The sequence below is a fragment of the Oncorhynchus tshawytscha genome, linkage group LG28 (genome assembly GCF_018296145.1).
Source record: "Oncorhynchus tshawytscha isolate Ot180627B linkage group LG28, Otsh_v2.0, whole genome shotgun sequence".
Classification (NCBI taxonomy): Eukaryota; Metazoa; Chordata; class Actinopteri; order Salmoniformes; family Salmonidae; genus Oncorhynchus; species Oncorhynchus tshawytscha.
In genome coordinates, this window is record NC_056456.1 from 17,289,109 (window position 1) to 17,404,915 (window position 115,807).

At 43.2% G+C, this 115,807-nt stretch overlaps 3 protein-coding genes across 4 annotated transcripts; 2 read left to right on the forward strand and 1 right to left on the reverse strand.

Moving 5' to 3' along the window:
* Nucleotides 1-10,262: 10,262 nt before the first annotated feature.
* On the forward strand, nucleotides 10,263-69,573 carry LOC112226841 (adenylate cyclase type 1-like). Of its 2 annotated transcripts, XM_042308089.1 has the most exons (19): nucleotides 10,263-11,226; nucleotides 18,293-18,442; nucleotides 18,797-18,915; nucleotides 26,584-26,695; nucleotides 39,163-39,290; nucleotides 43,542-43,700; nucleotides 43,861-44,002; nucleotides 53,779-53,934; nucleotides 55,726-55,920; nucleotides 56,093-56,190; nucleotides 56,470-56,554; nucleotides 57,075-57,164; nucleotides 57,337-57,602; nucleotides 61,632-61,761; nucleotides 62,766-62,882; nucleotides 65,562-65,708; nucleotides 65,799-65,897; nucleotides 66,042-66,281; nucleotides 67,685-69,573. In XM_042308089.1, exons 1-19 carry the CDS (start codon nucleotides 10,618-10,620, stop codon nucleotides 68,090-68,092), a joined length of 3,450 nt encoding a protein of 1,149 aa, XP_042164023.1. In that variant the 5' UTR covers nucleotides 10,263-10,617; the 3' UTR covers nucleotides 68,093-69,573. The 2 variants fall into 2 exon arrangements, with proteins under 2 accessions (XP_042164023.1, XP_042164025.1); XM_042308091.1 differs by lacking the exons at nucleotides 56,093-56,190; nucleotides 56,470-56,554.
* Nucleotides 69,574-74,965: 5,392 nt separating this feature from the next.
* LOC112226840 (insulin-like growth factor-binding protein 1) lies at nucleotides 74,966-77,918 on the forward strand. The gene is made up of 4 exons (XM_024391439.2): nucleotides 74,966-75,460; nucleotides 75,802-75,941; nucleotides 76,459-76,587; nucleotides 76,809-77,918. Exons 1-4 carry the CDS (start codon nucleotides 75,112-75,114, stop codon nucleotides 76,932-76,934), a joined length of 744 nt encoding a protein of 247 aa, XP_024247207.1. The 5' UTR covers nucleotides 74,966-75,111; the 3' UTR covers nucleotides 76,935-77,918.
* Nucleotides 77,919-82,930: 5,012 nt separating this feature from the next.
* Nucleotides 82,931-99,755, reverse strand: LOC112226459 (insulin-like growth factor-binding protein 3). Its single transcript, XM_024390832.2, has 4 exons — nucleotides 99,345-99,755; nucleotides 97,636-97,892; nucleotides 93,668-93,787; nucleotides 82,931-83,997 (listed from the first exon to the last, which is right to left on the reverse strand). Exons 1-4 carry the CDS (start codon nucleotides 99,706-99,708, stop codon nucleotides 83,872-83,874), a joined length of 867 nt encoding a protein of 288 aa, XP_024246600.1. The 5' UTR covers nucleotides 99,709-99,755; the 3' UTR covers nucleotides 82,931-83,871.
* Nucleotides 99,756-115,807: the final 16,052 nt, after the last annotated feature.

Below are 115,807 nucleotides of genomic sequence, written 5' to 3' on the forward strand. Positions count from 1 at the left end.
CGGTGGAGAGACAAGTCCAACAGTTGGACAGGTGGTGTGGGGATGGTGTTGTCGACCGGCAGGACTGACGAGCTGAGACTCTGCCCGGTGGACATGTGGCTTCGCCCGCTCCTCATCTGGGACAGGAAGAGACTGTCTGTGTGTGTGGCTGTCATTTTGCCTCTGACAGATGACTAATCTTCTCTTGGTAATGACTGAGGAGAAGCTACCTTCTAAATGCCAAGCGGCTGAATAGGAAGAGGAGATGGAGAGAGAAGGAAAGAGACGAGAGAGTGAGAGCGGAAGTGAGAGTGAGAGAGAGAGAGACAGGCAGGCAAGGTGGCTGCAATGCTACCAGGCATTGCAAAGACGAGACACGTGTTTCTGATTCCTCTAACTGTGTCTGATTCAGACTGATGTTATCTAGATCTCCTGTTTAAAACATGAGCTTTCATGTTTAATTGCTTTTGACCATGTAATACAATACACACATACAAGGGTGCAATAGCAGAGGGGGCTGCTATAAGGAAATGATTCTCTTCAATCAGCTAGCTTTGTGCAGTAACCGGATATGGTGTTTATATCATACTGTATCTACACACTCGCTTAGAGATACATAATATGTACAGTGGGGAGAACAAGTATTTGATACACTGTCGATTTTGCAGGTTTTCCTTCTTACAAAGCATGTAGAGGTCTGTAATTTTTTTCATAGGTACACTTCAACTGTGAGGGACGGAATCTAAAACAAAAATCCAGAAAATCACATTGTATGATTTTTAAGTAATTCATTTGCATTTTATTGCATGACATAAGTATTTGATACATCAGAAAAGCAGAACTTAATATTTGGTACAGAAACCTTTGTTCGCAATTACAGAGATCATACATTTCCTGTAGTTCTTGACCAGGTTTGCACAAACTGCAGCAGGGATTTTGGCCCACTCCTCCAAACAGACCTTCTCCAGATCCTTCAGGTTTCGGGGCTATCGCTGGGCAATACTTACTTTCAGCTCCCTCCAAATATTTTCTATTGGGTTCAGGTCTGGAGACTGGCTAGGCCACTCCAGGACCTTAAGATGCTTCTTACGGAGCCACTCCTTCGTTGCCCTGACTGTGTGTTTCGGGTCGTTGTCATGCTGGAAGACCCAGCCACGACCCATCTTCAATGCTCTTACTGAGGGAAGGAGGTTGTTGGCCAAGATCTTGCGATACATGGCCCTATCCATCCTCCCCTCAATATGGTGCAGTTGTTATGTCCCCTTTGCAGAAAAGCATCCCTAAAGAATGATGTTTCCACCTTCATGCTTCACGGTTGGGATGGTGTTCTTGGGGTTGTACTCATCATTCTTCTTCCTCCAAACACGGCGAGTGGAGTTTAGACCAAAAAGCTCTATTTTTGTCTCATCAGGCCACATGACCTTCTCCCATTCCTCCTCTGGATCATCCAGAGGGTCATTGGCAAAGTTCAGACGGGCCTGGACATGCGCTGGCTTGAGCAGGGGGACCTTGCATGCGCTGCAGGATTTTAATCCATGACGGCATAGTGTGTTACTCATGGTTTTCTTTGAGACTGTGGTCCCAGCTCTCTTCAGGTCATTGACCAGGTCCTGCCGTGTATTTCTTGGCTGATCCCTCACCTTCCTCATGATAATTGATGCCTCACGAGGTGAGATCTTGCATGGAGCCCCAGGCCGAGGGTGATTGACCGTCATCTTGAACTTCTTCCATTTTCTAATAATTGCACCAACAGTTGGTGCCTTCTCACCAAGCTGCTTGCCTATTGTCCTGTAGCCCATCCCAGCCTTGTGTAGGTCTACAATTTTATCCCTGATGTCCTTACACAGCTCTCTGGTCTTGGCCATTGTGGAGAGGTTGGAGTCTGTTTGATTGAGTGTGTGGACAGGTGTCTTTTATACAGGTAACAAGTTCAAACAGGTGCAGTTAATACAGGTAATGAGTGGAGAACAGGAGGGGTTCTTAAAGAAAAACTAACAGGTCTGTGAGAGCCGAAATTCTTACTGGTTGGTAGGTGATCAAATACTTATGTCATGCAATAAAATGCCAATTAATTACTTAAAAACCATACAATGTGATTTTCTGGATTTTTGTTTTAGATTCCGTCTCTCACAGTTGAAGTGTACCTATGATAAAAATTACAGACCTCTACATACTTTGTAAGTAGGAAAACCTGCAAAATCGGCAGTGTATCAAATACTTGTTCTCCCCACTGTATGTTCACAACCGTGTCCAATATGGGAGTTTTTCATTTAGATTCACATTCTACAGTATCTTATGGTTTCTCTGTGTGTTCAATGTGTATGATCTGAAGATAACAAAACATTGTAGTGTACTAGAGAGGGAAGAGGGGGAACTGTGAGCTCTGCAATATTGACTATTTTTTGTTCAAGAGAGGAGAGAGACAGAGAGGGAGAATGACAAAGCGATATTTTGGATCCACCATCCTCTCATGCCTCTGAACGCTTGGCTGTTTGCTATTTGCTCCACTTGTGGCCTGGAAACAGGTCAGGATGTTCAGTCTGACATCACAACTTTACTTTAAACTTTAAAGATGACATAGCCTTGAAAGAAAATGCTCTCTCTCTCTCTCTCCCTCCCTCCCTCTTTCTTTCAAACAAACACACAGGCCTTCAGATACGCACGTACACACACACACAATAGTTCACACAATGATTCACACATCCGATATTATTCCTGGCATCTTCCAAACAACTCTCTTCACCTGGCAGAGGTGATTTGACTGTCTATTTAAAAAGACACCGGTGGTCTCCTCATTGCTATTTTGTACAGCTGATCACAGATGTGTGAACATGTCACTGTTCCTCTAATTGGGCAATGCACACAGTCTATAAATGGATACCATGTTATACTGCAATACAACCATTATACAGCAATTATTGTATTCATAGGCCTGTAGCTGATACATGTTATACACAGACTTTAATTGTGTTCTGTGCATGGGCCTCCAAAGGCCATACTCGTTGTAATTTGTATACATAAATCTCAGTAAGCTGCTTAGGTTTAAGCAAATTCAACTACAGTGTGGACTGTAGTGCGACCTCTCTATGGGGGACCAAATCTGCCGTAATTAGAAATATATGAATAAATGCACACACAAATGGATAAACGCACATGTAAAAAGCTAAATAAATCGATGGACGAATGTACATTTAAAAAGATAAATCATTATTAAAATAATAAATCCCACTTGCTTTCTTTAATTTGATTCATTTATATTATTTCTTCATTTATTTATTTCTGTATTTCTTCTTTCAATAAGATAATGCAGCAAACTTATGTGGGTGGTAAATCTAACACGCCATTGGTTTATCAATGTCACGGCACAATGCTCAATTGCATTTGACTGGGCTGCGTTCAACAAAGGCCATGTTTCACATTAGCACCCCCCAAACAATAATGTGTAGAGCATATAGCAACACTACATTTCCAAATGTATGTGGACACTTGCTTGTCCAACATCTCATTCCAAAATCATGGGCACTAATATGGAGTTGGTGGGTCCCCCTTTTTTTTAAACCATTATTTAACTAGGCAAGTCAGTTAAGAACAAATTCTTATTTTCAATGACGGCCTAGGAACAGTGGGTTAACTGCCTGTTCAGGAGCAGAACAACAGATTTGTACCTTGTCAGCTCAGGGATTTGAACTTGCAACCTTTCGGTTACTAGTCCAACGCTCTAACCACTAGGCTACCCTGCCGACCCGTTATTGTTTTTGAAATTAAAATAACAAATAGAGCCAAATATATTGATAAATCACCTTGTCCGAGAGAGATTTACATGATTATCAAATCGTCATGCCAGGGTAAGCCTACACAAAACACAGGCCTTATTTTAAGTGTTTCTAAAATCCCCTATGGGAAAAATGAATGGTGGAAAAATGATTTGAACCATTTCCCTGTTTGACGGCTAGGTATTATGACACCTCCACCGTGGGGCTCTATACAGTAAATAGCCTAAAGCTTATCTAACATTCAACCTTAAAATAGATAATAAACTAAACTGCAATAATCATAAACCATTATTAGATAGCTAGCTACGATAGAAAAATATCTGTCGGATGGAAAGGAAGCAGGACCATGGCATGTGTCAGAAGCAATGCATGTTGGCTAGCTCCTGTTAGCTGAAGTAGATCACCTTTAAGCAAACAGAGTGGATACTTAAATAATAGGGTTGTCATTTAGCTAGCTTGGCTAATTCTCAACATCATCGATCTTTGAAGCAGCGTGGTTGCAACAATCACAAGCATCTAAGCTAATAGCTAGCTAACTACAGTCGAATAAGGAGGAGAATGATGTCATTATGGAATAAGTCACCTATGTGAAGCTAGTCACAATATGGATTAGCCACAATAGTGGAATTTGCATTTTCGCCTTAGCAATTGTTAGTGAGATGTGACGTGGTGCCATAATACAGCATAATAGCTTAGCTGACTATAAATTCACGTATGCCATGTCATTTGTCATAGTCCTTATCAACAAATGGCATGCATACTTTTAATCAGCTCTGTTGTTGTCCTTTGCGGACTTGAGTGTGAAGTAGGCCAACTGATACATGAACGCTAAATACAGCAGTGGTGGTCGGTGCCATTTAATTAAGATGAGGGAAGCCGAAAATAAATGATGAGCATGGCCTTAGTTCTATTACAGCATATTGGATGACTGCCATTCATATTCCATTCTCCCAGCTCAATGTAACATCAATAGGTTTAGGCTACTACAAGAAACACATTTCGCTATACCCATCATGAGGTTGCTTCAACCTAGCCTTTGAATGAAAGTTTACAATGTAGGCGCACAGGTCGAGAGAAATGACTGACATTGACACATTCAATACCGCCTTGCACACTCTTGCCTGCATCTAGCTGATCTAGGGCGTAATCATTAGTCCAACAGTTGCAAACGAGAGTTTCTATTGGACAAATTAATTTATGTTTATCCCCATTTTATTCTATTTGCTTCCGTTTAAGAAACATTTTTCAATAGAATCAGCGGAATGAATACACCTCTGATCACACTCACACTTTCATAGCAGCCACATATCAACAGCATGATCCCTTTGATCATTGTTTAATTTGTTCTCGCATCTACACTTTCCTTCTCTCACCTTTTACCTTTGCTTGTGGACTTTAGTGACAACAAATCATCTGTATGTGAACTAGCAAAAAACCTTTCCAAGGCAAACCTTCCTATCATAACAGCTAACCGCTACACACAGCCTACATCGTTGTCACCGTATTAACGTCAACATTGTTAGTAAACCCACTACAATCATGCAGTACAGTTAACAGCAATTACACTGGTGGGCCCCGGTGGCAATAAATTAATAAAACCAAAAGCTCACCTTGACTTGGAAGAGTTTCAGTGTTGGATAGGCATAGCCAGCTAGCTGACATAGCATCACTCTCTGTAGGCTAAACTAACTAGCTGCATTCACTAGCTAAGTGGGGAAAAAATACAACAAAATATAGCTAGCTCTCTCTCCATTCCTTCTTCTTCATTTTTGATGACATTAATTTGTCTTAAGCTATTGTCTTTCTCTCTCTTTGAGTCAACTACTCACCAACTATTCTGATAAATTGAAGGACGTCCTCCCGAAGTTGTCATAATTACTGTGTAAGTCTATGGAAGGGGGTGAGAACCATGAGCCTCCTAGGTTTTGTATTGAAATCAATGTACCCCGAGGAGGACTGAAACTAGCTGTCCTCCAGCTACACCATGGTGCTACCCTACAGAGTGCCGTTGACGCTTCTGTAGACCTTCTTTGCAAAACAGTGTGTTTTAATCAATTATTTGATGACGTTAATATATTTAGTATAGTTTTATCTAAAAAGGATAACTTTACATTTTTCACTTTTTATTTTTATGAAATTCACTGAGGACGATGGACCTCCCCTTCCTCCTCTGAGGAGCCTCTACTGAAATACATGTACCATTTTCTTTTGTTAATCTCTGCACGTTTATCATCTGATCTCTTAGAGCCTGGTAGAGATAGATATGCAACCATACTACAAGTCAGGACATTTCTCTGCATCCAGGCTGAGGCTTGCTACCAGCAGGAACATGGAACACTCCATGTCACTAAGTCATGAAATGTTTGTTTTTCTTTATATTGCATGATACTAGGCCCTGGGCCAGTAGGAAGTCTCTCTTTCTAGCACACTCACTAACTCTCTCCGTCTATCTCCAGGTGCTACAGAGACCAAATGGTATTCCAGAGCCATCTGACCGACTACCTGCGATCACTCCAGAGCACAGAGATGTAAGCTACACTCAAAATAGTATACTTGATGGTCTATGTAAGCCTCCTTCTCTATGGCAGTCTGACTGTGTGACAACATTGTATATTAACAAGGGTCACTGGTTGGATTGGATTTATTGTATTCGCTCCAAAACTGATGCTCTCTCCTCCCTGTAAAAGTCTCCCAGACTTTTATCAAAACGAACATGTCCATCACTCTATCCCCAGGTGAGTCTGCTAGGCTACAGAACTTTAGAGCAGCACATCAAAACATCTGCCACCCTGTCGTCAGCTGTCTGCAGACAGTTCCCTGAAGTAGGATGCAACTATCAAGGCTTTCAAAGGCTACATTTGGGGAATTACCAAATGCAATACAATGTTGTATAAACAACTTTTTTTTAATTATTAGATTACAAAACAATAACTTTTTCATGGCATGTATGTCACATTGTTCTTCACAATAACTTTTACTAACTTCTGTGGTAACTTAAACACAAAGACATCCCTTAGAGCTCATGATGAAAAAGGACTAAAAATGTGTATTATGTCCAGGGTGAATATTTTTATATTTATGTAAACCAGACACATCACAGAGGTGTCAACTAAAACATATACAGTTGAAGTCGGAAGTTTACATACACTTAGGTTGGAGTCATTAAAACTCGTTTTTCAACCACTTCACAATTTCTTGTTTACAAACTATAGTTTTGCCTAGTCGGTTAGGACATCTACTTTGTGCATGACACAGTAATTTTTCCAACAATCGTTTTACATTCAGATTATGTCACTAATAATTCACTGTATCACAATTCCAGTGGGTCAGACATTTACATACACTAAGTTGACTGTGCCTTTAAACAGCTGGGAAAATTCCAGGCTTTAGAAGCTTCTGATTGGCTAATTGACATAATTTGAGTCATTTGGAGGTGTACCTGTGGATGTATTTCAAGGCCTACCTTCAAACTCAGTGCCTCTTTGCTTGAATCATGGGAAAATCAAAAGAAATCAGACAAGACCTCAGACAAAAAAAATTGTAGACCTCCACAAGTCTGGTTCACCCTTGGGAGCAATTTCCTAATGCCTGAAGGTACCACCTTCATCTCTACAAACAATAGTACGCAAGTGCAAACACCATGGGATCACGCAGCCGTCATATGACTCAGGAAGGAGACGCGTTCTGTCTCCTAGAGATGAACGTACTTTTGTGCAAAAGTGCAAATCAATCCCAGAACAACAACAAAGGACCATGTGAAGATGTTGGAGAAAACAGGTACAAAAGTATCTATATCCACAGTAAAACGAGTTCTATATAAACATAACCTGAAAGGCCGCTCAGCAAAGAAGAAGCCACTGCTCCAAAACCGCCATAAAAAAGCCAGACTACGGTTTGCAACTGTACATGGGGACAAAGATCGTACTTTTTGGAGAAAAATCCTCTGGTCTGATGAAACAAAAATAGAACTGTTTGGCAATAATGACCATCGTTATATTTGAAGGAAAAATTGTGAGGCTTGCAAGCCGAAGAAGCCAGCATCATGTTGTGGGGGTGGCATCATCATGTTGTTGGGTTGCTTTGCTGCAGGAGGGACTGGTGCACTTCACAAAATAGATGGCACCATGAGGGAGGACAATTATGTGGATATATTGAAGCAACTTCTCAAGACATAAGTCAGGAAATTAAAGCTTGGTCGCAAATGGATCTTCCAAATGGACAATGACCCCAAGCATACTTCCAAAGTTGTGACAAAATGGCTTAAGGACGAAAAAGTCAAGGTATTGGAGTGGCCATCACCAAGCCCTGACCTCAATCCTATAGAAAATTTGTGGGCAGAACTGAAAAAGCGTGTGCGAGCAAGGAGGCCTACAAACCTGACTCAGTTACACCAGCTCTGTCAGGAGGAATGGGCCAAAATTCACCCAGCTTATTGTGGGAAGCGTGTGAAGGCTACCTGAAATGTTTGACACAAGTTAAACAATTTAAAGGCAATGCTACTAAATACTAATTGAGTGTATGTAAACTTCTGACCCACTGTTAATGTGATGAAATGAATAAATGCTGAAATAAATCACTCTCTCAACTATTATTCTGACTTTTCACATTCTTAAAATAAAGTGGTGATCCTAACTAACCTAAGACAGGGAATATTTACTAGGATTCAATGTCAGGTTTTGTGAAAAACTGAGTTTAAATGTATTTGGCTAAGGTGTATGTAAACTTCTGACTTCAACTGTATATCCCAGATAAGATTGAAAGTAGACAAAATGAATATAAGTCGGTGATTGCGTCCTTATCAGTTTGTGTGGTTACATACAATACATGTTGACAGAACAGCTGTGAGACAGAGAGTGTTCCTGTACTCCCAGTACACTGGAGTCCTCTTCCACTGGTGGATGTTAGAGACCTTGCACTCCCCCACCTTCCGTTTGAGGATGCCCCACAGATGCTCAATAGGGTTTAGGTCTGGAGACATGCTTGGCCAGTCCATCACCTTTACCCACAACTTCTTTAGCAAGGCAGTGGTCATCTTGGAGGTGTGTTTGGCATCTTTATCATGTTGGAATACTGCCCTGCGGCCCAGTCTCCGAAGGGAGGGGATCATGCTCTGCTTCAGTATGTCACAGTACATGTGGGCATTCATGGTTCCCTCAATGAACTGTAGCTCCCCAGTGCAGGCAGCACTCATGCAGCCCCAGACCATGACACTCCCACCACCATGCTTGACTGTAGGCAAGACACACTTGTCTTTGTACTCCTCACCTGGTTGCCTCCACACACGCTTGACACCATCTGAACCAAATAAGTTTATCTTGGTCTCATCAGACCACAGGACATGGTTCCAGTAATCCATGTCCTTAGTCTGCTTGTCTTCAGCAAACTGTTTGCGGGCTGTCTTGTGCATCATCTTTAGAAGAGGCTTCCTTCTGGGACGACAGCCATGCAGACCAATTTGATGCAGTGTACGGCGTATGGTCTGAGCACTGACAGGCTGACCCCCCACCCCTTCAACCTCTGCAGCAATGTAGGCAGCACTCATATGTCTATTTCCCAAAGACAACATCTGGATATGACGCTGAGCACGTGCACTCAACTTCTTTGGTCGACCATGACGAGGCCTGTTCTGAGTGGAACCTGTCCAGTTAAACCGCTGTATGGTCTTGGCCACACAGCTCAGTTTCAGGGTCTTGGCAATCTTCTTATAGCCCAGGCCATCTTTATGTAGAGCAACAATTATTTTTTCAGATCCTCAGAGAGTTCTTTGCCATGAGGTGCCATGTTGAACTTCCAGTGACCAGTCAGTATGAGGGAGTGTGAGAGCGATGACACCAAATTTAACACACCTGCTCCCCATTCACACCTGAGACCTTGTAACACTAACAAGTCACATGAGACACCAGGGAAGGAAAGTGGCTAATTGGGCCCAATTTGGACATTTTCACTTAGGGGTGTACTCACTTTTGTTGCCAGCGGTTTAGACATTAATGGCTGTGTGTTGAGTTATTTTGAGGGGACAGCAAATGTACACTGTTATACAAGCTGTACACTCACTACTTTACATTGTAGCAAAGTGTCATTTCTTCAAAAGATATACTCAAATATTTACAAAAATGTGAGGGGTGTACTCACTTTTGTGATATACTGTATATATATGTGTGTGTGTGTGTGTGTGTGTGTGTGTGTGTGTGTGTGTGTGTGTGTGTGTGTGTGTGTGTGTATATATATATATATATATATATATATATATATATATATGAATTAAAGTTAGAATGTTTAGATAATACATAGATAAATAATTAAATACATGTAGATATGCAGAGAATTAATACATTTTAGTCAGTATTTTTCTGTTAACTTGCTAATTTATTTAATTATGTGTGGATTTATTCATTTATTTATCCATTTATATGTGCATTTATGTATTTCTAATTTTGGCAGGTTTGGTCCTCCATACTTCTCAAGTCTGTTTTGTCTGTTGAGTTACTGAGACGTGTCTTATCTCCACCTCATAATGCGCATGCGTGATCCAATCTGAGCCTTGCGAAAAGCTGTTAGATTCAGAACTCGACCGTCGTGTGCGGGACTCTGTTTCCATGATGTTGTCCTTGCCCAAGTGAAACGAAAAATACTTTTTGGAGTCTTGCTCAAGGGGCGAACATGCTTGCACGTTTCCTTGGTGACTGATCTCGACGAACAACGGATTTCAACCTGTGGATAGTGCATGTCGCGCGTCAGGAGATTACAGTGGCAGGCCAGTCCTCCAGCCTTAGTGATCCGGGACGCTCTCCTCTCTAGACTGCTGCGTGCTTGATTGTTTCCCGGCGTCGGTCTGTGGCGCGCTGTGTGGTCCAGTGTCTAGTTTATGAATGGCCCTGACATGGAGGAAATTCCGTTTCAGAAAGTCAAAACCCGGCGGAAGAAAAGCTATTGTCCACCCGGCGTCCCTCTGACTACCATCGCATGCGAGGATGAGTTCGACTGCAAGGAGCTGGAGTCTCTGTTCCAGAACTACAATCTAAAGCTGGAGCAGACGTCCACTCTCAAAGCCCTGGCGGTGCTCATCGTCATGGCATCGACGCTGGCGGTGGTGGAGTTGCTGTCCGGCCCCAATCTGACCATCTCCAAGGGGTCCCATCCGGTACACTGTATCGTCTTCGTGTCCCTCTTCATTGTCACCAACGTCAAGTACCTTCAGGTGACCCAGCTCCAGCAGATCGTCAACCTGACCTTGCTCTTCGGCTTCACCTTCTCGTTCCTCTGCTGTCCCTTCTCCCTCGGCGCGGTGGGACTGGAGCCCCCGACCAACCCGGAGCAAGGCATGTGGCAGCTCATGCTGGTTACATTCGTTGCCTACTCGCTCCTGCCGGTGCGGACTCTGTTAGCAGTGATGTTTGGAATAATGATTGCCATCTCTCATATAATTGTGACAGCCACCTCCGTGACAGTTGAGACGCAGAAATTATGGAGAACGGTAAGTAGGCTATACATAGTTAACCACCAGGCTAGGCTATTCGAAGCATGGATAATGGGGCTTTAATCTAGAACAGATAAGGGAAAAGCGAGAGGAAGAATTAGCCTGTCAATATGAAGTTCAGCACCATCAAGTGGACAGCGACCGGCGGGGGTCACCGACTTGCGCGCGATTCATACAATGTCTGAGCACTGCTTGTCCGCCTGCTTTGATTTTGAAATGAAATATGTTTCGGTTTTATATCTGTAATGCCCTAGATTTATGTAGAATAGAAACATCAGTGAACTCAAGGCAGGCTGTTTTTTTACAAGGAGCGCGTGCTGGATGTATGCTATAGTAGAAAGTGCAAAGCCGTGTGCGATAACGTGCGGAGAGGTGCTCAGTAGTTCAATCCAAAAACGGACTTCAATGACGTGTGGCTGATTGTGATCACAACTGCAGACAGGAGAGCAGGGCCTGGAATTTAGGTTTACGAGTGTTTTAACGATTCAGCTTTCCTACAATGGCCGAACATGTAACATGCTTTTCCCAAAACACCACGCGGAGAGAATGGTCGCTAAGTGCGTTGTTGGAGCCAATATCCTGCTGATAAAATCAAAAGAAAGGGAGAGCTGCTCTCATATTAGCTTTCTCCAATCAAATCGTACCTCATCATTAACATTATTTCACAATACCGACGACGGATCAGCTCGTATTACCATCTATGGCTGCAGATATTGATGCGGCTTATTTCCACTCGCACACAATGGTTGAATAAATTTTATTTTAACGTCATTTCAATGAAGTTACGTTGAACCGACGTGGAATAGACGTTGAATTGACATCTGTGCCCAGCAATAAATCACCGATATTAGGCTAGACATCATATAATATATTGAGACAAATTACAGACAGTAACCTACAAGTATCAACATATAACTTAATGGATTGAATTTGAAATGTATTTCAATATGATTGAAATAGACCTATAGCCTACAGTTTATGCTATGTTTTAATGCAGTCATCTCGGTTTTCATTTGAAGTGTATTTTTATACTTTTATTGTTTGTATCAATTACAAAGACATTGGCAACTTTATTTGTAGTCAACTTTGTTCTGAAGTTATCCGCGGTCACAGAGAGACGGACGAACAATGTGATTCTATGTTTAGCAGCGACCTTTCTGTGTATAAAGTGACGCAGGAGGGCAAAAAACGACGCGCTTGGCTGTTCTACGAGTGGTCTGAGGCAGGCGTTTGATTACGAGTGTTTTCAAGAGCAACGTTAATAACATTGGCTTTGGGGAACTGCTCGGAGATTTAACGATTCTCCTACGAAGAAAGGTTCTATTGATGGATTTAGCCTTAATATGCTTTTGGGAAACCGGGCCCATGTCTGGTCAGTCAAAGTATAAGCAGGCTTTCCGTGTTGACATTGCTTCAGTTCTAGGCTAATAGTCTCATGTTACTGAGGTAGGAGGGAGGGGGGGGGACATGCAAATAGGCAATAGAGCTGTATCTGTCTCACACCATTGACTTCAAAATAGCCTGCGTGACTGATTTGACTTGGGTCCGTGATGTGTGTGCCTAAATGATTGATACCCTTAAAAAAGATGAGCAGTAATGACTGTAGGCCTATAAAATAAATAATTAAAATACTAAGCTACAGTATATTGTATGCAACAAAAACAAAAAATGGAAAATTATATTATTTATAATTCTGTAAGGTATTTTTTTTTCTTCTGAAAACCTGTTTTCGCTTTGTCATTATGGGGTGTTGTGTGTAGATTGATGAGGGGAAACAATTATTTCATCCATTTTAGAAAAAGGCTGTAACTTAACAAAATGTGGAAAAGGGGTAGGGGTCTGAATACTTTCTGAATGCACTGTATGTCTAATAATATGACCCAACCTCATATCACCCTATACTGCCAACAGAGTGGAATAAAACAAACAGGACCACACAGAGAGACCAGACGGACAGTGCTCAGACAGGATTCACGTACAGTGTGCCTCTGTTTCATAGGGAATATCTGGTCCATTTAGGCTGAAAGTACTTGATGTAGAACCAAAGTAGGCCGTGGTTGATGACCCCAACCAGATACTAGACAACCAGACAGTTAACAAAAGGTCAAGCAAACCCAAAGAACTTAATACCAAAAATGTCTTGACAGTCTCAACAAGTTCTCTCTCTCTCTCTCTTGGTCTTGCTCTCGCTCGCTCGCTCTCTCTCTCTGTCATGGAGAAGTTTAGCCCTCAGTCATATCAGCTCTGATTTGCTTTCTTCCTTTAGCATGTGGCATGTAATATCTTGCTCGTGTAGCCTATACGTGTGTCAGGAGGACGGTGTGTGAAGGACAGCGCTAGCGGTAGCAGAGTACAGCCTAGGAAGGGAAAGCTAATCCATTAAGCCTGGAGATTAGCTCAGTGGTATGACCGTAAAGGACCTGTGTTTCAACCAACCAACAACCACCAAACAAGCCTATAGGCCCCCTTCCCTTCAGGGTCACAGTGAGGCTATGTGTGGTGTAAACAAACCAGTAATAACCAAATCTCAGTCAGAGTGAGAAGGACATAAAATGATTATGTTCCCTCTCCTGATTATCCACTACAGCATTGCTAAATTCTGTTATAAGAGTTCATCAGTACACCAATCATGTGTGATCATGATATTTGAGTCTCGTTGTCTGCATTGCAGACATGAGACCATGGATTTCTTGTGCCTTGGGGATCGGGTCAGATCCCAGCTTATGCCATTTGCTTTCCATGTTGACAATATAAGCTTGTCCTCATCAAATACAATCACACACCCTACAGTACAGTATAACTAATTAACTTATTGGATGCTGTTGCCTGTATTGTGTTGTCTAAATGAGCTGCTTGTTCTTACTAGTCTATCATTGACCTATAGTGAACAAAAATATAAACGCAACATGCAACAATTTCAAGGAAAGCAGTCAATTGAAAATGTAATTCATTAGGCCCTAATCTATGTATTTCACATGACTGGGCAGGGACACAGCCATGGGTGGGCCTGGGAGGGCATAAACCCACCCACTTGGGAGCCAGGTCCACTCACTGGGGAGCCAGGCCCAGCCAATCAGAATTAGTTTTTCCCCCACAAAAGGGCATTATTACAGACAGAAATACTCCTCAGGACTCCGCTCCCCATCCTCAGATGATCCTGCAAGTACAGAAGCCAGAAGTGGAGGTATTGGGCTGGCATGGTTACAAGTGATTTGCGGTTGTGAATGTGGCGGTCACGAAATTTCTTCAGCTGGTGATTTTTCAAGCAAATAACTTTCGGTCTCACGGTAATTGACCGTTAATTAAAATAAACCCATTTAGCATCTCCTGGCTTCCACAGATAGCCTACACACCACTGATACTGACCTTTGGAACATCTACATTTTAAGAAGTCTAATAAATCCATGTAATATAACCTACACCATCACAATAAATCCATAATTTATTTTAGACAGGTCTAAAGAAGCATGATATGAAGAAAATTGAGTCTATTTCAGAAGAACAGAACAGAATAGCACACTCTGGCTATGCCAAATGAATGTGGGCTACACTAGTTCATTTAGCAGACAAGATTTTCTTCGAATTCCGTGGCATTATTGTATAGTATGAAGAATACAATTGAACAAAGCTGAATAAAATAGAAAGGATATTTTCTCCAAACGATTTGACGGAGTGCACACATGCGGCTATTCTGGGTTGAGAGGTTAACAAAGAAATAGATACTCTTATATGGTTCATTTAGAGTTATTAATATAACTTTAGTTGTGATACAAACATTGGCCTATATGTTATTTTTAAAACATTCTAAGGCTGCACGATGAGACTCTAATGATGATTTGAAAAATGTAGCTTGAAAAGGCATGAGCTCTGCTTTGTTTGTTTTTTTTGCGCAGGCTGTACACACTACATCAGTCTCTCATTCACAATTTGACAAGCACTTGATAATGCCTAGAATTTCACGGTGGCATCCCCTTTGTGTGGCCGTAATGCACCCTAAAGGCATAGTCAACTTAGTGTATGTAAACGTCTGACCCACTGGAATTGTCATACAGGGAATTATGAGTGAAATAATCTGTCTGTAAACAATTGTTGGAAAAATTACTTGTGTCATGCACAAAATAGATGTCCAAACCGACTTGACAAAACTTTAGTTTGTTCACAAGAAATTTGGGGAGTGGTTGAAAAACGAGTTTTAAATTATTCCAACCTAAGTGTAAGTAAATTTCCGACTTCAACTGTATTACAGCAGACCTTGTAAACACCAGTGGTGAATAACCAATCAGGGTCTATAGAAAAAGTTACTGCTGGTGAGGAAGACAGGCTGACATACAGTGTATGTGTGTGTGTGTGTTTGCTTGTGCATGTGTGTGTGTCTGTGTTTGGGTGCTAAAGGTCACATCTCCAGGCCCAGTCATGCTCAGCCACATGGAAAACACTCAGTTTACACAGGCTCTGTCTATCTGTTGTTCTCTCCTACCTGACCTACACTCAGCTGGAAGCATAGCCCACTTATGTTTACCCCTCTGTGCTTTTACACACACACACACACACACACACACACACACACACACACACTGAGTGATTGCTTCCAAATGTGTATTGACAAGACAAAGCAAATACTTCATTTTTGACTTCAAATTAATGGTTGTGAATGTGCAGTACATCTCTTTTCTCTTCCTCTGTCTATACTATGTATCAGTCCATTAATGTGTAATGTGTTTAGGCCAGGTGGTTTCTACTACCTCAGCTTCACTTGGCATTTTATGCATTAAAGGGTCAATCAGCAGTTCAAAGAATACCAAAGCGGAGCACCCGGCCACTGATTTGGTAAATAGCTGAGGAGTGGGACTGGAAAATGTAACCACTGTAAAATTCATAGACAGAGCTATGGATGCAAGGACTGACCATCCATAAGATACAATTATACTTTTAACCATGCTTTGAGGCTATGCAGTGTTTGTTTTCAATTACATTGTTTACCAACAAAGGTGAAAACAAGCTTATTTGAAAATGGCAGTCATTTGAAAACGTACATGTCCATGATCATTTATTTAATATTTAACCTTTATTTAACTAGGCAAGTCAGCTAAGAACAAATTCTTATTTACAATGACTGCCCACACCGGCTAAACCCTAACCATAACGATGCTGGGCCAATTTTGCGCCGCCCTATGGAACTCCTGATCAAGCTCGGTTGTGATACAGCCCGGGATCAAACCAGCGTCTGTAGTGACGCCTCTTGCACTGCCTTAGACCGCTGCGCCACTTGGGAGCCCATTTCTCCATACTTTCTCGTTGTAGACATTCAAGAGCGGCCTGGAGTGTATTTTTTTAACCCAAAATAATCATTTCCGATTAACATTACATTTTTTTTATTCAAACATCCCCTGGGCCAGATTGAATGGGTCCGGTCTGCCAGTCATTCTGCTAACGGTAGTGAAACTACCTTCAACATCCTTCAAACTTCACACAGAGACATAAATGGTACCCATGTGTTCATCTGACTCTGGGTAAGTACAAAAAGGGCTTGATTGCCAAAAATGTCTCAATGTCCCTTTTGAGATCAGAGTGACAAGTTAGGCTACAACATATTGGTAGCAAACAGAGTGAGCAGTGGTGTGAATTAGAGCCACAAGCGCACAGCCGCCTCTTCCTTTATCATCTCACCACAGCGCAGTGGCGCCGCATCAGTCAGTCTATATTTCAGATGACGTCAACATAATGGCTTTTTAACCCACGGAGCGCGGGATTTTGACTGTTGATATTTCAATATTTCAATTTTGTAAATATTCCATGATAAATAGCTGAAATAATTAATTATTTTTAAAATGTTCAATTAGCTAACGGCCCATCCAGACCGTGCCTAAACTACAGTATATTGAAACAATTTTCACACATATAATAATAGATGTGAGCCCAAAGACAAGATTAAATAGATAATGGTCTGATGGGTGACAAAAGTATTAATTGCCAAATTGAGACTGATGACCAGTGCAGCATGCATTGACAGCATCCACTGACAAAGGGCTGACCAAAAAACACTTTTTCAAATCATCCTGCAGAGGTCCATGCAGGCAAGATGTTTTGATTGCTATACCCTATCGGAGAGAGCAGATTCTAAGCTTTCCAAATTCACCTGGTTTTGCCAAACTACTCTCAAAATGGCACAGAATATGGTAATAATATAACTTTTTCCTAGTATAACCACGGCTCCACTCCTCCTCCTGTGAGTGCTGGTGGCAAACAGTGATGAATTGTATTCTGTTATATCCCTTTATATTCTTACTGTAAAATACAGTATATGTGTTGACTGTGGTTGGGCAGGGAAATGAATACAAGCGTGTTATGTATGCTAAATTGACAAGTTGATTTCATTGGCATGGCGAAGCCATATAGCCTCGGCAAGTACTGTAAGTACCTATACACAAAACTCAAAACATGCTATTCTGTTCTTTTGAAATAAATTGTCTTTGTATCATGTTTAATATGACCTTCCTAAACTAAATATGAATGATTTCTCTGTGATTGTGGATATTATATTGATTTATTTGACTGCCGGCTATTCTACTGTTAAACATGCATACGGTCATTTCGACCGTCATGGTGCTTTGAGGTTGAAATGCCCCAAAAGTTTTAGTCTTTTATGATATTTATCTCAAAGGACTGCTAGAGTGTTAAATACACATCATTTGGAAAAGTCAGAGACGGGTCGGTTCAATGTTTTTATTGAAAGGAAGTTATTAAAATTCCCAAAAATTCAAAACAGTCAGATTGACGTCTTGACGGTTGTGGTAATAAAGAATCACCGAAAGTGACCTTCTCGTTCCACAAAAGAAATGTGCCAGTGTTTCCCCTAGGATTTTGGAAAAAAGCTGCATCATGTATTTGGTATTTAAGACCGTCTTTAACTTGAGAGCATAGTGTCGCTCAGTTGGTGTGAGAGCATGGGACTAGGAATACTAAAGCCACACCTTCAATCTCCGCAGGGATCCTATGTCACTTTGGATGAAAGATTATGAGGTGTATGCTAAGTGGCATAATGTTGTGTTGTTTGTGCTTGCAGCTGGTGGCCAACACAGTGCTGTTTACCAGTGTGAACCTCTCTGGATTGTTTGTGCGCATCCTGACTGAGCGAGCACAGAGGAAGGCTTTCCTACAGGCACGCAACTGCATCGAGGAGAGGCTACGCATGGAGGATGAGAATGAGAAACAGGTATAAACACACACATGCACACACACACACAAATTCCCACGGACACGCAAGCATGCACACACACAAACACACATTAACAGAAGGCATAAGGGTAAAATCAGGCTCCTATATTTCTCTCATATTATTTCTTTAAACACACTTGGTGACTCATTCACACGTTTTTTTCCAATTCCGTTTGTTCCACCACCTTTTATCTCTCACTTTTCTTATCTGCACCACCACTAACACTCTCCTCTCATATTCTCAAGTCTGATTGACTTTTAAGTATACCTCTCTTTCCTTCTCCTCACGCTGTCCTTCTCTCTCTCTCTCTCTCTCTCTCTCTCTCTCTCTCTCTCTCACCCACCCACACAGGAGCGACTTCTGATGAGTTTGTTGCCCAGGAACGTGGCGATGGAGATGAAAGAAGACTTCCTGAAGCCTCCTGAAAGGATCTTCCACAAGATCTACATCCAACGCCACGACAACGTCAGGTAGGACACCCATCCAAACTCCAAAACTCCCAACCCAGCGTCAGGGGTAGAAACTTGGCATTGGTTAGCTCCGATGATCATTTAAACGATACGGCTGCGTTTTAGAAGTCTCTGGAAGTCTCCTGCCGATAAGCTTAAAATATGATTTATTTTCTAGAACTGGGTCTGCTCTACTCATTCGGCTGCCCAGATAACAAGTTACTTTGACGAATGGTGCTTGTTTAATTAGATCAAAGCTGAATGAATGTCTGCAAGATCACATTATGATAGTATTCTACATACATTTGAAGTGGTTGAAAAAGCTGCTTTTCAACCACTCCACAAATTTCTTGTTAACAAACTATAGTCGGTTAGGACATTTACTTTGTGCATGACACAAGTAATTTTTCCAAAAATTGTTTACAGACAGATCATTTCACTGTATCACAATTCCACTGGGTCAGAAGTTTACATACACTAAGTTTACTGTGCCTTTAAACAGCTTGGAAAATTCCAGAAAATTATGTCATGGCTTTAGAAGCTTCTGATAGGCTAATTGACATGATTTGAGTCAATTTGAGTCAATTGGAGGTGTATCTATGGATGCATTTCAAGGACTACTTTCAAACTCAGTGCCTCTTTGCTTGACATCATGAGAAAATCAAAAGTAATCAGCCAAGACCTCAAGTCTGGTTAATACTTGGGAGCAATTTACAAATGCCTGAAGGTACCAGGTTCATCTGTACAAACAATAGTACTCAAGTATAAACACCCTGGGACCACGCAGCCGTCATACCGCTCAGGAAGGAAACGCGCTCTGTCTCCTAGAGATGAACGTACTTTGGCGCGAAAACTGCAAATCAATCCCAGAACAACAGCAAAGGGCCTTGTGAAGATGCTGGAGGAAACAGGTACAAAAGTATCTATATCCACAGTAAAATGAGTCCTACTGTATATCGACATATCCGGAAAGGCCGCTCAGCAAGGAAGAAGCCACTGCTCCAAAACCGCTATAAAAAAGCCAGACTACCGTTTGCAACTGCACATGGGGACTAAGATCGTACTTTTTGGAGAAATGTCCTCTAGTCTGATGAAACAAAAATAGAACTGTTTGGCCATAATGACCATCATTATTTTTGGAGGAAAAAGGGGGAGGCTTGCAAGCCAAAGAACACCATCCAAACCGTGAAGCATGGGGGTGGCAGCATCATGTTGTGGTGTGCTTTGCTGCAGGAGGGACTGGAAGGAAAATTATGTGGATAGATATAATGAAGCAACATCTCAAGACATCATTCAGGAAGTTAAAGCTTGGTTACAAATGACCCCAAGCATACTTCCAAAGTTGTGACAAAATGGCTTAAGGACAACAAAGTCTAGGTATTGGAGTGGCCATCACAAAGCACTGACCTCAATCCTATAGAACATTTGGGGGAAGAGCTGAAAAAGCGTGTGCGAGCAAGGAGGCCTACAAACCTGACTCAGTTACACCAGCTCTGTCAGGTGGAATGGGCCAAAATTTACCCAACGTATTGTCGGAATCTTGTGGAAGGCTACCGGAAACATTTGAACCAAGTTAAACAATTTAAAGGCAATGCTACGAAATACTAATTGAGTGTGGGTAAACTTTTGACCCACTGGGAATGTGGTGAAAGAAATAAAAGCTGAAATAAATCATTCTCTCTGCTATTATTCTGACATTTCACATTCTTAAAATAAAGTGGTGATCCTAATTGACCTAAGACAGGGAAGTTTTACTAGGATAAAATGTCAGGAATTGTGAAAAACTGAGTTTAAATGTATTTAGCTAAGGTGTATGTGAACTTCCGACTTCAACTGTAACTAGCGTTTGGCATATTACTTGAAAATGTGATTAAGGTAACCAGTAACAGTTATTTCAATTGACATAATTTATACTTTTCAATTTAAATTAGCAACGGAATGTCATGTGCCGAGAGAGAGTTCGGGGGCTTGGAAAGAAAATCTTGCTCTGCAGCTGAAATGTACCATATACATTCGGAAAGTTTCCAGACCCCTTGACTTTTTCCACATTTTGTAAAATTACATTCTAAAATGGATTTAAAAAATATATATATTCTCATCAATCTACACACAATACCCCATTATGACAAAGTAAAAACTATTTTTTAGATTGTATGTATGTGTGTATATATATATATATATATATATATATATAAGTATTCAGACCCTTTACCCAGTACTTTGTTGAAGCACCATTCGATGCGATTACAGCCTTGAGTCTTGTTGGGTATAACGTAACAAGCTTGGCACACTTGTATTTGGGGAGTTTCTCACATTCTTCTCTGCAGATCCTCTTAAGCTCTGTCAGGTTGGATGGGGAGAGTCGCTGCACAGCTATTTTTAGGTCTCTCCAGAGATGTTTGATCCGGTTCAAGTCCGGGCTCTGGCTTGGCCACTTAAAGACATTCGCAGACTTGTCCCGAAGCCCCTCCTGCGTTGTCTTGGCTGTGTGCTTTAAGGTCGTTGTCCTGTTGGAAGGTGAACCTTTCGCCCCAGTCTGAGGTCCTGAATTCTCTGGCCCAGGTTTTCAGATCTCTCTCTGTACTTTGCTCCATTCACTTTTCCCTCTATCCTGACTAGTCTCCCAGTGCCAGCTGCTGAAAAACATCCCCACAACATGATGATGGCACCAACATGCTTCACCGTTATGGAACACACCGGAGGGATGGTGCCAGGTTTCCTCCTCGCTTGGGTTTGCTGTTGTAATGGTTAAATTGGCATTGAGCAAAGCTTCTTGTGAGCTGACAGAGGGGCATTGTGTCTCAGTCAGTGGTTGGTGTCAGTGTTTGCCAGATGGCATTAGCTTGCACAGAGTGTTACCGACCAACACACTGGTTTCGCTGGAGGGGGACCAGCAATTTATTCAGTGGGTTGACTGAGTGCTTCTTCGTCAGTAACTCTTCCACTTCCAAAGAGCTTTTTTGGCTCCTTCCCTCACTCCTTTCCTCCCTCTCTCTCTCTCCACTTTCCTCTCTCCATGCCTCCTTCCCTCACTCCTTTCCTCCCTCTCTCTCTCCACTTTCCTCTCTCCATGCCTCCTTCCCTCACTCCTTTCATCCCTCTCTCTCCCCACTTTTCTCTCTCCATGCCTCCTTCCCTCACTCCTTTCATCCCTCTCTCTCCCCACTTTTCTCTCTCCATGCCTCCGTCCCTCCCTCTTTCTTTGCAATTGAATTCAAAAGGCTTTATTGGCATGGTAAACATATATTTACATTGCCAAAACAAGTGAAATAGATCATAAACGAAAGTGAAATACATAATCAAAAATGAACAGTAAACATTACACTCACGAAAGTTTCAAAGGAATAGAAACATTTCAAATGTCCTATTATGGCTATGTACAGTGTTACATCTCTCTCACACGCTCTCTCTCTCTCTCTCTCTCTCTCTCCCTCTCACTCTCTCTCTCTCTCCCTCTCCCACCCTCCTGTTGCTACTCTTCACTTGATTATCAACCCCTCTTGTCTTCCTCTCCCCCACTCCATGCTCTCTGTCTCTTTATTCCTCTATCCTCCCTCTACTCTCCTCCTCTTCCTCATTTTCTTTATTTCTCCCTTTTTCACTTTGTATATTTATTTCCTTCATGTTGTCAGAGGGGTGAGGACGCGTGAGGTGGGAAGTTTGCTTAGCCTCGGGATTAAGCCTCTACAGGAGATTAAATGCAATGGACACTAAACTGTTTAGCGTAAGGCTGTGTGTGTATGTTTGTGTGTGTGTGTGTGTGTGTGCAGATGTGTGTGCGTGTGTGTGTGTGTGTGTGTGTGTGTGTGTGTGTGTGTGTATGTGGTTAAATATGGACACATCTCAGTGGAGTGCTGCTGATTGCTATGTGCCTCTCACTGCACCAAAGGGCTTTAGGCCTTGTTCACATGCAGTTAGTGCCCACTGACGATCTACTGAAAGAGATCCAAGCCTATTGCAAGGGGTGAATAATATGATTAAGGTCGGCTGCAATGGAAAAGTAAACAGTGGTACAGTAATTTAGTCAATACTTTGTTATTAAGTTCCGCGACTGGATTTGAAATTAAATGATTATGGTAGCTTGGATTATTGTGATACGGTGCTGGTGTGGGTAGTTTATAAACACTTAAATATTATGCCATACTAATAAACGTGCCTATAAATAAGAAACATATGAAACATTGCCAAAGTTAAGCTAAGAAAAGCCATAGTATGTTACAGAGCATTACCTCACATGAAATGCCAGCCATAGAGTATAATGCTCCTTGATAAGGGAGTCTTCTTTGCAAACGAGATAAGTTAATAGATGCTTTCGATTGTATTCAACTCTCAATTTACATCACATTAAGCTGTGTCTGTGTTGCACTGAGAAGGAAAGAGGGAAAAGCAGGAAGGCAATGGTGTGTGCAGAATTATACTGGGAAAGGAAGAGAGGGAAACAACATAGATGGGAAGAGAATTAGAAAAGCAATGCATCAGAGCCTTTAGCTCGTTTGTGTACTAAACAATGCAGTAGCAGTGAAACAGAAAACTGTGTGTATCTGATTCTGTCATGCCATACTATTCGCTAGACAGCATCAGATACATGGGTTACATATACAGTCCATGTCCTCTGCCTCAACGACAGTGGCAGTATGATCGGCAGCACCTGTGTTTTTACTCCAGAAATGTGTCGTCTTCCTTTCTATTTCTCTTCCCTGCCCAGCTCTGAAAGTGCCAGAGCAAAGGGCTTGAATACTTACTGACTCAAGACATTTCAGCTTTTCATTTTTCATTCATCAGTAAACATTTCTAACAACATAATTCCACTTTGACAATATGGGGGTATTGTGTGTAGGTTAGTGACCGAAAATATCACAATTTAATACATTTCAAATTCGGGCGGTAACACAACACAATGTGGAAGAAGTCAAGGGGTGTGAATACTTTCTGAAGGCACTGTAAGACCTGAGGCAATTTTGTAAATCCGCCACTTCCTGCAGCCTTCAAACCAACGGGCAACACACACACACACACACACACACACCCCATTGTCCCACATTACTGGCAACATGCCCAATCCTACTGACAGTCTGCTATTGTTGCGTAACCCAGACAGACAGGCAGGCAGGTTGCCTCACAGCCATCTCCTGAATCCCACCTGACACATTCTAGTCTGGCTTGACAGGTCTAGATCTCCTAGAGCACGGCCCTCTGGGGACTTTACACCTGTTGATGATGTGCTGTCTGTGTGTGTGTGTGTGTGTGTGTGTGTGTGTCACAACACTGGCGGCCTCCCTGTCCTCTCACACAGAGAATCAGCAGAATTATCCATCCAGGAAGTAATTGACCCTCTGCTCAGGGTGGCTTTTATCACTGTGACCCACATGCCATCTCATCAAGCAGGCTCTTTACCACTGCCACCAGTCTCTACAAGAGCCTTGACGTCAACAACTGCTCCTCACACACACACACACACACACACCTCTAGCCTTGAACCCCTCCGAGTTGCTTTGCAAGCCTTTTCACACACAACATGATTACATTCCAATCACGAGCACTAGGCTCGCCTGGCTGCTTCAGAAAGGCTAGGCTACATTACGATACAATACAATGTTTATTGGTCCATTATACACTGAATAGAACATAAATGTGTTTTGGCAGGTTTTTTTTGGCCGTCACAGCAGTACTCAGCCCCACCACACATTAGTATAATAGGGAGATGGCAGAGAAGTCCCCTGGAATGTGATGAGATCTGGCTGGATGAGATGATGGAGGATTACATGGCGAGGTCAAATACAGTATGTCCGCCTGGCCTGGCGATGCGATCTTGCGGGCGCAACACAGACTGGGAGACAGCGCTGTCTGAGATGCTCGGTCCAGGGTTTAAATGCCCCATGAGACCTGGGGCTGGGGCGCTGGGGGAGGATATTACTCAGCACTGGGTTAATAACATCTGCTCACAGTAATGGCTCTAATAGGATGATTTGTTTATTGGGGTCAGGGCTGGAGGGAATATGGCTGGTCTGTGATATATTATTGGCACACTTGATAAAAATGAGAAAAACATATGGTAGGCCTAAAAAATAAATATTAAAATATACCCTAGTTTATTGTATAGCGGTTTATATGCACAATTACCTTCTATAATGGCATTTAACCAATCATTGTTTGATTGGTTAAATGTGATACACCACTCCGTTTTTGTAGTTTACTACTTGACTCATCTCTCTCCCGCTGTCTCACTAAGCCCCTTATCACTCAAGGAGCGCAATTGTTGTTGCTCGACCACTAGATCATATGCAGATTGCTCGCTATTGTGAATCCCGAACCACCGCCTCGCCCCTACCAACTCGCTTGGAGGGTTCTCTGTTGTCATGTGTTGCTGACAAAACTCAGAGGGTGACATCCAGGGAACGGCGAGAATCAATCAACTTTGGGGCACTTGTGACTTCAATGACACAATTCATGTTCCACTTTTAAATAATAAAATGAGCATGAAATTCAAATGAGCACATCCCCCCCCCCCCTTAACAGTTCACCATTTAATTTGGGAGGTATTTCATCTTTTACATGTGTCAAATCTCGACATCAGACATACAGTAAACAAATGCACACTTCTCCATTCTTTTGTGTGAAATTGCAAACTCAAAGATAATGTGTTGCCTTATGGCATAAATGATTCCACTTAGGTATGAAGCCGGCAGCGGCGAAATGCCAATGTAATGTTTGGTATAAAATAAGGCCTAGATCTTTTGCACACATTGTGCAGCCCTACGTAGCAGTGTGTAAATTGCAATCAAATTGCAAATTGCAACTCATGTTGTGTTGCCACCCTAGGGTCATGCACAACTCGTAAAGCAAATTTAGAACCTATTAAAAAACCTACAATACCGTCATGTTGTAAAAAATGTGAAATATTTTGTCATACTATATTTTGACCATATAGGTCAGCCCTATACTGAGCTATATTGTATGCTTAAAAAATGTTATAATTATTTTATACTAATACAATTGCTCAGAGAAAGAGATTTTCTAATACAGGTTTTTTTTTTGTGAAAAAATATAATCCAAACATAATCTGAAACACAACCAAAACAAACTGCAAATGCATCCAACAATTTTGTAGCTTGATGCAGTCATTAGAGCTAGGAATATGGGACCAAATACTAAACTTTTGACTACATTTAATACACTACAGGTGAATGACTTCTTCAAATGGGGGGGGACTGGATACATAAAGTGCATTCATAATGGTAAAACAGATACTAACTACTTAGGGAGGTGTATGTTGTCTGTCTAACTCCTAACAGGGCATGGCTCTGCGTTGATCCCTATGAGAATGATCTAGGGGAAGAACAATCCATGTTGCTATTCTGAGTCCTGCTTGATTTCACTGCCTGTCAGGCAATGGAGCAGAACATGGATCATCTCATTGGCTGTCACCGTTCAATCTCAATCTAAACAGATTATCACAAGAGACAATGCTCACTTCAACAATCTGACCTAGCACGCAATGCTCATCTCTATCCCTTGTCGGCGCGATCTAACATCTCAGGTCTGCGACACTGTTATATCAGGAAGCTTATGCTGTACCTGTCATCTTGGAATGTATTATTTCTGTCTCTCCTCAACCCCAACTCTCTCTCTCTCTCTCTCTCTCTCTCATTTTTCTAATCTCTACTCTCTCTCTCTCTCACTCTCTTCCAGCATCCTGTTTGCTGACATTGTGGGGTTTACCAGCCTGGCGTCTCAGTGCACAGCCCAGGAGCTGGTCAAACTTCTCAATGAGCTCTTTGGGAAGTTTGATGAACTGGCCACGGTAAGTCTATTATCTTTCCTGTTCTCACTTTGAGCTTCTACTGGTGACACTTACCGCAGGTCTACTTTTCCTCATGCTCACCCTATTCTAAAGGCTGGCTCCTAGACATGCTAGCATGGGCAATCGGCTGTTTAGTTGTTATACTGTGGCATATTTGACCCTCATCTACATGCTACCCTGGTGCTTGTTGTTGAAGTACGAATACCAAGTCATGTACTTTGGTGATTTTTTTTGTTTTGTTGCTTTGGTACATTCATTTAAGTAATTGCTGGTGTATCATTGAGAAAAATGTTATCTGTTCATTTGTCACAGGCAATTTTGATCCCCTTTTGACCTACAATTGCCCAATGTTTTCAGTTTGTCTTTGACCAGAGGACAGTCCTTTTGCTCCCTGGTTTGTCTAGGCTTTGGGTCTGGTTTTGACCCGTAGCGATATGGATCGTGTGCATCTTCATGTCAGGAGGTGAGGACACGGTTGACTGGCTCTCTCACAGCTGTCATTCCAGCTTTCCAGAATGTCATCGATGGCATCAGGGCCACATATGTTTGGTACGATCACACGCGCTCTCGTCTGCGGCAGGGGTGACGGGACTCTTAATCCATTCCAGATGTCTTGTCTGTGATCGTTTTGAATGATCTGGATGGAGGGGAGGGGTTAAGCGGACTAGTCCGAGTTGTATCCGTCCCAATATTTACATTCGGCGTCAATGGAAACAGATGTGAACGCTCCTTCGGTCAATATATAGTGTTTGATTCTTAGCAACTCTCTTGCTATGTTGGTGCCGCGAAAGTCCATGCAACTTTTGTCTTGCTTTGGACAACAACAAAAAAATATTTTGTACTTTAGTACTATTTTTGGTCGGTTTTTGCTTGTTGCAGTTATCATTGTTATCACAAGAGAAAGTGTAAATAGTTAATATAATGTATATTCACCTCTCAACAGGCATGATTGCTGTAGTAGCCTCACCCTACCCCTCCCCTTCTACAGGGAATCCCAGACCTTGATATTAGGCTGAAACATATGTGTTGTGTTGGAGTTAGAGGTGTCAGACCTGTCACCCCTCACCCCTAGCTCCCCAACCACACACACCCAGCAGATCATCCTCCCACCTCTCTTAACTACATGTAATCTGGCCCCAATTATGTACACTGTGCACATGTGCCTGTGCAATCCCTTAATCCACGGGATTACAACCCTTTTCTGCTTTCATAGAACATTTTCTTGGCCAAATCGGCCCGGCTATTTTCAGTCTCTTTGTTTACATGCAATTAAAAACAAAACCAGACAAGACGACTGCAGTTTGACTAAAGGTGATTAAGGGCGGTCATGGTGGTACAGTGTAATTTTCAGATGGAATTTCTAGAAACTGTTGTGACATTGGTAATTTTGGGATTATTCCCAATTGTATATATTACCATGCCTTCAATGCTCTTGGCCTACATTATTCATATAAGAAGGTCCTGGCCAGCCTGTTGGCACAGATACAGTCCTACAACCTAATGCCTCACAAGTCAGAGTATCTGAGAGAGAGAAAGAACGATTATATACAGTATATAGTAGATGCTGACATGCAAGAACCACATTTCACATTAAGCTTTAAGCTATCTCCCATAAGCTTGATGTGTATTGTGTCACAGTGGCAGTGTCCCCACAGATCACAGTGACAACTGTCCCCAGACTTTAACTCCCTCACCAGAGGTTCACCCTGTGTCCTGACCCATAGACCCAGTCACTGTGATAAGTGGCACCGCAAGTGATTCATTCTGCCAGGCCACAACAGGCTGCACACACTCACACGCACAAGCACACAAGTTGAGACACACACACACACACACAGTCTCTCCCTGTCAAAGACGAGGAGCGGGCGAAGCCACATGTCCACCGGGCAGAGTCTCAGCTCGTCAGTCCTGCCGGTCGACAACACCATCCCCACACCACCTGTCCAACTGTTGGACTTGTTGTCTCTCCACCGGGGAAGTGGGCCAAGAACACACTACTCTCTCCAATTATCCTCCCTCAAACTGACTCCTCCTCTCTTTCTCTCCCACTCATATCTTTCTTTCTCTCCTCTCCTCTCACCCACTGCTCATGCTTCTTTCTTTCCCACCACCCCCCATCTCTCTCTCTCTCTCTCTAAAACATGCACAATGCAAATGAGCAATGACTTGGTATCACATTTGACTTTAGGCATGTAAAAAACGAGCTTGATCCCACTTCCCTTTCAGTCTGTTTCTTTGTAAACTGTGCTGACTGTTTCACGCTGGCTTCTCTCACAGCCTCTCTTATCACTCTCCTCCCTGCGCCTTAGGGTGTATTGATGTTGCTCTGTGATTGTGTCAAAATTAAAGGGACAAAAATAACATTACTGTTGATTTGGTTAACCCCTTCTATCTTAAACTATGGGTTATCCCTTTTATTTAAAGCTGCAATATGTAACTTTTTGGGACGACCCGACCAAAATGTACAGAGTAATGTGAGTTATAGATCTGTCTCTTGCTTTCTCATTGAAAGCAAGTCTAAGAAGTGGTAGATCTGTTCTATGTGCCCTATTTCTATGCTTCCCGTTCTTAAGTTTTGTTTTTGAGTCTTTTACATTCGGTTTTGTACACCAGCTTTAAACAGCTGAAAATAGAATCATTTTTTTTAGATGGTACAATGATTCTCTAACTATATGTGCTTGTTTTGTCACATAAACTGAAATTAGGCAAACTATTTTTACAATTTTAGCAACCAGGAAATGGTGGAGCGTTTTCTGCATAGTGTACCTTTTTAAAGGGCATCTAACCTAAATGAGGACTTCATAACACATCCGTAACCCATAGGGCCTTTTGTTTTTCCTTAATCATGTGACCTGATCAGGACAAACTCCCTATCATAGCCCATAACTAGGGTCTTTTCCTGACCAGGTCACGTGGTTATAGGAAAAACTTCTGGCCCTAAGACAATTGGTACGTGATGAAGAAACACATTCCACTCATCCCTCTCTTCCTCTAGAACTGTTTAAACAATGTTTCTCTCGGTTTCTCTCTGTCTACCAAGCACCGGAATCAATAGTCTCTGTGCAGAGAGAGATACTCTGCTGATTTATACAGCATTATTATGCAATAACTTTTAATGACTCTGGCTCGTGTGTGTGTGTGTGTGTGTGTGTGTGATTTTTCAGTTTCCATGGTAGAGTTTACACAGAGCTTTCTTATCCCCCTCTCTCTTCTTTCTCTCTTCCAATCTCCTCTCAATGCCACTTTGCATCTCAGCTCTTAGACCAGCTCCTTGTTTCTGGTCTGTTTAATTGACACACAACAGCCTGCTTCCCTGAACTGCATTTTTCATGCCCCTGTTATATTTCATGTTCCTTTCCCTTTGTTCCCTCCACTCATTTGAGGGCTTCCATTTGTAATCGGACTCTTTGATATTTCTTCTTATGTCCTGTTTGTGTGTGTGCACACACACACACACACACACACAGAGATCATCATCATTGTGTAAATGAGTGTCAGAGAAGCCAATGGACACAGCTGAGCACAGAACTCCCATGTCCCATAACGTCTTTTGGGAAGGGACTGACATATGTTTTAGTTGATACCATAGTCCCTGTGCCCAAGAATGCTAAGGCAACCTGTCTAAATGAATATCGCCACCTAGCACACACATCTGTAGCCATGAAATGCTTTGAAAGACTGGTCATGGCTCACATCAACACCATCATCCCAGACACCCTGGACCCACTCCTATTCGCATACCGCCCCAACAGATCAACAGAGGACGCAATCTCTATTTTAGCCCACGCTGCCCTTTCCCACCTGGACAAAAGGAACGCCTACGTGAGAATGCTGTTTATCGACTACGGCTCAGCGTTCATCACCATAGTGTCCTTAAAGCTCATCAGTAAACTAAGGACCCTGGGATTTAACACCTCCCTCTGCAACTGGATCCTGCACTTCCTGATAGGCCACCCTATGTGGTGAGGGTCGGCAGCAACATATCCACCATGTTGACCCTCAACATGGGGGGGGCGTGCCCTCAGAGGTGCGTGCTTAGTCCCCTCTTGTATTCCCTGTTCTCCCAAGACTGCGTGGCCGCGCACATCTATTACGACTATCTACCTCAATTACCTCAAACCCCTGCACATCAACACAGTACTGGTACCCCAAGTTATTGTTACGCATTGTGTATTTATTCCTTGTGTTATTATTTTTCAATTCTTCAATTCTTTATCTTTTTTCTTCTCTGAATTTGCTGGAAAGGGCCTGTAAGTAAGCGTTTCACTTTTAGTCTATTGTTTACAAAGCACGTGACAAATAGAATTCGTTTTAATTTGATACAATGACAGACCTTAACATATCACAATATTGATGTGCTAGAGCCATGGTCAGGCCATCTTGTCTGGATGACATTCTCTACTACACCCTCTCACCTTGAAGACGGACAGAACACACAACATTTAGGCAGTGGTGTAAAGTACATAAGTAAAAATGCTTTAAAGCACTACTCAAGTAGTTTTTTGGGGGTATTTGTACTTTACTATTTATATTTTTGACAACTTTTACTTCGCTACATTCCTCAACAAAATAATGTACTTTTTACTCCATACATTTTCCCTGACACCCAAAAGTACTAGTTACATTTTGAATGGTTTGCAGGACAGGAAAATGGTCCAATTCATGCACTTATCAAGGGAACACCTGGTCATCCCTACTCCTTCTGATCTGGCGGACTCACTAAACACACATGCATCATTTGTGAATGATGTCTGAGTGTTGAAGTGTGCCCCTGGCTATCCGTAAATACATTTAAAAAAATAAAAAATGGTGCTGTCTGTTTTGCTTAATATAATCTCTCTCGCCCTTTTTCTCTCTCTCTCTCTCTCTCTCTCTCTCTCTCTCTCTCTCTCTCTCTCTCTCTAATCATGGCCATACAGTTTGCGCATGGGTGGTATGGTCACGTGACAGGGCCCGAGTAATCCTGCACGGCTTGGGTCTGAATCTGCCCCCTAAGCCCTAGCTCACTGGGCAGATCAGATGAACTAACACAGGGACAGGAGAAGAGACGCAGAGCAGCACAGAGAGAGGACTGAGAGGAGAGGAGGCTTTCTCAGCACCAGGGCTTTCCTCTCCTTCACGTATCCACAACTCCAGACTCTATCTACTTATTATAGCCTCACTGTAGCCAGACTCTAGTGTACAACCCGCCATCTGTTATAGGCTCACTGTGTTAACCCACACCATGGATGGTTTCACCCTAGTTTCATCCCTGCTTGCTCACATTTGTTTACATTAAAAATGTAGAGTTTAGGTGTTTATATAGTGGAGTACATTCATAAATACTCACTAGCAGGGAGCCTAGTTGCGCCTCTCCTTTTAACAGAGGATGTTCATTTTGGAGCTATATGTGATGTTTGTCTTTCCAGTAGTTTGAACACTCAGGGATCATATTAATGGATATGTCCTTGTAGATGGCTTGGTGTAGTAGTACAGTACCTCTCCTGTTGTACCGTAAGACGATGTCTCCCCCCAGTTAAACCAGTGCTAGCAGATACAGTAGCACCTTGGAGTGTTACACTTAAAGAACATTTCTTCTTTCTTCTTTTCTTTTCAAAGCTAAGTCCCAAATGGCTGCACATTCTCTATGTTATGCACTATGAAGGGAACGGGGTGCCATTTGGAACGTCGACAGAGGGTAACCTGTTAGTGAACAGCTGGCACGTAGCCTACGTTCTTCACGCAGGTGGCTTAACTCTGTGGCTTGCTCCTTTGGCACAGTGTAATTGCCTAAGCTGTCTATTTGAAATGGCTATGTGTGAGTAGGAGCCTGAAGGGGAGTCTCCCAAGTCCTGATGAAAATGTATAACTTCTGTTTGTGCATTCACACAGCCATAAAGAGCTAGTGAAATAACTAGAGACCTCTAACAGAACCCAATACTCTAGCTCTCCTCTGAAGTTTCAGAACTTTCATTATGTGTTCCACTCTTTTATTATTTGATTGTACAGTGTTCATTCTACCTGACTGTGTCGGAGTAGTTAGCTGGGATGAGCTTTGGGCTTTGGAGGGTTGATGATGTACGTTTGAGTGAGTTTTTATTTGTTTTACGTGTGGTTCGATTGTTCAATCAATACCACTGTCTTATTAGAAAGTAGGCTGCGTGTCACCGATCTCATTTGTTTATGTTTACATAGCTAGGTCATAGATTTTTCTGCCGTTGTATTCATTAATTTAGTTTTTTTTTTTTACGGTGATCTCATCAAATTGTTAAGAAATATAAATGGTTTATAGAAATTATGGTGGATGATTACGTCCTATGGAGAGTATTTTTTTCTGGAATTCCACTTTTTTTAAATGCTTTTTGTTGTTGTTGACAGATAAGAAGCAGGAGGAGACAGAGAGAGTGAAAGTGGGACAAGTGGAAGCGGGACTTTTTTGCTTACGACATGATTCTATATGGGTTATTTCACACAGTTGAAGTCCGAAGTTTACATACACCTTAGCCAAATACATTTAAAATTTAAAATGACCTGTCTTAGGTCAGTTACCACTTTATTTTAAGAATGTGAAATGTCAGAATAATAGTAGAGAGAATAATTTATTTCAGCTTATTTCTTTCATCACATTCCCAGTGGGTCAGAAGTTTACATACACTCAATTAGTATTTGGTAGCATTGCCTTTAAATTGTTTAACTTGAGTCAAACATTTTGGGTAGCCTTCCAAATGCTTCCCACAATATATTGGGTTTGGTCCATTCCTCCTGACAGAGCTGGTGTAACTGAGCCAGGTTTGTAGGCCTCCTTGCTCCCACACGACTTTTCAGTTCTGCTCACACATTTTCTATAGGATTGAGGTCAGGGCTTTGTGATGGCCACTCCAATACCTTGACTTTGTTGTCCTTAAGCCATTTTGCCACAACTTTGGAAGTATGCTGGGGGTCATTGTCCATTTGGAAGACCCATTTGCGACCAAGCTTTAACTTCCCGACTGATGTCTTGAGATGTTGCTTCAATATAACCACATAATTTTCCATTCTCATGATGCCATCTATTTTGTGAAGTGCACCAGTCCCTCCTGCAACAAAGCACCCCCACAAAATGATGCTGCCACCCCATGCTTCACAGTTAGGATGGTGTTCTTTGGCTTGCAAGCCTCCCCCTTTTTCCTCCAAATATAACAATGGTCATTATTGCCAAACAGTTCTATTTTTGTTTCATCAGACCAGAGGACATTTCTCCAAAAAGTACGATCTTAGTCCCCATGTGCAGTTGCAAACCGTAGTTTGTCTTTTTTTATGGCGGTTTTGGAGCAGTGGCATCTTCCTTGTTGAGCGGCCTTTCAGGTTGTGTCGATATAGGACTCGTTTTACTGTGGATATAGATACTTTTGTACCTGTTTCCTCCAGCATCTTTACATGGTCCTTTGCCATTGTTCTGGGATTGAGTCACATTTTTTCGCACCAAAGTACGTTAATCTCCAGGAGACAGAATGCGTCTCCTTCCTGAGCGGTATGATGGCTGCGTGGTCCCATTGTGTTTATACTTGCGTACTATTGTTTGTACAGATGAACGTGGTACCTTCAGGCGTTTGGAAATTGCTCCCAAGGATGAGCCAGACTTGTGGAGGTCTACAAAATTTTTTTGAGGTCTTGGCTGATTTTCTTTTTTCCCCCCATGATGTCAATCAGAGAGGCACTGAGTTTGAAGGTAGGCCTCAAAATACATCCACAGGTACACCTCCAATTGACTCAAATGATGTCAATCAGCCTATCAGAAGCCTCTAAAGCCATGACATAATTTTCTGGAATTTTCCAAGCTGTTTAAAGGCACAGTCAACTTAGTGTATGTAAACTTCTGACCCACTGGAATTGTGATACAGTGAATTATAAGTGAAATAATCTGTCTGTAAACAATTGTTGGAAAAAATACTTGTATCACGCACAAAGTAGATGTCCTAACCGACTTACCAAAGCTATAGTTTGTTGTGGAGAAGAAAGTTGTGGAGTGGTTGAAAAACAAATATTAATGACTCCAACCTAAGTTTATGTAAACTTCCGACTTCAACTGTAGGTTTGATGTCTTCACTATTATTTTATTTTACAATGTAAAAAATAAAGAGAACCCTGTAATGAGTAGGTGTGTCTGGACTTTTGCTGGTGCTGTATATTTACAAAAAATGAATGCAAGTCATTTCAATTATTTTTTAAAAACTTAAGTATCCTGCAGTGCTTGCTATACAACCTCCTAGTTACCGCTGGTAGATGGAGCACTGAGCTCAACAAGGCCTGCCAAACATGGGTTAAACTGGAAAATGATCAAATACAGTGCATTCGGAAAGTATTCAGACGCCTTCACTTTTCCCACATTTTGTTATGTTACAGCCTTATTCTAAAATTGATTCAATTGTTTTTTTTTTCTCATCAATCTACACACAAAACCCCATAATGACAAAGCAAAAGACCCTTTACTCAATACTTTGTTGAATCAACTTTGGCAGCGATTACAGCCTTGCATCATTTTGGGTGAGACGCTACAAGCTTGGTACACCTGTATTTGGGAAGTTTCTCCCATTCTTCTCTGCAGATCCTTTCAAACTCTGTCAGGTTGGATTGGGAGCGTCGCTGCACAGCTATTTTCAGGTCTCTCCAGAGATGTGCTATCAGATTCAAGTCCGGGCTTTGGATGGGCCACTCAAGGAAACTTGTCCCGAAGCCATGCCTGCCTTGTCTTGGCTGTGTGCTTAAGGTCGTTGTCCTGTTGGAAGGTGAAACTTCGCCCCAGTCTGAGTTCCTGAGCACTCTGGAGCAGGTTTTCATCAAGGATCTCTCTGTACTTTGCTCTGTTAATCTTTCCTTCGATCCTGACTCGTCACCCAGTCCATGCCACTGAAAAACATCCCCACAGCATGATGCTGCTACCACCATGCTTCACAGTTGGGATGGTGCCAGGTTTCCTCCAGACGTGACTCTTGGCATTGAGGCCAAATAGTTCAATCTTGGTTTCATCAGACCTGAGAGTCTTGTTTCTCACGGTCTGAGAGTTCTTTAGGTGCTTTTAGGCAGACTCCAAGCCGGCTGTCATGTGCCTTTTACTGTGGAGTGGCAACCATAAAGGCCTGATTGGTGGAGTGCTGCAGAGTTTGTTGGCCTACTGGACAGTTCTCCCATCTCCACAGAGGAACTCTGGAGCTTTTGAGGTGCTCCAAAAATATCTGTCCCCATCAACATCATTAAATAGATGCTTTGTGAAAGACACATCAGAATCAAAGAGAAATGAGTGTCCTCAATCAGGATACGCAGTAAGGGGAGAGTGTGGGGAGCATAAACCTGAGATAGATATACATCTCCCAGAGTTTCTCAGAGTTTCTCCCATTCTCCACAGAGGAACTCTGGAGCTTTGTCATAGTGACCATCGGGTTCTTGGTCACCTCCCTGACCAAGACCCTTGGCCCCCGATTGCTCAGTTTGGCCGGGTGGCCAGCTCTAGGAAGTGTCTTGGAGATTTCAAACTTCTTCAATTTAAGAATGATGGAGGCCATTGTGTTCTTGGGGCATTCAATGCTGCAGAAATATTTTGGTACCCTTCCCCAGATCTGTGCCTCGACACAATCCTGTCTCGGAACTCTACGGACAATTACTTCGACCTCATGGTTTGGTTTGACATGCACTGTCAACTGAGGGACCTTTATGTAGACAGATGTGTGCCTTTCCAAATCATATCCAATCAGTTGAATTTACCACAGGTGGACTCCAATCACATTGTAGAAACATCTCAAGGATTATCAATGGAAACAGGATGCATCTGAGCTCAGTTTTGAGTCTCATAGCAAAGGGCCTGAATAATGTAAATAAGGTATTTTTTTTCTTAAAACCAGTTTTTGTTTTGTCATTATGGGGTTTAGTTCGTAGATATGAAATAATTTAATCAATTTTTCAAAAAGGCTGTAATGTAACAAAATGTGGAAAAAGTGAAGGGGTCTGAATACTTTCCGGATGCACTATACATATCAATGTTAATCAATGTTAAACATGAAAATACACCAGAACAAGTGATCTAATTCTCCACTAGACAGGATTCCCTGGCAAGGTGTTGAACAACACTTCATTTAAACCTCTTAAGGATCCGGCCCTTTTTTTCAATTTTCGCCTAAAATGACATACTCAAATCTAACTGCCTGTAGCAAGGATATGCATATTGTTGATACCATTTGAAAGGAAACACTTTGACATTTGTGGAAATGTTAAATGAATGTTGGAGAATATAACACATTAGATCTGGTAAAAGATAACACTAAGATAACACTACTGTATTGTTTTTGTAGATTTTGGCCACTAGATGGCATCAGTGTATGTGCAAAGTTTTAGACTGATCCAATGAACCATTGCATTTCTGTTCAAAATGTTGTGTCAAGACTGCCCAAATGTGCTTAATTGGTTTATTAATACATTTTCAAGTTCATAACTGTGCACTCTTCTCAAACAAGAGCATGGTCTTTTTTCACTGTAATAGCTACTTTAAATTGGACAGTGCAGTTAGATTGACAAGAATTTAAGCTTTCTGCAATATCAGATATGTCTGTGTCCTGGGAAATTGTGTTGTTACTTACAACCTCATGCTAACCTCATGCTAATCACATTAGCCTACATCCCGCGGGGGACCCACCGATCCTGTAGAAGTTTTAAGTGGTGTTACCACACACCATATAATGTTTCAAAACATCTCAGGATGATGTGTTTTAATACTCCAGGAAAGTTAAGGTTTCGACTCCTTCGCGTTGGTGGACGCTCAGTTGCCACTAGTTTTGGTGTTACAAAGCAGTTCATTTTTATCAGTGTAAGACGAACCAGAGTTGTCCCCTTTAATATTGTTGTCATTCACCATGGCATTTAAGCTCATATCAAAAGACAGAATTTCCTTTCAAATTATTATAATACATATTTTTAATTTAAGACAATATCTTTATCAATATATATCTGACTTGAAAGAAATATGCCCTCAGTACTACTGAGCAATAACAACGCGAGTGTAGCCTGTATGTAACATAATGTGAAGGAAACTCTATTTCATGCTGCTAACCAAGCTCTCTCAACACCAATGGACTTGCACGTTAAAATAGAGCATCTATTACGCACACCGCGTAGCTATGAGTCTTTCAGTTCACATGCTTTGCTCAGCCCAAATTCACATCTCTTCCATGAAGTAACAATGGGAGCCCGGGTGATGTTATCACCCGCTAGGAGCTCAGCCCACCAACCCATAGCTCACTGTGAACTCTGTGGCTCACTGATCCCTAAGGATGGGTTACAAATTCCACAGCTCCTTTCATCCCAGAGCAGAGCTTCACATCAACGCCAGGCAGCGTTGCTCCACGTCGTGGACGTTCACACTTATTTATTGTTGTTGTGTTTTGTATGTTTATTTTGATAGAGAGAGAGAGTGCTGAAAGAGCAGTGGGCTTGGATTTGGACCTCGGCTGGCAGTGGTACACACGCTCCACAGGAAGCGGCTTAGACAGCTATACCACCCCCGGGCCACACATCTACTCTCTTCTACAACACTGACCCGATGATATGATGGAGTGGGGACCGTTATGCTCCTGCACTCAGACTCATTTCCTTTTTTTAAGTTGGATTTGTACTGTGCGGTACCTCTTGCAAAGTTCACATTAGTGTGTACAGCTGTAGCCTGTGGTAGCCTACAGGATGTATGTGTAACTGGTGTGAAATGGCTAGCGAATTAGCGGTGCGTGCTAGTAGCGGTTCAATCGGTGACTTCACTCATTCTGGGAGCTTTAAGGAGTTGTGTCCCTTGCTTTGCAAGGGTCGTGACTTTAGTGGAGCGATAGGCAATGCTGCTTCGTGGGAGGCAGTTGCTGATGTGTTCAAAGGGTCCCTGGTTCAAGCCCAGGTTGGGGCAAGGAGAGGGATGGAAGCAAAACTGTTACATACTGTATGTTATAGAGAATTTGTACATTACTGCATGTATGAATGCACAAGCCCTAATTCAGATGGGTGGAGTTTCTTGATGTTAAAATACACTATGTTCCCTGAATGGTTTAGGCGAATGGATATTTGATAGAGAGGGTTTGAATACGAGGTAGAAAGCAGAAGGGAATCTTGTCAGTAATCCCTCGCTGCAATCTAACATCGTAGGTCTGACATACTGCTCTGAATATTGGAAAGCGTATGTGATATTTATGTGTAAATACACTCCCCTACGTATTTATTTGGACAGTGAAGCTAAAGCTTTTTTATTTGGCTCTATACTTCAGCATTTGGGATTTGAAATTGAATGTTTTTTTATGAGGTCACAGTACAGAATGTCACCTTTTTATTTGAGGGTGTTTTCATACATATTTGTTTAACCACTTAGAAATGAATGCACTTTATGTGTCTAGTCCCCGCACACTGTCTGTTTCAGTCTATCTGTCTCAATATTGCTCTGAATATCAGAAAGCTCTCTCTCCCCCCCCCCCTCTGATTGACAGGAGAACCATTGTAGGCGTATAAAGATCCTGGGAGACTGTTACTACTGTGTGTCAGGTCTGACCCAGCCCAAGACTGACCATGCCCACTGCTGTGTGGAGATGGGCCTGGACATGATTGACACCATCACGTGAGTCTATAGGTTTATGGTGGACACTCACTCTCTCACTAATCTTTGCTAGCTCCTTGGCCATTTGTCTCTCCACGCCGTCCTGTTCTGGGCCAGGTCCCGGACTGATGTGGTGTTATGTTCCAGTTTGTGTCATCCATGATAAACATGTCACTCATATATGGTCCTGGTCACCTGATAAACCACACGAGTCATCGTGATGTTAGGGTCAGTGTCGACACCTGTTGATTTGTGATGGACACCATATCACATTTATCGCTGTATCAAATCCAATTTGATTTGTCAAATGTGCAGAATACAACGGGCGTAGTAGACCTTACCGTGAAATGCTTACTCACAAGCCCTTAACCAACAATACAGTACAGAAACAATACAGAAAATATTTACTAAATAAACTTAAGTATTAAAAAAAAAAAACGCAATAAAAGAACAGCAATGAGGCTACAGTATATACAGGGGGTACCGAATCAATGTGCGGAATGTATAGGTTAGTCAAAGTCATTTTTACATATAGGTAGGGGTAAAGTGACTATGCACAGATAATCAACAGTGAGTTTAGCTAGGCAGCAGGCAGCAGGATTGAGCCTGCTGAATGCTGAATCATTTGGTTTGACCAGGGATAAGAGTGAGACTGAGGACTGGGGATATTAATATTCTCAATTCTTCTAAACCCCTGGTGTACAAGTCCAGGCTGAAGGATTCTATGAATACATGACAACGCCGCAGATAGATGGGGTTGAGAGGGAATGGAAATGCATTTGGATGCTTCCTATTGAAGCTTGAAAGTGTTTGACTCCTTTGCATGTCCTGCACAATCTGGAGAAAGAAGGAGGACCGCAACACTTCAATGAGCCTTACCCCGTTCTGTGATAAAAACATGGCCGTTGGCTTGGTGTTATTTCGCTCCATATGCCATATAGGGGTTGTACATTCAGACACCCATATACGTAGTGTTTTAAGAATGACAGATATAGGGCTACAATGCACAATGAAAACACCTTATGTTAGCAGTGGATTCATATTCATATTGATGACAAGGGTAGCATTTTGCCCTGTTTATTGAGTGTCTAGACTCTAGATAATGATCTTAAACCTCACTTTGCTCCCTCGTTGCGGGTTGAATTTTCCTCTGTCTGTACTCTCACATTCTCTTTAACTTTACTTTCCTAACAGACAGGAGTAGAGAAAAAACTGTTTAGAATCTGAAGTAGCTACCATTTTTTCCTTCTGGCTTATCTCCCCAGAACAGGTGTACTTTTTCTTCCAGACAGAGAGGGAGAGGATGGGAGGCTGGGAGGGAGGTTAGAACGCAGTGCTGCCTGGCCTATCTGTACTATTATGTGAAGAGGGGCAACACCGTTTATCATGGCAGAATAAAATGTGTGGAGGCAAGAAATGATTTGCATACAGTAATGCTAGAGTGGACACACTAAAGTTGCAAATGGAGGGTATATTACTGGTAACTTTCAAAGTTTACCAGTAAACTGCCAGAATTTTGGTAACTTTCAAGGATTTTGTGGAATTTTATCACATGACATCTAGTGGCCTTTTTGGGTACTTCAGATTATCACAGGTGCCTGTAATTATCTCTGATACTAAATATAAACCATCAATTTAGTAAATACCATTAGTGTTTAAAGGGTCAATCTTCAGTTGCTACATACATTTTTGGACTTATAAATTAATGATACAGTGCCTTGCGAAAGTATTCGGCCCCCTTGAACTTTGCGAACTTTTGCCACATTTCCGGCTTCAAACATAAAGATATAAAACTGTATTTTTTTGTGAAGAATCAACAACAAGTGGGACACAATCATGAAGTGGAACGACATTTAATGGATAATTCAAACTTTTTAATAATTTTGCACGCCCAATTTTTCAGTTTTTGATTTGTTAAAAAAGTTTGAAATATCCAATAAATGTCGTTCCACTTCATGATTGTGTCCCACTTGTTGTTGATTCTTCACAAAAAAATACAGTTTTATATCTTTATGTTTGAAGCCTGAAATGTGGCAAAAGGTCGCAAAGTTCAAGGGGGCCGAAATACTTTCGCAAGGCACTGTATGTGGTGCATTCAGAAAGTATTCACACCCCTTGACTTTTTCCACATTTTGTTGTGTTACAGCCTGAATTTAGATTTTGTGTCACTGATCTACACACAATACCACATCATGTCAAAGAGGAATTCTGTTTGTAGAAAATATTGGAAAGATGAAATGTCTTGAATCAATAAGTATTCAACCCCTTTGTTATGGCAAGCCTAAATAAGTTCAGGAGTACAAATGTGCTTAACAAATCCCATCATTCCGTGTTCAATAATAGTGGTTAACATGATTTTTTAATGACTACCCCATCTCTGTACCCCACACATACAATTATCTGTAAGGTCTCTCAATCTAGTAATGATTTTCAAGCACAGATTCAACCACAAAGACCAGGGAGGTTTTTCAATGCCTTGCAAAGAAGGGCATCGATTGGTAGCTGTGTAAACTGAGCAGGACACTGCTCAGGGATTTCACCATTAAGCCAATGGTGATTTTAAAATAGTTGGAGTTTAATGGCTGTGATAGGAGAAAACTGAGGATGGATCAACAACATTGTAGTTACTCCACAATACTCACATAAATGAAGAGAAAGAAGCCTGTACAGAATAAAAAATATTCCAAAACATGCATCCTGTTTGCAAAAAGGCACTTGAATAATACTGCAACAAATGTGGCAAAGAAATACACTTTTTGTCCTGATACAAAGAGGTATATTTGGGGCAAATCTAACACAACACATCACTGAGTACCGCTCTTCATATTTTCAAGCATGGTGCTGGCTGCATCATGTTATGGTTATGCTTGTAATTGGCAAGTACTAGGGAGATTTTTGTTGATAAAAACAAACAGAATACAGTTATAAGCACATTCAAAATCCTAGAGGAAAACCTGCTTCAGTCTTCTTTCCACCAGACACTGGGAGATGAACTCAGCAGAACAATAGCCTAAAACACAAGGCTAAATCGACACCTGCAGTTGCTTACCAAGACGACATTGAATGTTCCTGAGTGGCCTAGTTACCGTTTTGACTTAAATCGGCCTGAAGATCTATGGCAAGAATTGAAAATGACTGGCTAGGAATGATCAATTTTAAAAAGATGAATAGGCAAATATTGTACAATCCAGGTGTGCAAAGCTCTTAGAGACTTACGAAGAAAGACTCACAGCTGTAATCAGCTCAGCGCCAAAGGTGCTTCTACAAAGTGTTGAATCAGGGGTGTCAATACTCATGTAAATGAGATATTTCTGTATTTCTTTTTCAATAAATTAGCAACATTTTCGCTGTAACACGACGAAATGTGGGAGAAGTCAAGGCATTGTAGCCTCAAAACATCGTTAAAATCATCATTTCGATATCTGGATGGCCAGTCCTTGCATCATAGCTTTGTCTATGAATTTGAGAGTGGTTACATCTCAATTATTATCTCCATTATTATCCATTATTGTTTGCTTTTATATGAGGGTTTAAGCATTAAGTATCTTCTTCTTCTTTTTTACACACTTTTATTTATATTACTGTCTTTGTTGTAAGTGTTTTGGCACCAAACTGGTGGCAGTTGTGAAAAAAGCCAATTGTTGGAAGAGAAAATAATGCCATATTTGGTTAGATGCTTTTTTCATTATATGGCCTATTTTCACTTAAACCACAAAACCACTTAAACTACAGTGGGGCAAAAAAGTATTTAGTTAGCCACCAATTGTGCAAGTTCCTCCACTTAAAAAGATGAGAGAGGCCTGTAATTTTCCCACCATAATTTGCAAATAAATTCATTAAAAATCCTACAATGTGATTTTCTGGATTTTTTTTTCTTCTCATTTTGTCTGTCATAGTTGAAGTGTACCTATGATGAAAATGACAGGCCTCTCTCATCTTTTTAAGTGGGAGAACTTGCACAATTGGTATCTGACCAAATACTTTTTTGCCCCACTGTATATGGTCTATCCACTAGAATGTAATGGACAATATGGACCTAGATACAACAAATGAAAGCTGTAGATGAATACATTTTTTGAAAAGTTATTAAAGTATAAACTACCAAAGTTACCATAGATTGCAGTAGGAAAATCAGATAACTTTTGTTGTAAATTAACAGTAGTTTTGCAACCATAGTATGCACACACACACACACACATAAACTCTGCCCCACAACCACACGTGTAGTGTCAATGATATAATATTGTAATGACCCTTCTCATGCTCCTGCAGATCAGTAGCGGAGGCCACGGAGGTGAATCTGAACATGCGTGTGGGTCTCCACACGGGCCGGGTGCTGTGTGGGGTCCTGGGACTGAGGAAGTGGCAGTATGATGTGTGGTCCAACGACGTCACACTGGCCAACGTGATGGAGGCAGGGGGACTGCCTGGGTTAGTACCAGTTATCACCATGCCATTTGCTTTCACAGTACCCATCCTGACACACAACACAGCCTCTGGAACAATTAGTGGTTAAGTACCTTGCTTGAAGGCACAACGGCGGTAGGCAGCACCACATGATGCTGACTCTGTGTTTCTCCTTCTCCACCAGGAAGGTCCACATCACCAAGGCGACCCTGGACTCCCTGAATGGAGACTATGAGGTAGAACCTGGCAACGGCCACGAGAGAAACGCCTTCCTCCTCAAACACCAGATTGAGACCTTCTTCATTGTACCATCTCACCGACGGAAGGTCAGGGCTGCGTGTTTGTGTATGTGTGCGTACTTGTGTGCAAGCATGTGTGTGTGTGTGTGTGTGTGTGTGTGTGTGTGTGTGTGTGTGTGTGTGTGTGTGTGTGTGTGTGTGTGTGTGTGTGTGTGTGTGTGTGTGTGTGTGTGCATGTGTGTGTAAAATATGGCAAATCTTCTGCATTAGAGAGGATGATCGAGAGTTTTAGCATGTGTGTACGGTATATATGTGTACCCTGCTGAAAAAAAACAGCATAGACATGGTGCCCTTCGTTGTGTTTTCGCTGGTGACCAGCCTTCGTTGTGTTTTTGCTGGTGACCAGCCTTCGTTGTATTTTTGCTGGTGACCAGCCTTCATTGTGTTTTTGCTGGTGACCAGCCTTCATTGTTTTCGCTGGTGACCAGCCTTCGTTGTGTTTTCGCTGGTGACCAGCCTTCGTTGTGTTTTCGCTGGTGACCAGCCTTCGTTGTGTTTTTGCTGGTGACCAGCCTTCGTTGTGTTTTTGCTGGTGACCAGCCTTCGTTGTGTTTTTGCTGGTGACCAGCCTTCGTTGTGTTTTTGCTGGTGACCAGCCTTCGTTGTGTTTTGCTGGTGACCAGCCTTCGTTGTGTTTTTGCTGGTGACCAGCCTTCGTTGTGTTTTTGCTGGTGACCAGCCTTCGTTATGTTTTTGCTGGTGACCAGCCTTCGTTGTGTTTTCGCTGGTGACCAGCCTTCGTTGTGTTTTCGCTGGTGACCAGCCTTCGCTTGGTTTTGAAAACTGCTGACCAATGATTTCTAATTCCTATTAGAATCCAGCCTGAGAGGGGATATCCAACAATTGGAAGTTATATTCACCGACAATTCAGAATGACTGCCAGGGTTTGAAAGATGAATGAATTATACTACTTTAAACCATCTAAACTGAAACAATGATTTCAGTAACGGGTGCAATAAGTCCAACTAACATATTGGATTTGTTTAAATGTGTTACTTTTTTCCAGACCTCAAGAAGTGTCTTCTGATGTGATTTAAGCATTGACATGCACTCAGAACATGCATTTGTTGTTTGTCTATTAATAATTGTAATATTTATATTGAATAAAAAATTCTAAACCAAGAAAAATAAAACAGAGAAAATACATTTTCTGGGGCCCCATTAGAGTTGCTTATTAACCGTAATTTTATCAGTTAAATTAACAGAAAACACATCTCTTGTACACCGAGGATCTGGGGAAGAGTTGCAGGGTAGATGATAGGGAAGAATGTGCCTATATAAGTCAAACTAACTTGCAGATTGTTGACACATCAACCAGGATCAAAGGGCAGGGCAATTTGTGACTTGTTTTGGTAATCAGTGGTTGTTTTGGAGGGGGAGTGGTTTCTCCTCTCCTAGGCAATCAGCAATTAGTACAGGGAGGTGTGCTCTTCACCTCTGCTAGGCAACTAGCAATTAGTGTTAGTACTTCAGTCTCCCCAGTTTTCTCAATGGCAGTTCTATGCGGCGGTTGTGTCAGTAAGGCCATCACCGAAACGAAGACGTTCCTTAGCGGAACGAAAGAGAGAAGGCTCCACACTGCTCTCACTTGAGTATCTTACCTAGTTATTTTTTTCTGATCATCTCATTTTGCTCTTTTGTAACTGTGTGTGTTTTTTCTACCTGTTCACTCCTCTCCATGTAGGCTTTACAGACGCTCCCACCCCTTGGCTGCAACCCTTTCTAATTTAGTGTACCCTGCGTGCACAACCCATGTGGAATTCTGGGTCTCTGGCAGTGTTTGGAACTGCTGATCTGCTGTTAAGAACGTTGAGTTCATTTCAGCCTATGCTGCCCTTCAGTCCCTTTACTTTTTGGCCCTGACGGAGACATGGCTCACCCCAGAGAACACTGCTACTCCAGCTGCTCTCTTCATCTGACTACGTTTTCTCTCATAGTCCGAGAGCATCTGGTCGTCGCGGTTGTGGCACAAGGCTACTCATTTCTCCTAACTGGATATTCTCTTTTCTCCCTCTCACCTGTCCATCTGTTCATTTGAATTCCATGCTGTCCCTTGTCCCCACTCAAGCTGAACATAGTTGTCATCTATCCCCCATCAGTTAGCCTTGGAGAGTTTCTCAATGAGCTTGACACCTTGATAAGCTCATTTCCTGATGATGGCTCTTTGTACTTGGTGACTTCAACTTCCCGATGTCTGCCTTCGACTAATTTCTTTTCCCTCCTTGCCTCGTTTGACCTCGCCCTTTCCCAAGCCCCTCCCACTCATAAGGCAGGCAGTACGCTTGACTTCCTCTTTCCTAGCACTTGTTTGCCTACTAATTTCACTGCAACCCCCCTCCAGATCTCTGATCACTACTTTGTTTCCTTTTCTCTCTCCCTTTCCTCCAACCCTCCTCCAACCCTAGCCCCTAAGATGGTCAAATGCCTTTGCAATCTTCACCCTCTCTCCCACTACTCTCCTCTTCTGATAAATCATTCTCTCTCCTGATTCTGCCTATTCGACCCAACTCTCCTCACTTTCCGCATCATTTGACTCCTCACACTGTCCCCTTTCCTCCTGGCTGACTCGGCCCTGCCCCGTGGCTGAGTGATTCATAAAAAGGAAAACTAAACTTCTGGAGGACTTATCATCCTTTCACGCCCTCCTCTCTACCTTCTTTCTCGGTATCTGCTGCTAAAGCCACTTTATATCACTCTAAATTTCAATCTTCTGCCTCAAATCCTAGGAAATGCTTTCCTACCTTCTCCCTCCTACCTCTCTGCGGACTACTTTGTCAACCCCCAGATCAAGTCCTGCGACTAGTGAGGTCTGGCAGCCCGACAACTTGCCTGCTCGACCTCATCCCCTCCTCCCTTCTCCTTCATCCCTGACCACTGGCTGTGTCCCCTCTGACTTCAAAATGGCCCGAGATGGTTCCCTCCACTAGAAACCAAGACTCGACTCATCTGACGTCAAACTATAGACCTGTGTTCCTTTATTTTCTTGAGTGTACTGTCTCTGATCAACTCTCTCGTTATCTCTCTCAGAACGAACCAGTCAGGCTTCAAGACAGGTCACTCAACCTAGACTGCTTTTCTCTGTCACTGAGGCTTTCTGCACTGCCAAAGCTGACTCTCTCTCCTCTGTTCTCATCTTCCTAGATCTATCCGCTGCCTTCAACACCATGAGCCATCAGACCCTCTGGGAGTCTCAGGCTCTGCACACTTTTGGATTGCATCCTACCTGGCAGGCAGCTTCTACCAGTTGACATGGAGAGGATCTGTGTCTGCACCACGTACTCTAACTACTGGTGTCCTCTAGGGCTCGGTTCTAGGCCATCTCCTCTTCTGTCTATACACCAAGTCACTCAGCTCCGTCATCTCCTATCATTGCTATGCGGATGACACTCAACTACTCCCCCCCCTTTCTCACACCCAGGTGGTCACACACATCCCTGCATGCCTGGCAGATATCTCAGCTTGGATGTCGGCCTACTACCTCAAGCTCAACCTCGACAAGATTGAGCTGCTCTTCCTCCTGGGGTATGCCTGTCCGCTCAAAGACCTCTCCATCATGGTTGATAACCCCAGTGTTGCCTGCTTAGAGTGAAAAGAACCTTGGCATGACAATGCAAACATCCAAAGCAGTGACTCGCTCCTGCAGGTTAATGCGCTACAACATCTGTAAAGTACGAACCTACCTCACACAGGAAGCGGCGCAGGTCCTAATCCAGGCACTTTTTCCACTCAATATTTTGAATATAAGGTCCAATCATCAAGGCGCTTTGAAATATAGGTGGGGGCAATGTATCAGTGGGGTAGTCTAATTAGCATATTTGGTGGCATGATCCAAAAATGTGTATTTGTACCAACTGTCAGTGGAAGTGGTTGATGGCTATGTTGTCAAAGGTTGAGCACCTCTTAACACGGTCAGTTCTGCAATCTTTGTAAGGGCATATGAGCTGCACTGTTAAGAGGTTACTGTGCATTTAGTAGTACCTTAATGGAAGTTAGTTGCTGTGAATTTTGCTTGACCTAATTGGCAACCAATAAAAAAAATCAGTCATGTAAGAGCCAGTAACCGCAAGCAACTCACTGGCAGTAGCTCACTGTACCTTCATTGAGCTTTTCTGATAGCTTATAACAACTACTAAGCTTTCTTTTGTGGTGAGCACACTTGGGCTCCAGCCTCACCTGGACTCAATCTCTTGGTTGGCAACTAACTGATCTTTCTGTCAGGTCAGTGTACGTGACAGACATCAGCCACAGTCAGTTATAGGGAATTTTACAATATCTACTCGGAGCAAGCTGAAAGTAAATGATTGAAAATTGATCATGACCTTGCCGATGACCAACTACCTTTAAAGTAACTGGAAAATCCACAGTAACATCTTAACAGTGCAGCTCTTGATTGTAGAATTTGGAGTGGAAAAATGAGATGCTCAACATAACAATGAAACCACTTAAACTAGTACAACACTTCCACTAGTGGTTGGCACATATAGAACATATTTTAAACCATGTGCCCAAATATGCTAATGAGCCCACGCCAGCACATTGCCCCCAATGGCCTTCACAGGAAGGCCAAAAAGAATATCACGGACATCAACCACCCGAGCCACGGCCTGTTCACCCCGCTGTCAGCAGGCGAGGTCAGTATAGGTCCATCAAAGCAGGGACCGAGAGACTGAAACCGCTTCTCAGACTGTTAAATAGCATTCACTAGTCGGCTTCCACCCGATTACTCAACCCTGCACATTAGAGGCTGCTGCCTTTATATAAACTCAGCAAAAAAATAAACGTCCCTTTTTCAGGACCCTGTCTTTCAAAGATAATTCGTAAAAATGAAACCCTGTTTCCCATGCTTGTTCAATGAACCATAAACAATGAATGAACATGCGCCTGTGGAACGGTCATGAAGACACTAACAGCTTACAGACGGTAGGCAATTAAGGTCACAGTTATGAGAGGACTCTGATAAACACCGAAATAAAGATGCCTAGGGTCTTGTTCACTTTGTCTCAGTTGTTGAATCTTGTTATGTTCATACAAATATTTACACATGTTAAGTTTGCTGAAGATAAACGCAGTTGATAGTGAGAGGATGTTTATTTTCTTGCTGAGTTTAAATAGACATGGAATCACTGGCCACTTTAATAATGGAACATTAGTCACTACACCTGAAACTAGTCACTGTAATGTTTACATACTGCTTTACTCATCTTATATGTGTATTCTGTGTTCTATTCTACTGTATTTTAGTCAAAGCCACTTCCAAAATTGCTTGATCTAAAATTAATATATTTCTTAATTCCATTCTTTTACTTTTAGATTTGTGTGTATTGTGTATTGTTAGATACCCTTGCTCTGTTGGAGCTAGGAACACAAGCATTTCGCTACACCTGCCATAGCATCTGCTAAATATGGTCATGTGACCAATAACTTGATTTGAACTACATTTCAAGGTTCAGTGAAAGTAAGATAAAGTCATTTTACAACATGAGACCTTAATTTAACTGTAAAAATACTGCAACTCAGTAGCTAGTAACTTACTGTGAAATTACAGGTCATTTTTAACAGTGTGTGTAATATGCTCATCTGAAGTATCCTATAAGTATAACTGTAGAACCTGTCATTTGGTTCTTCCTGGAATTAGAGGGTTCTTCAAGAGAGGGTTCTAAATGGGACTCAAAGGGTTCCTCTACAGCAGGGTTCCCCAACTGGTGGTCCGGGAGCCGGATTTGGCCTGTGGGTGATTTTATTTGGCCCCTCAAAAAAAATGTTATTACATTTTTGGATGGTTGGACATAAGAGACACCAGCAAATCAGCTCCAATTGCTTTACATTTTGGAACGCTTTTCCAAAGTATTCCCACACATAATGGAGATATACAGTATGAGATCATATACAAATGTAAGCAAGGTTTGAAATGATTATGTTGTAGTCAAATATTATATCTGTTTCTTGCTGGCAATTTGCAGTCTACAAATAATTTGTAATTATGTTCTGGATCACTGACCATCCGCTCCAAAAATAATCATTCCACGGCTGAATCTAGTTGATGATCTCTGGCCTACAGGGACAAATTACAGAATAACTATCAGTTCTAATCTTTTAACAATCTTTATGATACCCACAGAACCAGTGGCGGAGCAGGAAATTCAGGTTGTGGAAACCAAGAGGTTGAGTTCAAATCCCAAGCGAGGTTGACTCCCAAGTCATAAGATTTTGCTGGTCTCCAAAACTACGCCCATAATTATTGTATTTCCCAGCATGCCCTATTTCAGTTAGATTTTTTGAATTGTTCATTTCAATATCTGTGGTTTTCCATGTACAGTTGAAGTCGGAGTTTACATACACTTATGTTGATGAGTCATTAAAACTTGTTTTTCAACCACTCCACAAATTTCTTGTTAACAAACTATAGTTTTGGCAAGTCGGTCAGGACATCTACTTTGTGCATTACACAAGTAATTTTTCCAACAATTGTTTACAGACAGATTATCACAATTCCAGTGGGTCAGAAGTTTACATACACTAAGTTGACTGCATTTAAAAAGCTTGGAAAATTCCAGAAAACGATGTCATGGCTTTAGAAGCTTCTGATAGGCTAAGTGACATAATTTGAGTCAATTGGAGGCGTACCTGTGTATGTAGTTCAAGGCCTACCTTCAAACTCAGTGCCTCTTTTCTTGACATCATGGGAAAATCAAAAGATATCATCCAAGACCTCAGACAAAAAATTGTAGACCTCCACAAGTCTGGTTCATCCTTGGGAGCAATTTTCAAACGCTGAAGGTACCACGTTTATCTGTACAAACAATAGTATGCAAATGTAAACACCAGGGGACCAAGCAGCCATCATACCGCTCAGGTAGAGATGCGTTCTGTCTCTTAGAGATGAACGTACTTTGGTGCGAAAAGTGCAAATCAATCCCAGAACAACAGCCAAGGACCTTGTGAAGATGCTAGAGGAAACTGGTACAAAAGTATCTATATCCACAGTAAAACAAGTCCAATATCAACATAACCTGAAAGGCCACTCAGCAAGGAAGAAGCCTTGATGTGGTCCTTGATCCTTGATGGTCCTTGATGTGAAAGAGATGTTTTCTGTTAATATGCCTGAAAAAATAATGGTTAATAAACAACTCTAAAGGGGCCCCATAAAATGAGTTTCCTGACTTTTATCTTCCCTGGTTTCGTTTTTTAAATTCAATATTACAATTATTAATAGACAAACAATGGAAATTGATGTTCTGAGTCCATGTCAATGCTTAAATCACATCAGGAGACAATTCTTGAGGTCTGCGGGGGGAAAATAAATGTTTTAGATGTTTGAGTGTAATTTCCCATTAATTGTACATCCAAAAAGAGAGGATGTGTGGTTTCTGCTGTTTGGCCTACTGCTGCAGCACGTCATTGGCACTGTTTGCTAAACAATCCCCACTCAATTTATACAAATAAATAATCATGATGTGGTGTGGTGTAAGCCTACATTGCCGAAGGTTTTTTGGGGAAAGTCGTTTAACTAACTACCCAAAAGACGGTTAACATTAGCAACACTAACTGTTTACATACAGAGTAGACAAACGCCAAACAGACAGAAGGGAAATATTGCTGGAATTTAATGGGCAGATATTATGTTATATTTGGCCATTTACATAGAATAGTGGCTAACCAAGGGGGGGGGGATAATGTCAATGTGACTTTAATTGGATCGTGTGCCTCAATTTCTGAAGGAGCTTTTAATTGGCATGCTGACTGCAGGAATGTCACCAGAACATTTGCTGGAGAATTTAATGTTAATTTCTCTACCGTAATTCAATGTCTTTATAGAGAATTTGGCATTATGTCCAACCGGCCTCACAACCGCAGACCATGTGTAACCCACGCCAGCCCAGGACCTCCACATCTGGCTTCTTTACCTGCAGGATTGTCTTAGAACAGAAATACTCCTCAGTTTCATCAGCTATCTGTAGTAAAGCCCTTTTGTGGTGAAAAACTCATCCTGATTGGCTCACCCATGTCTGCATCCTGATTGGCTCACCCATGTCTGCATCCTGATTGGCTCACCCATGTCTGCACCCCTGACCAGTCATGTGAAATCTATTTAATTTTAATTTTATTAGGCAAGTCAGTTAAGAACAAATTCTTATTTTCAATGACAGGAGTGGTACAGTGGGTTAACTGCCTGTTCAGGGGCAGAACGACAGATTTGTACCTTGTCAGCTCGGGGATTTGAACTTGCAACCTTTCGGTTACTAGTCCAATGCTCTAACCACTAGGCTACCCTGCCGCCCCAACAGATCAGGGAAATTGTTGCATGTTGCGTTCACATTTTTGTCCTGTATACTTAAAAAATCGATTGGTGAGTTACTCATACAGTAGGTTAGCTGCGAGCTACTCTAGACCCCTGAGTTAGACCATGCTGGTAAGACCAGCTTGACCAGCTAGACCATTCTGGTCAGGCCAGCTTGACTAGCGTCCGACCTGCACTGACCAGCATAGAACAGCATGGACCAGCTTGAAATTTATGTTGATCTATGCTGAAGTAACTTTGATATATAGTACTGAACATGACATTGGTCATACTGTATAGATGTAGTTTGACTGCTAGAACGGACAGACAATACATTTTAAAGTTACTACCTGGTAAAATGTAGTCCAGATTTAAAAAAGACCTCCCATTAACTTTCGTTTTCAACATAAGGTGAAACATTATCGATCTGAACTGAGCAGTATTCTAGTCCTGTACTACTGTAGGCCTACATGTTCAATATGCTGTGTGTATTGTAGAAAGTGTTGGGTATGTTTTTCATTGAGTTGTCACTCAGTCACGATTGTTCAGATCCGATGGGTTCCCTTACAGTCTCCCTGATGTTTGGCCTCAGCTCTGACACTGTCTTGTCAACAGCCTGTGGCAGCAACACACACACACACACACACACACACACACACACACACACACACACACACACACACACACACACACACACACACACACACACACCCCTGCCCCATCCCCTTCTAGTTTTCACATCTCCAACAGATGTGCCACTAGCAGCATTCGTACATCCATGTCAGTTCATAATCATCTCTCCTCTCCTGCTCTCCCCTTCTCCTACCCTACCCTTGCCCTGCAGACTTTATTAGGTCTGGAGAGGGGGGTCTAACTTCCTGATGCCTGTGAAATTATCCAGCTGCTTGGCTATTCATCTGGTCCACTGTAAAGAAATGCACAATGCACACTCTGGTGAGGTGCTGATAAACGGAAGATAAACAACCATGGCTCTTTATCCGAGACGTTGGTTAATAAATCCACAAGGAGAGATGAGTGTATATTTTTTGCTGTTGCATTGTTGTCCATCCGGTTTCAGATTTATGAAAGAGCTTTATGTGGATCCTTATGTGAGACTTCACCGTAGTGTCACACTATTGTCTCAGGGGGCCGTTCAGCCACCCAGCCCTCTTCTACTCTCCTCCTTTGTGAGATGTAACCTTAGTCAAGTGTCCCACGTCCCTAATGGCTCTCTATTTAGAGAATTCCTTTTGAAGTAGTGCACTAAATAGGAAATAGGGTGCCATTTGAAACACATGCTCGGTTAATCCTCTTGATAGCTGAGCCGACCGCTCTACTTCATCAACGAGAAGAGACCGAGAAGAGGCGCCGTAGGGAGAGTTAGTGTTTGTGTGCATGTGTTTGTGTACTGTAATCTGAGATGAAAACGTAGTCATCCGCGAACGTATATGAAGTGTATCCACAGTACAAGTATATATCCTAGTGTGTATCCTAATCCCTGCTCTCACTGCTTGTTTGTTGACAGATATTCCCAGGATTGATTCTCTCGGATATAAAACCTGCCAAGAAGATGAAGTTTAAGACCGTGTGCTACCTGCTAGTGCAGCTCATGCACTGTAGGAAGATGTTCAAGGCCGAGATCCCCTTCTCAAACGCCATGAACTGTGAGGACGGCGACAAGGTAAGATCTTTGAGTGTCTTGTTTGTGTGTGTATGTTTGTGTGTGTTGTATATGTCTGGGTGAGTGTGTGTGTGTGTGTTTCTGTGCATGCTTGTTTGTGTGTGTTGTGTAAGGGAATGTAGAGACAAAGAGAGACGGTCTGTGTGTATACATTTGAGTACATGTGTGTGTACATACATGTGTGTGTGAGCATGCATGTGCGTGTACTTGTCTGCGTGCAATGTGTGCTTCCCAACTAACCAGACTTTGTTGACCTTCATCAGTTTACTTTCAATTCCTTTTTTAATATGGCTGATTGTCAGTGTGTTGTCTTGACCCACTGTCCCTGTAAAGATATCCTGAAGTCTGGCTTCAGTTCAACTCTGGCTCAGGATATTTAAATCCAGATACTCAGGTCTGTGTGGGTGTATGTGGGAAAGGAGATGTAATGCAGGGGATAAGAGCCAAAATAAATCTTGCCCTTTCAGATAAAACCATAAAACTTAGTACAATCATTCTGTAAAGGGCATAAGAACCTCTGTGGTTACATTTATATAATATGTCATAGAGCTCTGATGCTTCGTGAGAAGCCTGGGTGGAAGCATGTAAACATAGCTTTCAAAAGAGAGGGGATTGGAGTGAAGTTAAAATATACTCGACACAGACTGAGATATTCAGATTCAGGCCACACACACACACACACACTCTCCAGGCTGTCGGAAATGACAATGAACTCCGAGAGAGTGGGAGAGTGGGAGATGGGAGACGAGGAAGGAGTGAAAGGATGAGTGCACTCGGAGCAGCCGTGGGTGTATGATGTGATGAGTGTCCTATGCTCCTCGGACCATCTCCAAACAATTGGGTCACATGCAGAGTGGGAGATGGAAAGACTAAAGAGAGAGACTAGAGGGAAAGCGAGAGGGCGACGGGAGAGGAAGGGGGTGAGAGAAAAGCTTACAACAGCCACAGAAACACTAATTAGCGTAATCAATGCACACACGCCTCCAAACCAACCAAGAGAAAGTGAGGGGTGATGAGGATGAAGTCAGTGGGGTGTGTGTTTGTTAACCTTCCTCAACCGTCCTCATTCGCTCTGCCCCCCCCCCCATCCCCATTATGATGGCACTCTTTTCAGCCGCTCCTCGCTTACCCACTGTCTCTCACGCTGTGACACTGATGGGCCTCAGTCTGTACAGCTCACTGGCTTTCTTCCTTCATCCAGGAAGACTCAATCAGGCTACATCCCAAATTGCACACTGTGTCCTATATAGTACACTGCAAGTCAAAAGTAGAACACCACGAAGAGCACCATTTGGGACACGTCCTCATTCTCTCTGGTGTCAAATCACTGCTTTTGCTCTGCTGCTCCACATAGCCCACTGTACAGTAACGACGCTTCCAAAGGACTATCAAGAAAAGGGGGTTCAGTTGGGGTCAGAGAATGAATGTTAACTGTAGAGTAAATCATGTATGTTTTGTTTGTTGTGTGAAGATGAGCATTTAATGTGTTGATGCCCCTTTTCAATTCATGTGAAGTCAAGTCAACCACAAGGATTGACTTTGTTTGATTTCCCTTGGTCACATTAAAAGATTTGAGTACTATTAGAACACACCTCTTCTTACTCCATGGTGAATTTTGGTGTTTGTAGATAAGTGTAAACTTTCTCTCACCCACAATGATACCCGAACAGTAGACAGCAGAGGCCCAGCAGAGGCCTATTTCCTCCGTGACCCATTGTTTTGAACAGCTGGTATAAAACCCTCTGAACGTAGTCAAGTCAGGATTCCATTTCCCACAATTCTGTGCCACAGCGGAGGGCCCTGCGGACGGCTCCAGAGAAGCTGCGGAACCGGACGTCGATGTCGGCTAACGTGACCCAGGCCAGTCCCGGAACACGGGTCAACCGCTACATTGGTCGCCTAATCGAGGCGAGGCAGACAGAGTCAGACACAGCTGACCTCAACTTCCTCACACTCATGTATAAGTGCTCTGAGCGCGAGCAGAGGGTGAGTAACTGTACTACACTTACAGCATACATGCACAGACATACGCACGCAAACGTCGCAGCGCACGCAAGGAATGCAATGACTTTTGAATCCAACGTTTTGACGTAGCACCCAGAAGATGCTTTAATCATTATTTTATCTGAGACATCCCTCTCTCTGGTTGCTCTGCCAGTACCACCAGCTCCATGATGAGTACTTCACCAGCGCCGTGGTCCTCTCTCTAATTCTAGCTGCCTTGTTCGGCCTTGTCTACCTTCTCATCCTACCACAGTATGTACTAGATTATTATAGGATATCTGAGAGCAACACATTCTGTACCTCTATCTCTTTCTCTGTGCCTCTCTCTTTATCTCGCTCTCTCTCGCTCGTTTTAGTATATGATATCTGACAGCGACACGCTGTCTTTCTCTCTCTCTCTCTCTCTCTCTCTCTCTTTTCTTTTGGTCTGCTGCCTCTTGAGTTGACTTCCACAGGCTCTGTCCACTAACTCACTACCTCTTCTTCTCGTCCTCCTGTCTTTCCCCTCCTCTCTCCTGCTGCCGTCACCAGGGGAACAGTGGTCCTGGTCCTACTGGTCTTCTGCATCTGTTTCCTAGTAGTTTGTATCATGTACCTGCATGTCACAAAATTCCAGGTAAAAGCCTGCTGGATGCTTCGGTCCAATTGATTTAACATGTCGTTCCTTTAGTTACTCACTCACTTTTCCGAGGGGTTGATTATGCTGTCAGTGGTTTTCCATGGGTAGGTCAAACTCTTGGCCCAAGCTATAAGTCCCTTTTGATCATTGAGTTCATTTTGCAAATATTATGTTTTTCTGCTTACTTCTGCAAATATGAAATCATATTTTAGTCGGTAGTTGATAATAATATTACGTAGGAAATTGATGTCAATGGCCTTCAGAAAACTTTTCAAACTCAATGCTAAGTCTATTAATTTCAGCTTTTGTTGAGGTTGACAGATTGACTTTTTCCAACTTCCCTAACGCCCTCAGCTAATATTACATGAATTAAGTTATAATTCTTTTCAAATTCAAATTCTGTGTGGTAAGCTTTTTCTACTCTCCCTCCCATTTCATCCTTAATCTGTTTCTCTTTGTGTCTATTCTCTCTCTCTCTCTCTCTCTCTCTCTCTCTCTCTCTTTCTCTCTCTCTCAGTGTTTTCCAGGCTGCCTCACCATTCAGATCCGTACTGTTCTGTGCGTTCTCATAGTGCTCTTAATCTATGCTGTTGCCCAGGCCTGTGTGGTAAGTAGGGTTAACAACAAGGCACTAAAACAACAATATTCATGATATTCATTGCAATACACTTGAAATCAGAAATGTAAATGTCATGCAAATCAAATATGCAAAGAACCAACCTTTGAGTTACTGCTTGAGTTTTTTTTCTCCACCATTCTCTCCTCTGTTTCTCTGCCAGGTGGGCTGCATGCCATGGCTGTGGGGCAGTGCCCACCACTCTAACAGTTCCATTGTCATCATTGACACGAGCGACGGTGCCAACCGCACCGCGATGGAGCTGCCCTGCGACGGTGTCCGCTATGCCTTCCTGTCGTGCATTGTGGGCACGCTGACACTGGCGCTCTTCCTGCGCGTCTCCTGGATGCCAAAGATGGCCCTGTTGCTCCTGCTGGGGGTGCTGTATGTCACTGTGCTGGAGCTCAGCGGATTCAGACACACCGCCGGGTGAGGGAGAATACACACACACATTATGTATATAATCAAGCACACACACCAGTGGAGGCTGCTGAGGGGAGGACGGCTCTTAATAATGACTCTAATGGGGTAAATGGAATCATATCAAACCCATGTTTGATACCATGCCATTCAATCCATTCCAGCCATACACTCAATTCCAGCCATTATTATGCTGCCTCCACTGACACAAACACAGGAGGGCGAGAGGGGAAAAACCGAACGGACAAATGCACCCACCATCCTCCCACTGTCAGTCCTGAAGCTATAGCCCTCAGATTTACTATGCTCCCCCTGCCACTCACACATCCAAGGCCATGATTGATTTTACATGACAGTAGTGTCAGCTACGGTTTCCTCTTGGTGTGATTTGGAGTGGGAACAAACAAACAACAGTCACAGGGATATTTCCATTTTGTGGGGACGTGTGTAGGAGGAGAGGAGTCTTTGTTTGTCCTCGACCTGCGCACTCTCTCATGGGAACTGTTTGAAGAGGAGCCACACAGTACATGTTCATTAACTCTGAACCAAAAGGCTGAGCTGACAATGTATGCTTTTGCTTGGGTACTGAGTAGGAGTAACTCAGTACCCAGGACCTAGTGCAGCTCAGAGCACAGGCCCATTGTATAGATACAAACAGATCACTTAGTGCAGGAATCATCAACTATATTCAGCCACGGGGCAATTGTTTTCTTGAGCAGATGGTCAGGGTGCTGGAACATAATTACAAATAATTTGTAGGCTGCAAATTGACAGCAAGAAGCCCAAACAGATAATAATATTTGACTAAAACATAATAATTTCAAACCTTGCTTGCATTTGTATACAGTCACATTATTGTTAGACCAAAAAAGACTGTAAAAACACCAGCAAATCAGCCCCAAGGGATTTTAATTGAGGAAATTATGTGTGGCAATACTTGGGAAAGGATTTCCAACAATAAAACTCTTGTTCAGAAAACCTGGACAAATAAAAACGTGGGGCCGCCGGTTGGGGAACCCTGGGTTACCGTATAACGCTGGAATACTCTAATATTGTTGAGATGGAAAACTACTTGTTGTTCTCCAAGGGGGTCTTATTATCCGCAAATACTATATCTGTGCTGAGTGAATGGGGTTTACATCACCGTTGGTTTAAGTCACCCTGTCTGTGTTTTCCTGCGGTTGTGGCTGACATGTTGGTTCTCACTGGTGGTTTCATCCACAGACTTAATTCTTTTTGTAGTGGTCCAGACCAAATGTATGTTGCTGACATCAAATTTGGTTCTCACAAAGGTTCCCTCCACATCTCCCCCCTGTGAAGTTGTACTCCCCACTGTATTTATGTGGTCCCCCACTCCCCCTTTTATTAATGATGTGGTAAGGTCCTACTGTATTATGTTGCTGACATCTATGTTAGGCTGTTCCCACAGTGGGGGGGGGGGGTCTATCCACATCTCCCCACTTTCACTATAAATTCATGTTGTGGTACAATCTAACTGTCTATGACTTCTATTGCTAACATATCTGTTGGTTTCTCCCACAGTGGGGGTCTATAGTGTTACATGTACAGTGCATTCAGAAAGTATTCAGACCCATTGACTTTTTTCACCATTTGTTTTACCTTACAGCCATATTCTAAAATGGATTTAAAAACAATTGTTCACACAATACCCCATATTGACAAAGAGAAAACTGATGTGTAGAAATATTTGCAGAAATACCTTATTTACTTAAGTATTTAGACCCTTTGCTATGAGACTCAAAATTGAGCTCAGATGCATCCTGTTTCCATTGATCATCCTTGAGATGTTTCTAAACTTGATTGGAGTCCACCTGTAGTAAATTCAAGTGATTGGACATGATTTGGAAAGGTACACACCTGTCTATATAAGGTCTCACAGTTGACAGTGCATGTCAGAGCAAAAACAAAGCCCTGAGGTCGAAGGAATTGTCCATAGAGCTCCAAGACAGGATTGTGTCGAGGCACAGGTCTCGGGAAGGGTATCAAAAAATGTCTGCAGCATTGAAGATCCCCCAAGAACAAAGTGGGGGAAAGTCATTCTTAATAGAAGAAATTTGGAACCACCAAGACTCTTCCTAGAGCTGGCAGCCTGGCCAAATTGAGCAATTGGGGGAGATGACCAAGAACCCGATTATTACTCGGGCAGAGCTTCAGAGTTCCTCTGTGGATATGGGAGAACCTTCCAGAAGGACAACCATCTCCAACTCCACCAATCTGGCCTTTATGTTAGTGGCCAGACGGAAGCCAATCCTCAGCAAAAGGCACATGACAACACATTTGGAGTTTGCCAAAAGGCACTTAAAGGACTCTGACCATTAGAAACAAGATTCTCTGGTCTGATGAAACCAAGATTGGACTTTTTGGACTCGTTTTTGCTTTGTCATTATTAGGTATTGTGTGCAGATTGATGAGGGGGAAAAACGATTTAATCCATTTCAGAATAAGTCTGTAACGTTACAAAATGTAGAAAAAGTAGAGGTGTCTGAATACTTTACAAATTCACTGTATGCACTGAACAGGTCTAGAGGATGGAGGATGCCAGCTCCACAGCTTTACACTCTGCCCTGACCCACCTGGACAAAACCAACACCTATGTGAGAAGACTTTAGCTCAGTATTCAATACTTTAGCTCAGCATTCATTCCCTCTAGGCTGGTCACCAAACTCCATGGCCTAGGGATCTCTGTAACTGGACTTTGGACTTCCTAACCAACAGACCCCAGTCTGTCAGTTTAGACAACTTCACCTTCTCAACCCTGAACCTGAACACCGGTGTGCCACAGAGCTGTGTGCTGAGCCCCCTCCTGTACTCCCTCTTCACCTACGACTGCATTCCTGTACACGGTTCCAACACCATCATCAAGTTCGCAGACGACACCACGGTGGTAGGCCTGATCACTGACAATGACGAGTCAGCCTACAGGGAGGAGGTCAAGCACCTGGCTGCATGGTGCGCTGACAACAACCTGGTCCTCAATGCAAAGAAAACCAAGGAGCTCATTGTGGATTACAGGAAGTCCAAAAGTTGCAGCCACGCCCCAGTTCTCATTGACGGCACTGAGGTGGAGCGTGTGCCCAGCTTCAAATTCCTGGGTGTCTACATCTCCGATGACCTCTCCTGGACCCTCAACACCTCAACCCTGGTCAAAAAGGCGCAGCAGCGCCTGTACTTTTGAGGAGGCTGAAGAAGTCCCACCTGTCTCCCAAGATCCTGGTGAACTTTTACCGCTGCACGGTCGAGAGCCTTCTGACTAACTGCGCCACAGTGTGGTTTGGGGGATGCTCTGTGGCTGACCGGAAGGCCCTGCAACGGGTGGTGAAAACCGCCCAGCACATCACTGGTGCCCAGCTCCCTGCCATTGTAGGCCTCCAGTGCAAGCTGTGTCGGCGTAGGGCGTGGCATCATCAGGGACCCTTCACATCCATGCCACAAACTGTTAGCCCTCCTACCAACAGGCAGGCGGTACAGGTCTCTATGTTCCCGCACTAGCAGGCTCAAGAACAGTTTCTTTCCAGCTACTGTGACCCTGCTGAACTCTGACACGGCACTAGCCATATCCACCCGCCCACCACTTAGTACGGCCTCTCAGGGACCTTGTTTCACTACTCTCCTTGCAATCTTTACTGGACTCTGACATTGCTTTGCAAAGTCTGACTAAGGACATTATTCAGTTGTACATGTTAACCTCGGTAACCTCATTTCTGCTCTCCCTGCATTTCAGTTGCATGCCTCCTGGCACTTGCCATTTGCCTTCATTGCACATTTAAGCATCCTACTTAATTGTTTCACTTGTAAATTTTTTGTACTCAGTTATTTGCACTTCTGGTCAGATGCTAACTGCATTTCTTTTGTATTGTACTGTTCAATGACAATAAGGTTGAATCTAATCTATTCTAAAAAATATCTCTGTGGAGGGGCGGGGTCTCTCCCTATACCTCAACTCTCCCTTTTAATGAATGATGAGGTACAGTCTTTTGTGAAGATTGTTGCTGATGTCTCTGTTGGTTTGTCCCACAGCGGGGGGTCTAATCTCCAGATCCAGGGCTATGAGCCCATCCTGTCCCTGCTGCTGTTCACCAGTGCCCTGGCCCTCCACTCCAGACAGCTGGACCTCAAACTACGACTGGACTTCCTTTGGGCCACACAGGTGTGTGTGTCTGTGTGTCTGTGTGGGCTGTTGTCGTATGCATAGATCTAGCTAGCTGATGAACACCATGCTTTACTCATCATCCAACCTTCTGTTGTGACCATACCATGCCAAGTCATAGGCTTTTGGCTGCCAAGTGCCAGGCTATTGGCTGTTAAAGTTGCTGGCAGATGCTAGCATGGTGATGGCTGATATTGGCGTTGTTGGTTATGATAGGACAGGGCTGATATTGGCATGGTTGTTTACAATAGGACAAGGGGCTGTTATTGGCGTGGTTGTGTTGGGTTATAGTTTGAAATACTTGCTATAGTAGAGGATAATGGTTACATTTATGAGGAATGTATGTGGTGGGGTCAATGGAGGTTGGATAATACAAATGGGCCTGGAGAGTTACTAAGTAAGGGAAAAGGCAATCACATGGTTGCAGTCACTGATAAGGGTGGATTGCTGTGGATTTGTGAGGAATGTGGGCTGAGGTCAGGTCAGGTCACATGAAGGGAGAAGGAACAGTTTTATTTACACACATCACTTAACTTCCTGCCTAGCAACAATTATGTTTTCTCTATATTCCGGTTGGAGGAACATGGAATCAATGGGGAATAATCAGGAATCTTCCATCTAGGATTTCTGGAAAACCAGGGAATTTATTGAAAGTTCACAGAATTCTGTAACCCTACATAGGACAAGGGGGTTATATTGGCATGGTTGGTAAGGATAGGTCAGGACAAGTCACTGATATTGACATGGTTTGGGACAATAGAGCCACTTGGCTGGTAGGGCAGTTATAGTGTCTAGTAGGGTTTGGCTTTAGGTTTGGACCTTTTAACTCTTGATTCTACCAAGTGCTCCTTGTCCACAATGTCAGACTAACATGGTGCCTCAGCCCTGGTGTACATTTAGAGCTTATACCGACACCTTGTGGTAGGAGCTTTGAACTGCAGCCTTGAGTTGTACTTTGGGGAGAATTATTTTATTCAAATTGATGTGTTTGTGTGTGTTGTCAGGCGGAGGAGGAGAGGGACGGCATGGAGAAGGTCAAGCTGGACAACAGGAGGATTCTCTTCAACCTGCTTCCTGCTCATGTGGCTCAACACTTCCTCCTGTCCAACCCCAGAAACATGGTGTGTCCTACGTAGACGGACGGACAGATAGACAGACAGACAGACACAGGCAGGCAGACAGACAGACAGACACAAAATGTGTTGTTTCATAAAGGATATTACCTTTCCTTCAAAGGATCAATAGTACCTTGCCATATACACTGCCTTTGGAAAGTATTCAGATCCCTTGACTTTTTCCACATTTTGTTACTTTACAGCCTTATTCTAAAATTGTTTAAATAGTTTTTTCCCCTCATCAATCTACACACAATACCTCATAATGACAAAGCACATTTTTTTGGGGGGGGATGTTTTTCTATTTAAAATAAAATGTCACATTCGCATAAGTCTTCACACCCTTTACTCAGTACATTGTTGAAGCACCTTTGGCAGCGATTACGGCCTCGAGTCTTCTTTGGTATGATGCTACAAGCTTGGCACACCTGTATATGAGGATTTACTCCCATTCTTCTCTGCAGATCTTCTCAAGCTCTGTCAGGTTGGATAGGGAGCGTTGCTGCACGGCTATTTTCAGGTCTCTCCAGAGATGTTCAATCGGGTTCAAGTCCGGGCTCTGGCTGGGCCACTCAAGGACATTCAGAGACTTGTCCCGAAGCCACCCTGCGTTGTCTTGGTTGTGTGCTTTGGGTTGTTGTCCTATGGAAGGTGAACCTTCGCCCCAGTCTGAGGTCCTGAGTGCTCTGGAGCAGGTTTTCATTAAGGATCTGTCTGTACTTTGCTCTGTTCATCTTTAACTCAATCCTAACTAGTCTCACAGTCCCAGCTGCTGAAAAATGACCACACAGCATGATGCTGCCACCACCATGCTTCACCGTAGGAATGGTGCCAGGTTTCCTCCAGACGTGACGCCAGAGCTGGAAAAAGTACACAATGGTCATACTTGAGTAAAAGTAAAGATAACTTAATAGAAATGACTCAAGTGAAAGTCACCCGGTAAAATATTCCTTTAGAAAAAGTCTAAAAGTATTTGGTTTTAAATATACTTAAGCATTAAAAGTGAATGTATAAATATTTTCAAAGTGCTAATATTAAGCAAACCAGACAGCACCATTTTGTTTTTGCATTTATAGATAGCCATGTGCACTCTCCAACACACAGACACTCAAATGAAGCATTTGTGTTTAATGAGTCTGCCAGATCAGAGGCATTAGGGATGCCCAGGGACACTCTCTTGATAAGTGTGTGAAATGGGCCATTTTCCTGTCCTGCTAGCCGTTAAAAATGTAATGAGTACTTTTGGGTGTCAGGAAAAATCTATGGAGTAAAAACGATATAATTTTCTTTTGGAAAGTAGTGAAGTGAAAGTAAAAGTTGTCAAAAATATAAATAGTAATGTATTTTTATTTAAGTACTTTACACCACACGTGAGGCTTGGCCAATGAGTTCAATCTTGGATTCATCAGACCAGAGAATCTTGTTTCTCGTGGTCTGTGAGTCCTTTAGGTGCCTTTTGGCAAATTCCAAGCTGGCTGTCATGTGCCTTTTACTGAGGAGTGGCTTCCTTCTGGCCACTCTACCATAAAGGCCTGATTGGTAGAGTGCTGCTGAGATGGTTGTCCTTCTGGAAGGTTCTCCCATCTCCACAGAGGAACTCTGGAGCTTTGTCAGAGTGACCATCAGGTTCTTCGTCACCTCCCTGACCATGGCCCTTTTCCCCCGATTGCTCAATTTGTCCAGGCAGCCAGCTCTAGGAAGAGTCTTGGTGGTTCCAAACTTCTTCCATTTAGGAATGATGGAGGCCATTGTGTTCTTGGGGACCTTAAATGCTGCAGAACATTTTTGGTACCCTTCCCCAGATCTGTGCCTCGACACAATCCTGTCTTGGAGGTCTAGGGAAATTTCCTTCGACCTCATTGCTTGGTTTTTGCTCTGACATGCAATTGTCAACTGTGGGACCTTATATAGACAGGTGTGTACCTTTCCAAATAATGTCCAATCACTTGAATTTACCACAGGTGGACTCCAATCAAGTTGTAGAAACATCTCAAGGATGATCAATGAAAACAGGATGCATCTGAGTTCAATTTTGAGTCTCATAGCAAAGGGTCTGAATACTTATGTAAATAGGCTCTTTCTGTTTTGTATAATTTTTTATTAGCAACATTTCTAAGAACCTGTTTTCTCTTTGTCATTATGGGGTATTGTGAGTAGATTGCCGAGGAAATATTTTTATTTAATCAATTTATTTAATCAAGTCTGTAACGTAACAAAATGTGGAAAAAGTCAAGGTGTCTGAATACTTTCCGAAGGCACTGTATACTGAACAAAATAAATACAACATGCAACAATTTCAACAATTTTACTCAGTTACAGTTCTTATAAGGAAATCAGTCAGTTGAAATGCATTTGTTAGGCCCTAATCTATGGATTTCACATGACTGGTCAGGGGCGCAGCCCACTTGGGAGCCAGGCCCAGCCAATCAGAATCGGTTTTTCTCCACCAAAGGGCTTGAATTATCTTGGCAAAGGAGAAATACTCACTAACAGGGATGTAAACAAATTTGTGCTCAACATTTGAGAGAAATAAGCTTTCTGTGCGTATGGAAAGTTTCTGGGATCTTTTATTTCAGCTCATGAAACATGGGACCAACACCTTACATGCTACGTTTATATTTTTGTTCAATACACAGTACATCTATTTGGCCTAGTGACTATGGTTGGCTATGTGTTTTTCTATAGGATCTGTATTACCAGTCCTATGCACAAGTCGGAGTGCTGTTTGCTTCCATCCCCAACTTCAATGACTTCTACATTGAGCTGGATGGGAACAACATGGGAGTGGAGTGTCTGAGACTACTCAATGAAATCATCGCAGATTTTGACGAGGTGAGGATGTTGGCTGCTACAGTTATCTGGGATATTAACATTCTTTGTTGCCTTCTCCTGTGTATAGGTGTAAATCTAATTTTTCCTCAGCTCATGGATAAAGAATGCTATAAGGACATAGAGAAGATCAAAACCATTGGCAGCACATATATGGCAGCTGTGGGTCTAGTCCCCACCATCGGAACAAAGGCAAGTGTGTGCGTTTGTGTGTTTCTGGTGCGGTCTTGTGTGTGTTTGTTAAATAACATGTAAAAAGTATGAATATAACAAGGACAGTGAATGAATGTGATAATTAAAAGCAATCTTTGTTTACTTCCTTACTCCCTTCTATAGGACAAAAAATCTGTCTATGATCACCTGAGCACAGTGGCAGACTATGCTATTGAGATGTTCGATGTGCTGGATGAAATCAACTACCAGTCATACAACGACTTTGTCCTGAGAGTGGGTATCAACGTGGGTCCAGTGGTGGCGGGGGTGATCGGGGCCAGGAGGCCTCAGTATGATATCTGGGGGAACACAGTGAACGTGGCCAGCCGCATGGACAGCACCGGAGTCCCTGGCAAGATACAGGTACTGTCAGGGCTGTGCATTAACCTACACGCTGCCTTTTGTAGGCAAAATGTCAAAATTTATAGGCCTATATATTTCCTGCAACAACACACTCACTCATCACATATTGTAGGCAAGCTAGTGCCAGTGACTCCTAGGTCAAGAGAGGACATGAGATGATTGACATGGGGAGAAGAGTGGCTATCAGCTGACCAGAGAGAATAAGAATGGGGCGGCAGGAAGCCTAGTGGTTAGAGCGTTGGACTTGTAACTGAAAGGTTGTAAGATCAAATCCCAGAGCAGACAAGGTAAAAATCTGTCTTTCTGCCTCTGAACAAGGCAGTTAGCCCACTGTTCGTAGGCCATCATTGAAAATAAGAATTTGTTCTTAACTGACTTGCCTAGTTAAATAAAGGTTAAAAAAAATGCTAGTGTAGGCTTATTAGATATGCTGTTGGAACAAACTTGATTTGAGTTTGTTCTGCTGCTGACATCTGCCTCTTAGCAACAAGCAGTCAGATTGCCCCATTCTTTGTCCATAACAGTGAGAGACACGAATGACAGATCCAACTCAAAAGTAGCCTCCTACCTACCAGTAGCCTCCTACCAGTTGGCGTATTACTGTCTTCCCGCCCAGTGGCCGCATGTGGCCAGTGGCCACGCATGCAAGTCAGAGGTGTGCGCTCTTTGAGCGGGGAGGCAGGGGAGAGGGTATTTTCTGAGATTTATGAGCTTATAAAATAAGATCGTTTGATGTGCATTTTGTTACATTCAAAATGAAAGCAAAAATGTAAAGACTACTTTTTTTTAAACCACAGAGCTGCTAGGGCACTTTATCATAGGAGGGCAAGTGCTCAGGCACTGGTTGAGCCCTATCTGTGCATGTGCCTGTGTACTAGTTGAGCCCTATCTATGCATATACCTGTACTGGTTGAGCCCTAACTGTGCATGTGCCTGTGTACTGGTTGAGCCCTATCTGTGCATGTGCCTGTGTACTGGTTGAGCCCTATCTATGCCTGTGTACTGGTTGAGCCCTATCTGTGCATGTGCCTGTGTACTGGTTGAGCCCTATCTGTGCATGTGCCTGTGTACTGGTTGAGCCCTATCTATGCCTGTGTACTGGTTGAGCCCTATCTATGCCTGTGTACTGGTTGAGCCCTATCTATGCCTGTGTACTGGTTGAGCCCTATCTATGCCTGTGTACTGGTTGAGCCCTATCTATGCCTGTGTACTGGTTGAGCCCTATCTGTGCATGTGCCTGTGTACTGGTTGAGCCCTATCTGTGCATGTGCCATGTGTACTATACTAAATTATGTGTTATGATTGAGGCCTGTTGATTGGCCTAGAGTAAATGTCATTGTATGACAGTGGTATAACCTCTCTCTCTCTCTCTCTCTCTCTATTTCCCTCCCTCCCTCCCCAAGGTAACAGAGGATGTGTACCGGATCCTGGGGGATAACTATGACCTGGTGTGCCGGGGCAAGGTCAGCGTGAAGGGTAAGGGTGAGATGCTCACATACTTCCTGGAGGGCAAGGTCCACAGCACCGGCTGTGCCCCCACGTCCTCCGTGGTGCGCTCTGCCAGCCTGAACCGCCGCGCCCACTCCTGCGGCAAGGCCAGCGTTCCCACCAAACTGGGCAGCGTCAACTCTGTCGCCAGCTTCACCGTCCGTGCTAGCATGGTTAGCCTCGGTGGCATGGGTAACAGCAGCTCTAGCCCCGGTGTCAACGTCCACCCCACGCAATGCTTGCCCTCGCACTGCGTGCCTACTCTGGGAGAGGAGGAGGAAGAAGAGGAGACAGAGGTAGATGTGGGAGGAGTGGCTGTGTAGGTAGGTGGAGAGAAGAAGCGCTGCACTATTGTAAACTTGAGCTCCAGGATCCTGGGCTATAACATCCATCAGGACTAGATCCACTGAGGGTCCCACTACAGAATGAACCAAGGTCTCCTGTGGGTAACTGGGATACTGGGACAGTCCACTGCACAATGGATCAATGGAGGGATGCTCCTCCAGGAGCTACCTGGTTCTGAGGATGGTCAGATTGGATATCTGGACAATCACACCAAGTATAAAATCCCAATTGCAATCAACCTGCGGACTTGATTGGGTTTGTGTACGTTTTTGTGACAGTAGTTGTGACTTGCCACCGTTTGGAACCACATACAATCAACTGAAGAATTCCAGCTTCCAGGATTGGAACACCATGCTCCTGATGGCTTAAGGGTGGCAGTCAGGTGACAGTGTGTCGTCCCTCTGTGTGTGCACAGTCCCAACAAGGGGTCATGCACACACAACCCAGTATTATCCACATATAAGAGGACTGATAATGTTATCAATGCTTTTCTATGTCTTCTTCTCTGATTATGCCAAGGACACATTCCATCCTTCACAGTGTAAATACAATCTGTGTACTGTACGTATGGTATGCATGCAAGTGTGTATTTCTACACAAATATTTACATGTGTGTGTGCATGTGGGTGTTCTTAAATCTTAAACGAATTAGCACAAATAGGTTTTTATACATTCAAAGAGTTTTCAAAATCTCAAAAGGCTTTTGAAAGGTTTTCGGCAGTTCACGAACTGTTAGTGCTGCTCATACTGCTGGGATAGATTGACTGGTCCGGTTCCCCGTCGAGCGCAAACCAAAGCAATGAGCTTCTTTTAAGATCCTGTGGTTTAGTACATCGTCCTTCACGGCAGGAGCACAAATACCATCTAGGTCTCTGGATTTCTAGAGCAACGAGGGAAAAAGTCATTCAGGCAATTTTTTCTCCCAGAAACACTCAATAGGCAGGATATATGGTTTACTGCATATGACCTTTTTTTTTATGTCTCATGGATCCAAACAAATATGTATCGGATGAGGGTAAGTAACATAGTATTATTTCTAATGTAGGCAACCGGGAGAAATACACATACTTTGTTTGCTTCTGTGACCTTGTTGAGCTTGTGTATTGATCAAGGCTTGTTATTCGTCCATTGCTCTGCTCTGATAAGGATTACGTGTGGGAGTGTGTGTCCTGTGTTGGCTACACAAGCAGCAGGCTGCGGCCAAGGCTTTGAAAGTGAGGTCGGTACGAGAGGTATTGGGTAAAGTACATTGGCTTTGACCCACAGAGCGATAAGGATGCCCTTATCCTCGAGTCCGACTGACGTGCGCTGTAGAACTCTAGTGAATGCCAAACCCGGTGTGGCCGTGTTAGTGTCAACGGTACGTTTACACACGTTCTCTACGTCTTACACACACACACATCCAGCGACATACACATGCTCACACCTTCACACATGCACTTACACAAACCCACACACACACACACACACACACACACACAGACATGCACCCCTGTGCACATCACACACACACACAAAAATCTGTATTCTGCAAATAAGTATAGACTCAGCAACCTACGTAGGAGCTGCAGAATCACAGTTTCCAGCTCCCATACCGTAGATTAAGCCTGGCCATTAGAGAGATACAGTAGGTGACGACTTTCACTCCATCTGCAGTTCCAGTTTCAAGTATCTTGCCTTACTTCTAAGAAAGCTTACCGTGATTGAAACATGCCTTTTTAGCTCATCAGTTTGATACACAGACAATGGTACTTTTGTAAATAGATTACTACAGCTATAAACAGCTATAAACAACGTATCTTGTACAGTTATCTCCGTTTACAGTTTATTTTGTAATAAACACATTGTTGATGTACAAAATACATGATCTTAAGTTTCTTGATGTAGTGTGTGTGTGTGTGTGTGTGTGTAGGAATTAAATTAGGAATTAGGTCAAGATTCTGGAATGCTGGTGTCCTGGGATGTCATGTCCTTGATGAGGTTAGTCCTCGTTGAAGCATGTTATTTTTCTCTCGGAAAAAGGTCTCCACAGGGATGCTGGCACCTGTTGAGTCCAATGCTTCCCACAGTTCCCAAGTTGGCTGGATGTCCTTTTGGGTGGTGGACCTTTCTTGATACACACGGGACACTGTGTGTGAAAAGCACAGCAGCGTTGCAGTTCTTGACACAAACCTGTGCGTCTAACGTGCTACCATACCCCGTTCAAAGGCACTTCAACCTTCTGTCTTGCCCATTCAACCACTGACACACTCCAAGTCTCAACTGTCTGAAGGCTTTAAAAAGGCTTCTTTAAGCCGTCTCCTCCCCTCCATCTACACTGATTCAAGTGAATTTAACAAGGGACATCAATAAGGGATCATAGCTTTCACCACGATTCACCTGGTCAGTCTATGTCATGGAAATAGAAGGTGTTTTTCTGTTTTGTATACTCAGTGTGTGTGTGTTCAATGGGGTTTTCCAGTTCCATTTGTTAACCTTTGAACCAACATGGTTCTTACAATAACAACTTCCTTGCAAAGCTTCAGCTACCCAAAGTCACTGACACTGGCATATTGGCCTAGTCTGTCTGTGTTACTTTCCACAGATAAACCTAGAAATATCCCAAAATGTTGAGTGGCGGCCAATGCTTTCCAATGTTTTCCCAGTATTTTGTGGTTTTCCCTGGGCTCAATCAGTATAACAGTTAAGTCAATAAAGAACTGGCCTGGCCTGCTCAACAGTACTCCCTGGTTTACACAGTCTGTTGTGGTGTTCTGTTATAACCTATTATATTGGAGGATGACTAGCCTTTCGGTGGTTACTCTAACCGTAGTTGATAATACTCTCGACCTCGTTAGTAAAGCCAGTTGTGTGTCAGCTCTGCTTATATGGTTCTGTGCCTGTAGGATTCCCAAGGTAAAAACACTGGCTACATACTGTAAGTAACTGGGTAGCATTGACAGAGTGGATGTTGAATATTTGCGGCAGGTAGCCTAGCGGTTAGGAACATTGGGCCAGTAACCGAAAGCTTGTTGGTTCGAAACCCCAACCCGACTAGGAACAAAATCTGTTGGTGTGCCCTTGAGCAAGACATTTAACCCTAATTGCTCTGGATAAGATCGTCTGATAAATGACCAAAAATTTTACATTTGAACCAAAACAGATTATTTAATATTCATTAAAATAATCAGATTGTAATATTTGCTGTTCCTCGAAAATTGAACATTGAGACAAATTAGTCAAACTTAGAACATTTTATGAATGAGAATGTTTGTGTAATCTCATCTGTCTCTGATATGGGCAGATGCTGGCTCTACCAAACCAGGATTGGTGTCACGGTTTGTACTGCCATAACCATGACTGGCACAGTTTTCTGTAGTTTATGCAAAGGCCGACTTGTGTGACAAATAAGGGCAAACCAAACTGACCAGCTGCTGTTGTTATGATGGCGTTTTAGTGTGCCCCATCAATCAATGTCTCTACGGTTACAATTAAGCAAGAAAGGGAATGAAAGATAAAAACGTGGTGTTCAACTGCACAAACATTCCTTCTTGTGGCGGCAGGGTAGCCTAGTGGTTAGATCGTTGGACTAGCAACTGGAAGGTTGCAAGTTCAAATCCCCGAGCTGACAAGGTACAAATCTGTCGTTCTGTCCCTGAACAGGCAGTTAACCCACTGTTCCTAGGCCGTCATTGAAAATAAGAATTTGTTCTTAACTGACTTGCCGAGTTAAAGGTAAAAAAATAAAATAATCCTCAGTTAATTGATGTTTTAGAGACTCGACAGCAATATGTAAGTTAAAAGGGATGTCTCCAACCAGAAATTTGTCCAGAAACCATGATTTTGAAGTATGCAAATTCTACTGTTGGTGCTGCTGCAGCATAGTCATCATAATGTGTGCTATTGAAATGATCAGTGATTTTGCTAGCTTCAGAGTCATCACAAATAATACAAGAATCCTATATATTATATATATAGCCCTGTTCAGTACATCAGGTTCACATGATCTATTTGCATAAAACTAATCAGCTCATGAAAAACTAATGATACAGCTGCTGGAACCCATCCAGGAAGAAAGGGAGGAGGACTCCAGTTCTCTGGACCAAAGTAGTGCTGCCCAGGTGGACATCAACTATCTCTCTGTAGGGCTACCATATCCAACTCCTACCCAGACAACAGGGGACCTCTGGGATGAGGAAACCCGACCAGGGTTCATCCTCCCTGGGAAACAGAGAGGCTAATGGGGAAGGGGATGGAGCTCAGCTGGAAGTAGAGGAAAGTAGGCTGCTGTTCCCAGCCCTCTTCTCACTTTATATTTTTTGTCGACGGTTCGGTGCAAGTATTTCAATTTATTCCAGCCTCAGCTACCCATCAACAGGAGAGGGAAACAAACACATTGCACAAGGAGGAGACTCCTGGTCATCGTCAGATCGTCAGATGAAGAGCAACCAACTACACCACAACGACCACAGGAGAGGGAAGGACGAGCTACCACCACCACAGAAGAGGAGAGGGAAGGACGAGCTACCACCACCACAGAAGAGGAGAGGGAAGGACAAGCTACCACCACCACAGAAAAGGAGAGGGAAGTACGAGCTACCACCACCACAGAAGAGGAGGGGGAAGGACGAGCTACCACCACCACAGAAGAGGAGAGGGAAGGATGAGCTACCACCACAGAAGAGGAGTGGGAAGGACGAGCTACCACCACAGAAGAGGAGTGGGAAGGACGAGCTACCACCACCACAGAAGAGGAGAGGGAAAGGACAGAAGAGGAGTGGGAAGAAAGCTACCACCACCACAGAAGAGGAGAGGGAAGGACGAGCTACTACCACCACAGAAGAGGAGAGGGAAGGACAAGCTACCACCACCACAGAAGAGGAGAGGGAAGGGAACTACCACCACAGAAGAGGAGTGGGAAGGAAGCTACCACCACCACAGAAGAGGAGAGGGAAGAACGAGCTACCACCACCACAGAAGAGGAGAGGGAAGGACGAGCTACCACCACCACAGAAGAGGAGAGGGAAGGACGAGCTTCCACCACCACAGAAGAGGAGAGGGAAGAACGAGCTACCACCACCACAGAAGAGGAGAGGGAAGGACGAGCTACCACCACCACAGAAGAGGAGAGGGAAGGACGAGCTACCACCACCACAGAAGAGGAGAGGGAAGGACGAGCTACCACCACCACAGAAGAGGAAAGTGAAGGACAAGCTACCACCACCACAGAAGAGGAGAGGGAAGGACGAACTACCACCACAGAAGAGGAGTGGGAAGGACGAGCTACCACCACCACAGAAGAGGAGAGGGAAGAACGAGCTACCACCACCACAGAAGAGGAGAGGGAAGGACGAGCTACCACCACCACAGAAGAGGAGAGGGAAGGACGAGCTACCACCACCACAGAAGAGGAGAGGGAAGAACGAGCTACCACCACCACAGAAGAGGAGAGGGAAGGGCGAGCTACCACCACCACAGAAGAGGAGAGGGAAGGACGAGCTACCACCACCACAGAAGAGGAGAGGGAAGGACGAGCTACCACCACCACAGAAGAGGAGAGGGGCTAGAGGGCGGAGAAAGGTGCCAACTGCACTAAATACCAATAATAAGCCTGTAGTCATGATGGTCTGGACAAACAAAATATATCAAATGTACATTTCCCTCCTGTGTTTATAGAGATTGAATAATTCAATTATAGTGATCAAACACACATTTTGATAATCTGCCCATGATACTTTTTTCAATTTATCCTCCTAGGATGATCCTTTCCCACAACGTCTGGTGAATCTTATGCATTGAGGAGGCTACAACATATGAGCTGGTTGTTGAGTAGACTTGAAAAGGCCACATTGCAACATTGCAAGTCAAAAAAAGTCTGTGTCACCAATACACAATACATAATGTTGATTCATGACCATGCATTAGGACACTGAGAGCAGGTGACACTCCTAACCAACCTATTGTGTTTGTCAACATCTACATATGACATGGTGGCTTCAGTTGGTGTGACGTGACTCACTGACCAATAGCTCAGTAATTACACAAAGTCACCATGCTTCATCACGTGACGAGAAGCATGGGGTATCTCATAGAGGCACAGAGAGAGAGAGAGACAAAGTGTGTGTGCATGTGTGTATGCATGTGTGTATCGAGGTATGGGGAAGGGGTGTCGAGGTGTTCAGTGTTTACCTTAGATAAAGTGTGATGATCTAATACTTCAACAGGAAATGACCATTTACAAAAGTCTTTCTCCAGACAAACATGTTATGGTCGCCTGGTTATGCAATTGAGGGGATGATCGTGTTTATGTGACCCACAGATTACCCCTATTTCAACCACATGGACTGACCAACAAATATGTTTAAGTCAAATAAAATCAAGTCATAGCCAGTTCTCGACTTACCTGTAACCTCTGACCCTATCATGAATGAATCTCAATGCACATCATCATCAATCCCTCATTAGTTTGTCTACCACATCACACAGCATGTATTTGTCATTACATTTCAATAGATACCCTTCTTAAATATATTCTTGCATCTTCATTATGATACCGGTCATAAGATAAGACCATGAATAACCATCTAGGGGTCAAAACACAGAAGCACACACACACACAAATGTTTTCCAACATCACCTTGTACAATTACTGTACTCCTCGTCCCAGAGTAAATATTGACGACAGGGCAGGCAGGCAGCTCCAGTGAACCTCAGTTCAGATCTACGCACTCTACCAGAGGTCAAACCACCCATCCATCCACCCTCCAACCCAATACAACTGCTGCTGCTGCTCTGTCCGTCCAAAATATTTAATATCTGGTTCAAACATTAACCTCCCTGAGGGTCAGAGTTCTGTATAAATACTGCAGCTCTTCTGTTTGGAGAATTCAGTGCAGAAGGATAGAAGGAGACCTAGAACTACCTATCTACAGTATATTGTGCTAGTCAAAAGAACTCGAAAACTAAGCAATAACTATACTTGAAGATTCTTCCTACTCCTGAAGATTTCAGATTCAAAATGCTTGGATTATATGAGAAGTTGACCCTGCTGGCAGCGGTGTCATTGTCCCTCCTGGCCTCTCTGGCCCTGTCTTCCCCCGTGGTAGGTCCAGAGCCTATCCGCTGTGCCCCCTGTACCCAGGAGAAACTGGATGAATGCCCGGCCATCTCCCCAGACTGTAAGCAGGTTCTAAGGGAGCCGGGATGTGGCTGCTGCTTAGCATGTGCCCTGGCGAAGGGGGCCTCCTGTGGGGTGTACACGGCCCACTGTGCTGAGGGGTTCAAATGCAGCCCTAGATCTGGAGACCCCAGACCTCTCTACTCTCTCACTAGGGGACAGGCTATCTGCATCGAGGACAAGGGACAAGGTAGACTCAGCTTTCTGTTGTTGTGTTTTAGTTTTGAAATAATTGATTCATTGATGAATTGATAAAAAAAATATATATATATTTGTCATATGCTTCAAAAACAGGTATAGACTAACAGTGAAAGGCTTACTTACGGGCCCTTCCCAACAATTCAGAGAGAAGAATAGAACAATTATAGAAAGTTAATAACACAAGGAATGAATACACAATGAGTAAAGATAACTTCCTTCCTTCTTTCCATACAAAATCAACTTATTTTGACAACATAATACAAAATATATCATGTCAACTAATGCTAAAAATTCTATACTCACCCACTCATTTCTCTCTCTGATGCACAGAGGTAGTAGAATGGTTGACAGACCTCAGCTCCCTGCCCTACCTCCTGGGACTTAACACCCCCTTTGACCCAAGAGATGAGGGGAATCAGGAGAGCATCAAGGCCAAGGTCAATGTTATCCGCAAGAACCTGGTGGAACAGGTACGCACAGTATTCAATCTGACTTTGTGTTAGAGTTAAGTAGCTCGGTCATCAGACTGTAATGGTGGAACATACCACTGGGGACTATTGTATCAAGCTTCTCAGAGTAGGAGTTTTGATCTAGGATCAGGTCTCCCCCTCTCCATGTAATATTATTAATTGTGATCTAAAAGGCTGAACTGATCCTAAATCAGATGCTTTATACGGCCCTGACTTACTTTCTTCTTCTTTACCTTTAGCTTAATGCAGCAAAGGGCCTCTAAAACCTGATTTACAGTTCAGGTCAATTTAGCTCCTAGCCACCAGAGGAAGCTGTTGCCATTTTAACAAAAACCACCAAGCCTCAGTGGGAAAGTGTTATTCTCTTGAGATTAAATTAGCTTTGAATTTAATCACGTGGTGATTTAATCTGTTTCAGTCAGATATAACTACTTATTTCATATGTATTCTGTGTCCATATTTCTGTGCATATTATTTGTGTTAGATGTTCATTGCCCTCTCTCTGTCCTACCGCTAGGGGCCCTGCCACATTGAGCTGCATGCAGCCCTCGACAGGATAGCCAGCTCTCAGCAGGAACTAGGAGAGAAGTTCACCACCTTCTACCTCCCCAACTGTGACAAACATGGCTTCCACAAGGCTAAGCAGGTAAGCAGCTCACGAGTCTTCTTCGGGAGCTGCCTCGATAGAAAGGGGTTGGTGTGTTTAGCAAGAGCATTTGCTCGTTAGTGGTTGATATTAGGACCAGGTGATCGGATCACGAAGACTCTGGTTCCTAGTTGAGAGTTCAATCAAAAATAGCAATGTACTTAAGTTGATCCATGTCGTTGAACATCTTTCTCTCTCTTTTCCCCTCTCTTCTGTTTTAGTGTGAGTCGTCTCTGGTGGGACCCCCTGCCAGGTGTTGGTGTGTATCCTCCTGGAATGGGAAGAAGATCCCGGGGTCAAATGACCTACTAGGAGACTCAGAGTGTCAGCAGGAGCTCACTCACTAAAGCATGGACGTTCCGACATACATTTACCGTATGCATATAATCGGGCACATAACACACACTCACATACCCTTGCACGTACGCAAGCACAGTCCCATGAATGCACACACACACACACACACACACACACATACGCATGGACAGACACGTATGGACATATACTGTGTCATTTTTTTACTCAGCTTAAACACTACTTAACACATACCTACACACATCAACATCCACCAAATATACTGACTTTCTTTCTACAAATCCGTACAAAAACACTGTCATTCACATGAGCACACAACATAACATTTTATATCTTTTTTTAAATAGAAATTACTCTTAATTTATTTACATGACGTATCACGCCTTATTTATTCAAAACGTGTATGTGCTTACTAGTATGAACCATTTGTAATTTTTAGATTATTTATATGTTTGTCTATTTTCTGATTGTAAATAGGGCAACAGTGTATACATTTGTGTTTCTGACTAAATAACTCCATCTCTGAAGACCACAGGTCTCCAGCTCTGCCAAACCCGGTCCAGGGTCTTCAGAATCTGTTTTTTGATTCATTCAACCCAGTGGACTTATGTAAATGAAACAACACATCCCCTCATTCAGTCGACATGTTGACTGTGCCGGAATGTATTCTCATTGATATTTTCTCAATGGGCATCGGGGAAATACTTAAAGTGCCACAAGTACGCATCTGTTGGCCAGGCACAAACATGTCACTGCTCCATTCAAGCCACTGTTTAGTCTTTTATCTACCTCTACTGGTCTGTGCAGGTCTTCTGGTTTTAGCAGAGGTTTGTTGTGACACTCGTCGGCGCACACACCGCCCTCCTCATGTAAAGTCATTGTTTTGTTTGTCTGAAATGACGTCTTATCTCTTTTTTGTTTCATTTGATGGCATGACTAAATGTCTATTTATTATATGTCAAGCCGCTGTTCCTGACAGTGGGTCAGAAATAAACTCAGCAAAAAAAGAAACATCCTCTCACTGTCAACTGCCATTATTTTCAGCAAACTTAACATGTGTGAATACTTGAATGAACGCAACAAGACGCAACTGAGACATAAGCTGAACAAGTTCCACAGACATGTGACTAACAGAAAAAAGTAACAGTCAGTATCTGCAGCAATGCAGCCGCCAGCTGCATTAAGTCCTGCAGTGCATCTCCTCCTCACTGAATTTGCCAGTTCTTGCTGTGAGATGTTACCCCACTCTTCCACCAAGGCACCTGCAAGTTCCTGGACATTTTTGGGGGGAATGGCCCTAGCCCTTACCCTCCGATCTGACAGGTCCCAGAAGTGCTCAATGGGATTGAGATCTGGGCTCTTCACTGGCAATGGCAGAACACTGACATTCCTGTCTTGCAGGAAATCACGCACAGAACGAGCAGTATGGCTGGTGGCATTGTCATGCTGGAGGGTCATGTCAGGATGAGCCTGCAGGAAGTGTACCGCATGAGGGAGGAGGATGTCTTCCCTGTAATGCACAGCGTTGAGATTGCCTGCAATGACAACAAGCTTAGTCTGATGATGCTGTGACACACCACCCCAGATCATGACGGACCCTCCACCTCCAAATCGATCCCGCTCCAGAGTACAGGCCTCAGTGTAACGCTCATTCCTTCGACGATAAACGCGAACCCGATCATCACCCCTGGTGAGACAAAACCGCGACTTGTCAGTGAAGAGCACTTTTTGCCAGTCCTGTCTGGACCAGCGACGATGGGTTGCAGCCTCTCTCAGCCTATTGCGGACAGTCTGAGCCTGTAGCGCTGTCTTAGGCGTCTCACAGTACAGACATTGCAATTTATTGCCCTGGCCACATCTGCAGTCCTCATGCCTCCTTGCAGCATGCCTAAGGCATGCTCACGCAGATGAGCAGGGACTCTGGCCATCTTTGTTTTGGTGTTTATCAGAGTCAGTAGAAAGGCCTCATTAGTGTCCTATGTTTTCATAACTGTGACCTCAATTGCCTACCGTCTGTAAGCTGTTAGTGTCTTAACGACCGTTCCATAGGTACATGTTCATGAATTGTTTATGGTTCATTGAACAAGCATAGAAAATAGTGTTTAAACCCTTTACAATGAAAATCTGTGAAGATATTTGGATTTTTACGAATTAGCTTTGAAAGACAGGGTCCTGAAAAAGGGACGTTTCTTTTTTTTGCTGAGTTTATGTTTTGAGATATGCTGCGAATACTTTTTTGTTTGCTTTTTTACAATGTAATTTTTTAAATACAATTTTACATGTATAGCCTCCCTTATGAAAAAGGATTGCAGTAAGTTTGCAGTGTGAGTGCAGTGCACTGTAGTCATTCTGCAATTTACTTCGTCCAAAATACCAGAGCCGTCTGCAATTACTGCACTTTTACAGCAGTTTTAAAACGCCAATCTTTTTTTGTAAGGGCTATGATAGTTACTCTGTTGATATTCTGTGCTTTCATTAAACATGTTAACCTCAGTGGTTATTGCGTACATGTTTCGGTAACATAGGGCATGTAAGGATATGGCAAATGTGGAGAGAGTTGAATGAAGACATCAATGCCAATAACTTCACAAAATTAAGTATTTATTTGAAGTGAGGAAATGTACAAAATCACTCTCCCCCATACCAGAGGTCCTTATATATCCCCTGGCTTTAACCCCAAGGCAAGGAGAACAGCTGTTTCGCAACAAATGATTATAAAAAACTTACAAGATAGTGTTCAAGATCCTGAGTTTAGAATAGTACCATATTACCTAGTGTGCTACTATAGACCTGGTCAATAGTGGAACACTGCATACTGAATAGGGTAATAATTTTGACAGATCCCTTGTTTGAACCTAAAACACTTCCAGAGCTAGCAACATGCTAATATCTCCAACTTCCTCTAACAAAGACATTCACCCTCAACAGAATCTCTAGTGGCAAAATTGAGGGTTATCATCACGTTAGTTTGTAAAAAAAACTATTCAGAATCTCAGCTTCATTAATAACAATCATGGACATTTAGAAATCCAGACAGCACACAAATATAAATCACATAGCAATAGAAGCTGGCGTCATCGTTAATGCATTTATTTGTATAGAGCATATTGGCCTTGAATCTAGACACAACTAAATGGTGAAAATGTATCTCTTGAAAACAGAAGAACAGGCTCAAAAACATGCACGCACACAATACACACGCACACAATACACACACACACAATACACACGCACACAATACACACGCACACAATACACACGCACACAGTCGTGAAAGACTTTATCCCAGTAACCAGCTTATGCAAACTGACAGAGAGGAGGAAGAACGACCACACCATTGACTGTGGGGAATGTCCCTCCCCTCTCTCTGGTACATTGAAATCCAGCAGAAATATGTTCCATTGGTAGATGTGTAGGGAATGTACTTAGATAGTGTTCTAAACATTAGGAACACCTTCCTAATATTGAGTTGCACCACCTTTTGCCCTCCGAACAACCTCAATTCGTCAGGGTATGGGACTCTACAAGGTGTCGAAAGTGTTCCACAGGGATGCTGGCCCCTGTTGTCTCCAATGCTTCCTACAGCTCTGATAAGTCAGCTGGATGTCCTGTGGCTGGAAGACAATTCTTGACAGACAAGGAAACTGTTGAGCATGAAACTCCCATTCAAAACTGTGCGCCTGGCACCTACCACCATACCCCGTTCAAAGGCACTTAAATATTTTGTCTTGCCCATTCATCCTCTGAATAAACACACACACAATCCATGTGGCAAGAGGGTTGGCATTGACAAGATGGCGCCGGACAACAAGGCTGACATTTTACAGATTCCTAACCAATTGTGCTTTTGTTCGTTTATTTGCATTGTTTGTAACTTATTTTTTTACATATTTTGTACATAATGTTACTGCTACCGTCTCTTATTATCAAAATAAGAGTCCGACAAGCCCGATGTAAATGATATACTGCTTTCCTGGGCACAGGCTCAGATCCCCGACATTTGCGTGAAGAGAAGGTGGAGAAAAAGGGTCCAGAGGGTGAGCTGCCTTCTGAGAATTCATAGCGATCGAATAAACCCCCACTTCCTTCCATTCTGCTAGCAAATGTGCAATCTTTGGAAAATAAAATTGGCGACCTATGCGGAAAATTAAACTACCAACGGGACATTCAAAACTGTAATATCTTATGCTTCACGGAGACATTATCATGGCTATACGCTGTATCGACAGGATAGAACAGCGGCGTCTGGTAAGACAAGGGGCGGCGGACTATGAATTTTTGTAAATAACAGCTGGTGCACGATATCTAAGGAAGTCTTGAAGTTTTGCTCGCCTGTGGTAGAGTATCTCATGATAAGCTGTAGACCACACTATCTACCTAGAGAGTTTTCATCTGTATTTTTTGTAGCTGTCTACATACCACCACAGACTGATGCTGGCACTAAGACTGCACCAAATGAGATGTATTTCGCCATAAGCAAACAGGAAATTTAATGCAGGGAAACTTAAATCCTTCTTACCAAATTTCTATCAGCATGTTAAATGTGCAACCAGAGGGAAAAATACTCTGGATCACCGTCACTCCACACACAGAGACACATACAAAGCTCTCCATCACCCTCCATTTGGCAAATCTGAACATAATTCTATACTCCTGATTCCTGTTTACAAGCAAAAATTCAAGCAGGAAGCACCAGTGACTTGATCTATAAAAAAGTGATCAGATGAAGCAGATGCTAAGCTACAGGACTGTTTTTCTAGTACAGACTGGAATATGTTCTGGGATTCCTCCGATGGCATTGAGGAGTACACCACATCAATAAGTGCATCGATGCCGTCGTCCCCACAGTGACCGTCGTCCCCACAGTGACTGACCGTACATACCACAACCAGAAGTCTTGGATTACAGGCAACATCCACACTGAGCTAAAGGCTAAAGCTGCCATTTTCAAGGAGCGGGACTCTAGCCCGGAAGCTTATAAGAAATCCCGCTATGCCCTCCGACGAACCATCAAACAGGCAAAGCATCAATACAGGACTAAGATCGAATCGTACTACACCGGCTCTGACAGTCGTCGGGTGTGGCAGGGCATGCAAACCATTACAGACTACAAAGGGAAGCACAGCCAAGAGCTGCCCAGTGACACAGCCTACACCAGACGAGCTGAACTACTTCTATGCTCACTTCGAGGCAAATAACACTAAACATGCATGAGAATACCAGCTGTTACGGAAGACATCCGGAAGGATGTGCGCTGTGTTAAGAAGCAGTGCGGCTTAGTTGGGTTGTGTTTCGGAGGACGCATGGCTTTCAACCTTCGTCTCTCCCGAGCCCGTACGGGAGTTGTAGCGATGAGACAAGATAGTAACTACTAACAATTGGATACCACGAAATTGGGGAGAAAAGGGGGAAAAAAATTCAACATCAAAAAAAGATTCAGCATGGGTACTCAGATCCTCAAAAGGTTCTACAGCTGAACCATCGAGAGCATCCTGACTGGTTGAATCACTGCCTGCTCGGCCTCCAACCGCAAGGCTCTACAGAGGGTAGTGCGTATGGCCCTGCACATCACTGGGGCCAAGCTTCCTGCCATTCAGGACCCCTATACCAGGCGGTGTCAGAGAAAGGCCCTAAAAATTGTCAAAGAGGCTTCTAAACAGGTTCTACCCCCTAGCCATGAGAATCCTGAATATCTAATAAAATGGCCACCCAGACTATTTTCATTGCACCCCCCCCTTTTACACCGCTGCTACTCTCTGTTGTTATAATCTATGCATAGTCACTTTAATAACTCTACGTACATGTACATATTGCCTCACCTAAACCAGTCCCCACACATAGACACTGTATAGACACATAGACACTGTACCGGTACCCCACTGTATATAGTGTCACTATCGCTATTTTACTGCTGCTCTTTTATTACTTGTTACTTTTATTTCTTATTCTTATTCATATTTGTTTTAAACTGTATTGTTGGTTAGGGCAAGTAAGTAAGCATTTGACTGCTCCCCTTCATCTACACTGATGGAAGTGGATTTATCAAGTGACATCAATAACGGCTCGTAGCTTTCACCTGGATTCACCTGGTCAGTCCACATCATGGAACGAGCAGGTGTTCCTAAAGTTTGGTACACAGTGTATATGAGTTGCAAAGGAAAGGTGAGAACAACATCCAAGCTTTATAGTCAACTCCCTTAAAAGGGTCCTGAGGAGAGGACAGTGATCCTAGAGAGAGATACCAAATGGACTAAAATCTGAGTTATGCACCCTCCGGCACAAAGTGGGAAAGCATTTTATGACATTGTACCACAGGGTGGTCGCACACCAGCACCCCACAGCATACGGTTACACGGATAGACAAAGAGACACTCTTGTATTGTACACACAGACACAAGCAAACACACACATTTAAACAAATACATACAGTAACATATCAAACATACAGAACCACACACACATACAAATATAATCATATCATGCAGCCATACAAACACGCACACACATGGGTATAGTGCCACCTAGCTGTGCGTTGGTGTACGCCTCTCATTGAGGGTCGAGACAAGTATTGTATATGATCCTCTGTCGTCAAGTCTGTAATCATCAAAGCTAGCCCTGTGCTATGGAATGAATGATTACGTCTCATGTGTCCTTAGAGTTACATATACCAAGTCTGGTCTGCCCTTTCAGTCTATGGAGAATCCACCCACACACCTGTTGACAGTACATAGGAGCAGCACATAGCATAGGAGGGAGTTTGCTGGACACAAGGAGTGTGATTGGATGAGTCCTGTCTTCTTCTCAAGCCACTCCCCCTGCTCTGCCCTCCATAAGGTCCCATGGGCCAAAGAGTCATCAATGCCAGTCAACACATGTCCAGGCCCAGCCATTTTGGAATCATTTTTGAATCCCGATATCCTCAGTTTCTCTGTGCATTTCTCTCTCTGGCTCTTTCTCGCTGCTCTTGTCTTATTGGCTCTCTGAGTTGTAGCACTGAGCGTCTCCTCTCTCCTTCCCGTCGAAACCTGGCAATGGCTGCCCATACTTATCGGCACACCAGCAAAACCCTCGCTTTCTGCCCTTGGATGGACGGCACTGTGTGAGAAATTGAGACATACAGGGAAAGAGCATATTAGAAAAAGATTTAGACTATTAAATAGACACCAGAGATCATCTCCAGGTATTCCCAATGCCGTCGGGGGGTACGCCAAATAAAAATGTTATTCATATTTTTAAAACTTTATTTTTTTTAGATACCAAAGAATCTTCACATTTTTTAACAGTCCATTTAGTAAGGCCCGCGTCCATCGAGACACATACCAGCTGTACTGGCAGTACTGCTACTACCAGCAGTACTACAGTACATCTGCACCTGACGACGACACAAGTTTTTCTGCTTCCACGAGCATGTCCAAAGCTAGCATAAGTAATTCTACATTTGTTGTTAGCCCAGCTAGCATTGGACACTGACAGTTGTGAAGATCTACTGCCCCGAACATCAGACAGGGACATTGGGCCATCGAAGAGGTGCAAATATAATGAGAACAACATTGATTTGGGGTTCACTTATATTGGGATTAGTGCCTTTCCTCAGCCACAGTGTGTTATATGTGCAAAAGTACAATCTCACATCTCGATGAAACCTTCACTCTTGCGCAGACATTTAGAAACAAAACATGCCAATTTGAAAAATAAGCCACAGGAGTTTTTGAGCGAGAATTACGACAACTTTTGAGTAAGACGTGTATAAAAGCAACAGATACCATTAATAAGAAGGGGCTAGAATAATTTTATATGGTGAGTTACCGAGTGGCTAGGACAGGCAAGCCCCATACTATTGTGGAGGACTTAATTATTCCTGCTTCCGTGGATATGGCTGGGACAATGCTGGGGGAAAAGGCAAAAAAAACTATACAGACAATACCTTCATCAAACAACACTGTTTCACGACACATCAGTAACATGGCAGAAGATGTTTTATGCTTCGCATACAAGCCAATTAATTCTATGCATTACAGCTGGATGAGTCAACAGACGTGGCGGGCCTGGCACAGCTCCTGGTATATGTCAATTACGTTTATGGGGGGGTCAATTAAGGAAGACATCCTCTTCTGCAATCCACTGGAAACCAGGAAAACAAGAGAGGATATTTTTTAAGTACTGGACAGCTTTGTGACATCAAATGGACTTTGGTGGTCAAGGTGTGTTGGTATCTGTACTGATGGTGCAAAAGCCATGACAGGGAGACATAGTAGGGTGGTAACGCGCGTGCAAGCAGTTGCGCTTGATGCCACTTGGGTACACTGCAGCATCCACCGAGAGGCTGTTGCTGCCAAGGGAATGCCTGACAGCTTGAAAGATGTTTTGGACACTACAGTGAAAATGGTTAACTTTGTTAAAGCAAGGCCCCTGAACTCTCATGTATTTTCTGCACTATGCAATGATATGGGCAGCGACCATGTAACGCTTTTACAACATACAGAAATGTGCTGGTTATCAAGTGGCAAAGTATTGACATGTTATTTTAAATTGAGAGACAAGCTTAAAGCTTTCATTATTGACCATCATTTTCACTTGTCTAACTGCTGCTTGCATGATGACGAGGTTCTCACACGACTGGCCTGTCTGGGTGATGTTTTTTCTCGCCTGAATGATCTGAATCTAGGATTACAGGAACTCTCAAAATTAAGGTTAGGATTAAGAAGTTGGAGCTCTTCTCTGTCTGTGTTAACAAGGAAAACACACAGATCTTTCCATCATTGCATGATTTCTTGTGTGCAAATGAACGCAAGCGTACGGACAATGTCAAATGTGATATAGCAAAGCACCTGAGTGAGTTGGGTGCACAATTACACAGGTACTTTCCTGAAATGGATGACACAAACAACTGGATTCATTATCCCTTTTATGCCCTGCCTCCAGTCCATTTACCGATATTTGTACAAGAGAGCCTCATCGGAATTGCAACAAGCGGTTCTGTGAAAATTTAATTTAATCAGAAGCCACTGACAGATTTCTGGATTGGGCTGCGCTCAGAGTATCCTGCCTTGGCAAATCACGCTGTTAAGACTGATGCCCTTTGCAACCACATACCTATGTGAGAGTGGATTCTCGGCCCTCACTAGCATGAAAACTAAATACAGGCACAGATTGTGTGGGAAATTATTTAAGCCTTAGACTCTCTCAAATACAACAAGACATTGCAGAGTTATGTGCATCCTTTCAAGCACACCCTTCTCATTAACCTGTGGTGAGTTATTCACAACTTTCAATTAACAAATAAGGTTTTATATGTAAGATGGTTAAAAAAGAGCAAAATTATTGATTATTATTATATTATTATTTGTGCCCTGGTCCTATAAAAGCTCTTTGTCACTTCCCACGAGCCGGGTTGTGACAAACTCACACTCATGTTTAATAAATGTATTGTATAGTGTGTGTGTGGCAGGCTTACAATGATGGCAAAAAACAAACAAAAAAATGGGAGCACGCTGACCATGGTGCTAGAAGGGGTACGCAGTTGGAGGTTGAATGTTTGACGGGGTGATGGACTATAAAAAGTTTGGGAACCACTGATCTAGCACAATGGCAATAAAAAAGGACGCAAGGAAGTGGGACAATAAATGGTTAAGGACATTAACGTCCATTTTGTGCTGAGGAGCGGAGGAGACTTGGCCATGGGACGCACGCTGGTGGTATTTTCAGCTGCTTTTAAGGTCTACCTCCAGTTCCACACACATATAGAGAGCTTTAAGGTAAACAGAAACCTGGTCAAATATTTGCTTAGGCCCGTTTGTGAACAACTGAGACCCAAGATCTATTTTCAGTGAGCCGGTGGCCAGTACAAGTCATCTGTTGCTGATTATACCCCACAGCTCCAAATTATGGGTACTACACATGACTTACAGAGTCTCTGTGCTGTTATTTTACTGCCAATTTTACTGAAGGTCAGAGTCCTCTCTAGTAAAACATGCAGGAATTCATTTGAAAGAAAGGAGAACAAACAGCATCACTCTGTAAAAGAGTAGATCAGAATGGAAGTCAACCCTTTCTCTGCTTGATATTAAATTTGTCTTGGTATCTGACCCCAGAGACCATAAAATAATCTCAACCCTGTAAAAGTGATAGGGTACAGTAAAGTGTATGTATTGGACTGTTTAGTCAAAAAATGACTATCATATCTACTGCATCTTAAACCTAATATTGACCCCCGTTATCATTTAATTTCCCATATCTTAACAAATTATGTTTTATGATAATTTAATCTATAAAAACCATCGAGTAATATCATTTTAGTCAACTCCACATGCTGAGAGGTGCGGTCATATTTTTTATGGGTACTACAGGGTGGCAGGTAACCTGGGGCTAAGAGCGTTTAGAGCAGACTAGTAACCGAAAGGTTGCAAGATCGAATCCCCGAGCTGACAAGGTAAAAATCTGTTGCTCTGCCCCTGAACAAGACAGTTAACCCACTGTTCCTAGGCCGGCATTGAAAATAAGAATTTGTTCTTAACTGACTTGCCTAGTTAAATAAAGGTAAAAAATATATACAGTGGGGCAAAAAAGTATTTAGTCAGCCACCAATTGTGCAAGTTCTCCCACTTAAAAAGATGAGAGAGGCCTGTCATTTTCATCATAGGTACACTTCAACTATGACAGACAAAATGAAAAAAAAAATCCAGACAATCACATTGTAGGATTTTTAATGAATTTATTTGCAAATTATGGTGGAAAATACATATTTGGTCAATAACAAAAGTTTCTCAATACTTTGTAATATACCCTTTGTTGGCAATGACAGAGGTCAAACGTTTTCTGTAAGTCTTCACAAGGTTTTCACACACTGTTGCTGGTATTTTGGCCCATTCCTCCATGCAGATCTCCTCTAGAGCAGTGATGTTTTGGGGCTGTTGCTGGGCAACACAGACTTTTAACTCCCTCCAAAGATTTTCTATGGGGTTGAGACCTGGAGACTGGCTAGGCCACTCCAGGACCTTGAAATGCTTCTTACGAAGCCACTCCTTCATTGCCCGGGCGGTGTGTATGGGATCATTGTCATGCTGAAAGACCCAGCCACGTTTCTTCTTCAATGCCCTTGCTGATGGAAGGAGGTTTTCACTCAAAATCTCATTCTTTGTCCTCCAAACACGACGAGTTGAGTTTTTACCAAAAAGTTATATTTTGGTTTCATCATATGACATTCTCCCAATCTGCTTCTGGATCATCCAAATGCTCTCTCTTAAGCAGGGGGACACGTCTGGCACTGCAGGATTTTAGTCCCTGGCGGCGTAGTGTGTTACTGATGGTAGGCGTTGTTACTTTGGTCCCAGCTCTCTGCAGGTCATTCACTAGCTCCCCCGTGTGGTTCTGGGATTTTTGCTCACCGTTCATGTGATCATTTTGACCCCACGGGGTGAGATCTTGCATGGAGCCCCAGATCGAGGGAGATTATCAGTGGTCTTGTATGTCTAACATTTCCTAATAATTGCTCCCACAGTTGATTTCTTCAAACCAAGCTGCTTACCTATTGCAGATTCAGTCTTCTCAGCCTGGTGCAGGTCTACAATTTTGTTTCTGGTGTCCTTTGACAGCTCTTTGGTCTTGGCCATAGTGGAGTTTGGAGTGCGACTGTTTGAGGTTGTGGACAGGTGTCTTTTATACTGATAACAAGTTCAAACAGATGCCATTAATACAGGTAACGAGTGGAGGACAGGGGAGCCTCTTAAAGAAGAAGTTACAGGTCTGTGAGAGCCAGAAATCTTGCTTGTTTGTAGGTGACCAAATATTTAAAATCTCCAAATCTTTGGAGGGAGTTGAAAGTCCGTGTTGCTCAGCAACAGCCCCAAAACATCACTGCTCTAGAGGAGATCTGCATGGAGGAATGGGCCAAAATACCAGCAACAGTGTGTGAAAACCTTGTGAAGACTTACAGAAAACGTTTGACCTCTGTCATTGCCAACAAAGGGTATATAACAAAGTATTGAGATAAACTTTTGTTATGACCAAATACTTATTTTCCACCATAATTTGCAAATAAATTCATTAAAAAATCCTACAATGTGATTTTTCTGGATTTTTTTTTCTCATTTTGTCTGTCATAGTTGAAGTGTACCTATGATGAAAATTACTGGCCTCTCTCATATTTTTAAGTGGGAGAACTTGCACAATTGGTGGCTGACTAAATACTTTTTTGCCCCACTGTATATTTTTGAGGCAGAGTAATTCAAAAGATGGACTTGGAGTCAAAGAATGACTCCACTAAACAGTAGCTTGGAATCTAATAAAAGTAATAAAAAGAAGACAAAATCCGGAAAAAAATGCATTTAAAAGCTGCTTTAATCATAATCCCTTTGCTATTTCCGTCATCTAACTTCAAAGGCTGCACGTAAACTCAAATCCAACTTAATTTGTCACGTGCCGAATACAAGTGTTGACTTTACCGTGAAATGCTTACTTTACAAGCCCTTAAACAACAGTGCAGTTCAAGAAGAGTTAAGAAAATATTTAGTAAGACAATAAAATAACAATAATGAGGCTATATACAGGGGGTACCGGTAGCGAGTCAATTTGCAGGGATACAGGTTAGTCAAGGTCATTTGTACATGTAGGTAGGGGTGAAGGGACTATACATAGATAATAAATAGTGAATAGCAGCAGAGTACAAAACAAATGGAGGAGGGGCGGGGGGTCAATGTAAATAGTCCGGTGGCCATTTGATTCATTGTTCATCAGTCATATGGCGTGGGGGTAGAAGCAGTTATGGAGCCTTTTGGTCTTAGACTTGGCGCTCCGGTACCGCTTGTCATGCGGTATCAGAGAAAACAGTCTATGACTTGGCCTATTATATAGGTCCTGGATGGCAGGAGGCTTCTCCTCAGTGATGTACCCTCCGTTGCTCGTTACGGTCAGATGCCAAGCAGTTGCCATACCAGGCGGTGATGCAACCGGTCAGGATGCTCTCGACGGTGCAGCTGTAGAACTTTTTGAGGATCTGGGGACCCATGCCAAATCTTTTCAGTCTCCTGAGGGGGAAAAGGTGTTGTCGGGCCCTCTTCACGACTGTCTTGGTGAGTTTGGACCATGATAGTTCATTGGTGATGTGGACACCAAGGAACTTGAAACTCTCAACCAGCTCCACTACAGCCCAGTCGATGTTACTGGGGGCCTGTTCGGCCCGCCTTTTCCTGTAGTCTACGATCAGTTCCTTTCTCTTGCTCACATTGAGGAAGAGGTTGTTGCCCTGGAACCACACTGCCAAGTCTTTGACCTCCTCCCTATAGGCTGTCTCATCATTGTCGTGATTAGGCCACTGTTGTGTCGTCAGCAAACTTAATTATTGTGTTGGAGTCGTGTTTGTCCACACAGCGTGGGTGAACAGGGAGTACATGATGGGACTAAGTACACACCTCTGAGGGGCCCCAGTGTTGAGGATCAGCATGGCAGACCTACCCTTACCACCTGGGGGTGGCCCGTCAGGAAGTCCAGGATCCAGTTGTAGAGGGAGGTGTTTAGTCCCAGGATCCTTAGCTTAGTGATTTTTAAAAATGTTTACCTTTATTTAACTAGGCTAGTCAGAGATTTGTTAGACACCGCTCGCATGACTTGACCGGATGTCCACGTGAGGATAGCCGACCGCAGCGTGCACTCTCCCCTCTGTTGCGCCGACGATTCATCGGCTGTGGTCCTGATGCGAAGGAATCCAATTCCTGGTGCCAAAGCGAAGGAACTCAACGAAGGGCGGGATTAACTATGACTCTCTTAAGAACAAAATCTTATTTTCAATGACGGCTTAGGAACAGTGGGTTAACTGCCTTGTTCAGTGGCAGACCGACAGTCAGCTCGGGGACTCGATCTTGCAACCTTTCGGTTACGAGTCCAACGCTCTAACCACTAGGCTACTTGCCGCACCAGCGATGAGCTTCATGGGCACTATGGTGTTGAGCACTGAGCTGTAGTCAATGAACAGCATTCTGGTGTTCCTTTTGTACAGGTGGGAAAGGGCACTGTGTTGTGCGATTGTAATTGCGTCATCTGTGGATCTGTTGGGGCGGTATGCGAATTGGAGTGGGTCTAGGATATCCGGGAGGATGCTGTTGATGTGAGCCAGGACCAGCCTTTCAAAGCTCTTCATGGCTACAGACGTGAGTGCAACCGGGCGGTAATCATTTAGGCAGGTTACCTTCACTTCCTTGGGTACGGGGACTATGGTGGTCTGCTTGAAACATGTAGGTATTACAGACTCGGTCAGGAAAATGTCAGTGAAGACACTTGCCAGTTGGTCCATGCATGCTTTTAGTACACATCCTGGTAATCCATCTGGCCCATGTCTTTGTGAATGTTGCCCTGTTTAAAGGTCTTGCTCACATGGGCTATCGAGAGCGTTAGCATACAGTTGTCCAGAACAGCTGGTGCTCTTGTGCATGCTTCTGTGTTGCTTGCCTCGAAGCGAGCATAAAAGGCATTTCACTCATCTTGTAGGCTCGCGTCACTGGGCAGCTCGCGTCTGGGTTTCCCTTTGTAGTGTGTAATGGTTTTCAAGCCTTGCCACATCCGACGAACGTCAGAGCCGGTGTAGTAGGATTCAATCTTAATCCTGTATTGATGCTTTGCTTGTTTGGTGGTTGGTCTAGAGCATAGCGGGATTTCTTATAAGCGTCCGGATTATTGTCCCGCTCCTTGAAAGTGGCAGCTCTAGCCTTTAGCTCGACGCAAATATTGCCTGTAATCCTTGGCTTCTGTTTGGGATATGTACGTACAGTCACTGTGGGGATGACGTTGTCGATGCACTTATTGATGAAGCCAATGACTGAGGTGGTGTACTCATCAATGCCATTGGATGAATCCCGGAACATATTGCAGTCTGTGCTAGCAAAACAGTCCTGTAGCGTAGCATCTGCGTCATCTGACCACTTCCGTATTGAGCAAATCACTGTTACTTCCTGCTTTAGTTTTTGCTTGTAAGCAGGAATCAAGACGATAGAATTATGGTTGGATTTGCCAAATGGAGGGCGGGGGAGAGCTTCGTATGCATCTCTGTGTGTGGAGTAAAGGTGGTCTAGAGTTTTTTCCCTCTGGTTGCACATGTGACATGCTGGTAGAAATGAGGTAAAATGGATTTAAGTTTGCCTGCATTAAAGTCCCCGGACACTAGGAGCGCTGCTTCTGGATGAACATTTTGTTGTTTACTTATGGCCTTATAGAGTTGGTTGAGTGCGGTCTTAGTGTCAGCATCAGATTGTGGTGGTAAATAGACGGCTACGAATAATATAGTTGAGAACTCTCTTGGTACATATTGTGGTCTACAGCACATCATAAGGTGCTCTACCTCAGGTGAGCAATACCTCGATACTTCTTTAATATTAGACATTGCACACCAGCTGTTATTGACAAATAGACACTCGTCTTACCAGACGTAGCTTCTCTGTTCTGTCGTTCAGCCACGACTTGGGGAAACATAATGTATTACAGTTTTTAATGTCTCGTTGGTAGAAAAATCTTGATCCTAGGTTATTGATTTTATTTTCCAATGATTGCACATTGGCCAATAGAACAGATGGCAGTGGGAGTTTACTTGCCTCGCCTACGAATTCTCAGAAGGTAGCCCAACCGCCTCCCCCCTTTTTCTCCATCTCTTCTTTATGCAAATGACGGGATTTAAGTCTGTTCCTGGGAAAGCAGTACATCCTTTGCGTAGGACTCGTTAAAGGATAAAGCTTCTTGCAGTTCGAGGTGAGTATTCGCTGTTCTGATGTCTTGAAGTTCTTTTCCATCACAAGAGACGGTAGCAGCAACATTATGCACAAAATAAGTTCAAAAATAAGTTACTTAATCCTTCAAACTATGTATACATTTATAGTTAATAAGAAATGTTGGGTCTGAGACTCATGGGAATGTCTGCCACTCACTCCCTGCCTGCCATCTCTGAGGAAACACATACGTACATTTTAAATAAACAAAGACAATGAGTCTGCCATTTTGGTAAAGCTGGTTACGAGATGACTGTCAAATGGAGGCACATCCTTTAGGTATGAGACTCAGTGCCGTGGTGTGTAATATAAATGTTGCTTTGCTTTTGGTGGATGCCATGATGGCGCTAGTGGACTAAGTGCCTCCATATGAATGCGTCAGGGACACTCGTTTATTATAAACAGATTGTGGGCGGAACAGGACCGCGCAAATGTGGGAAATGGCTGAAGTTTCTATTTTCTGCACTGCTTTTTCAAAAGTCTGACAATTATGGGGAGCGAGCGACGGGTAGTGGCGGCGGCCACCTTGACGTCTGTCTCCCTGGGAGGGTTCGCGTTAAATGGCCGTCTTTCGAGCCGTGCAGGGCACTTGCTGTGGTTTAGGGGTCTGTGGTTCCAGGTCTACAGCGCCAACCATCTGTCTCTATGGTGTACCCCAACTGGTGTGGCTGAGCAGTGATGAGACTCTAATAACTAGTGAAAGACGACTGCAGCAGTGCTAGAGGAATGGATCCACTCCAGATATGAATATTGTATGCATGATGAGTCAGTCACTGATTTTGGAGTCTTCATTGATGAAGAAAGACTAAGTGGCAAGATGATCAGAAATTATAGTAGTTACGATGTTCTAATGGGGGTGATTGTCCTGGCCTTTGTAACACCGTTCAAATAGGTGGGGTCTGGTATCTGGGCTGGTGAAAGCATGATTGTAACACATTCAGCAATGCGATGTAGCCTGGGGTGGCTGACTCATAAAATTGCATAGTTTTTCCTACAGTGTGTTTGTATAATTTCTATACCTGTTTTTTCTTGTAGAAGCCCTTTTTGTCACAGTTTGGGATGCGGAAGCCTCTGGGGTTGAGGATGTCTGTGATCTTCAGTCCATTGAGGATACTCTCCATCTCTCTACGACAGGGACCCTAAACACACAAGACGACACAAGCCCAGACTATAATGACCCATCTTACTCCTTCCAAAGCACTCTGCCCACTACAGCTCAGATAATTATGTCATTATGTCAGATAATTATAGAGCCATTACTGCATGTAACTCCGTTCCATCTCATATTGCTCAAGTGAACAGTACCCCTGGTTTCAGAAAACAGATAAAGCAACACCTCACGGCACAACGCCTCTCCCCTATTTGACCTAGATAGTTTGTGTGTATGTATCAATATGTAGGCTACTTGTGCCTTTTGTAAAAAATACATTTATGTAGTTCTGTCCTTGAGCTATTTTCTATTAATCTTCTGTATTATGTCATGTCTCATGTTTTGTGTGGACCCCAGGAAGAGTAGCTGCTGTTTTTGCGACCGCTAATGGGCATCCTAATAAAATACCAAAAGTAGTTATCTAATGGATTTACTCTATCCAATTCAAACAGTGTGACAACACAAACCCCAACAGTGCAGTGTGCTTACTTGTTACTGTAATTCAATCAAAATGCTCTAGGAACATAGACAGGGATGCGATCATTGGTACAAGGCAACACCAAGCTCCATCTGTAGCCTACAGCACTACCCTTCAGTAGTACACAAACACTGGTGGTACTAGGGATAAGAAAAAAGAGGCAACTAATAGGAAATTAATTCATCTGACCACCTTGCGAGGGCTTACGCTTTGCTGTAAGCCGCTTAAAAACTCTAATACTTTATACAAAGGGATAGGCCAGGGGATAACCGCGCAATCAAAGAGACCCTAGAAAGGAGCCCGACAGGTCTTGTCCTCAAGTCCAGCTCCAGTCGCTGATCAAAGCAAGGCAAAGCAAAGCTCATTCCTCGTGCTGCACTTGTTCTCCTGCCGCCGAGTCAAAGGCAGAATCAAAAAGAGGAGGGAGGGTCCAAACAGGCACACGCAGAGGCCCAATCCATCATCAGCTTGTTCTGAGGCTCGGCGCTCCCCTCCAGCCCGCCAATGCTCCCCTCCGTGCCCCCGGGCGGCACGCGGATGCCTTGCGGCGAAACAGCCTGACTCGAAGTCAGCTGCAGAGGCAGAGCTACCATGTCCAAATTTGCGCCACGCCAATCTCCCACCACCACCAATGCGCCACCACCAGCAGTCAGCAACCAAAACCAGAACATTTCATCACCTGCAGACGGATGGAGAAAAACACCAACACACTGAGGAGAGGGGGAAGAAAGAGAGAGAAAGGATGAGGAAGGGGGAGAAAAACACCAAAACACTGAGGAGAGAGGGGGAAGAAAGAGAGAGAAAGGATGAGGAAAGGATGGGGAGAAAAACACCAACAGACTGAGGAGAGGGGGAAGAAAGAGAGAAAGGATGAGGAGGGGGAGAAAAACACCAACACAAGGGAGGAAAGGATGAGGAAGGGGGAAAAAAACAAAACACTGAGGAGAGGGGAAGAAGAAAGAGAGATAAAGGATGAGGAAGGGGGAGAAAAACACCAACACACTGAGGAGATGGGGAAGAAAGAGAGAGAAAGGATGAGGAAGGGGAGAAAAACACCAAAACACTGAGGAGAGGGGGGGAAGGGGAAGAGAGAGAAAGGATGAGGAAGGGGGAGAAAAACACCAAAACACTGAGGAGAGGGGGAAGAAAGAGAGAGAAAGGATGAGGAAGGGGGAGAAAAACACCAAAACACTGAGGAGAGGGGGAAGAAAGAGAGAGAAAGGATGAGGAAGGGGAGAAAAACACCAAAACACTGAGGAGAGGGGGAAGAAAGAGAGAGAAAGGATGAGGAAGGGGGAGAAAAACACCAAAACACTGAGGAGAGGGGGAGAGAGAGAAAGGATGAGAAAGAAAAACACCAAAACAGAGGAGAGGGGGGAAGGAGAGAAAGGATGAGGAAGGGGGAGAAAAACACCAAAACACTGAGGAGAGGGGGAAGAAAGAGAGAGAAAGGATGAGGAAGGGGGAGAAAAACACCAACACACCGAGGAGAGGGGGAAGAAAGAGAGAGAAAGGATGAGGAAGGGGGAGAAAAACACCAACACAGGATGAGGAAGGGGGAGAGGGGGAAAAAGAGAGAGAAAGGATGAGGAAGGGGAGAAAAAACCAACACACTGAGGAGAGGGGGAAGAAAGAGAGAGAAAGGATGAGGAAGGGGGAGAAAAACACCAACACACTGAGGGGAGGAGAGGGGGAAGAAAGAGAGAGAAAGGATGAGGAAGGGGGAGAAAAACACCAAAACACTGAGGAGAGGGGGAAGAAAGAGAGAGAAAGGATGAGGAAGGGATGAGAAAGGATGAGGAATGGGGAGAAAAACACCAACACACTGAGGAGATGGGGAAGAAAGAGAGAGAAAGGATGAGGAATGAGGAGAGGGGGAAGAAAGAGAGAGAAAGGATGGGAAGAAAAACACCAAAACACTGAGGAGAGGGGGAAGAAAGAGAGAGAAAGGATGAGGAATGGGGAGAAAAATACCAAAACACTGAGGGAGAGGGGGAAGAAAGAGAGAGAAAGGATGAGGAAGGGGGAGAAAAACACCAACACACTGAGGAGAGGGGGAAGAAAGAGAGAGAAAGGATGAGGAAGGGGGAGAAAAACACCAAAACACTGAGGAGAGGGGGAAGAAAGAGAGAGAAAGGATGAGGAAGGGGAAGAAAAACACCAAAACACTGAGGAGAGGGGGAAGAAAGAGAGAGAAAGGATGAGGAAGGGGAAGAAAAACACCAACACACTGAGGAGAGGGGGAAGAAAGAGAGAGAAAGGATGAGGAAGGGGGAGAAAAACACCAACACACTGAGGAGAGAGGGGGAAGAAACTGAGGAGAGGGGGAAGAAAGAGAGAGAGAGAAAGGATGAGGAAGGGGGAGAAAAACACCAACACACTGAAGGGGGAGGAGAGGGGGAAGAAAGAGAGAGAAAGGATGAGGAAGGGGGAAGGGGGAGAAAAACACCAAAACACTGAGGAGAGGGGGAAGAAAGAGAGAGAAAGGATGAGGAAGGGGAGAAAAAAACCAACACACTGAGGGGGGAAGAAGAAAGAGAGAGAAAGGATGAGGAAGGGGGAGAAAAAAACCAACACACTGAGGAGAGGGGGAAGAAAGAGAGAGAAAGGATGAGGAAGGGGAGAAAAAAAAACACCAACACACTGAGGAGAGGGGGAAGAAAGAGAGAGAAAGGATGAGGAAGGGGAGAAAAACACCAAAACACTGAGAGAAAGGATGAGGAAGGGGAGAAAAACACCAAAACACTGAGGAGAGGGGGAAGAAAGGAGAGAAAGGATGAGGAAGGGGGAGAAAAACACCAACACACTGAGGAGAGGGGGAAGAAAGAGAGAGAAAGGATGAGGAAGGGGGAAGAAAAACACCAACACACTGAGGAGAGGGGGAAGAAAGAAGGAGAGAGAGAAAGGATGAGGAAGGGGGAGAAAAACACCAAAACACTGAGGAGAGGGGGAAGAAAGAGAGAGAAAGGATGAGGAAGGGGGAGAAAAACACCAACACACTGAGGGAGGGGGAAGAAAGAGAGAGAAAAGGAGGAGGAAGGGGGAGAAAAACACCAACACACTGAGGAGAGGGGGAAGAAAGAGAGAGAAAGGATGAGGAAGGGGAAGAAAAACACCAACACACTGAGGAGAGGGGGAAGAAAGAGAGAGAAAGGATGAGGAAGGGGAAGAAAAACACCAACACACTGAGGAGAGGGGGAAGAAAGAGAGAGAAAGGATGAGGAAGGGGGAGAAAAACACCAACACACTGAGCAAATGAGGATGAAAACACAACACAACACAGAGCAAAGAAGGAAGAGGAGGAGAACATTCCCTAACAGACTGTTCCTAGAAAGGAAAACAGTGGACCTGGCACTTACATACTCTGGGTCCTGCTTGGATTCCAGGGAAAAGTTCTGTTGGTCTGTGCTGAGAGCTCCAGGGCCTTGCTCCATCTTGTAACTCTGGGCCTTCTTCAGCTGCTCCCTGCGGATGACCTCTGCCTTGACGGGGTGGAGGAGAGGGGGGTGATGGGGGATTCTGGGGGAGCCTACAGGAGGTCTGCTGGTGCTGAAGGAGGCTTGGAGCACTGGGGCGGTGGTGTTTCGCTCCTCCTCCTGAATACCACCATCATTTTCTGCCAAAAACAGAAAGGGGGGGGGGTTGTTTTGTTTGTGAGTTTATGTTGTGGCACATTTGGAAGCATTCCCAATACTTAATCATTTTTTATTCAAATGTTTGTATTTTGTTTAGCCCACCAAGGGCTAAAGAAAACATACAGTAAATGATTCATATATAATAATTATTTCTGTGGGTGGATCACAAGGATCATGTGAATGGTCTAGATGTGCTGGTTCAGATGTTTTTTTGACAATCCCTTGATGTTCCAAGCTAATAATATACTGAACAAAAATATAAACACAAACGCAACAATTTCAAAGATTTTACTGAGTTACAGGAAATCAGTCAATCGAAATAAATTCATTAGGCCCTAATCTATGGATTAAACATGACTGGGAATACAGATATGCATTTGTAGTTCACAGATACCTTAAGAAAATATATGTATAAAAAATTCAAACACCCTCACAATGGGCCTCATGACCTCGTGACAGTATTTCTGTGCATTCAAATTGCCATCGATAAAATGAACTTGTTTTTGTTGTCCGTAGTTTATGCCTGCCCATACCATAACCCCACCACCATCACGGGGAGGTGGCTTATGGTAGAGAAATGAACATTCAATTCTCTGGCAACAGCTCTGGTGGACATTCCTACAGCCAGCATACCACTTGCAGCCTTCCTCAAAACTTGAGACATCTGTGGCATTGTGTTGTGTGATAAAACTGCACATTTTAGAGTGGCCTTTTAGGTAGATGGATTATCTTGGAAAAGGAGACATGCTCACTAACAGGGACGTAACAAGTTTGTGCACAAAATTTGAGAGAGTTAAGCTTTTTGTGAATATGGAACATTTCTGTTATCTTTTATTTCAACTCATGAAACATGGGACCAACACATTACATGTTGCATTTATAATTTTGTTCAGTGTAGTTGCACATTAATTACTGATGAAGAAAGGAGGGTAGAGAGGAGAGTTTGATATCCTTTAAAGATTACAAAATTGAAAAGCAGTTTTGATTTACAATTAGAAACCAAAATATAGATGGTTGAAATAAATATTGATATCTGTCAAATAAGACTCATCCCATCAATAATCTCCACGAAACCCTTGTATCAGTGTCACAGTTTTACAATTCCACAAAGTGACAATTATAATAGCATAAACAGCGGTGATACAGTAACATTACAAGGTCAATATCAGCCAGATAATGGGTTACACAGTATAATTGTTTGCCAATCCAATTGTGTAAATATTGGACATATTTCGCGCAGACTGGCGTTATCCTTCCCGGATAGCTCAAGGTGATAAATTATATTTTAGGCTGATTTACATCAATATGTTTCAGATGACAAGCAAAACAATTATCGATCTTTTTACAGCTCACGTCATCATAATAATGTAATAATCAGTTGGCAAAGCATTCTTAAAAAACTTTCCAATCTGCGTCATCATCTTGGCATTTACCTTGTCTCTCATTGATTAAAGTGGCAACAGGTCTTTTAATGGTCGCGTTTGCACACTGTCCTCGTCCTTCCAGCAGAGCTTGGAGGGGTTTCGTCTCGCCGGGTTGGTGCTGGCATGTCATTCCGGAGCCACATCTCCCCGTGTACACTCCGCAGGGCTTTCCAAAGGCCAGCGCGCAAGTCGTGCAGCACCCGCAACCCGGTTCGCGAACTCTCTCCGCGCAGTCCTTGGGCAACGGCTTGCACAGTATCCGGGCTCCAGCATCACATGGTTCGCACCGGATAACCGGTCCTACTGCGACTGATCTCCGCATAATCGATGCCAGAACAACTGTCATCCAAAGTCTGCGAAAACATGTCTCCATGGTGATGATATCAGAAGGGTCTTGGTGCGTATTGTCCTGAATTTAACTCTGCATTTCATACAAATGAAGCCCCTTTGGATTTAACGTCTCAATATATACAGCCATCCACTGCAAAGTCACACCCCCTCTGAGTTGCCTAAGTGAGGGATTGGAGGGATTATTTTAACTTCCACTCTGATATTTTCTGAAAAAACTTCCTTCAAAGTTTTTTTCTGTACAAATAATTAATCAAATAAGCAATCTAAATAGGAAACAATCCACCTGATTTTTTTAAAAAAACACCTTTTTTAAAAAACAGAAACAACAGCACAGAGTTACACATAAACAAATGTACAGTCAATAATACAAAAGAAAAATAGAAAACATCTTTGTACAGTGTGTGCAAATGTAGAAGAGTAAGGAGGTGATTGAACGACTAATTATTTCCAAACAGATTGTTTGGGATTTTCTCTTTAGGTATGCCACCACAATAACTAGCTTTATTTTAGTTTTATGAAATCTTTTCAAACTTAAATTGGATGAACATAACAAAATATAAGATGTTTGATGCTGTTCTAAGGACTCTTGATTTCAGTCAGGGTATTTTATGTGAACTTCATAGAATACCAGTTTTAACAAGAATAAAAAACCTTATGCCAAGGAAATTGCTAGAACACTTGCCTGAAAGACAAATAAAAAGTGGCTAAATCAACCTCAGTGGAAGAGGATTAACCCCTAATAAAAATAAAACATGTAAATACATATTTAGCTTCCAGTTAATGTTTATACCAAGTGGAGTGTCTGTTGTTTCAGATGCAGTTGGAACTGAGTTGATAGCCCAAAGCATTCCAAAGTTAGAGATAAAAAGCTGATTCAGTTGAGCACTTCAATTCAATGTCTATTTCATGTTGGTTCAGCATGATTTCATTGTAATGATGTGGAAACAAAGTAGATTTTTATTTTTAAAATTTTATTTTACTAGGCAAGTCAGTTAAGAACAAATTCTTATTTTCAATGACAGCCTAGGAACAGTGGTTTAACTGCCTGTTCAGGGCAGAACAACAGATGTCAGCTCAGGGGTTTGAACTTGCAACCTTCCGGTTACTAGTCCAACGCTCTAACCACTAGGCTACCCTGCCCTCAACCAGTGTGTGGCCAGTGGGATGGCACCTGTGGCCCCAAATGTTTGGATATGCTAGTAAAGTTACCAGGTTGTTAGTTTCTTTAGGCCACTCAGAAACAACTGTACAGAGAAGCCTTATTATTACAACAATTATTATCTAGGATATGTTTTTCATAGCAACACAGCAATATATTTGATATGCTACCAAATTGCTGTTGTTTTTATTGCAACTACAATAACAATATTACACATCAATAAAGGGCACTTTAAAACCCTGATCGATGACCAACTTAATCATTTGGGGGGTGTTCATTTTTGTCCTATATCGCACATGCACAAGTGTTTATTTGTTGGAAATAAGTGGACAAAGTCCCAACATTTCTTAAATTTTTGCAATGTGTGACAGTGGCTACAGGAACAAAGAAGAGGCCTTCAGACTGTGCTAAGTAGTGCACAATGGCCATGGCAGGTGCCACCCTTTTTAAGGGCACGTTCAACATGTAAGTGTGCACCAATATTTCATAATGCACTTTTCATGCATCAATGGTAGGGCCAAAAATAGATGCTTTTGTCCAAGTTTCCAGGCTCGGTGTCTGTATGTCCAGGAAGAGTACAATGACAAAATAGATTGGCGAGTCATGGGATGAGAAAGGTCTCCAGTGGAAAGAGAGATGGGGAGTGAGTCCAGCTCCAGACCGCAGGGAATGTAGCTTGTCCTGACAACACAACGCAGCGATGATCGAATGGTATGTGTATAGCTATTGAAATGTGTTGATGATTTATGTTCATTCTACATACAACCATTTTAACAACCATACAAAAAAAACAATAACAAAAATGATACGTGGCTGTACACTGAGTGTACAAAACGTTAATAAGAACACCTTCCTAAAATTGAGTTGCCCTCAGAACAGCCTCAATTCGTCGGTGCATGGACTCTACAAGGAGTCGAAAGCGTTCCACGGGGATGCTGGCCCATGTTGGATCCAATGCTTCTCACAGTTGTGTCAAGTTGCGCCCTTGGCAATGGGTGTGGCTGAAATAGCCGAATCCAGTCATTTCAAGGGGTGTCCACATACTTTTGTAGATATCATGCATATGTTTGCATTTGATTTAATTTAAAAAATATATATTTTTTATTGGGATTTTTGACAATTACCAAAACAGTAGGAAACAAGTGACAGGTCCTTGGGTAGCGCTAATCGCACATGCCTTGATATCTGGTGCGTTACCGCTAAACCACAACGTCAGTATTGCTTTATTCATTTAATATATGAACCTGTAATGACCTCTGCCAGTATCTATAATCCAATGTTTGAGAGTGAACAGGTCCAACCACCAGGGATTGCAGCTCTTGCTGATAGCCCATCCCCTGGATCCGTGTTTATACAGTACATGGCAACTCACAGTAGCTGTCCTTTATAAAAATATATTAGGTGGCTACAGCTCTGGCCACATCCTCCCTCAGCTCTGATTGGTTGCTCCCTACCCCAACAACCGATTAGCAGGGCCTGCCTGACTCATAAAGTTTGCGCACGGTAATAATCGCTTGTAACAGTAATAAAGCAATTCAGCGAGGCCCAATATGTTTACAAGAATGGAAATCTAATCAGATTTTACATACAAATGTAAATCTTAATGTTTTTTTTGAATGATTAGCAACAATGTATTCATTTTGACAATGACACTTAAGCATCACGTATTTTTTTATGCATGTTTCTTGTGGTGCTTGACATGGAGAAAGTGCATTTCAACAGGTGGACCTTATGGAACGGGAGGGCCTGTGGATGGTTGTTTACCCGAGTCTCTGCTAGGGGGTGGAAAAATGAACTGACAATGAACTGATAATGAACTGTTCTACCTCCATTTCTGCACACGGAATCCAAGCACAGTTTGTGACATTTTTTGGTTCAGAGATTACACTGTCAGTAAATACTTTTAAATACTGCAATTATATTAAATATATGGCTGTGTATGGTAGCTGCGTCCACGTAATCACCTACAGTATAACTTGTCTTGACCTCTGTAACCGTTTACCATCCACAAGGCATGTTCGAGAGTGAACAGGTCCAGCTACCAGGGATTGAAGCTCTTCCTGACAACCCATCACCTGGATCCGAGGAGAGACCCTCTCAACTGAACAATGATCAAATGGTATGAATTAAATAACTGCCGAAACCATGAACTATCCTTTCGGGTGTAATATGCAGCTAGATTAGGCTGATGCTGGGTATTCCTCGGAATAAGCAACATTTGAATGAATTAACTTGTTGCTGTGCTTCTTTCATTGGCCTGTGCCTATGGAGAAATCCATATCAACTTACAATTGACAAATTTTAACAGAAGCACAACACCTCACATAATTCCACTAGACATTAAAAAAGAGCTACCACTGGAACATAATGGTTGCGTCTCGGGACGTGTGTCACGTTCTGACCACAGTCGTTGACCTGTCACTATCCTGGCTGTAGCCATCCGGCCCTCCGAAGTCAGAAACAACTGAGTCACCATGAGCAAAAAGAACACAATATATCAATTGTCGATAATCAAGCAAAAATTTAAGCCAGCTCTAAAAGAAACACAGAGAACACAGTTGATGCACTTTTCAGTTATCACAGTGGCCTGCTGAAAGTGTCACTCCTGGAAAGGAACTTTCTAGATTCTATACATGAGGGTGAAGGAGAGAGAACCTGCAGGCTGTGGAAATTCAAAAATGCTCCATTTGTGACAAGCCGGGAGAACACAATACAGCCTAAAGGGACTGAAAGTGCAGTTTGATCTAGCCCTACAAGGCCTCAGTGTGTCTCTTAGACTCCGGGGGAGTCAGGGGGTGGATCAGGAAACAACATAGCATTGGACTTGAACTACAAACACACCATGTGGCCTCACAAAAGACCTCATCTAACATCAAGGTGCCAATCTTCAGTTTAACATGGCACAGAACATCAGCAGGACCATTGGAGAGCAGACAGACCTCATGCAGCGATTTGATAAAGACTCTGAGATGAAGCCAGAGTCTGGAAAACACTCAAGTAGATCTGTGGACATCAACTATATAAGTGTACAGTAAGTGTGCTTCTTGGAAAGAAGGCGTTTCCTTTGACACCTGGCAGGTACTACCCAAGCTTCCAGAACTTCCAAGTAGACCTGTTGCACAAATTGGACTATGAGGAACTAGTGTTGTGGATCAACAACCACAAACTGAACTTACACCGTGAGAATAACAAACGTGGCGAACAAGATGTGGCCTCACACCAAAAGTTTGCAGACCATATACAGCAGAGCACGGTGCAGTGGAATGCCAAACGCTTGTTTCATATTCTGAAGAAAAGTGCTGATTTTCCTCCTCTTTACCCAGTCTGAGTTTTTTTTGGAAGGGGGTCTCTCAAGCACCTGCAAATAGTCTGCAAAGCACAGGAGGAGAGCATTAGGCATGGGAAGTATGCTGTTAGAGGCTTACCGGTGGAATGTAGTCCCGCAGCCAGCCACTCAATAAAGTTGGCGTGTGAAGAATGCGCTTTTTTTTTACCGACACAGGATATTGCTGTACATGTGTTTAACATACCCCGCTTTCAGAAGCAATGTCTGCCAACCACAACAGTCTGTCAAATCCTAATCCAAGGCAATTTTCCACCGTTTTAAAACGATTTGGATGATTCCGGCTATGGTTTTTAGAGCACAAGGCCTACAGCAGAATTGCCCCCATTTCCTACTGGAACCCCTACTAGCAACTGTTAGAAGATGCAGTGGATAGCAGACATCTAATGGGCTCCTGACCAATTCTGATATCGTAACTCTTTTTGCACTTAATGGATGTGTCCCAATCCAAAGGCAGCTGCATGCTGCCTACTTGCCTCCAAAGGCACATTACCTTAGTAGGCAGCACTTTAACAGTAGGTAACTGCCCTTTGGGACGGGATTCGAAAGCAACGTCACTTGACAATGCATTCCACCGAGCAGGAGACATTTGTTTACATTGTAGCCACTACAGCAGCATGATCAACTAGTGCTAGCAATTCAGTGAACAACTATCCCAAAATTGAAATATCGGATATAAATAACAACATAACAAGCAACAGAATCGATCTCCACAGTGCCTGTTCATGAATAAAGTTGACACCGACCAGAATAGTTATCCTACAGTATAGCGTCCTCCTCTTGCATGTTGCTTGGTCTGCAGCTCCATCGATGTGGATAGACAAGAAGCCTTGCATGCATGATACAGGATAAACATTTTTGAAATGATTAAATAAGATATTTTACTGATTGTTTAAGAATGGTTCATATCCAGAATAGTGGTGTTTTACTGTGAAGCTAATATTGCATTAGAGCTGAAGGGTTTTTCTATGAGTAGGCTTACATTGTGATTAGTTTACACAACTATCATGCCCGTGCATAAATTTCCCTGATGATCAGGATAACATGTCCAAAATAATTATAGAAAAGTATTTGGGAGCCCCTTCAAATTAGTGGATTCGGCTATTTCAGCCACACCCATTGCTGACAGGTGTATAAATTCAAGGACATAACCATGCAATTGGCAGTAGAATGGCCTTACTGAAAAGCTCAGTCACTTTCAACATGGCACTTCATAGGTGCCATTTTTCCAACAAGTCAGTTTGTCAAATTTCTGTCCTGCTAGAGTTGCCCTGGTCAACTGTAAGTGCTGGTATTGTGAAGTGGAAACGTAGAGGAGCAACAACGGCTCAGCCGCGAAGTGAGAGGCTGAAGCATGTTGTACATAAAAATCGTCTGTCCTCGGATTCAACACTCATTAGTTCCAAACTGCCACTGGAAGCAACGTCAGCTCAAGAACTGTTCATTGGGAGCTTCATGAAATGCAAGCCTAAGATCACCATGCGCAATGCCAAGCTGAATTGGTGTAAAGCTTGCCGCCATTGAACTCTGGAGCAGTGGAAACACGTTCTCTGGAGTGATGACTCACACTTCACCATTTGGCAGTCCAACGGACAAATCTGAGTTTGGAGGGTGCCAGGAGAACACTACCTGCCCGAATGCTTAGTGCCAACTGTAAAGTTTGGTGGAGGAGGGAATAATGGTCTGGGGCTGTTTTCCATGATTCGAGCTAGGTCCCATAGTTTCAGTGAAGGGAAATCTTAAATCTACAGCATACAATGACATTCTAGACAATTCTGTGCTTCCAACTTTGTGGTAACAGTTTGGGGAAGGCCCTTTCCTGTTTCAGCATGACAATGACCTGTGCACAAAGCGAGGTCCATAAAGAAATGGTTTGTCGAAATCTGTGTGGAAGAACTGCATAGAGCCCTGACCACAACTCCATCGAATACCTTTGGGATGAATTGGAACGCCGACTGTGAGCCAGGCCTAATCGCCCAACATCAGTGACCAACCTCACTAATGCTCTTGTGGCTGAATGGAAGCAAGTCCCCACAGCAATGTCTCAACATCTAGTGGAAAGCCTTCCTAAAAGAGTGGAGGCTGTTATAGCAGCAAAGAGGTTACCAACTCCATATTAATGCCCATGATTTTGAAATGAGATGTTCGATGAGCAGGTATCCACATACTTTTGGTCATGTATTGTATAAATGCATATCAAACAGGATATATATATATATATATATATATATATATATATATATATTAAATTAAATGAATACAACATTGTATACTGAACAAAAATATAAACGCAACATGCAATCATTTCAACGATTTTACTGAGTTACAGTTCATATAAGGAAATCAGTCAATTGAAATAAATTCATTAGGCCCTAATCTATGTATTTTACATGACTGAGTGCATCAAAAGGCAGCATCCTTGTTGATTGGGACAAAGGCAATGTCTCCACCATCATTTCCCATGGTTGAAAACAGTTTCTGGACATCAGAACAGCAATCACTAACCTAAATTTGGACGAAAATGTATTCTTCAATGAGTCGGCAGCTTTGGATGTTCTGCTTACTCTGGACCAGGCCCTATTCCTCAGGACTAAAAGGGGAAGTGGTGGCAAAACAGAGGCAGGCAAGCCGGCATCCTGATAAGTCTACGTCGGCGAGCAAATAGAATGCCATTGCCCTCAGTTCTATTGGCGAACGTGCAATCACTGGAGAACAAACTGGATGAAGTCCGTTCAAGACTATACCTACCAACGGGACCTGAAAAACTGTCATCCTATGTTGCTCAGAGACGTGGCTGAACAAGGACATGGATATACATCTCACTGGTTTTTCTATGCATCGTCAAGACTGGACGGCAGGCTTATGTAAGACAAAGGGAGGGGCGTGTCTCTTTGTTAACAACAGTTAACAACACAATCTCTAATGCTAAGGAATTCTCAGGTTTTTGTTTGCCTGAGTTAGAATTCCTGATGATAAGCTGCAGACCATACTATTAACCAAGGTATATTTTTCGTAACTGTCGATTTACCACAACAAACGATGCTGGCACTAAAACCCCAGTCAACGAGCTGTATAGGGCCATAAGCAAACAAGAAAATGCACATTCAGAGGTGGCGTTTCTCATGGCTGGTGATTGTAATGCGGGTAAACTGAAATCCGTTTTTCCTCATTTTTACCAGCATTTGTGCTATGCAACAATAGGTGACAAAACTCTTTATGCCAGACACAAAACTGCATACAAGGCCCTTCCTAAACCTTCCCTTTGGCAAATCAGACCATAACTCTATCCCCCTGCTTCTTTCTGACACGCAAAAACTCTAACAGGAAGTACCAGTGACGTGTTCAATACGGAAGTGGTCCAATAAAGTGGATGCTAAGCTACAGGACTGTTTCGCTAGCATAGAATAGATTATGTTCCTGGATTCATCCATTAACATTGAGGAGTTTACCACGTCAGTCACTGGCTTCAATAATAAGTACATCGATGACATCATCACCAGAGTGACAGTACGTACACCAACCAGAAGCCATGGATTACAGGCAACATCTGCACTGAGATAAAGTTGCAACTTTCAACACTTAGAAGAAATCCCGCTATGATCTCTGAAGAGTCATCAAATGAGCAAAGCGTCAACACAGGACTAAGATTGAATCCTACTACGCTGGCTCTGATGCCCTACAGATGTGGCCAAGCTTGCAAACTATCATGTATTGCAGAGGGAAACCCAGCCATGAGCTGCCTAGTGACGTGAGCCTACCAGACAAGCTAAATGCCTTCAATGCTCACCTCAAGGCATGCAACACTGAGCCATCCATGAGAGCACCAGCCGTTCCGGATGACTGTGGGATTTCGCTATCCGTAGCTGATGTGAGTAAGGCCTTTAAACAGGTTAACATTTGCAAGGCCACGGGGCTAGATGGAATACCAGGACACGTACTCAAAGCATGCACTGACCAGCTGGGAAGTGTTTTCACTGACATTTTCAACCTATCCCTTACCCGGTCTGTAATACAAACTTGTTTCAAGCAGACCAGCATAGTCCCCGTGCCCAAGAACGCCAAGGTAACTTGCCTAATGACTATCGCCCCGTAGCACACATCTATAGCCATGAAATGCTCTGAAAGGCTGGTCATGGCTCACATGAACACCATCATCCCAGACACCCTGGACCCACTCCAATTCGCATACCGCCCCAACAGATCCACAGATGACGCAATCTCTATTGCACTCCACACTGCCCTCACCCACCTGGCCAAAAGGAATGATGTAAGAAAAAAAGGAACCTATGTAAGAATGGTGTTCTTTGACTACAGCTCAGCATTCAACGCCATAGTCCCCACCAAGCTCAAGACCCTGGGACTGAACACCTCCCTCTGCAACTGGGATTTTGGACTTCCTGACGAGACGCCCCCAGGTGGTGAGGGTAAGAAACAACACATCCGCCACACTGATCATCAACACGGGGGCCCCTCAAGTGTGTGTGCTGAGTCCCCTGCTGTACTCCCTGTTCACCTACGACTGCGTGGCCGCGCACAACTCCAACACCATCGTCAAGTTTGCTGATGACACAGCGGTCTTAGGACTGATCACTGTTGATGATGAGCCAGCCTATAGAGAGGAGGTCAGAGACCTGTCTGTCACGTTCTGACCTTAGTTCCTTTATGTTTTTGTTTTAGTATGGTCAGGGCGTGAGTTGGGTGGGTTGTCTATGTTCGTTTTTCTATAATTGGGCCAAGTATGGTTCTCAATCAGAGGCAGCTGTCAATCGTTGTCCCTGATTGAGAATCATACTTAGGTAGCCCGGTTTCACTTTTGAGTTGTGGGTGTTTATTTTCCGTGTTGGTGTCTGTGCCACACGGGACTGTTTCGGTTTGATTTACTTCACGTTTATTGTTTTGTTCAGTGTTCGTTATTCATTCAAAAACATGAACACTTACCACGATGCGTTTTGGTCCTCCGATCCTTCATACTACTCCTCTTCGTCAGAAGGAGGAGGACGAAAACCCTTACACTGTCAGTGTTGTGCCAGGACAACAACGTCTCCCTCATTGTCAGCAAAACAAATGAGCTAATCGTGGCCTACAGCAAACAAAGGGGTGAGCACGCCCCCATACACATCGATGGGGCTGTAGTGGAGCGGGTCGAGAGCTCGAAGTTCCTCAGTGTCCACATCATTAAGGAATTAACATGATCCACACACACCCACACAGCTGGAAAGAGGCACGACAGCACCTCTTCTGCCTCAGGAGGATGAAAAGATTTGACATGGGCCCTCAGATCCTCAAAAATATATACAGCTGCCCCATTGAGATCACCTTGACTGGCTGCATCACAGCTTGGCAACTGCAAGGCCCCTGACCGCAAGGCGCTACAGAGAGTAGTGATTACGGCCAAGTACATCACTGGGGCCATGCTCCCTGCCATCAAGGACTTCTATACCAGGTGTTATCTGAAGAAGGCCCAAAAAATTGTCAAAGACTCCAGCCACCCAAGCCATAGACTGTTCTCTCTGCTACCAGTGCAGCAAGTCTGGAACCAACAGGACCCTGAACAGCTTCTTCCCCCAAGCCATGACTGCTAAACAAGACTGCTAAATAGCTAATCAAATGACTACATTCTGCTGCTACTGTCTATTATCGATCCTGTTCCCTGATTACTTTAATCCTACCTACAGTTGAAGTCAGTTACACCGGTTTACATACAGTGGGGAGAACAAGTATTTGATACACTGCCGATTTTGTAGGTTTTTCTACTTACAAAGCTGTAATTTTTATCATAGGTACACTTCAACTGTGAGAGACGGAATCTAAAACAAAAATCCAGAAAATCACATTGTATGATTTTTAAGTAATTAATTAGCATTTTATTGCATGACATAAGTATTTGATACATCAGAAAAGCAGAACTTAATATTTGGTACAGAAACCTTTGTTTTCAATTAAAGAGATCATACGTTTTCTGTAGTTCTTCACCAGGTTTGCACACACTGCAGCAGGGATTTTGGCCCACTCCTCCATACAGACCTTCTCCAGATCCTTCAGGTTTCGGGGCTGTCGCTGAGCAATACGGACTGACATTTCTCCAAAAAGTACGTCAAGAATTTTTACTAGGATTAAATGTCAGGAATTGTGAAAATCTGAGTTTAAATGTATTTGACTAAGGTGTATGTAAACTTCGACTAAAATTGCTGTAGGAGAGACAGCTATAGGCCTACTAAGGACTACTGCTGTCAGTCAGTACCATCATCATCATCATCACCAACAACAGTGTCATCCTTAGGCATACAATTTCCATTATAAAATCTTGATTCAAACAATGAGTCTTTGAATGGTCCCTGACTCTGCTTGTCTGAAGATACAATATGGACAGTCTTGGAGTATGGTGCTGTGCTGGGTGCTGAATGGGATTACTGCAGAGACAGTAAAATCCCAGGAATTTGCAAGGTGCGCCAAAGCTCACAGAGAGAAAAGCACATAGTTAAATCAGCTGGAGGTCGACTGAGCCAAACGTGTCTGAGTTTACCCAGGAAAGGGTAGTTGTGTGTGTGTGTGTGTGTGTGTGTGTGTGTGTGTGTGTGTGTGTGTGTGTGTGTGTGTGTGTGTGTGTGTGTGTGTGTGTGTGTGTGTGTGTGTGTGTGTGTGTGTGTGTGTGTGTGTGTGTGTGTGTGTGTGTGTGTGTGTGTGTGTGTGTGTGTGTGTGTGGCTTGTCCTGCAGAAAGGAGACGGTAGATCACATGACATGTCTGGTACTCTGTTTTTCTTTTCCCCTGACCTATCTCGTGACTGTCTCAGACGTAGGATCATTTACTCTGTCTGAGTGCCTTTCAAATTCTCTCTCTTAAGTGAAAAAAATGTATATCTCTCTTACAACTGTACAGTACAAAACTGCAGAAGAAGATAGAAACTGTTAATCTAGGTTGATGTGGGCTCATTCCTTGATTCCTACATTCCTACATCATATGTTATAATGTTACTGTATTTCATTGCAGAGTTTTCATCCAGCCAACCATTCCCTTTCATTTCAATCTCAGACGCACTACTAGTCTCAATATTCAATCATCAGCCCAGTCCGACGACGGTAAACAAACAGACCCACGACATACATCTATTTCTGGAGGCTCTCCCTTCCCTCCCGTCTCGTTTTTGGACTAGCCCATTTGTGTCGTGCGAGGAACAAGGACCCTGCAAGCCTGCCTGGTCCTGGTGTTGTTACAGTAGTCTGTTGTAGTCGTTCGCCCCTCTAGGAGGCCAGCCCAGGCCCAGGCCAGGATGGAAGACCAGCCCAAGGCTTCAATTAGCCCAGAATGATGGTGGAAGACAGAGGAGAGCATTTGTGTGTGTGTGTGTGTGTGTGTGTGTGTGTGTGTGTGTGTGTGTGTGTGTGTGTGTGTGTGTGTGTGTGTGTGTGTGTGTGTGTGTGTGTGTGTGTGTGTGTGTGTGTGTGTGTGTGTGTGTGTGTGTGTGTGTGTGTGTGTGTGTGTGTGTGTGTGAGCGATATGGGAAGACGGGGAATAGAGAGTGCAGCTCTCAGGACCCTACCTGATCGATTGCAGAGCTGCAAGGATGTGAGCTGAGACTGGTGCCGACCAGCTGCCCCGTCTTCATATATACTGTACATGCACCCATGTATGCACACACGTGCACTGAACACTTACAGTAGCCTGGATATGTAATTTGGCAGAAATAATCATACACACTTACAGTATGTGTACTTCGCATGCATGTATGCACACACTCATGCGCACACATACGTATTTTTGCAGGAATAGTCACCTCACGCACGCACACACACACTCATACTAATGCACATGAATTCCTAGCTCCGTGTGCGTAGCCTTCGTTCTGCTGGTGACTTGCAATACACGCAACCACACACGTACAGTTTTCACACAGACACACAAAGACAGTGCTCTGCTGGTGGACAATGACATGTCAGGCCCCATGCAAATCATAGGTGGTGGATGGAATAGCTCCACTTGGCAGTCGTAGGCCAGTCAATGGTTCACTTATTTTAGATGTGTCGGTGGTGTGTGGCTGCGAGATGCGGTGTATTGCCTACGTGGAAAGGAAAGAACCAGAGTTATAGAGTAATCTTAGTGGGGAGCAGAGAGTTTTATAAAGAGAGTTATAATCATCTTTGACAGCTTCGGCGATCCGCTAATTTGTTGAGCTTAATTTCTATAGGGACTGTTCACATCAAAAATTTCTATGAATACTTCTTTGACTTTTGTTTTACTTCGGCATCACACCCTGAAGAAGGCACAGTGATGCCAAAATATTACTGGGAGTTTATATATGGAGTGTGCGACTCTCTTTATTTTAATAGTTTATTCGCCGTTAGTCAGCACCTCCACACAAACACATTTTTCTGGATATACGCCAGCTCATGTTTTTATGGCTTTTGTTATGTGACATAAATTGCTAAAGCTACTGTAGAAAGGGAACGGTAACTTAGTCAGGAGACAAAGCTTAAACACCAAGGAAACTGTGGAGTTTAGAAAGGGAGGCAGAAGACACAGAGAGAGTGCACATCCAGGTTAAATGGCACAACCACCAAACTACCTCTGATACTAGTGGAGAGTTCTATCCTTTGGGAGGGAGCTAGAATCTCTACACACTTACGCACACAAACACTCAGTCGCACACACACACACACACACACACACACACACACACACACACACACACACACACACACACACACACACACACACACACACACACACACACACACACACACACACACACACACACACACACACACTGCTCTGTTATTCCTGCAGTGTCCACTTAATGTAAGCTCAGTCATGGCTGAGCTGATCTATATAATAGTGGCCTGGCCTTGTTGTGACCCTGAGGGCAGTCACTCAAGTCCCATACAGGGTTGGTCCCAAATGCACCCTATTCCCTATAGGCCCTGGTGGAAATGAGTGTGCAATGAAGGGAATAGGGTGCCATCTGGGACGCAAAAACAGTGTTGTTGAGGTGGAGTGTGAGTTAGAGCGAGAGACTGGTAGTGATTAGCAGTCTCTGTTGTCTGGCCCGTAACACACTCCCCCATGCATACAGTCAGTCTAAGTGGGTCACCTCCTCCACTTTTAGCACAGTCAAGTGTTACACAGCAGCAGGCCTGCAGAACTGCAGAACCTCACCTTCAAATGACCGCAATCCATCAGATACCTTCCCAGCCACCTCCCTCATTCCTAACCTGCTATATGTTGTAACTGTTGATCCTTGTTGTTCTGTAGGCAGGTCGGCAGGGTACTGATGAAACATCGTATGGGTCTCATATGTAATGGTAAAAATGTACTCTAGGTCATTTTTGGGGGGCATGGTTATTGGTTATATATGGTTAGTTAAAGCTTCTGATCTGCACCCTGCCCTTTTACATTCATACAACCTCTAGTATGTAGGGTCATGTATAATCAGACAAGATCAGGACAAAGGACGCAGGTTACCACCAGGTATAAACGGGGCTACTACTAATATACTGTAGCTGCTGCAGAGTAGGTTAAATGGCCTCCAGTAACCCTAACAAGGTATTTACGTAGGCGCTGGGTGGCAAAGACGGCCCAAAATCAAACAGTGCGTGGCATTTGTGCAGCGATCCCAAAATTGAACTTTCTATTTCTGCGCCCCTACCTTTGTTCTTCCTACAAAATGGGATCTCCCTTCCCCTCCCTCCTCACCTCCTCCTTTCCTCCCTAATTAAACAACAAGTGAATGGAGGGAGGGAGGAGGGGAGCAGGCAAGAGCAGAGTTCTAAAGAGAAGCTTGCCTCTGATGGCCGAAGCCTTTCATTCGAACATTGTTCCTGACACTCTAGTGGCGGGCCAAGGGCCACCACCAGCCAATCCAGACTTGAAGAGCTCCTACTCCAAACAGCCTTGTGTGAACTTGTGAAATTGTTTGGCAGAGCTGAGTTTTTTATTACTGTACGTGTGACAGCCCTAATCAGTGTCTGTTACGGGCCCTTGAGCAGATCAGAAAACATGGGACAATTGCAATGTTTATGCCCCGGTTGAGACTCCCCACATGAAAAAAATACTGTAGTATATTTATATTTATTACGGTATAAATTATGGTATAAACACAGCAGTGAATACTAGATAGGTCATTCAGCGGTTCGTTCAGCGCTGATGCTGTTTTCTGTAACATTTATGAAGCATAATATGGTCTATACATGGCATGTAGGTTTCTCACTGACGGGTGGCACAAATTGGGATATAGGTGAGAGGAATGTGTATATGCAATTTAAATACTGTAGTATTTACAAAAGTTTTTTTTTTTAAGTGTTTTTGCAGACTGTGGTGTTTTGGGAGATAATACTGTAGTATTTACTATTGTATTCTACAGGATAATACAACATTATATAGTAAGTACTACACATGGTAAAGGGATACTACAGTGTGTAGTATAGTATTATAAAGTATACTGCAATTTAATACAGCATGTGCTGTAGTATTTTATAGTAAGCTGTAGTATTTTCTTCATGTGGGTCATCAGTAGGGATTGGGTTTCTGTTCAGGGTCAGAGTAGTTTCAGAACAGTGGTGGTAGTTGAAGAATTCTGAAAAATTATTTTCAAGAAATCATTTTTCTAGGACAGTTTTTCCTAGACGTTATTATAATACATTATTATTTTTGTACAAGAGACTACAGTATCTAATGAATGTATGTTGAATGCATTTAACCCAATATATTATGGACAACATGCTCAGTAGAGTCTATAGGAGTTCTCTCTCTCTTTCTCTCTCTCTCTCTCTCTCCAGTTTGTTCTGAGAATTTACTGTCATTATGCTGCATGTTGTTCTGTACAAGAGACTATTGGATCAAATGAATGGTGACGCATTGAACCCTGTGATGGAAAGGTATGGACAACATGCTCAATACAATATCTCTCTCTCTCTCTATGTTTGTCTGTTAAATTGAACTTGTCTGATACTTGCAATTTCATAATCTCTTCTCGTAAAATGTATTGCTTCTCTGTACTTTCCCCAAATTCCCTTTTCTCTGTGGGCCAGGGAGTATTGGGACAGGTACACCTGGGCCCATACTTCCATTCTTCCCTCCCTGAGAATTCTTCACTTTCACCATCTGTCCAAGGACAATAGGGGGAGGGGGTTCCTTCTCCTCCTCTCCTCACACTGCAATTTGTGCCTCAGTCTCATCACCGGACCAGCTAAAGATAGACCTGTCCAGACCTGCACCAACCAGAGAGAGCAGAGGAACATGTCTTGATTTCTCCAAGTATTACATGACATATTCCTGGATTGTCTTTAGGGTCCATCAACCAATAGACTGCTTTGTGACATCATCAACATTTGCACAATTTGCTGTCATAGTCATGCCAATCCAGGACCTACACAGAGCACCAGACGACCCAGGACCGGCACAGAGCACCAGACGACCCAGGACCGGCACAGAGCACCAGACGATCCAGGACCGACACAGAGCACCAGACGATCCAGGCGACACAGAGCACCAGACAATCCAGGACCGACACAGAGCACCAGTCCAGGACCGACACAGTGCACCAGACGACCCAGGACTGACACAGAGCACCAGACGACCCAGGCCCAGGACTGACACAGTGCACCAGACGACCCAGGACTGACAC

Coding starts and splice junctions, on each gene's coding strand:
- LOC112226841 (XM_042308089.1), top strand. CDS start 10,618: ATGAATGGCCCTGACATGGAGGAAATTCCGTTTCAGAAAGTCAAAACC. Junction 56,191..56,469: donor TACCTTCTCATCCTACCACA/GTATGTACTAGA, acceptor TGCCGTCACCAG/GGGAACAGTGGTCCTGGTCC. Junction 56,555..57,074: donor TGCATGTCACAAAATTCCAG/GTAAAAGCCTGC, acceptor TCTCTCTCTCAG/TGTTTTCCAGGCTGCCTCAC.
- LOC112226840 (XM_024391439.2), top strand. CDS start 75,112: ATGCTTGGATTATATGAGAAGTTGACCCTGCTGGCAGCGGTGTCATTG. Junction 75,461..75,801: donor CATCGAGGACAAGGGACAAG/GTAGACTCAGCT, acceptor TCTGATGCACAG/AGGTAGTAGAATGGTTGACA. Junction 75,942..76,458: donor GCAAGAACCTGGTGGAACAG/GTACGCACAGTA, acceptor TCCTACCGCTAG/GGGCCCTGCCACATTGAGCT.
- LOC112226459 (XM_024390832.2), bottom strand. CDS start 99,708: ATGGAGACATGTTTTCGCAGACTTTGGATGACAGTTGTTCTGGCATCG. Junction 97,893..99,344: donor TTTAATCAATGAGAGACAAG/GTAAATGCCAAG, acceptor TGTTTTTGGCAG/AAAATGATGGTGGTATTCAG. Junction 93,788..97,635: donor CCAAGCAGGACCCAGAGTAT/GTAAGTGCCAGG, acceptor TTGTGTGTTTAG/GGTCCCTGTCGTAGAGAGAT.